The sequence below is a fragment of the Salmo trutta genome, chromosome 2 (assembly GCF_901001165.1).
Source record: "Salmo trutta chromosome 2, fSalTru1.1, whole genome shotgun sequence".
Classification (NCBI taxonomy): Eukaryota; Metazoa; Chordata; class Actinopteri; order Salmoniformes; family Salmonidae; genus Salmo; species Salmo trutta.
Window position 1 is genome coordinate 53,707,199 of NC_042958.1, and position 121,896 is coordinate 53,829,094.

General features: G+C 43.7%; 3 protein-coding genes across 11 annotated transcripts; 1 reads left to right on the forward strand and 2 right to left on the reverse strand.

The window, feature by feature from the left end:
- Positions 1 to 6,069: 6,069 nt before the first annotated feature.
- LOC115148531 (D(5)-like dopamine receptor) lies at positions 6,070 to 7,601 on the reverse strand. The gene has a single exon (XM_029690487.1). It carries the CDS (start codon positions 7,550 to 7,552, stop codon positions 6,218 to 6,220), a length of 1,335 nt encoding a protein of 444 aa, XP_029546347.1. The 5' UTR covers positions 7,553 to 7,601; the 3' UTR covers positions 6,070 to 6,217.
- Positions 7,602 to 8,598: 997 nt separating this feature from the next.
- LOC115157311 (TBC1 domain family member 12) lies at positions 8,599 to 34,049 on the forward strand. Of its 7 annotated transcripts, none has more exons than XM_029705470.1 (19): positions 8,599 to 10,189; positions 11,967 to 12,090; positions 14,619 to 14,675; positions 16,766 to 16,896; positions 17,401 to 17,549; positions 17,931 to 18,048; positions 19,372 to 19,478; positions 21,326 to 21,400; positions 22,060 to 22,151; positions 24,096 to 24,167; positions 24,265 to 24,393; positions 24,792 to 24,901; positions 25,073 to 25,331; positions 28,449 to 28,595; positions 31,185 to 31,374; positions 31,592 to 31,715; positions 32,893 to 33,050; positions 33,253 to 33,716; positions 33,888 to 34,049. In XM_029705470.1, exons 1-14 carry the CDS (start codon positions 8,991 to 8,993, stop codon positions 28,518 to 28,520), a joined length of 2,694 nt encoding a protein of 897 aa, XP_029561330.1. In that variant the 5' UTR covers positions 8,599 to 8,990; the 3' UTR covers positions 28,521 to 28,595; positions 31,185 to 31,374; positions 31,592 to 31,715; positions 32,893 to 33,050; positions 33,253 to 33,716; positions 33,888 to 34,049. The 7 variants fall into 7 exon arrangements, with proteins under 7 accessions (XP_029561330.1, XP_029561321.1, XP_029561337.1 ...); XM_029705461.1 differs by having other exon boundaries at positions 28,449 to 30,565; positions 33,888 to 34,040; XM_029705477.1 differs by having other exon boundaries at positions 17,401 to 17,501; positions 28,449 to 30,565; positions 33,888 to 34,040.
- An 11,631-nt stretch (positions 34,050 to 45,680) lies between these two features.
- LOC115157344 (1-phosphatidylinositol 4,5-bisphosphate phosphodiesterase epsilon-1) lies at positions 45,681 to 121,099 on the reverse strand. Of its 3 annotated transcripts, XM_029705521.1 has the most exons (35): positions 120,708 to 121,099; positions 109,876 to 110,004; positions 106,228 to 107,782; positions 80,944 to 81,193; positions 68,134 to 68,450; positions 65,393 to 65,538; positions 64,960 to 65,221; positions 64,519 to 64,730; positions 61,790 to 62,423; positions 61,367 to 61,522; positions 61,134 to 61,251; positions 60,759 to 60,906; positions 60,406 to 60,528; positions 59,878 to 60,014; positions 59,227 to 59,465; positions 58,963 to 59,024; positions 58,679 to 58,844; positions 58,215 to 58,322; positions 57,894 to 58,010; positions 57,556 to 57,714; positions 57,273 to 57,405; positions 56,798 to 56,839; positions 55,664 to 55,788; positions 55,374 to 55,491; positions 54,876 to 55,013; positions 53,475 to 53,768; positions 52,540 to 52,703; positions 51,344 to 51,605; positions 50,941 to 51,059; positions 50,636 to 50,764; positions 50,342 to 50,539; positions 49,931 to 50,101; positions 49,482 to 49,694; positions 49,065 to 49,170; positions 45,681 to 48,377 (listed from the first exon to the last, which is right to left on the reverse strand). In XM_029705521.1, exons 3-35 carry the CDS (start codon positions 107,494 to 107,496, stop codon positions 48,244 to 48,246), a joined length of 6,969 nt encoding a protein of 2,322 aa, XP_029561381.1. In that variant the 5' UTR covers positions 107,497 to 107,782; positions 109,876 to 110,004; positions 120,708 to 121,099; the 3' UTR covers positions 45,681 to 48,243. The 3 variants fall into 3 exon arrangements, with proteins under 3 accessions (XP_029561381.1, XP_029561390.1, XP_029561398.1); XM_029705530.1 differs by lacking the exon at positions 56,798 to 56,839 and having other exon boundaries at positions 120,708 to 121,098; XM_029705538.1 differs by lacking the exons at positions 80,944 to 81,193; positions 106,228 to 107,782; positions 109,876 to 110,004; positions 120,708 to 121,099 and adding exons at positions 62,748 to 62,783; positions 73,702 to 73,905.
- Positions 121,100 to 121,896: the final 797 nt, after the last annotated feature.

Here is a 121,896-nt window from a genome sequence, read left to right on the forward strand (position 1 = left end):
ACACTTCCAGGTGAAGCATGCCGAGAAATATAAGAATATGTCCTCTGAGCAGAGGGCAAGTGTATTTTAAGAGTTGCTTTCTCAGTTGCAAAAGCAGCAAGGACTTTTCACGAAACTGCATTCAACAAACGACGGAATTGCGAGAGCTAGCTATGTACTGTCCTACAAAATTGCTAAACATAGCAAGACATTCGCTGAGGGCCAATTCATTAAAGAATGTTTATTTGACTCTGCAGCAATACTTTACCCCAACAAGAAAGAGCTGTTTGAAAATGTTTCCCTGTCAAGATGAACAGTGACACGGCGTTTGAGGACATCGCAGAGAATATGGAACAACAGTTGAAAGACGAGGTAAAGGATTTCACCTATTTCTCCTTGGCCCTGGATAAGAGCAGTGATGCACGTGACACGGTGCAGTTGTTGATATTCTTACGAGGCAAAACCCCAGACTTTGATATTACAGAGGAGCTTGCTTCAGTGAAGTCAATGAAGAGCACAACCACATGGAAAGATGTATTGGAGGAAGTTAATAAGTGTGTGGCAAAGCTGGGACTGAGTTTTGAAAAGGTATCCAGTGTGACCACTGATGGATGCCCAAACTTGACAGGAAAAAACATTGGCCTTTTGAAAAGGATACAAGATCAAGTAGCTGAGCTGAACCCAGATCAGAAAAGTATTTTCCTGCATTGCATTATTCATCAGGAGGTGCTCTGTAAATGTGTTCTGAAAATGAGCCATGTTGTGGATACAGTCACTAAAGTGGTAAACTTCATAAGAGCAAAATCTTTAAACCACAGGCATTTTGTCTCACTGTTGGAAGAGACAGTCGGGTCATGCAGATCTCCCCCTTGGGGAAGGTGCTTAAAAGGGTGTGGGACCTGAAGTCAGAGATTGCTGTGTTTTTGCAAATGAATGACAAATATACGGATTTCCCTCAACTGCAAGATAAAGAATGGTTGGCTGATTTTGTCATCACTGTGGACATCATGGCCCTCATGAATGAACTGAATTCCAAGCTACAAGGGAAGGGCCTTTTTGCACATTATATGTACAGTCTTGTCAAAGCCTTCAAGGGAAAATTACTCCTGCTGACCCACCAAGTCGAAGCCAACAATCTGACCCACCTTCTGACACTACTAGTCTGTTCCCTATCAGATGACCAGCGAGAGAAGTATACATCGCTGCTGAGTGCTTTGAACGGTGAGTTTTCTTGTTGTTTTGGGGATTTCAAAGTGTTGGAAAATGACATGCTGTTGGTTTCCTCTCCTTTCACCTTCAACGTGGATAACGCTCCCACTGACCTGCAACTAGAGCTTATTGATCTTCTGTCTGATGCAGTGATTGGAGAACTATTCAAAACAATGTCACCGACTTTCCAAAGATTAGGAGTCATGCTCAGAATATTTTTGTACTGTTTGGGTCAACCTATGTATGTGAATAGACATTTTCAGTGATGAAATATAACAAGTCAAGGCACAGATCATCTCTCACCTCTCAGCAATCCTGCACATAGCGACATCAGAAACTATACCTGACTTCACTGCTCTAGTCAATGCCCATCAGAGACTTCACTCCTCACACTGATTGAGTAGTTTAAACGTAATGTTGAGCTCTCCCTCTTTCTTGTGTTTTTGTGCATATGCGTTAACAAGAGTTCTGTCCGTGGTGCTGAATGCACAGTGTACTTTTCCCTCCGTATAGTTCATTGCATGTTTAATAATGAAAATACCTACCAAAAGGAGAACATGGATGTGGTTTATTTCTGTGCATGTTAAAACAGTCAAATAATTTGCATATCTGGACGTGATTTACAGTAGATATATCTGTCAACACTGTCACACACATGATGTATAATCCTGTAATATGATTCTGGCCCGCAATGGCAAAAATATATTCTAATTTGCCCCTCCATGGAAAATAATTGCTCAGGCCTGGTCTAATGAGTCCAAATTTGAGATTTTTTGGTTCCAACCGCCGTGTCTTTGTGAGATGCAGAGTAGGTGAACGGATTATCTCTGCGTGTGTGGTTCCCACCGTGAAACATGGAGGAGGAGGTGTGATGGTGTGGGGGTGCTTTGCTGGTGACAGTGTCTGTGATTTATTTAGAATTCAAGGCACACTTAACCAGCATGGCTACTACAGCATTCTGCAGCGATACGCCCTCCCATCTGGTTTGCCCTTAGTGGGACTATCATTTGTTTTTCAACAAGACAATGACCCAACACACCTCCAGGCTGTGTAAGGGCTATTTGACCAAGAAGGAGAGTGATGGAGTGCTGCATCAGATAACCTGGCCTCCACAATCACCCGACCTCAACCCAATTGAGATGGTTTGGGATGAGTTGGAAGGAAAAGCAGCCAACAAGTGCTCAGCATATGTGGGAACTCCTTCAAGACTGTTGGAAAAGCATTCCAGGTGAAGCTGGTTGAGAGAATGCCAAGAGTGTGCAAAGCTGTCATCAAAGCAAAGGGTGGCTTCTTTGAAGAATTTTAAATGTTTTGGTTACTACATGATTCCATGTGTTATTTCATAGTTTTGATGTCTTCACTATTATTCTACAATGTAGAAAATAGTACAAATAAAGAAAAACCCTTGAATGAGTAGGTGTGTCACCTTTTGACTGATACTGTAATTCTAACATGTATTGACTCAGGGCTGTGAATACCTAATGCAAATTAGTATTAATTAGGTATTTAATTTTCAATAAATTTGCACAAATTTCTAAAAACACTTTTTTCACTTTGTCATTATGGGGTATTGTGTGTAGATGGGTGAGGGAAGAAAATAGATTGAATTGATTTTGAAGTCAGGCTGTAACACAACAAAATGTGGAGTAAGTCAAAGGGTATGAACACTTACTGAAGGAACTGTACATGCAGATGCAAAGTATTTAGGACTGTGTGTTGGATCCAGAATCACACTGGATTTTTAATACTTCTTATAATATAATCCTGTAACACTCCTGTGTTTGAAGATGCTACTATTTCAATGTTTTATGAATTTTCATTCCCCTTGCTTTAATAACTAGGTGACCATTTTTAACACAATGGTTCACTCAAGCTGACATGGGAAAATGGAATATTACTTCGGATAGACTTCTCTTGTGAATATTAGCAGATCTTTACAACATTTCTCAGCTTAAATCCAGTTTCACACAAGTAGGTGCTTCCCCAGAACACACATTCTCCTTGTACTATAATGACATTACAAGGGGAAATGTGAATACTTGAGGGTATGTGTGTGTGTGTGTGTGTGTGTGTGTGTGTGTGTGTGTGTGTGTGTGTGTGTGTGTGTGTGTGTGTGTGTGTGTGTGTGTGTGTGTGTGTGTGTGTGTGTGTGTAAGGTTTAAAAATTAAAGTCACTGGAATTCAATTTCTTTTCCGGTGTTACTGCCATAGTAACAACAAGAGTCACTTCACTGAAAAGAACTGTTCATGTACATATATTGACTTCACCCTCTTGACTGCTTATGTATTTTTTCCACATTATCATTTTCTCTGTGAATTTTTGAGCGAGAAGCAGAAACATATTATTGAGGTGAAATCTATTCTTTGAGCAACAGGTGGCAATGAGAAAAGGCATGTTGTGAATCAAACAGTTGTCATATCTTTGACACCACAGCTCCTGTACAGAGTGATAATGTATCTGCATCATCACATCAACCCTTCAATTTCACTCACTTCATCCCAGCTCAGCCCTGCCAGCTGACAGACAGAGAAGCTTTCAGACAGTCCCCATTTCTGGAATAAATAAAGCAGCTTCTGTGTGTGTGTGTGTGTGTGTGTGTGTGTGTGTGTGTGTGTGTGTGTGTGTGTGTGTGTGTGTGTGCTTTGTTCCATGGAGATGAAAGCAGTAAAATAGCTTTCAGGGACAGTTTTGTTTGTTCTATGTCTTCAACTGACACCCTGTCGATCAAGTGTGCTTCTGAACGTCCAAAAAGGCTTCAAAGGTTTGCTGGACTACAGCAACAGTGACAGGGAAAAGGTTTGCTGGACTACAGCAACAGTGACAGGGAAAAGGTTTGCTGGACTACAGCAACAGTGACAGGGAAAAGGTTTGCTGGACTACAGCAACAGTGACAGGGAAAAGGTTTGCTGGACTACAGCAACAGTGACAGGGAAAAGGTTTGCTGGACTACAGCAACAGTGACAGGGAAAAGGTTTGCTGGACTACAGCAACAGTGACAGGGAAAAGGTTTGCTGGACTACAGCAACAGTGACAGGGAAAAGGTTTGCTGGACTACAGCAACAGTGACAGGGAAAAGGTTTGCTGGACTACAGCAACAGTGACAGGGAAAAGGTTTGCTGGACTACAGCAACAGTGACAGGGAAAAGGAAAACAATGAATAAAATAACATTAAAAGCCTTTGAAGTGTAGTTTAGTATCTCACCAGTTAGAGATCTGTTTGATCCGCACTCGGACCTGGCGTGTGCTTAAAATCTTAATGATGTCGCAACACACAGTAGGTGGAAATCTGGTGTACTTTGAAATAGCTTGGGTGTCATCATACCTTTAAATGACTTTGTATCTATCTTGTATCTTTGAGATCTTTGAGATACCGTTCAGTAAGGTGCTTCTATTCTAAGAACTGAATCCAACACTTCAAAAATTGACAAGCATTGACCAGAGAGGTGATACTGCAGGAAGGCCATCTTTAAAACAAGTGGAGAGTTTGGGGGATGGAAACTTAGATTGAGGAATACCGATCAGTTGATTAGAGATTCAGGAAATTAGTTTGGAAAGGTAATGTATGTGAGGGCAAAGCAAAATGAAAAGCAGCCAAAGTGATTGGTGGAGGGCCTTTTGGATTACTCTGCCTGTCCTTACAACCGCAGCGGAGTAAGCAGAGGAGGTACAAACGTGTGGCATTACAAAGTGGCACACTGGCAGAGGAGCAATGACCTTCCATCTGCTGCTTGCTGTTCACAGTTTGGATGAGACCTGTGCAGTAGGGCCTAGGATCCAGGGCCCTTATTCACTGAAGCATCTCAGAGAAGGAGGGCTGATCTAGGATCACATCCTGCCCTCTCTTATTCATTATGATTTAAAAGGCAGAGCTGTTCCTAGATCAACACTCCTACTCTGATACGGTTTGTGAGAACAGGCCAAATTGTACTTCCACTGACAGATTAAGCCTGGTCTTGGACTAAAAAGCACACTCTCCATTGTCCAGGAAACTGGCCTGTTTACTTTGGCTCCATTGTATGTTTGTTTTCAGGGTTGGGGAGTAACTGATTACATGTAATCACTTACATGTAATCTGATTACAAAAACCAGTAACTTTAATCAGTTATGTTACCAGTAAAAATATTGTCATCAGATTACAGACACTTTGAAAAACTAAATGATTACACCTTGGATTACTTTTCAATTTAGAAAGGATGTTTGCGAGAAAAAAAAATACATTGATGCCTTTCTGTTTTCTCAATGATATTCAATTCACTATTGAAAAAAGGCGCAAGTTTAAGTTTATTCCACCTGAGCGAGTCTGACTACAAGTCAAAGACCACTATAATGACTCACCAAATACTTTTGATGGATCATTTTAGTCTTCTTTTAATGCCACTTAAGGGGAAAGTACTCCAAAAGTAACTGAAAGTAATCAGATAACTTTTGGATTACCCAAACTCAGTAAAGCAATGTTGCTGATAATATTTTAAACAGGTAACTAGTAACTGTAACGGATTACATTTAGAAAGTAACCTACCCAACCCTGATTGTTTTTAATCAACAAATGTTTTGCAAACCTATGCTCTTTACTCTCTACCTCTTACCTGGGGTGGGTATGCTTTCATAGTTTAACCTGCTGCTACATTCCCAAAATAACTACCACAGAATTGCCACTGCAATTAAGCAGGCAATTATCTGTAATTATACTACTTGGTTCCTGTATCTTACCATATCAAAGACTCACTCACCCAGAGATTATGTCTATTTTATTTCCTTTGAGTTGCATGGTATTTTACATAGACAATTTATGGTACCGACATAATTACATTTTGTTATAAATTGTATATATATAAAAAAAATGCTATTTACTGATCAGTCATTTATTTATTTTTTTCATATTCAACTCAATTACCTGAGGTTTGTACCAATGTTTTATATACACTGCTAGACAGAATATTGTACACTATAACACCATGTGAAGATCAGAAAATAGCTATAATAGTGTACTGTATATCAATCATAAAAAAGACACAAAGTAGACTAGTTTCACATATCCTCAATTTGACCTGGAATCACACAGCACTCACTGGGCCCAGTTGAGGGGAAAGGCATCATATCTAAGGATATTTCTGCTTCACATTCAAACTGCAGTGTTGCAGGCAGGATAAGGTTTCTTGGGTTACGTGAAACATCCGAGATAATGGAGACTTTGTCAAACGGTACGTCCAAGTCTTCACCGTGTGAGACCACGGGCTGGCGTTGAGCACAGTGCGCAGAGGCAGTGATATTTGTGTCTCTCTGGAGCGTAGTGTCGTGGTGGTAAGACACCAACTCGTTGCTGAAATTGACAGCTTCTACAGTAGAACTGGAACAGTATCTATTGCAGCCCAGAATGGTGGAGAATGCTTTCCTGAAATCAGCATTAAATGCGTATATGACTGGGTTTAACGATGAGTTGGCCCATCCAAACCACACAAACATGTTAAAAGTGGTGTTACTTACACACAGGCGATCACCAACATTATTGATGTCACAAAAAGGTACGATGCAGTTAACCACGAAAAAAGGTAACCAGCAAAATACAAAAACTCCCATAATGATAGAAAGTGTCTTTAAAACTTTCGTTTCTTTTTTAAAAGTTATTTTTAAGCAGTTTGTTTGCTCGGTTGCTTGCTGATTGTTCTGCGCGTGTTCCACGGCTCTCTCCAGCGATGATATTCTGCGGATCTGGGTTTGGGCAATCCGGAAGATCCGGGTGTAAGTGCCAACCATAATAACAACTGGAATGTAAAAACTTATCAGTGAGGAAGATATGGCATATGTGCTATTCAAGCTTGCGTTGCAGTCCTCGATTTCATGAATGTCGTTCCCTGTTGCATTTTCCTCCTCTGCTTTGTGCCAATTGAGCTGAACTGGAATGAAGGAGATAAGAATAGAGAGGGTCCATGCCACTCCGATCATAACGAAGGCAAACCTCTGGGTCATTTTACGCTCATATCGAAAAGGGCTCGAAATTGCCCAGTATCTGTCCATACTTATTATACAAAGATTGAGAATTGACGCGGTGGAGCACATGATGTCAAAAGCTATCCAGGTATCACAGAAGCTGCCGAAGATCCAGCAGCCGGCCACCTCAGACATAGCCTTCCACGGCATCACAAGAACGGCCACGAATAGATCTGATACCGCCAACGAGATGACAAAAAAGTTGGTAACTTTAGATCGAAGGTGTCTAAATTTGATCACCGCGGCGCAAACGAGTGTATTCCCAAGAAGCGTTGAAACGATCAGGATGAACAGGACGCAGCCGGTGAGCGCACGGACGCTGCGCCCGGAGCTGTCCATTTCAGCACCTGCGGTTTGGTTGTCAGATTTCTCCATTGACAACTAATTTCTCCGCTTTTCTGCACATATAAAAGTTTGCATCTTCTACACTTGGCGTTCAGCACTAGCTATATATATTATTCTTTCCACATCGTTTTGGAGACCCCACTTGCGGATTTGGGAACTCTTAATGTTTTATTTATTTTAAATATAGCATATCTACATCATAAACAGTACGTGGGCCAATTTAAGAGGCTCAGTTTAAGAATCTCCGTTATTTTCTTACTCTGATCCAGTAAAACATTGTCCATGGTCGTGAGTTAGTGCACTGCACATAACCCATTGTGCACGATCGCACCTTTTTTGACAGTGAATGGTTGAATAGCGACTCTCGGTGCTTGATGATGGCAATGAAGACCCCTCCTCTTAACAATGAGATATGACGAAAACGTGTGAATGCTTTCTGATCAGGGTTAATACCATCAACCGTAGAAAATGCAGTTAATGATGCCCCATGATTGCGATATTATCAGAAGTCTGACGTCTAGGCAATTTCAGAGAAATTCGGAAATCGGACAAGAAAAACATCTATACAATATATTTATATTTTGATTATAAAACATCTAAAGAAAATATATATAATCAATCAGTTGAATGAATGCGGACGTAATCTGCACTTTCAGTAGCCTATGGAATAGCCTGTTATTTAGATGCCTCTAAGCAGCTAAATAAAACGTTATTTCATTGGCGCTGTCTATGGTGCTGAAACTAAACTGGGCACTACAGGTACCCTGTGTAGGCTATGAAGTGAACCAAATTAAACTACTCCATTGTGTGATCAACTCTTTCCAGGTCTTAGCCTGCCACCGTTGTTGTGAGTCCCTTTACAAAAGACCAACGGGATACTTCATGTTAAAAACCTATGCTGAACGAACAAATCCTGAATACCTGCGCATTGTGCTGTTTAAAAAAAAGTGTCGGATAAGCCAGGCGTGTTATAGCTCCGTACGGACAGCAGATGTCACCTCATCCCAGATTTCCGTCTGCGTGCTGGGGGATTTGCGCTCCCCCCTACGTCATTGGAATCTTAAAATGGCCCCTGCTCAAATTCGCCGTCCAAGTGGGGGCGGCTGCCGGTTTTTCTAACATAAATTACACACGACCATACGACTGGCATTCTCTCTTTTCCTGCCGCTATCTCTCGAAATAGAAACCGTATTTTGATTGCGTCATCATCGTGTAATTAGGGATACGCTGAGATCATGATAGGCATAGCCTACAGGGAACAACCGGGACCGAGCAATTGTAGCTGATGCAGCCACCACAGCGTGTTTGTTGTGGAGCGGTGGTGTGGGGAATGTGAATGACATGGAAAAGGCAGAGAATGGCATTTTTCCACCGGCTTTGTCTGTGAACGAAAAGTGGACCAGCAGCACATCTCTCAACCAGCCACTGTCTGACGATACCGCCAACGCCGCAGGTCCTCTCTCTAAACATGTCAACAGGGATGAGACGTGTTGGACTGACAGCGGACGCAGCTTGTGAAGCAGGAGAGGATATTTCCCGTTCCACAGTAGCGTGTGTACGTATCGGGAGTACGACAATGCTCGATTTAGTTACTGACAGCCCATCTGGTGGCACTATAAGCAATTGTGTCATTCCTGAGCCAGGTAGCGACTCTGCTACAAACGGGTTTACTGGGTCAATAATGGTTGCCTCCAAGGCAGGGAGCTGCTCTGCTACCACTGCAGTGAATCGAGAGGAAATGGACAGAAGTGCTCTCTGGGGGATCTCCCTGGCTCAGAAGAACAATGATTGCTCTGCAGAAAGACTAGATGCCTGTGTGACAGCAGCTGAGCCACTGCAGTCATTGGCCCACTCCTGGAATGGACAGCTTGAACAGAGCTGCACAGCAGCCTCCCGGACTGGTCCGGAGGGGTTCTCGATTGGAGACACCGTCTGTGTTATACAGAGTCCTCTTCGCAGTGATGCTGTTATTAGACCACATATTAACCGAAGTACGACCTCTGACAAGGAGGACAAAATGGCAAACGGTGGATTATTGATAGGATACAACAGTGCCAAGTTACACACAGAGACAGCTGTAACAATTATTTCTGATGGAGCTGCAACCTGTATCTCTAACCCACAATGTGAAAAACTCTCCTTGTCTGCAGTGAGTGCAAGGGAGGGCCATCACGAATCCTGCAATGTCAGAGAGGAACCTGACGGAGCCGGGGCCCAGCCTAGAAAACAAGCTAACGTGGCAGGAGAGCTATCTGATGGTGCTACTTCCAGTCTCACCTCTCAGGGTTTACCATCAAGCCCAGCACCAACGAAAGACTCCTGCAGTGTCAAACCAGACACCAGGCAGGGAGCAGAACCATCATCTGGTCACCCAGGAGGTGATCCATCCTCCAGACTCCATCCTCAGTCCCACAAGACCACCAGTCTGAACTATGACCCGTCCAGCATTCTCAGCCCAGGGGACGAGGATGAGGATGGGGAGACCTTCGTGGAGCTGGGGGCCCAAGGCTACAGTGACCTCAGGTTCATGGACGTCAGTCTGAGCTCCAGGAACACCTATGAGTCCAGCAGACGTCAGTCCGCCCCAGGACATATAGGACTGAGTGTGGACTCCTCTGAACTGGCCTTACAGTCAAAAAGACCCGGCATCGCTGAGTATTTCGGCAGGTAAATTAGTTGTTTTCTTTGTGGTCTGAGGTTATTTGCAGGGTGCCGAGAGGATTTTTTACAAGGACAAGAGCGGTACAAACTTTTTCAGCCTGCTTACCTCTCTTCACGTCATGTTTGCATTTATACTGTGTATAGCCGCATTATTGCTGCAATATACACCCGTTACAATAGCAGTCACTGCCGTTAACCATGCTCTCCTAACAGAGATGTGTCCTGATATTGTGACAGCACCACAGGACATAATGAATAAAGCCAGAACTAGAGCTAGGTCTCAGTCAACATTTAGTGCAGGCAGAGACCCACCTGGTGGAAATGGAGCCAGCTGCAGTGAATGCTGTTAGATTGGTGTTCCCACAAGGACATCCCCTAGGTGCTTACACTTTACATTAAAGGGATACTTCTGGATTTTGGCAATGAAGCCCTTTATCTACTTCCCAAGAGTCAGATGAACCAGATGAACCAGTGCAGTTTGAAAACCTACAGTAGTTAGCTCTCCCGGAACAGAGTTGGAGAGCCCTGCTTTAAGGTGTAAACAATTTAGAAACAGTTAATTATTACTTCATAGATCGTTTATAAATATGTAATAAATACTTAGAACTTGATTGGTATATATAATAATAAACAGTTTATAAACTATGTATAACTCCTTTATAAACACTTTTGAGTACACCTTAATGTAAAGTGTTAACCCCTAGGTTTATTATCCCACATAGGATCAGGTGAAATTGATTCAATTGATGAAATAAGAGTGCCAGCAAATCACTCACTCAGCTGAACGGACCACATCAGTATGACTTATTAGTATGAATTATTGGCACCCTTGAGAAAGATGAGCAAAACATACTGTATATAATAAATAATGAAAATACTGAGCTATATTATCTGCAAAAAATAACTGCATTCCAGGTGACTACCTCAGGAAGCTGGTTGAGAGTGTACAAAGCTGTTATCAAGTCAAAGTGTGGCTACTTTGAAGAAAATCTCAAATATATTTTGTTTTGTTTAACACTTTTTTGGTTACTACATGATTCCATATGTGCTATTTCATAAATAGTTAAAATAAAGAAAACCCCTTGAATGAGTAGGTGTGTCAAAACTTTTGACTGGTACTGTATACATGTATTATTTTATACTAATACAATTGCTCAGAGAAAGAGATTTTGTTAAACAAATTATTATTTTTTTTTAATAAAAAAGACAGGGGTCAAAATTATTGGCACCCCTGTTTTCTATTCTCTTCAATACCTCCCTTTGCAAGGATAACTTCACTGAGTCTTTTTCTAAAATGTATTTTACTACATAAGTGCAGATGAAGGACCAAAGATCTGGAAAGATTTTGTATGGAGAAATGGTCTAAGTTACCTCCCAATGTGTTTCTTCAATCTCATAAAACATTTTAGAAAAAGACTGTTATCCTCGCGAGGTGATCTATTGAAAATAGGGGTGGCAATAATTTTGATCCCGATATTTTTTTAAATTATTTGTATTACTTGTTAAACAAAATCCCTTTCCCTGAGCATATACAATATAGCTCAGTATTTCTATTATTTATTTGATAGTCTTTTTTTGCTTCTCTTTATCAAGGGTGCCAATCATTTTGGACCTGACTGTATGTCAGATCTAGGAAATGATTCCGAGACTCAGAGACCTTAATTTCCCTGTTTTCTCAGTATGTCTACTCATCAAAACTGTTTCGCTGACCGGAGGAATAAAATGAAAGTGTGTCATCATTAATAATTACCCACACATTGTCCTGGCTTGTCTGTCTGTTCAGGGGTTTATTTTCCAAGAAGCATATAGAGCCAAAGAGTCCGTCCCAGAATGTACCTGGGTGGAAGCTGTTTGGAAAGGTTGCTGCCAGAGAGAGCCCTCCCAAGGACTCCAGGACCATACAGCAGGTTGGTACCCCGGTCCTGTATTCTTCAAGCGTGTCAGATTAGGAGTGCTGATCTAGGATCAGTTTTGTCTTTTAAATCATAATAACTAGGATTTCATTGACATGGAGGACCTGGGTCCGTATACATCAAGAATCTCATCGTTGGAGTGCTGATCTAGAGCTTTTATACCCACCCCTCAGCTACTCTCAGTCCATTCCACCTATCTCCGTAAACTGCCCGTTATGATTTCCATGTGCCATATATTTTTCAACTGTGCTGTGATGTTTCACATAGATTCTGAACCTGTCTAATCGCGTAGTATCTACAGATTGTAAGTTCAAGATCAATATTTTACTAAAAGTATTATTATAGTGTTGATTGATTGACTGTGGTTTTTCAAATCTCCCAACACTACTTTTTGTAGTGTTTATTTTAGATAGATGTTGTGATTCTTCAGACGTTCCTGAACCTGTGACCAGAAACAAGCTACACAGAGGCTAAACCAAATAAGTGATCAAATGATTCTGTCTCTTTGTAGCAAAATCTGCAGAGCTGAGCTGGTTTTATGCCCCATATACATAACATTCTGTTTGAATTTTTTCTAATCATTTAAATGGAGAAACTCTTACGTTTTTGAATCAAGCATTGTGCTCTGAGAAGCTTTCTGAATGCAGGCTCTGATGTCACTGTGCTCCTAAGTCTACAGTAGTTATTCACTAACCTATTAACTGACCGTCTAACTTTCTGTACAGTATTGTGTATGGGAGTGAAGCCAGCAAGTCTAGTTGAATGCAATGAGCTCAATATTTAGCCCAGATAATTTCCCCTACGTGTAAGTCAGGACTTAATCCCTATTCATCTAGGTTATGTCAGCCTTACATACCTACAGTAACCTCACTTTGTTAACATACGTAGCTTAAAGCTTAAAAGAAAGTCCAGAACTACCGTTATTTCATTTAAATCAAGTCATTTACACCCCTTCTGTTCAACTCCTTCACCAGCGATACATTGCATTTACAGCCCTTTGTTTTATTGTACCACACGAACCATTAGTTTAATCGCAGCCTTCTGCAATATGTAATACCACAGCATATCAATCAATCCCTCGGCCCTATTCTCACAATAACTCACCTATACCAGTCTGACCAGGTAGCAAACTGATAGCAACTCACAGCTCAAGTAAATTCTTTATATCCTTCCTTCTGTGTCTCCTGTAATCGAGCATCTTGTAATGATGACACCAGAGCTTATAGATAAGTGTGGCAAAGGCTGTAGTCAGTCTGTACTTGGCCTACTCCTTCCCAACACTTGACAAGAGCGAGTAGGGTGTGGTAGGAGTAGGGTTCAGGTCCTCCATGTTGGAGGCTGGCAGGCCACTACAGCTTTTGCGGGTATGTGCTCCAGCTGGCTCTGTGCCTGGGGCTGGCTGCCTGGCTGCCTGGGTAACTAAGGAGCTGGTCTTACTCAATTTGGATGCCTCTTGCCTGCTGTGTTGAGCCTCGGCTGGGCTTGAATTATGCCCATCTCCTAGCCTCGGCCATGAGGCTTGTCTCCTGCCACTAGCTCTGTTCTTCCTCTCCCTCTCTCTCCCTCACTCCCTGTCTCCTGCTCTACCTCCCCCACTCTACCCTGCAGGTACTGTTCTGTCTCCACACTCGTCGGAGGCAATAATACATGTTTTCATGCCTGGATGGAAACAGACACTAAAGCCAATTACATTTGTCCCTTCACTGGATTAGTAGTGCACTTAACTCTAGTACTCTACAGCTGCAGAAGGGGGTGAGAGCATGTATATGCCTCACTACTGAGATTATGACTAGACAGGAGTGATCTCATCTAGAGTGAGCTAAGTGGGTTAGAGCAGGGATTTACACTCGTAGAAAAAAGGGTTCCAAAAGGGTTCTTTGGTTGGTTCCACGTAGAATTATTTGGGGTTTCTATTGAAAGGGGTTCTATTGAAAGGGTTCTACATGGAACCAAACAGGGTTCTATGGGGACAGCCGAAGAACCATTTTAGGTTCCAGATAGCACCTTTTTTCCCTAAGAGTGTAGATGTTTTTTTATTTAACTAGGCTAGTCAGTTAAGAACAAATCCTTATTTTCAATGACAGCCTAGGAACAGTGGGTTAACTGCCTTGTTCAGGGGCAGAACGACAGATTTTATCTTGTCAGCTCGGGGATTTGATCTTGCAACCTTTCGGTTACTAGTCCAACGCTCTAACCACTAGGCTACCTGCCGCCCCAGGGTGTAGATGTCAGAGGGTTCGTCTGTAATGTGTTACACAAATGTGCCGTACAGAAACTCGGATGATGGGAAGTTTATTCATGCAGTTAGCCTACATGCAAGGGGAGGGAGAGAGTTTGATCTCCAACAGAGGCCTTTTTTAATAAAGTTGACTATCTTCTTAACCCTATCCGAAGGGCAAAGATGCTTATGTGGATTGGAAGTACTTGTAATAATTGTTTAGTTTGAAAGACAGTTTGGAGTTGTTTTTGGAGGGATTGAGCTATTTAACTCTTGAGTGCAAACTCTGTTTTTCTTTCATCAGGAGAGTATTCCAGGTGGTCTCACGTCTGTGTCCGCACCCAATCTCTTAAGCGAAGGGGTATGGACTTTCTCAAGTTTCCCTTTGTCATCTTCTCAATCTCCTATCTGCATGGGGCTGCCAAGCAACCATTTCCATTGAACATCCAACTCATGCCCATGCCAACCTGTAGCACTTTGACAGGGGAAGGGAAATAAATGCATGTTAGAAAATAAAAAAAAATAAAAATAATAATTAATCGCAGATTCTACAACAATACCAAGGTCTCTGAAACTCTTGCCATAGCTCCAGCAACTTAGTCTCTGTGGCTCAAAATGTTGGAATCCAAAGTATGATTATATTTTTGTTCCAGTCGTCCTAACATACGGTACATGCGAGCACATGTTTCTCTAGTGCAATAGATCTATTCCATATTGATTGTATTCCTTTTATTCCTTATCTGGGAATGTAAGGATTTTTGGTTTGCTGGTGTATTTGACTTGAGGATTATGAATACACAGTTGATTACGTGATTGTATATACACTTTGACATTACAAGTGATGCCAGAGCTCTATCTGCTTCTCTGCTATACCATTTGTGAATAGAAATGCATGGGTGTTGGTTATACACAGTTCATCTCTGACTTTTCTTAGTATTATGGGACAGCAGCAATACATTTGGAGAAAGAGCTGTGACTATTTCTCAATTTTTACTATGGGGGGGCTGTTCTTCTTCACTGGTGTTGGTAAATCTAACTCTCCTTAGAGGGCACTCCCCTCCCCTGTCCCTACCAGCCATTTCCTCTGATAGCGCCAATGTAATTCATTTATTTTATTTAACCTTCATTTAACTAGGCAAGTCAGTTAAGAACAAATTCTTATTTACAATCACGGCCTCCCCTAACCCAGACGACGCTGGGCCAATTGTCCGCCGCTCTATGTGACTCCCGATCAAGGCCGGTTGTGAAACAGCCCGGGACCAAACCCGGGTCTGCAGTGACGCCTCTAACACTGCGATGCAGTTCCTTAGACCGGTGCGCCACTCAATCCCCCAAACTATACCAATAAATGCCTTGAAGGAGCCACAACACAAGACAATGTAGCCATTGACATCCATACAGAAGCAGTTTCATGCATCGTGAAAGGCCAAAGGTGAGAATTTTTATTGTGTAGTGGAGGTGAGGGATGTATGGTCACTAAGTCTAAGATACTCAATGTATCAACTCGCACAAAACAAACCCATAGGATATCAGTGGCGTCATGTAGAGCGACTGAACTTAGTCATTAATTCAACAGGCTCTGATGCATTAAGCATGGCTAGGTATTTATTGACCCCTCTAGAAATGACTCATAAGATCTCTCTCCGCAGTCATCAACAACCATCATACTCCTCAGTCCCCCATTTGTTTTTTCTCTTTCTCTGTCTCTCTCTGTCGCTCTCTCTCTCCTCTCTCTGTGTCTCTGTCTCTCTCGCTCTCTCTGTCGCTCTCTCTCTGTCTCTCGCTGTCTCTCTCTGTCTCTCGCTGTCTCTCTCTCTTTCTCCCTCTGTCACTTTCTGTCTCTTTCTGTCTCTCTCTGTCGCTCTCTCTCTGTCTCTCGCCGTCTCTCTCTCTCTGTCTCTCGCTGTCTCTCTCTCTTTCTCCCTCTGTCACTTTCTGTCTCTCTCGCTCTCTCTGTCGCTCTCTCTCTGTCTCTCGCTGTCTCTCTCTCTCTCTGTCTCTCGCTGTCTCTCTCTCTTTCTCCCTCTGTCACTTTCTGTCTCTCTCTGTCTCTCTCTGTCGCTCTCTCTCTGTCTCTCGCCGTCTCTCTCTCTCTGTCTCTCGCTGTCTCTCTCTCTTTCTCCCTCTGTCTCTCTCTGTCTCTCTCTGTCTCTCTCTGTCGCTCTCTCTCTGTCTCTCGCCGTCTCTCTCTCTCTGTCTCTCGCTGTCTCTCTCTCTTTCTCCCTCTGTCTCTCTCTCTCTCTCTCTGTCTCTCTCTGTCTCTCTCTGTCTCTCTCTCTCTGCCTGTATGGGCTTTGTGATCTCCATCATCCTGTCAGCTGATCCTGTTGCCACTATCTTTTCTTCCTTTTAAATGTAAACCCAGAAGTCTAGTTGGGCTAGTTGAAATGCATATACTGGGGCTGTGTTTTCCAGTTTCTATGGAGATTTAGGTTTTTGATGTATCTGCAGGAGTACGAGGCCAAGGCGGGCAAGGCTGGATCTGGGGGATCGTCTCCTACTCAGCCTCAACATGGCCGGAGGAAGAACCTGGACTTTGAACCACTGTCCACCACAGCTCTTATATTGGAGGACAGGCCTTCGTAAGTCCTCACTATCTCTCCTTTTATCTTTCTCTTTCTTTGTCTGTTCCTCTTTTCTTTTTTTTGGTTTATTCTGCCCCCCGGTTCATACAAGGGGAAAGGCCTAATCTCCCAGACCTGCAGCCATATTACTTACACACATTCCATTGTTTTCAACTAGGCTCAGGCCAGGGTGTGGTGTCTATGAAGAACACAGTAAGAAACGCAGCGTCCAGAGACAAGCAGTGTTGTGTTTCTCCTCAGCTGCTCTCTCTGATCCAAGACCTCGGGCCCTCATTAAGAATAGATACAGTATATGAAATATGAGCATGTCGCCTGAACCATGACAAACACACTGTCTGCAAGGCAAAGTCCCTCTCATTTGTAGGTCTTACTTTCTCTTAAGTCCTCAATGTGTTAAACTTGACTAAAAGTAGACATTTTGTGTCCTCAGTTGCTGTGATATGCACGGATTACGGTGAAACCGGCTGATACTGTGTCCCATCTCCTCTTGTCTCTCTGCAGGAACCTTCCTGCCAAGCCTGTGGAGGAGGCCCAGCGTCACCGTCAGGAGTATGATGAGATGGTGGCCGAGGCCAAGAAGAGAGGTACTGGTACTGTTACTGGTACTGGTACTGTTACTTGTACTGTTGCTGGTGCTGTTGCTGTTGCTGGTACTGTTGCTGTTGCTGTTACTGGTACTGTTGCTGGTACTGTTGCTGTTGCTGGTACTGCTACTGTTACTGTCTGTCTCCTCAGAGCTGAGTAATGGAGGTCAGCAGCATCGAGCCTGTCGACTGAACACATCTCCAGATGGCACTTAGCTCAGTCTGTCTGTTGTAGCTGTTGCAAATACTTTTGTAACTTTACATGCACTTTAACAATTGTAAAGCTTTATGCAAATTATTATAAAGCATTCATAAGCATCTGTTAACATGTATAAGCATCTGTTAACATGTATAAGCATCTGTTAACATTTATAAGCATGTATAATGGCATATTCATTGAAGTTATTGTAAAGTGTAACCAAAGGATTTTTGTCCCCATCCCCACAGAGTTAAAGGAGGCCCAGAGGAAGAGGAAAGAGATGAAGGAGAGGTTTAAGCAGGAGGACAGCATCGCCAACGCCATGGTGGTCTGGAACCACGACATCCTGCCCAACTGGGACAACATGTGAGCCACTTCCTGCTAAACAACTCTCCACTGGCACGGAGCAGCTATGTACACTATCCAGTCAGTCAGGCAGTCCGTCTGTCAGTACAATATTCAGTCAGTTACTCAGTCAGTCAGTTATTCTGCCAGTCAGACAGACAGACAGACAGTCAGTCACTGAACCAGTCAGTCAGTCAGTCAGTGAGCCAGTCAGTGAACCAGTCAGTCAGTGAGTCAGTCTGTAAATCAGTCAGTCTGTAAATCAGTCAGTCGGTGAGTCAGTCAGTCAGTGAACCAGTGGGTACATAAATCAGTCAGTGAACTAGTCAGTCAGTGAACTAGTCAGTCAGTGAACTAGTCAGTCAGTGAGCCAGTCACTCAGTGAACCAGTCAGTGAGCCAGTCACTCAGTGAACCAGTCAGTGAGTCAGTCAGTGAACCAGTCATTCCGTGAGTCAGTCTGTAAATCAGTCAGTCTGTAAATCAGTCAGTCAGTGAACCAGTCAGTCAGTGAACCAGTGGGTATATAAATCAGTCAGTGAGCCAGTCACTCAGTGAACCAGTCAGTGAGCCAGTCAGTGAACCAGTCATTCAGTTATTCTGCCAGACAGACAGACAGTCAGTCAGTGAACCAGTCAGTCAGTCAGTGAACCAGTCAGTCAGTCAGTGAACCAGTCAGTCAGTGAGTCAGTCTGTAAATCAGTCAGTCTGTAAATCAGTCAGTCTGTAAATCAGTCAGTCAGTGAACCAGTCAGTCGGTGAGTCAGTCAGTCAGAGAGCCAGTCAGTAAATCAGTCAGTCAGTCATTGAACCAGTCAGCGAGTCAGTCAGTCAGCGAACCAGTCAGTAAGTGAACCAGTCAGTCAGTGAGTCTGTCTGTAAATCAGTCTGTCAGTAAAGTCAGTAAATCAGTCAGCCAGTCAGTCAGTCATTGAACCAGTCAGTCAGTGAACCAGTCAATGAGCCAGTCAGTCAGTGAACCAGTCAGTAAGTGAACCAGTCAGTGAGTCTGTCTGTAAATCAGTCTGTCAGTAAAGTCAGTAAATCAGTCAGTCAGTCATTGAACCAGTCAGTCAGTGAACCAGTCAATGAGCCAGTCAGTCAGTGAACCAGTCAGTCAGTAAATCAGTCATTAAGTGAACCAGTCAGTCAGTAAATCAGCCAGTCAATCAGTGAGCCAGCCAGTCAGTAAATCAGTCAGTCATGCAGTGAACCAGTCAGTCATGCAGTGAGCCAGTCAGTCAATGAGCCAGTCAGTGAGTCAATGAGCCAGTCAGTCAGTGGGCATAGGTCAGGGCTCCGTTGTTCAGTAGGCCCATGCTGGTCTGTTTGTGTCCCCCTGTAGGCGTAACACTCGGCGGGTGAGGGAGCTCTGGTGGCAGGGCTTGCCCCCCAACGTCAGAGGAAAGGTCTGGAGCCTAGCCATCGGCAACGAGCTCAACATCACCCCAGGTATGTATGGTGTTTTAATAGTCATAACTCATAGAACTCCCATCATAATTGTGTATTCCCATTGGCATGCCAAAATATGATTTGCCTTCAGAATAAGATATACAAAGTGAAGGATGTCATGTACATAAACTCAGCAGAAAAATAAACGTCCTCTCACTGTCAACTGCGTTTATTTTCAGCAAACTTAACATGTTTAAATATTTGTATGAACATAACAAGATTCAACAGCTGAGACATAAACTGAACAAGTTCCACAGACATGTGACTAACAGAAATGGAATAATGTGACCCTGAACAAAGGGGGGGTCAAAATCAAAAGTAACAGTCAGTATCTGGTGTGGCCACCAGCTGCATTAAGTACTGCACTGCATCTCCTCCTCATGGACTGCACCAGATATGCCAGTGCTTGCTGTGAGATGTTACCCCACTCTTCCACCAAGGCACCTGCAAGTTCCCGGACATTTCTGGGGGGAATGGACCTAGCCCTCACCCTCCGATCCAACAGGTCCCAGACGTGCTCAATGGGATTGAGATCCTGGCTCTTTGCTGGCCATGGCAGAACACTGATGTTCCTGTCTTGCAGGAAATCACGCACAGAACGAGCAGTATGGCTGGTGTCATGCTGGAGGGTCATGTCAGGATGAGCTTTCAGGAAGGGTACTACATGAGGGAGGAGGATGTCTTCCCTGTAACGCACAGCGTTACAAGCTCAGTCTGATGATGCTGTAACACACCGCCCCAGACCATGACGGACCCTCCACCTCCAAATCGATCCCGCTCCAGAGTACAGGCCTCAGTGTAACGCTCATTCCTTCGACGATAAACGCGAATCCAACCATCACCCCTGGTGAGACAAAACCGTGACTCATCAGTGAAAAGCACTTTTTGCCAGTCCTGTCTGGTCCAGCGACGGTGGGTTTGTGCCCATAGGCGACGTTGTTACCGGTGATGTCTGGTGAGGACCTGCCTTACAACAGGCCTACAAGCTCTTAGTCAAGCCTCTCTCAGCCTATTGCGGACAGTCTGAGCACTGATGGAGGGATTGTGCGTTCCTGGTGTAACTCGGCCAGTTGTTGTCACACCTGTCCCGCAGGTTTGATGTTCGGATGTACCGATCCTGTGCAGATGTTGTTACATGTGGTCTGCCACTGCGAGGACGATCAGCTGTCCGTCCTGTCTCCCTGTAGCGCAGTCTTTATTGCCCTGGCCACATCTGCAGTCCTCATGCCTCCTTGCAGCATGCCTAAGGCACGTTCACGCAGATGAGCAGGGACTCTGGGCATCTTTCTTTTGGTGTTTTTCAAAGTCAGTAGAAAGGCCTCTTTAGTGTCCTAAGTTTTCATAACTGTAACCTTAATTGCCTACCGTCTGTAAGCTGTTAGTGTCTTAACGACTGTTCCACAGGTGCATGTTCATTAATTGTTTATGGTTCATTGAACAAGCATGGGAAACAGTGTTTAAACCTTTTACAATGAAGATCTGTGAAGTTATTTGGATTTTTACGAATTATCTTTGAAAGACAGGGTCCTGAGAAAGGAACGTTTTTTTTTGCTGAGTTTACATTGAAATGTATTAAAATAGCCAAGGTTATACTTGTAGAAATGTAGTACCATATTGTTTGTTTTCTAACAAAGCAACACGTTCACCTCTTTCAGCTGGAATAGATTTACGAGTCTGTTGTGTATGTAGTGGAAGGGATTTCTGGATGAAAAGGCCGACTGGTTTTACTGCCAGGAAGTGCCTTTGTGGGTTACACAAAAATGCATAATAGACGTCTCAGCTGGAGGACCCACCGCCTGACTCATTGCGAGAGATCGTCTTTCATTTCCCTCTTTTCTTCTCTACAGAGCTGTATGACATCTTCCTCTCCAGAGCCAAGGAGAGGTGGAGGAGTTTCAGTGAGACGGGTTCAGAGGCTGACGGTACGTCTGAGATGGGGGGGTGGGGGGTGGCAAGACTGTGAATTAAAGCCAAGCTCCTCGCGTGTCAGACTGAACTCCTCAGACCCTAGACTCATCCATTCTCCTCTCTTCCTCTTTGAGGCAAAGCTATTTCCTCATGTTGCTTCACATCTATTGGCCATATTGGTGTCCCACATTGCTGCACAAATCTCCCTCGTTCAGCAATCATTTGCAGGCTTGGAGGAGACTGGAGAACTTTCTGCAAAGGCTTTCTGTTGTTTTTACTCCAGTGTTCTGCGAAGTGTCTGTTTCTGCCATCATGTCAGACTATCTGCCCATTGGTGTAGTGCTGATAGCCAACAGTGACACATTCTCTCCTCTAGCTCGTCAGAAAGACTGTGTTGTTGCCAACGAGAGCCTCAGGAGATGGATCCAACAGGACTTAATGGAGCTGAACAGAGAGATTTGCAGGATGTCTTCCTCTTGGCATCGTTTTAGGGTTACAAAATATTGGCACAGCATCAGTGTCTCTATGTATCATTGGTTACCGAGTTACTCGGTCTGTCATGCACAGACAACGATACAGAGAGGTCGAACCAGCAGGAGATCAGTTTATTTGAGTAAACTGAAATTATAAAGTTTTTCCTTTCGTTAATAATCTGTTTGTATTTAAATACTAGATGGGGCATCGCTGGCAGACAGAGAGTCCAGTCTGGACCTGATCAAGCTGGACATATCCCGCACATTCCCGCCTCTTTTTATTTTCCAGAAGGTACAGTACATCTCTTACCCACTACTGTGTGTGTGTGTGTGTGTGTGTGTGTGTGTGTGTGTGTGTGTGTGTGTGTGTGTGTGTGTGTGGCTCCACGTACGAACCCTCCAGTGATGATCAATGGTCCGAAGCCTTCAGTGATGATCCATGGCACGAAGCCTCCAGTGATGATCCATGGCCCAGGGCCTGTAGTGATGATCCATAGCACGAAGCCTCCAGTGATGATCCATGGCCCAGGGCTTGTAGTGATGATCCATGGCACGAAGCCTCCAGTGATGATCCATGGCCCAGGGCCTGTAGTGATGATCCATGGCACGAAGCCTCCAGTGATGATCCATGGCCCAGAGCTTGTAGTGATGATCCATGGCACGAAGCCTCCAGTGATGATCCATGGCCCGGAGCCTGTAGTGATGATCCATGGCACGAGGCCTCCAGTGTTAATCAATGGCCCGGAGCCTCCAGTGATAATCCATGGCACGAAGCCTCCAGTGATGATCCATGGCCCAGAGCCTGTAGTGATGATCCATGGCCCGAAGCCTCCAGTGATGATCCATGGCCCGGAACCTGTAGTGATGATCCATGGCACGAAGCCTCCAGTGATGATCCATGGCGCGGAACCTGTAGTGATGATCCATGGCACGGAGTCTGCAGCGAGGGTCCCAAGTCCGGAGCCTCCGGCGACGTCCCCCAGTCCGGAGTCTCCGGCGGCGGTCCGCAGTCCGGTGACACAAAAGTGGAGGGATCAGCTGGCGGAGCGGGGGCTACGCCCTGAACCGGAGCCGCCACCAAGATTAGATGCCCACCCGGACCCTCCCCTATAGGTTCAGGTTTGCGGCCGGGAGTCTGCACCTTTGGGGGGGGGGGGGGGGGGGGGGGATACTGTCACGCCCTGACCTTAGAGAGCCGTTTTATTGTGGGGCGGGCATTCTATGTCATCTATTCCTTTGTTTTGGCCGAGTATGGTTCCTAATCAGAGGCAGCTGTCTATCGTTGTCTCTGATTGGGAATCATACTTAGGCAGCCTTTTCCCACCTGTGTTTGTGGGTACCGTAATTTCCGGACTATTAAGCGCACCTGAATATAAGCCGCACCCACTGAATTTAAAAATAAATATTATTTTGAACATAAATAAGCCACACATGTCTATAAGCCGCAGGTGCCTACCGGTACATTGAAACAAATGAACTTTACACAGGCTTTAACGAAACACGGCTTGTAACAAAAATAAATAGGTTTTAACGAAACACGGCTTGTAACAAAAAAAAAAAAAATAGCAGTAAGCTTTAGTTGTCTTTTTGCACTGAGTCAATTCTTCACGCTGCTGTTTCCGTCTTATCATCGACTCATTAAGACCAAGCTCCCGTGCAGCAGCTCTATTTCCTTTTCCAACAGCCAGATCAATCACCTTCAACTTGAAAGCTGCATCATATGCATTTCTCCGTGTCTTTGCCATGATGAGGGTGACAAAATGACTACCGTAATCAGAATGATGGGAAGTTTGAGAGCGCTCGATTTAATCTAAACAGTAAACAAAAAAGTTGTTTGACCTTAACCCGTTCGGCAATTTCATTGGTCTAATGAAAGCTTCATGCTGCCAAAAAACTGAGCACGTCACAGAATGTGTTTTTTTGGAAGAAAAAAAATTGAAAGCGGGCAAAATCCATATATTAGCCGCGTCATTGTTTAAGCTGCGAGGTTCAAAGCCTGGGAAAAAGTTGCGGCTTATAGTCTGGAATTTACGGTAGTTGTTTTCTGTTTTAGCATTCTGTGCGTTTTCGTTTTTCCCTTTGTTATTTTGTTTGAGTGTTTTGGTGATTAATAAAAAAAAATCATGAACGCTTACCACGCTGCGCTTTGGTCCACTCCTTCCGACGAAACGCATTACAGTGCATGTGTGCGTGCACTCCATGTCAGTTCTCATCCTCTGATTGTCTTCCACCACAGGGTGGGCCATATCATGATCTCCTCCACAGCGTGCTGGGGGCCTACACCTGTTACAGACCTGACGTGGGATATGTGAGTAACACTTCAAAACAGCACTCTTAAGTCTTTATTTTATGCCATACTGTACATGCGGTGATTGTGAACTAAAATGGTAGTTCTGTTCTCTCAGGTTCAGGGCATGTCCTTCATAGCTGCAGTGTTAATCCTCAACCTGGAGGAAGCTGACGCCTTCATTGCCTTCACTAACCTGCTCAACAAGCCCTGTCAGCTGGCCTTTTTCAGAGTGGACCATGATCTAGTGAGTCCTACTTCCACAGTAGCCACAGTAAAAAAAAAAACTGTCCTCTCTAAAACTAATTTAAAGGGATACTTCACCCAAATTACATATTGGTTTCCTTACCCTGTACGCAGTCTATGGACAAGGTATGACAGCAATCTATGCTTTGGTTTAGTTTCCCAGGCATTGTTTCCACATGCTAACGTTTTAGCATTTGTGGTACAAATCCCATTCAAATCATGGGACTGATATTAGCATTTTCCCCACATGTTCATATCATCTATAAGTTACTTTGTTGAGCTTCACAATAAATTTGAGATACTTTTGGATGATTTTGACATGATGCACGATTAGCTCTTTAACAGTACTGAATTAGTGGTCCCTGAATCTGTCTCTGACCTTTTCTTCTTCTCCTCTAGATGCTGAAATACTTTGCTGCGTTCGAGGTGTTCTTTGAAGAGAACCTCCCTAGACTGTTTAACCACTTCCAGATTTCCAACCTCACCCCAGATCTCTATCTCATTGACTGGTGAGTAACTATATGAAAGCATGTTAGTGTGGCCTTCAAGCTGTTTTCTCACACATTTAACACCAGCCATGCTGTCAGTTCATTATTCACAGTTATCAGAGCACAGCTGCTGTGCCATTCCACTAACTGCCATTTTTTGGCCTGTGTGTATCTGTCTGTATCTGTTTACAGGATCTTCACTCTGTACAGTAAGTCATTGCCGTTGGACGTGGCATGTAGAGTGTGGGATGTGTTCTGTCGTGACGGCGAGGAGTTTCTGTTCCGGACGGGTCTGGGGATCCTGCGTCTCTACGAGGATGTGCTCCTACAGATGGATTTCATCCATAGCGCCCAGTTTCTGACACGCCTCCCAGAGGATATAGACTCTGATAGGCTGTTCGCCTGCATCGCGGCCATGCCCATGCTCAACGGAAACAAGAAATGGTCCCAGGTCAGTTCCTCTAAACATAAGAAGATAGGGAAGTGAGAAAATGGACACGTTTGCACGAAGTGACAATACATACAGTGCATTCGGAAAGTTTTCAAACCCCTTGACTTTTTCCACATTTTGTTCCGTTACAGCCTTACTCTAAAATTGATTAAATAATTTCCCCCCCCCCTCATCAATCTACACAAAATATGTCACGTTCGTTAGATGAAGGATCGGACCAAGGCGCAGCGTGAGTAGCGTTCCACATAATTTATTATAAAGTGAAACGTAATGCAATTACAAAACAAATAAAGAATAGACGAACCGTGACTACAATGCAACTATACATAAACAATATCCCATAACCCCCAAGTGAAAAACAAGCTACTTCAGTATGATCCCCAATTTGAGACAACGATTACCAGCTGCCTCTAATTGGGAATCATACCAATCACCAAACATAGAAAAACTAAACTAGAACCCCACATAGAAAATAACAACTAGAAAACACCCTGTCACGCCCTGACCTACTCTACCATAGAAAATAAAAGCTTTCTATGGTCAGGACGTGACAAAATACCTCATAATGACAAAGCAAAAACAGGTTTTTAGAAAAGTTTTGCAAATGTAACAAAAAATAATAATAATGAAATATCACATTTACATAAGTATTCAGACCCTTTACTCAGTATTTTGTTGAAGCACCTTTGGCAGCGATTACAGCCTCGAGTCTTCTTGGGTATGACACTATAAGCTTGGCACACCTGTATTTGGGGAGTTTTTCCTATTCCTCTCTGCAGATCCTCCCAAGCTCTGTCCGGGCTCTGGCTGGGCCACACAAGGACATTCAGAGACTTGTCCCAAAGCCACTCCTGCGTTGTCTTGGCTGTGTGCTTAGGGTCGTTGTGCTGTTGGAAGGTGAACCTTCGCCCAAGTCTGAGGTTCTGAGCGCTCTGGGGCAGGTTTTCATCAAGAATCTCTCTGTACTTTGCTCCGTTCATCTTTCCCTCGATGCTGACTAGTCTCCCAGTCCCTGCCGCTGAAAAACATCCCCACAGCATGATGCCACCACCTTAGGGATGGTGCCAGGTTTCTTCCAGCTGTGCCGTTTGGCATTCAGGCCAAAGAGAAAAATCTTGGTTTCATCAGACCAGTGAATCTTGTTTCTCATGGTCTGAGAGTCTTTAGGTACCTTTTGTCAAACTCCAAGCGGGCTGCCATGGTCCTTTTACTGAATAGTGGCTTCCATGTGGCCTGATTGGTGGAATGCTGCAGAGATGGTTGTCCTTCTGGAAGATTCTCCCATCTCCACAGAGGAACTCTGTATCTCTGTCAGAGTGACCATCGGGTTCTTGGTCACCTCCCTGACCAAGGCCCTTCTCCCCCGATTCTCAGTTTGGCCGGGCAGCCAGCGCTAGGAAGAGTCTTGGTACCTTCAATGCTTCAGAAAAGTTTTGGTACCCTTCCCCAGATCTGTGCCTCAACACAATCCTGTCTCTGAGCTCTACTGACAATTCCTTCGACCTCATGGCTTGGTTTTGCTCTGACATGCACTGTCAACTGTGGAACCTTATATAGACAGGTGTGTGCCTTTCCAAATCATGTCCGATCAATAGAATTTACCACATGTGGACTACAATCACGTTATCGAAACATCTGAAGGATGATCAATGGAAACAAGATGCATTAGAGCTCAATTTTGAGTTTCATAGCGAAGGGTCTGAATACTTATGTAAATAAGGTATTTCTGTTTTGTATTTGTAATACATTTGCAAAACCTTCGAAAAATAGGTTTTCACTTTGTCATTATGGAGTGATGTGTGTGTAGATTGAGTAACATTTTTATTTAATCCATTTTAGAATAAGATTGTAACGTAACAAAATGTGGAAAAAGTGTTTTATTTTTATTATTATTATGTGTTTAAGGTGAAGCCATTTCTAGAGTCTGTTGTGTGAACTGGGACATGCTCCCAGAATTCTTCACAAATATCCTGTAATTATGTGTGATACTGGTGTGGCTAGGAACGATTTGGGAATGATACGTCACTCAGACACTGCAATATAAAATAATTCAGGTTATAATCAAATCAAACTTTGTCACATGCGCCGAATACAACAAGTGTAGACCTTACCATGAAACGCTTACTTACAAGCCCTTAACCAACAATGCTGTTCAAGAAGAGTTAAGAAAATGTTTACCAAATAAACTAAAGTCAAAAATTATAAAAGTAACACAATAAAATAACAATAACGAGGCTATATACAGGGGGTACCAGTACCGAGGCCAGGTTAGTCGAGGTAATTTGTACATGTTTGTAGGGATGAAGTGACTATGCATAGATGATAAACAGCGAGTAGCAGCAGTGTACAAAACAAATGGAGGGGGGATCAATGTAAATAGTGGCCATTTGATGAATTGTTCAGCAGTCATATGGAACGGGGGTAGAAGCTGTTAAGGAGCCTTTTGGTCCTAGACTTGGTGCTCCGGTACTGCTTGCCGTGCGGTAGCAGAGAAAACAGTCTATGACTTGGGTGACTGGAGTCTGACAATTTTTTTGTGCTTTCCTCTGACACCGCCTGGTATAGAGGTCCTGGATGGCAGGAAGCTTGGCCCTAGTGATGTACTGGGCCGTACGCACTACCCTCTGTAGCGCCTTACGGTCAGATGCCGAGCAGTTTCCATACCAGACGGTGATGCAACCAGTCAGGATGCTCTCGATGGTGCAGCTGTATAACTTTTTGAGGATCTGGGGACCCATGACAAATCTTTTCAGTCTCCTCTTCACGACTGTCTTGGTGTGTTTGGACCATGATAGTTTGTTGGTGATGTGGACACCAAGAAACTTGAAACTCTCAACCCGCTCCACTACAGCCCTGTCTAAGTTAATTAATGGGGGCCTGTTCGGACCAACTTTATCATAGATTCAAACTTGTTGGGTCCTACAATTCATATGCTACAGCACCTGCAGAGGTGAATGTATGTCAGTTAAAGAAATGCATAAGAAATAACCCATATAATAGTCTGCCTTTTTGTGGAAATGCAGCACCACCTACAGGTATGTATTGTGTGTGCCTAAAAAGAACGATCATTGCAGTTTTATATTGAGATTTGTTCTCCTTCTTCTTTCTCCTCTCCAGGTGTTTAATGCATTGATAAAGGAGAACAAGGACGTGGACAGGAATTGCAGCCAAGTAGTGAAGAGTTCATGATTCAGCCGTGGAACATTTTTATCATCACATTCCTCTCTTTAATTGAGAGCCTTTGATCACATTAGAGTCATAATGGTAAATGGACCTTAAAGAATGACATCATACTTGAAGATGGAGGCCTCAGACACCATTGACAGTTTGATTGAATTGAGAGTATTTATGGTAGTATACCATGAATATATGATGATATACTGTAGGTAGATGTGATGATATACTGTAGGTAGATGTGATGAATTGGGTCTGTCTAGTCCCATCAGAAAGGTATGGAGTTTCTTAGATTGAGTGAGGCCCTTTGTTACACCTGTGGATTTTTATCTCACTAACATTACAATATATATTTTATGAAAGTGCACCTCCAAGCATTGATATATTTATATGACTTAATTGACCAAGCCAATTTTACAACATAGAAGGAAAATGAGGAAATAATTAAGTGACAGAGCCCTTCCGTTTCATAAGTGTCTGAAGCTTGACATCGGATAGTTTAACTAAACTACCAGTAATAGGTTTTCATTACAGTGAGCAATTGTTTCCGAAAGGATTTGCAATAGAGAAAATGTGTGACATGTGGCACTAGCCCAGTATTGGACTAAAGGAGCCTCCCGTTACTCCTTAGTCCAAGGACCTTGTATGCTCTGTTTAAAGGGCGAATTGACTCTGAAAGACAAAACTGCCAAATACTCCCATCTAAACGTGAATCGATTCTCAATTGCGGCACGGTTCTATAAACATAGATCCCTCTCACATCTAAATAATTTCACAAATGCGAAATACACACTGGTTTTAACACAGTTGCGGTCGACAGTATTTTTCAGTGACAACACGTTTGTGTCGTCTGTCTTCCGTTTACACACAGGTGTTCGGAGATAGTCCACTCTGTCCTCCGTCTGTTTTCCCGAAAACAATCGCTGTAACATGGACATATGGCCGTATGGGAACCCTAACGCTTTACATTTGACCTTTAGTTTTTTGTTTTTGTCATTCAAAAGGCACTAGCACATATGAGCTATCTTTGTTGCAGGTGCAACAGTTGAATACGATGAGAAAAAAATAAGAAACCCGCACACTGCTCTTGCTACTGTCACTTCTCTTTATTAAGCTAGCTTTATGAAGGCATTGAGGCCGATACGTAAAGCTTAATAAAGAGCAGTTATACTAGCAAGAGCAGTGTGTGGGTTTCTTTTTTTTTCTCAACCTTTAGTTTTTTGAAAATTATTTCTCGCGGATGTGAAAGGTTACGCTTCCGAAATCTTACCGTAAGCGACGCGTGTTAATGTTCAGAACGAGCGTCGCGGCTCGTACACCCCCGTACAGAAGACGCCTTCGTCCAATGACTCTTATTTGTAATGTAATAGAACTGAGAGTTATGATCAAGGGCTGTTGTGCCACGTGAGGTTTCAGTGTTTTGCTGGATGAGACCACAGTGAAGCTATTATATTGTTGTGAATAAAACAGCAATGGGACACCTTTTCAAAGTACCTATTCATGAAACATAATTCACTTTTAAAACTTGGTCTTGTTTGTGATGTTGCTCACATCTATTGTTACTTTACATTTGACCAAACACTTATGACGAGGTCCAACATTTTATTATCAATACTGTAGTTTATGGTTCTACAGTACATGTTTCATATCTGATTGTATATTGTTTCTTATGCTCTCTATTGTATAGTTTTCATACTGAGTACTAAGAACAATTGTAAATATATTTTAAATGAATTCAAAAGTACCTATGTGATACTGTGTCAGACCAGAAGTTATGAATTATGTAAATAAATCAAAGAGATGATTATTTCCAATGGTAAACAGTTTTTTTCCTGACTGCCAGACCCCACGCCTAAGCGCAACCGTTTTCTCAACCAGTAGGTGGCGGTGTTTTCAAATCAATTTGTAGAGATCACAGTTTACTTCAATGGTCTTCACCTACGCCTAGCTAGTAGAAAATAAATACTTCCGGTAAAGGAAAAAAACACGTGTGGCAACATTTTACATCGATTCAAACAGGCACCCCATCTTTTTAAAATAATTCATTTACGATGGCTCCGGTAAGTACCTCTTGTTATAGATCGCTAGATAGTAGCTAACGCTAGCTGAATTGCTTGCCAATCTTTACTCGTAGCTAAGCAGAATGTATGTGCAGTTTCTCAGCAGTCAATAGCTTTAATTTTCACTGAATAGAACATTTTGTCTACTAATGTAACGTTACTCACCATTATACTAATATCCACATCAATAGTTACATTGTTAGACATTTTTATTTTACTAGGCTAGTCAGTTAAGAACAAAATCTTATTTTCAATGACGGCCTGGGAACAGTGGGTTAACTGCCTTGTTCAGGGGCAGAACGACAGATTTTTTACCTTGTTGGCTTGGGGACTCGATCTAGCAACCTTTCATCTACTGGCCCAATGCTCTGACCACTAGGCTATCTGCTGCCATACATTCAGCTACTGTATTTATTATGGATCCCCATTAGCTGCAGGTGCATGGTAACTCTTCATGGGGTCCAGCAAAACCAAGGCAGTTATACAATGTTAAAAACAATACATAAATTCACAACAGATTTCACAATACACTACTGTAGCGAGTCACTATTCAATCCCAATTCATCACCCAAGTTGTTCTTTTGAATACAAAGCACTAACGACCTTTTGTTATCAACAGCCAAGGAGCAAAAAGAGGAAGCCGAGCTTTCGCAGACTGCTGAAGACGAGCAACGTGAAGCTTGACAACAAGCTGAAGAACCGTCAGTTCAAGAAGGAGAGCACAGACAAGAAACACCGCAAGGAGCAGAAAAAGCTCTGAGCAGCTATCAAGTCCCCCCTCCCCCCAGAGCACTACAAGAAGAGGCCAGGTGTGTGCAGCATGACAACCCACCCATACAGCAGTATTGCCTAATATCTAGACCCTGACATCTAGCACTCAAGATGAATGATGCACTGTTTACAATGCACCGTTCCACACTATGGCACTGAAATAATTCCCTAATTTATATAAAGTTATCATCATCATATTTTGTTTGTGTGAGACCTGTTTGGTGTCGTTAAATACATGTCTGGTGTCTGTTCCAGAGGATGAAGAGGAGGAGGAGGAGTTTGTGGAGTCCCTGCCAATAGACATGATGGATGATGACCTGGAGCAGATTAGGGCCATGGCTCAGAAAGCCTCCTTCCTCACCAGAGACCTGTCATCGAGGTAATGACAAACGATGGGGGAAATGACAGTCCATACTGTATTTAGATTGTTAGGATTTCTTTCTAGTGTTATGGTGTGATGTACCATCTGTCTATTCATTTCATGTACATCCCAACAACAAGTAGATCATAGCAAAGTGCACACATGTTGAAATGTATAGCTATAGGTAACTGCCAAAATAAAGGAAACACCAACAGTGTCTTAACAGGGCGTTGGGCCACCACAAGCCAGACCAGCCTTATTGCACCTTGACATAGATTCTACAAGTGTCTGGAACTCTATTGGAGGGATGCAACACCATTTTTCCATGAGAAATTCCATCATTTTGTGTTTTGTTGATGGTGGTGGAAAACGCAGTCTCAGGCACCACTCCAGAATCTCCCATAAGTGTTCAATTGAGTTGAGATCTGGTGACTGAGACGGCCAAGGCATATGGTTTACATCGTTTTCATGCTCATCAACCACTCGTACCCGGTGGATGGGGGCTTTGACATCCTATGGGAGCATAGCCATGGTATCCAAAATAATGGCCTGCCAAGCATTTTTATACATGTCCCTAAGCATGAGGTTTTTGGATATCCGGATTGTGTAAATATGTTTGAAAGCAAAACATTTTTTGGGGGAAACGTAAATGGAGAGAGAGACCAACTTGCGCAAGTTTAACAAACTTGTTGCTGCAATAGGTTATCTATCATACCATCTGGTAGTGCCTGTCTTGACTGCATCATATCTTTGTAAAGAAGCTAGCTAAAGAGGCAAAGCTATTTTGAGGCATCCTACAACAACTCCATTCATATGAAACAAATATGTTGGTGTCTTTTTTTTATGGGGCTCACTCATAAAAATTCATAACTGTTGTTTTTATTAACATTTGAAATGTAATGGTCTATCCTTGTATTCTATGTAGCAATGTCACATAGATATTTTAATTAAATGAATACTCTCCCAAGTAATCAAATACTAACGTCCGTTCTGATATTCGAATAACCGAACCCACCTCCAAGCATGATGGGATGTTAATTACTTAATTAACTCAGGAACTACACCTGTGTGGAAGCACCTGCTTTCAATATACTTTGTATGCCCCATTTACTGAAGAGTTTCCTTTATTTTTACAGTTACCTGAGCAACGTATCTTCTCACTTAACCTTACTTGTTTCTACTTGAATACCTGCAGTGGTCCAGTGCATGCCAAACAGCGCAAGGGGGAGCAGCAGGGGCCAGAGAGTTAAGAGAAGATGCCCAGAAAGATGCAGCTAACAGAAGAGGTCATTCACCTCCTGCCAATCAAAGACAAGATCAGAGGCCTCGTCCCTCAGAGCATGGAGAAACCTGGTAGGATCATGATTCGAATGTGTGTTTCCCTTGTACATCTTCATCTGAAAATGTCAATTTTTACCTAAGTCATATTGTACTAACTGTAAGTCGCTCTGGATAAGAGTGTCAGCTCAATGACTCAAATGTAAATGTTGTTAAAACGTTTTAGAATGTACAGCTCTGTTGATCCAAATTGGTTTTATGGTTTTGTCTCTTTCAGTTGAACCCAAAAAAGCTGAGGAGGAAGCAGATGCCCCGACTGGCTTGGAGCCCATGAACCCCTTCTTCGCTTGAGTCAGCCATCCTCTCTGTGTAGAATGTGTTGTTAGACCAACTATTGGTAGCCCAGTCCTGGTCAGTAGATAAGGTGCTTCTCTCTGATGTTGCTGGGGTGTATACATTACGCCATTTCTGTTAGAACAGAAACGGTTCACGGAAAACGGAAATGAAAGTTTCTATTGGACAAATTCAGGTAGGTCCTGCCCCATTTCGTTTGCTTTCGTTTTGGTTCTCAAACGCTAAACGGTTTCCGTTGCAAGGCGTGTGTCCACAGAGGATGAGGCTGTGACTGGGCCGGCCCTGACCCCTCAGGAGCAGCTAAAGCTCCGCACACCGAAGCTGATGGACAGGAAGCTACGCATCGCCAGTCTAGGATCAGACATCCTCTCAGAACCCACCATCAACGTAAGGCTGCTCGGGCTACTGTTACTTCCTTGACCCCATAGCTACATTTAAAGTATTATCTTATGTCACATAGACCAATATTCTCATAGCACATAGAAGCGGACTTGGGAAATGTTTTGTTTGGTTCTCCTTGATGGTTTCTGTATGAAATCACTGTCTGTCTGTGTTCAGATCATGAAGCTGCAAGAGCTGCGATCCATGCTGATGGAGACCGACCCCTACATGGCCGTGACGGTCAGAAAGCTGGTCATGGTCTCTCTGATGGAGGTCTTCAAGGACATCGTCCCCTCAAACAGGATAAGACCACTGACAGAGACAGAGAAAGCCTCAAAAGTGAAGAAAGAGACACAGCAGTTGAGGGAGTTTGAGGAGGGCTTGGTGAGCCAGTACAAGTTCTACCTGGAGAACAGTCAAAGGTACACTGATAACCTGAATGACCCTAGAAAGTTTTGTAAGGCTAATAAGTTAATGTCTGTTAACAGTAATGCTAATGAATTACCGTCATGTGTTTTGAAGGATTCTGTTGCTGTATATGACAACTTAAATGCTGAATTGTTTCAATGAGCACTTTGTATCATCTGGTAGGCTTTGATTCAGTGTCCTCTGTCTCTGTACAACCTTGTGTGGATAAACCAGTGAGAGTTGGTCAAACTTTTAGCTTTTTACCATTCTCAGTGCAGGTGGTACATAACGCCCTGAAATCCTTAGATCAGAGGAAGCCTGCAGGTCCTGATCTTTTGGATCCCTGCTTTTTAAATCTGGCAGCTGATTTCATAGCTGAACCACTTACATATCTGTTTAATCTAACCCTGGAATGTAATGAAATTCCAAAGATCTGGAAATCAGCATTTGTCCTGCCACTTTTAAAAGGGGGAGATCCAACTCTTTTAAATAATTATAGGCCAATCTCAAAGCTGTCCCCCCTGGTGAAAATACTTGAAACCCTTGTGAGTGAACAGCTAAAATAGTTTTTGTTTACTAACTCTATTTTATCAATGTACCAATCGGGTTTCAGGAAGAAGCATAGCACAATTACAGCAGCCATGAAGGTTTTAAATGATATCACTGAAGCTTTTGACAAAAAACAGCATTGTGTCTCACTTTTTATTGATCTCTCTAAGGCTTTTGATACAGCTGATCATGCGGTACTAAGGCAGAGATTGTCGAGTGTAGGTCTTTCAGAGCATGCAGTTGCATGGTTTGTTAACTATCTGTCTGATAGAACTCAGTGCACTCAATTTGATGGGCTTAGGTCTGTTAAATGGTGTGTCTTTAATGGTGTGCCCCAAGGCTCTGTACTTGGTCCTCTCTAATTCACTATTTATATAAATAATTTAGACAAAAATGTCAAATGCACAACTTCATTTTTATGCTGATGATACTGTTATTTACTGTTGTGCCTCATCTCTTACAAAAGCTTTCCAGAACTTGCAAACTGCTTTTTATACTGTTCAACATACCTTGTGTCAATTGAAGCTTATCCTCAATACTGACAAAACTAAACTAATGGTGTTTTCTAAAGCAATAAATAGACCTCTGAACCTTTCACCTATTACTACCTGTCAGGGCAAGGAGATTGAGGTTGTAACCTCATATAAATATCTTGGAATTTTGATTGGTGATGGCCTCTCTTTTAAAATGCATATTCAACAACTTACAAAAAAATTGAAGCTGAAATTAGGATTTTATTTTAGGAATAAGGCTTGTTTTTCTTTTGAAGCCAGAATGAGGTTAGTATCAACTACATTTATGCCTTTACTAGACTATGGGGATATTTTATATATGAATGCTTCCGCTCAGTGTTTGAGATCAATTGACACCCTTTACCATGGCACTTTGAGATTTATTTTAAACTGCAAAACCCTTACGCACCACTGCACTTTGTATACCAGGGTTGGCTGGCCTTCTCTAGTCACTCGTAGGCTCAGTCACTGGTATACTTTTATTTACAAAGCCATTTTGGGTTTACTACCTTTTTTTATTTGGGCATTTTTATTGTTCAGAAATGTGGTGGGTACTCTCTTCGTTCGCAGGACTTTATCCTGCTAACTGTTCCAAATGTCCGAACTGAATTTGGTAAAAGGGCTTTTATGTACTCTGCGTCATCGTCTTGGAACGCCTTACAAAATACTTTTAAACTGGAAGAACTTGTCCCGATTGGTATTTTTAAATCACTGATGAATGATCTTGAGACTGATTCCCTGACATGTCAATGTTTTTAATTTGCAGTTTTTGATTTTGTTATACTCTTGTGAATTCTATGGTTTTTACTAGATTACTTGTAGTTTTTCATGTTGTTTGTCTGTAATTTTTGTAATGACTTGGCGCTGCCTATCTTGGCCAGGATGCTCTTGAAAAAGAGATTTTAAATCTCAATGAGCCCTTCCTGGTTAAATAAAAAAATGTAAAAATTTAAAACATGGACACGCTCTCACACTGAACCCACTTTTCTCTTTATCTATTGATATTTAATGACTTGTTATGACTGGTTGATAATATGACTTGTTGTTGAGCTTGTTATGACTGGTTGATATTTAATGACTTGTTGTGACTGGTTGATATTTAATGACTTGTTATGACTGGTTGATATTTAATGACTTGCTGTGACTGGTTGATATTTAATGACTTGTTGTGACTGGTTGATAATATGACTTGTTGTTGAGCTTGTTATGACTGGTTGATATTTAATGACTTGTTGTGACTGGTTGATATTTAATGACTTGCTGTGACTGGTTGATATTTAATGACTTGTTGTGACTGGTTGATAATATGACTTGTTGTTGAGCTTGTTATGACTGGTTGATATTTAATGACTTGTTGTGACTGGTTGATATTTAATGACTTGTTATAACTGGTTGATATTAATGGCTTGTTGTGACTGGTTGATATTAATGGCTTGTTGTGACTGGTTGATAATATGACTTGTTGTTGAGCTTGTTATGACTGGTTGATATTAATGACATGACTGGTTGGTATTAATGAATTGTTGTGACCGGTTGATATTGATGAGTTGTTGTGCTTGTTATTTAAATTGTATATTTTTATTGTGATACAGTCTGGATTCGAACCAGGGTGTCTGTAGTAGAGGTCGACCGATTTAATCGGAATGGCCACATTTTTAATTCGGGCCGATTTCAAGTTTTCATAACAATCGGTAAACGGCATTTTTGGACACTGATTACCGCCAGGCTGGACACCGATTCTAACAGGCTGACTACCTGTCATGCGAGTGCAGCAAGGAGCCAAGGTAAGGTGCTAGCTAGCATTAAACTTATCTTATAAAAAAACTATCAATCTTAACATAATCACTAGTTAACTACACATGGTTGATGATATTACTAGTTTATCTAGCTTGTCCTGCGTTGCATATAATCGATGCGGTGCCTGTTAATTTATCATTGAATCACAGCCTACTTCGCCAAACGGGTGATTTAACAAGCGCATTCGCGAAAAAAGCACTGTCGTTGCACCAATGTGTACCTAACCATAAACATCAATGCCTTTCTTAAAATCAATACACAAGTATATATTTTTTAAACCTGCATATTTAGTTAATATTGTCTGCCAACATGAATTTCTTTTAACTAGGGAAATTGTGTCACTTCTCTTGCGTTCTGTGCAAGCAGGATCAGGGTATATGCAGCAGTTTGGGCCGCCTGGCTCGTTGCGAACTGTGTGAAGACCATTTCTTCCTAACAAAGACCGTAATTAATTTGCCAGAATTTTACATAATTATGACTTAATGATGATGGTTGTGCAATGTAACAGCAATATTTAGACTTAGGGACGCCACCCGTTAGATAAAATGCGGAACGGTTCCGTATGTCACTGAAAGAATAAACGTTTTGTTTTTGAAATTATAGTTTCCGGATTTGACCATATTAAGGACCTAAGGCTCATATTTCTGTGTGTTATTATATTATAATTAAGTCTATGATTTGATAGAGCAGTCTGATTGAGCATTGGTAGGCAGCAGCAGGCTCGTAAGCATTCATTCTAACAGCACTTACCTGCATTTGCCAGCAGCTCTTCGCTGTGCTTCAAGCATTGCGCTGTTTATGACTTAAAGCCTATCAACTCCCGAGATTAGGCTGGCAATACTAAAGTACCTATTAGAACATCCAATAGTCAAAGGTATATGAAATACAAATGGTATAGAGAGAAATAGTCCTATAATAACTACAACCTAAAACTTCTTACCTGGGAATATTGAAGACTCATGTTAAAAGGAACAACCAGCTTTCATATGTTCTGAGCAAGGAACTTAAACGATAGCTTTTTTACATGGCACACTTTTACTTTCTTCTCCAACACTTTGTTTTTGCATTATTTAAACCAAATTGAACGTTTCATTATTTATTTGAGACTAAATTGATTTTATTGATGTATTATATAAAGTTAAAATAAGTGCTCATTCAGTATTGTTGTAATTGTCATTATTACAAATATATATATAGAAATCGGCCAATTAATCGGCATCGGCTTTTTGGGGGGCCCTCCAATAATCTCTAGTCTAGTGACGCTTCAATCACTGAGATGCAGTGCTTTAGACCGCTGCGCCACTCAGGAGTTATGACTGGTTTATATTAATGACTTGTTGTGACTGGTTTATATTAATGACTTGTGACTGGTTGATATTAATGACTTTTTGTGACTTATTGTTGTGCTTGTTATGACTGGTTGATATTAATGACTTGTTGTGACTTATTGTTGTGCTTGTTATGACTGGTTGATATTAATGACTGGCTGCTATTGGTTGTAACGATTTGCTGTTTGAACGCCCTGCCCTGTAGACTGGAAGCAGAAGAAGAGAAAGGGCAGCGAGGCGGTGTCTCTGCAGTCCTATAAGGGCCTGGCTGAGGTGGCCATCCGCTGCATCTGTGAGCTGCTGGTGGCCCTGCCACACTTCAACTTCCACAACATCATCGTCATGGTGATGTCTTTGATGAACGACCCCATCAAGAGGGTGAGTCTGGAGTAAGGGTTGGAGGGCGTAAGGGTTGGACATTCGAAAATCTTGTCGCATGATGTTCATTATACAGTGTGGTTATACAGAGACATGGTGGTGGCAATATGGAGTTGTAGCTTTAGTTAACCCTTTACACTTGTGGAAATGTGCCTATATTGATAGGGCTAAATGGGCCTATATCAGGGTTCCTCACCTGGCCCACGGGTGGTTTAAGTTGGCCCCCCATGTTTTCTGAGTAAAAATGAAGATTTAGATTTTTGTAGAATTTTTGTTTGACATTAAAAGGCTGTAAAAACACCAGGAAATCAGCTCTAAGTAATTTACATTTTGGAAATCTGTTCCCAAGTATTCTCACGCATAACAGAGAGACGTGATTGTATAAAAATAATAATAATTGATGATAATTGATTGGATTTATATAGCACTTTTCTACCAACTGAGGTAGGAGGAAACTCACCTCATCCACCATCAACGAGCTGCACCCATCTCAGTGATGCACAGCAACCTTTTTTTGTGGCAGAACTCTCACCACACATCAGCTATCAGGTGGAGAGGTGAGGAGTGATATTTGCCAATTAGGAATGAGGGGGGTGATTAGGTGGCCATGATGGAATGGGGCCAGGTTTGGAATTTAGCCATGAACACCCCTACTCTTACAATAAGCGCCATGGAATATTGAATGAGCCCAGAGAGTCAGGACATCCATTTTAACGTCCCATCCGAAAGACGGCACCCTACGCAGGACAATGATTATGTTTTACTCAAATATTATATCTGTTCAGGCTTCTTGAATCATTATGTTTTAGTCATGTTAACGGTCCGTTATAAATATGTCTGGATCAGGTGGGTATGATTTGAAAGCTTGTATTGCCAACATGACTAGCTAAGTTATAAAATACCTTTCTGACAGTGTTATGCTTTCACAAGGCAATTCAGAGAAACGGATGGTAATTGTGGTGCACATAGAAAGGAGTCATGAGTGCATTCAGGTTGGTGTGCCCCGGCGCGTTTTCCTCACAGTAAACAAACATATAGGCTCGTTCTGTCCAGGACCACCTAGGGTATGACAGTGATCATGAACGTTAATATTGTATATGACATGAGTTTTATGATATGGAAATGTGATGTGCACATTTGGACTCATGGGTGTTTGGCTTGCTTTGTATGACGTTTTATCGCTCAAAAAGTAATCTTATTTTAAAGCATTAACTCATTGAGACAACAAAAAAATGTGCAAAGGTTGCCCAATTCGGACGGATGGGGGGAATCGTCTTGTCGCGTGCGGTGCTCAAGTTCAGAACAGCTGCCAATCAAAACCCGTACAGAGCTGTGAAGTGCAGAGCCAGAGTGCTGACGTCATGTATAGCATGTTACTGTACAGCCACTACTTTATTAGTGGCCAAATCTGCCATTTTCAACTCGTATACGGGTACGAGGGTAAAGGGGTACTACCTATGAAATTGAATAGGTATATGATTTTATCTTGGGATGGTTTTGTCTTGTCTGTATTAGGGGCGTGTTAATCTCAGTAACCCAGAACTGAAATCTTGCATAATTGCCTCTGATGCTCAATTAAGTTCTGGCGGGAGATGTTAAGAGAAAGGTACTAATGTGACCTATGAAGTCTCCACCCGCTAAACAGAAACTCTCTGCAAGTTTCTGGCAAGTACATAGGCCAAATGTCCCCTTCCCACCCGATATTCGAAAGATACGACCAACTGCGAAATCGTGATTTGTCCAAAATGATCAGTGACAGAAAAACAGCTGGCCCAGAACAAAGTTCCTCATTAGTTGTTGCATCCCACAGTCTGTTGACAGACGCTACTTCGATTTTATGTTACATGCTTCTGTCCACGAGTGATTAGGGGTGTGCTTGTCTCTAGACTGTACTGACTGAGTTACTTATTGTGCAGGTGTCTGATATGTGCTGTGAAGCTGTCAAGAAGCTGATGAAACAGGACAAACAGGGCCAGACATCACTAGGGACAGTCAAAGTGATCTCCGGACTGGTCAAGAGCAAGAACTACGACGTCAGACCTGAGGTACTATTTACCGGCAAAACGTTGAGTTTGAAGACTTGTTGACGACATGTCTCTTATCGAAATGCGTCTGACATTTTCTCAATGTTCACTTTACCCTACAGCTGCTGAAGGTTCTCCTCTATCTGAGGATAAAGGAAGTAGAGGTGGAGAAAGACACAGACGACACAGCTCCCAAAAAGAAGTTCATGAACTACAAAGACAAAAAGAAGAATCTGTCCAGGATGCAAAGAAAGGTCAGTAGCCCAAGCACCTGTCTACCTGTGTTTGATCGTTAAGGGGAGGAGGGGTTTTACTAAGCTAACATGGAATTGGTAAGTCAAACTGTCTAGAGCTTATTGAAGCCCATGTCTGGCTCACGGTCACTGAATATGTTCCGCTCTCATGTGACCCGTTCCTTCGTTAAAGCGATCGGAAAAAGTTTTAATACTGTGGCTGTTTTTTTTCCCCCCAGGTGCGTCTAATGATGACATCAGCATCGTTCTGCGTTGTCTCGACGTGATGCTGACCAAGCGTACGAAACGGGTGTCCCTGCAGCGCACCTTAGCTTTCATCAAGAGACTGAGCACGCTCAGTCTGCACACCCTGCCCAATGCCACCGTGGGCATCCTGGCATCCAACAGGATGTTGATACATGTGTTTACCGTCTGTGTGTATGATGGAGAGAGCGTGTATGAGAGCATACGTTTGTGGTTTAAGAAAGCTGTGCTCCCCCTCTCTCCCAGACCTTCCCCAAGTGTGACATCCTCCTGGACAATGAGGCTCAGGATAGTGGGGTGTTCCTTCCTGAGCTGGACGAGCCGGAGTACTGCAACCCCCAGAACACTGCCCTGTGGGAGCTACGCACACTCAGGGTAAACGCACAAAGCGAACACACACACAGAGAAAAACACACACACAGATGTATAGCTGATGGCGTTGTTGTTGTTGCGTTGCAGAAACACTACCAGCCAGTGGTCAGGAGGTTTGCTGCTCACCTCTGTGCAGGGGCTCCTAGTGAAGGATCTGGAGCTGTGACCGTTCAACTCACCAGAAGGTAACAAGAGGAGCCCGTCACTTTAAATCTCACCTTTCATTCATCCTCTATAAAAGGCCCTTTTTGCTCCTCCAGCTCTTTTACAAATACTCACACAAGACTGAAGTCTTTCTCAACAGTGCTGAGATATGAGACGCTAACCGAAGATGTGCATGTGCAGAATGTAAAAAGCCCTAGCGTCTCTAGGGTGTATTATGATTGGATGGTGTACATTACTTTTGACCCGTCACAGGCACCCAATGGAGCTGTTTGAGGACTACAGAGCTAAAGACATGACCTTCAACCCTCCAGTGGCAGCGCCTTCCACAAAGAAGAAGGTACATCCCTTCCCTCCCTGTCCATGTATCGACCTGGCCAAGGCTTTTGACTCGCATTCTTATCGGGAGACTCAACAGCCTTGGTTTCTCAAATGACTGCCTCGCATGGTTCACCAACTACTTCTCAGATATAGTTCAGTGTGTCAAATCGGAGGGCCTGTTGTCCGGACCTCTGGCAGTCTCTATGGGGGTGCCACAGGGTTCAATTCTCGGGCCGACTCTTTTCTCTGTATACATCAATGATGTCGTACATCAATGATGTCGCTCTTGCTGCTGGTGATTCTCTGATCCACCTCTACGCAGACGACACCTTTCTATATACATCTGGCCCTTCTTTGGACACTGTGTTAACTAACCTCCAAACAAGCTTCAATGCCATACAACACTCCTTCCGTGGCCTCCAACTGCTTTTAAATGCTAGTAAAACTAAATGCATGCTCTTCGACCGATTGTTGCCCGCCCAACTAGCATCACTACTCTGGACGGTTCTGACTTAGAATATGTGGACAACTACAAATACCTAGGTGTCTGGTTAGACTGTAAACTCTCCTTCCAGACTCACATTAAGCATCTCCAATCCAAAATTAAATCTAGAATCGGCTTCCTATTTCGCAACAAAGCCTCCTTCACTCATGCTGCCAAACATACCCTCGTAAAACTGACTATCCTACCGATCCTTGACTTCGGTGATGTCATTTACAAAATAGCCTCCAACACTCTACTCAGCAAGCTGGATGTAGTCTATCATAGTACCATCCGTTTTTGTCACCAAAGCCCCATATACTACCCACCACTGCAACCTGTATGCTCTCGTTGGCTGGCCCTCACTACATATTTGTCGCCAAACCCACTGGTTCCAGGTCATCTATAAGTCTTTGTTAGGTAAATCCCCGCTCACTGGTCATCATAGCAACACCCACCTGTAGCACATGCACCAGCAGGTATATTTCACTGGTCGTCCCCAAAGCCAACACTTCCTTTGGCCGTCTTTCCTTCCAGTTCTCTGCTGCCAATGACTGAAACTAGAAACACATCTCCCTCACTAGCTTTAAGCACCAGCTGTCAGAGCAGCTCACAGATCACTGCACCTGTACATAGCCCATCTATAATTTAACCTAAACAACTACCTCTTCCCCTACTGTGTTTATTTATTTTGCTCCTTTGTACCCCATTATTTCTTCTCACTTTCTTCCACTACAAATCTACCATTCCAGTGTTTTACTTGCTATATTGTATTTCCTTTGCCACCATGGCCTTTTTTGCCTTTACCTCCCTTATCTCACCTCATTTGCTCACATTGTATATAGACTTTCTACTGTATTATTGACTGTATGTTTGTTTTACTCCATGTTGTTGTGTCGAACTGCTTTGCTTTATCTTGGCCAGGTCGCAATTGTGAACTTGTTCTCAACTTGCCTACCTGAAGGTGAAATACATACATTTGCACACACTGTACACAGATTTTTCTATTGTGTTATTGACTGTTTGTTTATCCCATGTGTAACTGTGTTGTTTGTCGCACTGCTTTGCTTTCTTGGCCAGGTCGCAGTTGTAAATGAGAACTTGTTCTCAACTGGCCTACCTAGTTAAATAAAAAATATCACAATGTTATTAGGCCCCACTTAAAAGGAATACTCCACTGTTGATATATAATCCCAAAATGTTTTGCTTTTCAGCAATCAAGTTTTCAAGATATGTAACTTTCAAAATACAGAAATCATCCCGGTATGATGCAGGAATTTCCTTTAAGTGAGTTGTCTTTGTCTCCTACCTCTGCATTGTCTGTCCTGGGATTATTTCACGATTGGCGAAGCCCTGTTGGATGATAGATTGATCGTGTTCTCTCAGAGGAAGAGATCCTACGTCGCTGGATTTCAGCACAACACTTCACACCCAACCGGAACCCCCCTTCCCTGTATTTGATCTAAATGGACTGTAAATTAACAATCAACCGTAAACTGGTTTCTGTTGGTGACATTGCTTTTTAGTCATTCTCTTTGCTGATGTTCAGACATTTTTGACACCTGAGAATATACAAAAACATTTGATACAGTTAAGTGTCGAAGAACATTAAAGTAATGTTGCGTTAAACCACCTGCTCATTGATTACTCATTTCCCTACAGTCCTGTACACCCCTTTGTAAACCTCAATCTCATAGAGTAATGTGTTCACAGAAAAAAAAGTTGCACACTAATTATGCTCCCAAACATTTCATGGTTATACAGTGCCTTCAGAAAGTATTCATAGCCCTTGACTTATTCCACATTTTGTGTTACAGCCTGAATTCAAAATGGATTAAATCTTTTTTTTCTTCTCACCCATCTACACACAATACCCCATAATGACAAAGTGAAAACACATTTTTAGAAATGTTAGCAAATGAAATACAGATGTATTCACACCCTTGAGTCAATACATGTTAGAATCACCTTTGGCAGCGATAACAGCTTTGAGTCTTTCTGGGTAAGTCTAAGAGCTTTTAATACCTGGATTGTACAATATTTGCCCATTTATAATTTAACTCAATTGGTGGTTGATCATTGCTAGACAACCATTTTGAATTCTTGCCATAGATTTAAGTCAACTAACTTGGCCACTCCAGAACATTCACTGTCTTCTTGCAACTCCAGTAGATTTCGCCTCATTGTAGGTTATTGTCCTGCTGAAAGGTAAATTCATCTCCGTGTCTGGTGGAAAGCAGACTGAACCAAGTTTTCCTGTAGGATTTTGCCTTTGCTTAGCTCCATTCCGTTCATTTTTCTTCCTGAAAAACTCCCCAGTCCTTAACAATTACAAGCATACCCATAACATGATGCAGCTGCAACATTGCTTTGCCACATTTTTTTGCAGAATTACTTTAGTGCCTTGTTGCAAACAGGATGCATGTTTTGGAATATTTTTATTCTGTACAGGCTTGTCACTGTCAATTAGGTTAGTATTATGGAGTAACTACAATGTTGATCCATCCTCAGTTTTCTGCCATTACAGCCATCCATTAAACTCACGGTGAAATCCCTGAGCGGTTTCCTTCCTCTCCGGCAACTGAGTTAGGAAGGATGCCTGTATCTTTGTAGTGACTGGGTGTATTAATACACCATCCAAAGCAATTCATTACTTCAACATGCTCAATTGGATATTCAATGTCTTTTACCAATAGGTGCCATTTGAGGCATTAGTTAATCTCCCTGGTCTTTGTGGTTGAAATTCACTGCTCAACTTTACAGATAATTGTACGCGTTAGATGAGGTAGCTATTCAAAAATCATGTTAAACACAGCGTCCATGCAACTTGTGATTTAAGTTGAGGTTGAATACTTGACTCAATACATTTAAGCTTTTAATTTTTTATTTGTAAAAATGTTGGGGGAAAAACATTCCACTTTGACATCATCATTATAAATTCAGGCTGTAACCAAATGTAAAAGTCAAGGTGTGAATACTTTGACGGCACTGTAGGTTGCTGTACCCACTAAAATGTTTGGGAGCATAGTGTACAACTTTATTTTTATAGTTTACGCTCCAATAATCAGCACATCTACAAAACATTTTTTGGGTGTGCGTCAGTTTATGCCTTTTACTAGACCAAGTAATCCAAACATGAAATATGACTAATGTATTTATTGTGGTCATAATATAGAACAATTAATAGTCCAAGTAATTTAAGACAGTAGTCCACTGACGGTCACATCACATGAAGTGAACACGTTACTATGACATTCATCATGGAGGGACTCCAAGAGCTAAAAACGTGTCTTCCATAATTCAACTGATATGCAGAAATGTTTAGTCGCTGAAATTAAATTTACCATAACGGTATGCACTTGACAAACGGTAAATGTTCAGCATTGACGTTAATAAACATTACATGAAAAGCATACAATGCCAGTGTGCAGCAGAATAACTAATACTAGCTATATATTAAAGCCTCCATGTTACATGTTAAAATACATATTTCAATTACAAATATAAAGTTAGTCACAGCAGTAAAAGCATTTTTCCTCCACACCTTCAAATAATTTAAGACAATTCAAATATTTTTTCTACTTGCTGGAAAAACTCAATAAGAGCTTTGTACACAAACTAATAAAGGAAAGAACCAACCAGGGCTACACAATCAAATAAATATAATATACATCTCGACAACAATAGTCATGTTATATTACAACTCAGGTCTAAATGTTAAGAGAAAGAAATTTGACCCCTTCAAAAGCAAACGGGGAAGAGATGGTAGTGTTGTCAGCCAAATGTCATCGGCATACAAATACTCATAAGGTGAAATTACTGTTTGGATTCGATTACTCAAAACTGAATGAAGAGCCAGCGGCCGTAGTCAACCAAGTCAAATTAAAATAATTTTTTTCAAAAGGGTCCCTTGGGTGACAAAACATACCAAAAGAAAACCTCGGTAAAAAATTACAGTTATGATGCAGTCTGTTGATGCTTTTTCCATAATATTGTCATGATGGAAAGTTGTAGTTGATTGGTTGCTAATTTGTTGATATTGGACATTTAAGTACTGTAGCATCTACAGATCTCATACAGAGGCTGCATAAAAGCCCATCATTTTGTCTGCTGTGAGATTGTATGGACCCAGGGGAGAGGCTGAAATATGTATCTAGATCTGTAATGCCCTGAGGAAGTGGACATCTGGGCAGTACTAACGATCAGACAAGACACACACACACACACACAAAGTACAACAAAGAATGAATTAGAAAATGGCAAACCTTCATAGTTTAAAACATGAACATATACTAAGTTGAAAAAACTACAGACAATGACTTTGTTATACATGATCCACAGTCCAAACCAAGGAGGGAAACAACATGGCCCCAATTAAACTAAGTTTCTGACAACTGATTGAAGTGGACATAGGTTAAAACACTTGAGGGTTCTAGTCAATCCGTATCGCGGAAGATCAGCGTGACTGAAATTTAAAAGGCAATGTTCACGTGTTAGCGAAAGGACGTTTCAATTTCGATCTCGCAATCTAACGCTTCAGCGATCCAGATTGACAAGAGCCAGTAGTAGACTACAGTTTACTACTTTAATCAATTTCATCAACAAACTACTCAAACAAATGTTACTAGATAATGCTGAGGGTCTGCAATCAATATGCCAATCAATAAATTGGGAACAATATCAGAAAACTCGAAAACCCTGTACTGACCTTGTTATGCTAGTTATGTGTGCTCCAATAGAAAGAAATCAATAACATTACATTAAAACTACACTTGAGATTTTTATGTTTTACGAAAATAATTATAATCTGGGGATTCGAAAACCTCTCTTGCGTTTAACATTCAAGAGGTGATGGTGGTTCTCAACTTTGACCTGATGAAAAGTTTGAATTTGAAACCAAAATCACATTTAGGTATAAACCCACTCAAGGTGACCTCACAACTTCATATCAAACAATGATTCACCCTCAAAGTAGAGAGAGCAAGTACTGAGCGTAACAGCAAACCAACAACTACGTGCAAAACACTGAACACCTTCAAATACACAACTATGTGTTAGAAATTACAGTACTGTGAAAACTGGGGCACAAAGGGAATCATACAACAAGCCAGCTTGTTGGCCACATTCACAATGCCCTCATTCTTAGCAGGAGAAAGGCTGCGAGGCGCAGTTACAGCTGCCTCCCGCACCACAACTACATACGCTGTCTGGATTCAATGCAGCCATTCAACATCAGCCTACAGTAAGGGCATGACTCAGCTGTGGGTATTCATTCTCAAAGAAACCAGGCTGAACCGGGTTAGGCTGGCTGCTACATCCAGTCAGTATCGGTCTCCTCAACATTGCTACCTCATCCCTGGGTGTCACTTCAAGGGTGTATTCATTGGGCACCAAACGGAAGCAAACTGAAACCCAGAGGGACTACTTAAACTTGTCCAGTAAGAAACATTTGTTTAATTTTCCGTTGCAAAATGTTCCGCTACAGCGTACCCTAATGAATATGACCCAGGTAGAGGGGGGACGGCTAACGACCCTGTAGATGATTCTTAGAACCGTCATCCTGGAGCCCTCATTCCAAATCAACCAGCCAGTCAGGGTGGGACTTTCTGGGGGAAGCTCTTCACTCATGGGAGGGAGTAACTCAACTCATCATGGTGTGTTCAGGAACACAGGTGCTCTCTAGGGTGGTGGAGGGGACCTAGCTTCATTTGTGGATCTTCCAGTTCCTCAGCAGAGGGAGGGACCAAGTAGAAGGGGTCACATAGCCGGTGTGGGCCCTGCCCCCCAGGAGGAGCCTCTCTGCCTCAGCCCGGCCCTCCATCACCCAGGCCTTGAGTCCTGCAGAGCAAGACCCCCGAAGGGAGAGACGGAAGTCAGGGGTATAGTAGAAAAGACTTCAGATGCATGATGCAATTGCCCATGTCATTGTCCATGCAAACATACAGTATTACTGTGTATATCAATCTGAAGATGTCATACTACAGTATAATGTAATAACACACAAACAGTATTGAAATAAAGCACATTGTAGCCAAGATGCATGTTAGAAACACTGCAGAGAAATAGATTCTTTAGACATGTTATGGAGTGCTGCTAGTGTTACTGCATTCCGGTGTAGAATATTACACTCACACTTAACCACACCTCATATCTATAAACCCGTTGGCACTCCACAGCCTGGTTAAACACAGCAACCCAACAGCCGTAAATCATGCCCTTACTGGTCCCTGGGTGACACGTTTATCCTAATTAGTGAGGTGATGAAGTATCTCATTAAATATATGGAATTGTGTAAACAAAGGAAATGTCAGAAGTTGAGGAATTGAAGAAAGAAAACCGACTATGGAAGACACGAAGAAGACGGTCAAGCGTACAGGACAAGCCCTAGCTGTAAAGACAACAGGAAACTGTAGGGACTTCCGTACCTTCTGGGGACTCTATGCACACACTGCCGACCGAACGCCTCTCACTCACGGGTCTCAGTCAGAGGCACATTGCATGCTGCCCTGCAGTTTTCATCCTTACTGTGACTGCTCTGGGCGGCTGGGGCCGGAATGCTCCGGCTACGACACGTCAGCTTCTTCAGCTCGCTGGCAAACGAGATGCCCTTCCTCTTGTCCTCACGTGCCATCTGAGGTACACACACACCAACAGTCAGAGTTATACCTGATAAGAGCGAGAATGATGATTGCTGCTCATATGAACTTGAGCCGATGTGTGGGTATCTCAAACATTGGCATAATTGTATAATTTACACAAAAGTTTGAGTTATTACATGCTTATCTTTCAAGTTCAGATTCAGCCCTTATTTATTTTTTGAAGTAATTTCTCTACAATTAGTAGAGATATACACTAACACACACACACACACACACACACGTGTCCATAATGGACTACGGTACACACTGGCACAGTTCATTCCTTCCCTCCTAACCTGTGTACCTGTTCTTTGAGCTTGAGGATGAACTTCCCTGCACCCCTCCAGCGGCCCTGGACCTGGTAGACACACTCCTGGTCCAGGAGGACCCTCTGGAAGGGCTTAGCTTGAGAAGACTTCTTACTGCTGGCCTCCTTCAACACCTCCTCCACCAACACATAGTCACTGGGGTTAGTGTTGCTCAGAATGCTCAGAGAGTACTTGGCTTTGCTCAGCGTCTGTAAAGGAAACCCAGGAAAGATATTTTTCTTAACGACGACCATTTCCTTTCAGTCCAAAGCCATTTCATATCAGCGGTCAACAGTTCATTCATTCATACGTATCTGTAGGTTTAACTTGTTCTGAATCGCATACACCGGTTTAGTGCATGAATTGACGTCAGAAAATTGCATATAAAAGCCAGTCTCCTGTGATCCCTGTTTTGAAATGTGCAGCTCCACCTCCTCTTCCACACCTGCTGGATGATGTCCTGTGCCGTGCTGTATCGAGGGGCTCTGATGACTGTGTGAGGTTGTTCTGGGGACACGTCGTGCACCTGGACGAAGAAGGTGTCGTCCTCCCCTGCTACCACCCTCTCCACGCCCTCCTCCACTGTCTCCACCACTCTGTTCTTATAGTTCAGGTTCTGCCAACACAACATTTCATTATTCAAATTGTTTCCTTATTGAGACTTTCCCCTGTATGAAAGTAAAGTAGTGTGTCATTTAGAACATGTCCACAAGAGGGGGACCTTAGAACATGAAGAAATTCATAACAATTCTATAGAACAAAAAAAATAAACGATTTGTTTGAAAATGAATGGGCTTGACCCATTTTTCATAAAAATATCTTGTCTCTAGAGCAGTGTTGATGAAAAAAGTAGCACCTCTTCCTTGGTTTTAAGGTAGATTCTGCCCACATATCCCTCTTCAGGCTGCCAGCTGTTGACCACCCTGACGATCTCCTCCTCGGAGGCTAGGGGCCGCTGCTGAGGACACCTCTTACTGTCACTGCGCTCCTTCGCCAGAGGCACCTTCTCCTCACACAGGAAGTACTCACCGGCACCTTCTGTGGACGTCGGTAACTAAAGTCGGGAGAGGGGAAATCCATGAGCCACTATGAACAGAGTGTGGCAGGTGTGTGTGGGCATGCGTCAGTCTATGGGTGGGCTGGGACTGACCGTGTCCAGTAGCTGTCTGACGGTGGTCTGCTGCTTCACAGACACTACAGTGAAAGGCTCTGGACCTGGGACACCATGGACTGTCACCTGGTGCTGCTGGGCTGTCCTCCGCTCCTCAGAACTGAACAGCTGCCAGGGATACAGTGTTACGTACAGATAGATACGACAGAGTATTTTACACAGTCCTTACATGCACTTTAACGTTGCTAGCTAATTAGCTCATCAGATGCTGTTCGACGAGCTACAAAAAAAATCTAAGTAATCCCTAGATGTTCCTTCCTTAGTGGGGTGTGAGCGTGTGTTACCATAGCAGCAGGCAGGGCTGTGCCGGTGGGGCTCTCCTCTACTCTGCGGCTGTAGACGAATAGACTGGACACCTCCAGGGGCTCGTTGTGCTGCGTCCTCAGCTGGATGTGTCTGTAGCCTGGAACAACACACAACCAACCACAGACATTAACAACAGGGAGTAGAAGTGTGTTAACCTGGCCACATGTCATGCTATAGCTGCTAGCCAACTCTGTACATAGTGTGTTGCAACATAGCATTTTGATAAATACAGTAGCGTGTTGCTACATAGCGTGTGGACAAATAGGTTTCATGCTGTCGCTTGAGAACATTTGTCAGGAATATTTAAAGTGAAAATAGTTTAAATGAATCACTTTCTTCCTCCTCTTTTCCTCTCCACCCCTCCCCCCTCCTCTTCCTCACCTGGTTTGAGGGCCTGCAGAGGCAGCGTCCTTTGAGCGGTGGTCTGGGAGCTGTTATTCTCAACCACAGCGATGCGCAGGAAGCAGGCGTCCTCAAAGTGCACGTGGAACAGGAAGTGCTCTGACCACATGGGGTTGAGCGTGTTGCGGTGGATGGGCTTGGTGCGGAAGTGGCAGCAGTCCACAGGCATGCCCAGCACGTCCACCTCCACACAGGGGCTGCCCGCGCTGTTGGCAGGGCACACGTTCTGCCCCGACACAATCTGACAGAGAGGGGGAGGACATCTTTACTTCATGTCAAAAGTGAATTTAATCATCTCAAAACACTGTAATACAGATACATGGCATTACATGACTTATTTACTTGGTACTTTATAATACTTCTGTCAGCCTAGTGGTTAAGCGCGTTGTGCCAGTATCCGAAAGGTCGCTGGTTTGAATCCCTGAGCTGACTAGGTGAAAAGTCTGTCAATGTGCCCTAATTGCGCATGTTAATCACTCTGGATGAGACATAACTAGTCTTTTACTCTTCGCTATTGCAAAAGATTTATTGGGTGGCGTCCCTGTCTGTCAACTAGACAAATCAGATATATTGTGCAAATAGCTCTAATAAACCATCAAAGCCATGCTGAAGAGCCGATGGGAGTGCTTTGGGTAAGTATGTGTTTATACCCAGGAGGGTAGTTAGTGGGAGAAACCAGTATATAGGTCATACTGAAGTGCGTTTGGCTACATTCTAGTTTTTGTTGGGTTGAGTGTCTGGGCATCCCTAGAGGGGGAGAGATTGTGTGTGTACTCCCAGAGCACTGTGTGTGTGTGTGTATGTGTGTGTGTGTGTGCACATGCGTCCATGTACAGTCCCATCCATATATCCACGTCCAGTCAATTCCTATTGGACAAACTATAATCCAAAACACAACCAAAACAAACTGAAAATTGATCTAAATACTAAACTTTTGACTACTTAATGCCCTATAAGTGAATTTCTTCAAATACTTGAGTTCTTCAAATGGGGGGACTAGATACATAAGTGCTTTCATTCTTAAACAGTAAAACAGAGATGTATGAAAATACACCCTAATAAAAGGTGACATTCTGTACTGTCGCCTCATATGAAACATTTGAACTCAAATCCCCAAAAAAAGTTTGCTGTCCAAAAACATATAGAAGGGTGTGTGTGTGTGTGTGTGTGCTCACCGTCAGAGAATAGAGTGTTGGGCTCATGCTCTCTACATCTCTCTCCAGGGGGCAGAGTTGCTGGTAGAGGGGACAGCAGCGATCCCACAGCACTGGAGGTTTCAGGACGTAACCACAATGCCCATTTGCTTCAAACAGAGCTGTGTTCAACTGCATGGGCAGGTCTAGAGACAGAGAGAAGAGAGCGAGCAGAGAAGAGAGCGAGCAGAGAAGAGAGCGAGCAGAGAAGAGAGCAGAGAAAAAGAGAGAGCAAGCAGAGAAGAGAGCGAGCAGAGAAGAGAGCGAACAGAGAGAAAGAGCAGAGGTAGAGATGGAGAAAGTGAGTGAAAGAGGGGAGAGAAGGAAAAAAATAGCAGACCTTCCACTCTAAATCCACTGTTCCACAAACATCATTTTTGTTTGGAAACGCTGAATTGGCACAGGTGAGTGGAAAAACATATCAGCTTGCAAAGCTGCGTCCAAGCTTTGTAAATTAGTGTAAAACAGACAAAACCCATAAAATGCATCAGGCCCATCAGTATCACAACCATGTTCAGTGTACCGAGTGGACTAGGTGCTGCCAAGGTCAGAGCACCCCTTACAGAGAAATGACATGACATGCAAGCGAGCGCAACCCTGCCAGTGTTTCTCCAATACATCTCCACGGGGTCATATTGTAATATACCCTGCCCACGCCATTTCCAATGAATAGGCAACTAGAGTTTCATGAAAAGTTCAATAAGTAGGGCCCTGAGTTTTTCATTACCATGTCACCTGACCAGGTAAGAACTCTAGAGCCCTAGTTATAGACTTCATGGGTTACTTCCAAATAAAGTTTCAGCCTGGTCCTGGACAAAATAAAATGGCTTTCAATGAAGAATCTGCATTGAGCATAGTCTCATCCAGGTACTAACCTAGACCGACCCTCTCAGTAAACCTCCACTCCATCACCTTACCGTCAGTCTGATAATTGAGGGCCACCACTTGCATCCCGTGTAGCCAGAAGGGCAGAGGGTTGGGGTTGGCTGAGTCGATGCGCGTGGCGGCCGGGTAAGTCCTTAGCAGCTGGCAAGTGGTGTGCTGGATCAGCTTCCGGGAGAAGCGGCGGCAGAGGCGCTTGGCAGCGTTCTCGTTCACCGAGGAGATGTGATAGCACTTGGGAGTGCGGATGATGGCGCTCAGTGACGCGCTGGGGCTGAATACGGGCGACGTCTGCTCCTCCCAGCCCAGACGCATGGCCTCCACGCCACCTGGAGGTCAGTCAGACGGACAAATGTACATTTACAACCTAGCTAGTCATTTAGCAGATTCCCATTCTGATACTAATACTGATAATAATACTAATACTGATTATAATACTAATACTGATTCTGATACTAACACTGATTCTGATACTGATACTAATACTGATTCCCATTCTGATACTAATACTGATACTAATACTGATTCTGATACTAATACAGATTCTGATACTGATTCTAACACTGATTCTGATACTAATACTGATTCTGATTCTGATACTAATACTGATACTAATACTGATTCTGATACTAATACTGATTCTCATACTAATACTGATTCTGATACTAATACTGATTCTGATACTAATACTGATTCTGATACTAATACTGATACTAATACTGATTCTGATTCTGATACTAATACTAATACTGATACTGATACTGATTCTGATACTAATACTGATACTAATACTGATTCTGATTCTGATACTAATACTAATACTGATACTGATTCTGATACTAATACTAATACGTTTATCCAGAGCAATAACTGTGAATAACAAGGACAGATGAAATATCGATTTGAACACAATTAAAAAAAGCTTTTTTCCAAGACAATGTAACACTAATATTTCATTAGGTAGGACATTTAAATAACACTAATTGTACCTTCCTTAGTGTTCGCATTGATCATGAAAGAGGCATTAGCTACACTACTATTCAAACGCTCTGCCAAGCCTCAGTGCTGAGCCAGAAAAAACATGCGCCCCCCCCCAAAAAAAAAATCCCATTTCAACCCCTCTACAAACCCTTTACAAATGCCATGACAGCTTCTCTCAGCATCTTTCAGTATACTTTTGATAACATCGTGCACTCATTTTTAGAGGGCCATTTTAAGTATGGAAAAGTTAACAGGCTGGTTCCCATGGGGTGTAGTCTGACTATGTGGGTGTCCTTCCCTGTCCCTTCACATCCCGTCCCCCAGCTCCAGGTCTAGGGGCCTGGGTCATGGGGAAAGGCCCCGGCCATATGTACCCTTCCCTGTCCCTTCACATCCCGTCCCCCAGCTCCAGGTCTAGGGGTCTGGGTCATCGGGAAAGGCCCGGCCATACGTACCCTTCCCTGGGGTCCGGCCCAGCGTCACCACCTCCCCGGGGCTGCCTCCGCTACGACCAGGAACCGTGCCAAAGATGGACTTCCTGCTCTTTCTGTCTTTTCTTCTGCCAGAGGCCGAAGGAGAGAGGGTGGAGAGGCCTGTTTCCCACACAACACAGATGGACACACACACAGAAAGACAGCCCCAGACGAGAGTGTAAGACAAGGGCACCATCTCTCCTCCTCCCCTCGCTGGTTTAATGTTGCTTGTTTGTTCTGGCTGTGTTCTGGAGAATTATGCCCCTAGCAAATGTGCACCTGATTCTAATTTACCATCAATTCATAGACCTACATTTTATTCCTTTGTGAACTTTTAATCGGTATTCCTCACGATTGAAAAATCACCAGGCAGAATAAAAACACTCTAGGAATAAGCAAACACACAACATTTTGAACATAAACCATTTCTATGCTAGAATGAGCAATACAGTAAAGTAAATGAAATGAAAGGAGGACTACCAGGGAACTTGACGGCCTGGCAGTAGATGACGAGGTCAGAGAGTTCCTGAGCGATCTGTCGACTCTCCTTCTTGTTCTGGGGGAGATGGAACTCTTCTCCCAGCTCCATGTCAAATACCTGGGGTAGGAGCAGAGTCAGTCACTCCATCTGGGATTACGGCGAAGAATAAAAACATTTCAGGTGCATTTGTCAAATCTGGTGTCTCCTAGTTCTCAATTAAGATCTGTTTTATCTCAATGGTCTCTCTTGGTTCAGAGACTAGAGGTCAAGGGTTAGAGGTGAAACCCACCTTCCCTTTGCTCTGGGTTACAGCATTGTCTGCTTTCTTCATCCTCTTGGGCATCTCATCAATGATGGGATGATCATCCTTGTCCCCTGAGGACTTCCCGTCTGGTTTATCATCTAGGATGTTATCTGAGAAACAGACCATCAACTTTGAGGGAGGGAGTCAGACCAGCTTTATTTAATCAACGGACTGCTTTCAATGTGATGTTAGTCAATGGTTTCACATTGAGTCTTCCTTGTCAAACCATAAGTGCTAAACTAAGAATAATTCCATCCCATAACAGATAGCTTGCTTGCAATGCTGGGAATTGGGGAAATGCCATTCCGAGGAAAACATTGGTCCCCCACAAATACCACAATGCAATGCAGATTCTGTAAACAAAGAGCTGGGAGTTAGAGCCTCCTGTTCTTCTCTCGCCCACACACAGCAGGACACAAGACATGAATGTAAGCCATCCATCACACACATCCAAAGTGCTTTGCGGTTAAAGAGGAATTTTCACCAACATGACAGTTATTTTACAGGAGGAATCCCACCGGTTCAGTGCAGTTACAGTACAGTGTAGCGTCGTCTGTGTCTCATATTGCTCTGGTTACATGTGGTAGTGGCTGGTGAGAGCGTCGCTTATCCCCAGAGCTCCTAACAGTAAAGTTTTTTAACCCCCACGGCTCCCCGTTGGACAGGGGCGCGCAGGGGCCTGAGAAAACAGATGTCTTTGTTTTCTCTCTCTGATGAGCCACTGCCACCAGCGAGGTCAGGACGTACATATCAAAACACAGCAGTGCGGATGGGGGGTGGCGTATTTACACTATACTGGCCCTGTGTGTACTGACAACACGGAGCCAAACAGATCATTAGACATCCCCCCCGAGCGACATGATCGTCCCATCTGCAGCGTAGTACTACAACAAAACCCCAAACACAATATAACAGTACCAGACTTCTAACCCACCCAGTACCCACACTTGGTACATTAAAAGCCTCAAATTCACTCCAGATAGCAGGCCGGCGACAGAGACATGCAAAGCGTACAGCACCCAGACCAAGCTCACTGCACAGATAGAGTGTTACAGTAGGCGCCATGCAGTAGTGCTGGTACTGTGAAGGCAGGGCGGCTGGTTATGTTGTTCAGTTTACCTTCAAGGCTATACGAGGCAGTGGAAGCTGTAAGAACGTCAGCTAAAGCACAGAGGAACAGTCAGGGACAGAGGGACAGGGGAGGAGAGAGTACAGGAATAACACAAACCCATCACCAAGTAGAGCTACTGTAACTCATGTTAAAAAGAGAGAATCAAGGAAGATGTTAAAAAGAAGAGTCTAGATACAAGATCTCACTCCTACATTACTGGTCCATGTGTGTGCTGTGTACATCACTGGTCCATGTGTGTGCTGTGTACATTACTGGTCCATGTGTGTGCTGTGTACATCACTGGTCCATGTGTGTGCTGTGTACATCACTGGTCCATGTGTGTGCTGTGTACATCACTGGTCCATGTGTGTGCTGTGTACATCACTGGTCCATGTGTGTGCTGTGTACATTACTGGTCCATGTATGTGCTGTGTACATTGTTACTAAGGGTTTATATACAGTCAAAGCAAGTATCTGTCTCACCATCAGACAGGGATTCATAGTCATCGTCGTACTCGTCTTCCTCCTCTTCATCATCATCATTGTGGTTACCAGGTGAGCTGCCAGCCGGTGCCCCGTTGCTGGCCTGGGCCTGGATGTGGGCCAGCTGGTGAGCCTGAGGGAACAGAGCACGGTATGATTGGTGGAAAGTCCTGTAGCCATTTGCCCCCATGTCAACAAACAAACTACCTAAGATAAACCTGACGTCATCCTGCGAGGGACGCGTGTGTAATAATGCACGTGTTCACACTGTATAAGGTCTCACCTTCTGTTTGACAATGTCGACGGGAGCCTGGTGTGCTTTCAGCTTCTTGTTCTTGAGGAGGATCTTTCCCTTCAGTTGCAGCGGGGAGGGCAGCAGAGGGTCATCAGAGAAATCGCTCTCAAACAGGAATTTGGTCACCAGCTTGTCTCCGAACACAGTCTTCAAAACACAAACAAACAGGAATCCTCACAGACACGCTACAATCAAAGGCTTTTTTATCAAAGTACTTGGAGCAATCTCCAAAGGAAGGAATGCAGTAACAAGTTTCTTCGAGACAGGACACATGACGTTAGCTAGAATCCGTACAGATCAGGTCCATTGGAGCCAGGAGGAGGTACCTTGAAGATTTCAGCCATTTTGCGTTGCTGGGGTAGAGAGCAGTGGTTCTCAATGGACAGGATGACCGGCATGTCTGAGTTGACGAAAGCAGTACGATTGACCGCCTCCACCACATCCTAGAAGACCACGGGTTACAATACATGAGGCATAACATACATGACACTAGTACCATTTATTCTAGAATACAACCCGTAGAGATTCCAGAAGTATTAATCTAGCTACAATAGAGGCCGGCCATTATTGTACTGTATCTAGGCCAAACAGTGACATAAGGTCAAAAGTGGTAGTGTGCCAGGGTCGTGCCAGGGTTACAGACTAACCTTGAAGGGGATCTTGGTGGTGAGGGTGTGCCCATGGTAGATAATGGGTGATCCGTCATCTCCATCCCAACAGTCCAGCTCCACACTCCTGCAGCCCTGCAGCAGCACCTAGACAACACAAACCACCACATCCCATAATAATAAGATGGACGATCACACCAACACAGAATTCATCTTATAGCTCAAGTACAGCAGGAGCCCAGAGTTTGTCCTGGTCAGTTCATGTAGTCTGGAAAAACTCCTGGCCCTGCTCATGGCAAACCACCCTCAGCGGGGTCGTTGAACACTGGAAACATCCTCGCTTCCTTTAAATCTGAAAACCAGATGTGGGGATCCCGCGCAGGCCTTTCTTTTACACCTGCTACGTTAAGTAAAATGATCAGATGCTTAGAAATCCCCTACAAAACTAAACTAGAAAAGGTCAATTTCCTGAAGAAAATATATACGCTTGCGTCAATCATCACCTGGCTGTAGAGCTCTACAGAGGACTCTCCTTTGAGCTGGTGTCCAGTGAGGTACGTGTTGTGAGAGGACTCTATGTAGTAGTAAGACATGGGATACTGGAGCTCCTCCATGTTCACCTGAGACTCCTCGTTCTTAGACGCAAAGTTGTGCTTGTCCATTAAAAACCTGGGGAGGATTAGAGGTAAAGGTCACTAACTAAACTGGTGACGAATGTCATCTCAGAATTCCTATGACGGCATTTCTTGAGTTGGTCAACTTCATATTTCTTGGGAAATGAATTTACCTGGCAAAACCTTCGAAGGACATCCAACCCATCTGACGCATGCTTATGCAAGGTTCAAATTTCTGAGGGAGACAAAAGAAACCCAATTTAACAGTATTTCACAGGAATGTAATTCTCCGGTCCTTACCTATATGTCTATTGTGCAGTATATCATGTCTGCCTAGTTAAAGGGACATTACACTCCAAAATCTAATTCTGACCATTTTTTCAGACCGTAAAAGACATCCCTTAAGTACAGCTTGCTGGACCAGTCATGTGACCCACCTGGATGACGCTGAGGATCTCGTCGTAGGTCAGGTGTTCCCGCTGGCAGTTGACCAAGAAGTCGTTGAGCTGTGGGATGGCCAGACCCAGCACCCCTAAAGAGGCGTTCTCCACGCCCGTTCCATTGGTCACGATGCTGGCCGCCGCAATGGCGTCCGAGATCTGCTTCTGGTTGTCTGACATCTGCTGCCGTGTTCGGATTAAGAGGCCCAGGTCCGAACCGTTACGGGTCAGCAAGTCTGGAGGACAGGAAAACTGCATCATTAGAAGCCACTCTCTAACTAACACACTAACGACATTAACGTCCAATACTCCTACACCACAGTGTGACTCCACTGTTAGAGTCCTTCTGAAACAACAAGCCTCTAGAGAGAAATTATCACAGAGCGGTTGGTGCTTCTGCAATCAAGTAGCTCCCATCAGCCCCCATTCTCCATGATTAGACAGACTGAGCACTGAAAGCTTGTACCATCGCCACCCAAACCAATCCAGTTCTCTCATTTATGTATACTTAAATATATATACACGTTCTGACCTTAAATATATAGATTTTTTATTTACTTTTAAACAATGACTGAACAGTACCCAATGCAAACCACTCACACAGTCACAAACACATAGGAGTACAGTAAAACAATGTGAGGGACAGACCTAGGTCAGGCTGCAGCCCCGTGTCCTTGTCGTCGATCCTCAGGTTGGTGTAGAGGGGGGCAGACTCCATGCCGGAGCGACTGCAGGGAACAGCGTAGGTGTCAAACAGCTCCTTCAGGTCTTTACGGCTCCGAATGCTACAGCACATCAAAACAACAACGGGGGCGTTCACATTCAACTGATGGAAATATTCAGCCACTCTTGGAGGACGTTGACAGAGGACAATGTTATGCTTTTTCATTCTTACATAAGAGCAACGTTTCGGCGTGTAGCCTTGGTCTTTGTTTTAAACTGACAGACACTTCAGAAAACCAGTGTGTCTTTGACAAAACAACCTTGCGAAAGATTGGTTGGATTTGTAAAAGCTTCTTCTGAATGTTTGAATGGAATGCAATAACTGTGCTCTTGTGATACGAGAATTCCCTCTATATTGCCAGTGGGAGTGCATTTAATCACTACCAGTGACTGTATATAGACTATAGTTACTGCGCACTATAAAGAGAGGAGGCTGGAAGTTGGACGGCGCACCTGAAAGACTTGAAGAGCTCGACGAACTCGATGAAACTCATGGTGCTGCCAGAGATCATGAGGTTCTGGAAGCCCTTGAAGCAGCCCTTCCCCCGGCCGTGCCAGCTTCTGCTGCTCCACGCACTACACAGGGACAAGACCAGAGGGGATTGGTTACTGTTATAGTTAAAAACACTAGATTTCAAATGTATTCTCGTGTCTTTTATATGTCGTAGATAAAAATGTTTAAATAAAGTGGCAATAGTATTTGGTGTGAGGCTTACACTATCAGTATATGATAATGGGTTTACAGATGTATTATCAACTATATACAATGTTTCCCCTCTAAGAACAGGTCTGGTTTCATGTCTTACCCTGGCTGGGCCTTGGTGCTGCCTGACAGGACGGGGGAGGAGAGAGGACGGGAGGGGTTGGAGCTGCTCATACTGGAGGAAGAGGAAGAGGAGGAGGAACCCGGGGTCTTACAGCTCGACAGGGAGAAGGGTCCAGGGAAGCCGTCCTCTATGGGATCAATAACGTACAGGGTTACACGCAATGTAAAAATGGACAAACACAGTGAACAAGAGTCATTCAGAAGTAAACAAAATCGGTTTATTTAAAATCCCCAGATATTCCCATTTTTGAAAGTGTACCTCCCTGTAAACCATAAACTACTGGTATGGGAAGACGGTTACATGTCACTGAGGAATTGTGAGAGGTGGTGTAGTGTAGGGTAGTGGACATGTTACCTAGCCCTTCCTGGTCCATGCCGTCACACAGCTCCGGCCTGTTCCTGCCCAGGGTGTCCTTGCAGCTCTTGGTTTTCCGTTGGAATATCTCGTCATCGGTAGCGTCCCCGCTGTCTCCCTGTGTGGTTTATGAAACACCCAGTCAGTGACCCAGATCTCCACAAACCCAGACAAACACATTTGAAGGCTGTATTTCTCAAACTAACACTATATTTAGGTATATTTCTCCTAACCCTGGTGAGAGCTTTCTTCTTCTTCTTGGTGGTAGAGATGGAGTTGTGCTTCTGAGCGCTGGGCTTCTCTGTGCCCCCTGTGCCCATGTTCCAGCGCCGGCCCCCAAACAGCTCTATAGCCTGAGCAAGAGTGGGACCCTCATACCTGCCCTCCTCCTATTGCAGATGGGAGACGAAACACGAAACACACAGCAGTCTATGAGGAGATCGCTCACTCAAGGCTTATTGACATTAGGATGAGTCAAAATCACCTTCCTCGCATCTGTGCTGAAGTTACAGGAGGCTCACCGTTTCCCTTTTGAGTATTGATTAACAGGACATTAGACTTCCCAAATCAATTCTACCTTGTGTATTCTAGACTGATTCAATATACCTGCCATCCCATATCATCCGCTACACAATCTCAATGAATTAGTATTTTACCTGATAGAGGCTGACGTACTGCCTCCTGAGCCAGTGCAGTCTCTGATCAGGGAACTTCTTCAGCTTCCTCATGGCGTTGACCAGCTCCACCAGTCCTTCATGCAGCATGCGGGCTGTGTGCTTGGGGGCCACAAAGTGCAGCAGCCTGTTATCTGTAGTATGGAGCCCGTAAAGCAGACTGACCCCATTCTCCTCGGCCCTCATGGTGTTACACAGCTTGTTCTGCAGACACACAGCATGCAAGTCCACCCCGGAGTGGCCCAGGAACACAGCCTTGACCACCGAGAGGTCCAGCAGACCCTCCGACAGGCTGTTCACTACAGGTTGACCCAGGCCTGGGGGCTCCGCGGGGGGGCTGCCGCTCTGGGGATTAGCCCAGGTCAGGATGCAGTTGTCGGGCTGCAGGCGGAGGAGGCAGCGAGCGGTGAGGTGGCTCTCCTGGTCGTAATGGATGACGGTGGCTCCCTGCAGGAGGAACTGGTGGACGTCAGGCTGGAGGGAGAGCACGTACCAGGGGATGAGCTCCGTGCCGTGGCCGAAGGCCCGGTGGGTCTCCTCAGTGCCCTGGAATTCCACCTCTTTAGCCAGCTCAGACAGATCCCCCTCAGAGTCTGACAGGTCTCCCACCACAAACCTAACGGGCGAACAAGGAGGTCAAAGAGGAGCAGAACACCAAACAGTGGATATTTGTGATCGGTTAATAGTTCTGCCTCTGCTCTAGGACATATAGAGGGGGAATGATTGTCTCATCACCACCTTGTTCTATTCAATGAGTGTAGCAACCCAGCCATGTCATCTACCAAAAGAACATCACTTTGAGGACAGCAAATGCATTGAACGCAGCCCGGTCTGAACAAACATAAAAACGCACCATGCAATTGTAACAGCAAATTCGACACATACAAATAAAGCAAAGTCAGTTAGTGGGAAAGCTCTAAACGGCAGTCTGATAACTTACAAGACACGGTTGGAATCTGACCTGCTCCTGAAAGAGCTACGGTAGGAGGAGGAATGAGGGAGGAAGAACAGAGAGAAAAGGTCAGGAAGTGTCTAGCTACAAATAGTTTAGATAAAACAAGTAAAACAGAGAAGGACTGAAAGGATGAGAGGTGTCACATTTGCCCTTATCTTTCCTCCAATCAACATTGTGCGAGGACTTCCACAGAAAACCATTGACTGGATCCAGAGGCCCCGTCGGAAACAAAATGGTGTCATAAATCAGAGGCCTTTTCCACCAAGTAACCATTAACCCCAGTCTGAGGACAAACAGATCTCCCATAAGGGTCAGGAAACTACACGGCGCTGGAAACGGGCTCTTGTTTTCCAGTACAGTACACTAGTACAGGTAACTGGAACTCTTCAGATTTCTATCACAATCATTTATGCCTTTGACTTTGCTTTGTAAAGCCAAAAGGAAACTGGAAAGTAGTGAAACTGCCATCTCAGCAAAGAATTCCCATCATAAACACTCGCAGTCCCCAGATAACCTGACATTAAATATGATTCATGAACCTCTACTTCCTGTCAAGTAACACCTGTCATTGATTATACAGTATCATAAACCAGGCAGTCTGGGTCCTGGACGCTGATTGGCTGAAACCCGTGGTATATCAGACATTATAAACCGGGTGGTTCGAGCCCTGAATGCTGATTGGCTGACAGGCGTGGTATATCAGACCGTATACCACGGGTATGACAAAACATTATTCTTACTGCTCTAATTACATTGGTAACCAGTTTATAATAACAATAAGGTACCTCAGAGGTTTGTGGTATATGGCCAATATACCACAGCTAAGGGCTGTATCCAGGCACTCCTCATTGAGTCGTGCTTAAAAACAGCCCTTAGCCGTGGTATATTGGCCATATACCACGCCCCTCGTGCCTTATTGCTTAACTATAATCTATGCTTTACTGTTGCATGTCCTCTAAAATATCTCGTCTTAAAATATTCTTTGTCTTGCCGTTACTATGCATTCAACATGTTCCACAAGGCCAAACAATGATATTTCATAACGACTACACCTCTGCTGGACAGAACATTCAATTGTGCTCACACTTAAAACAAATTAAAAGGACAAGCTGCAACAATGGCAGAACTGAAGTGGTCCATGGACAATATCTGCAGAGCTACTGTGGTTCTGACGGCTCTAAATGAACATTATACAACCTTCTGTCTCTATGTGTTTCTGTCAAAGAAACAGCGGAGAAAGGAGTTGACATTAAAGGGAGCCTTCCACTCTCAGACAGGGTCACCATTCCTTCTGAAAGGGTTGACATTCAAATAAGAGCTGCTTTAAACACGACATAACTTTTGGTGGAGGTCGGTTGCGGAAAGATCAGGGGGGAAAAAAATGTGGGTTTAAAGTGGAAGACGTTATTCTCAATTTTCTCAGATTAAAGGGTGTTTAAACAGGTGGAATCTAAATTTATCAGCCATGTAATTCTGATTTAGAATGTGAAACATTCATAGAAAATCAACGTATAAATAACCTTTAAATCAAACATGCAAGTACTGTATATGCTAGAGGGGAGTAGTCAAGTAGAGGGAACGTCTAGATGAACGCCATCACAGTATGATGGCGAGAGGAATGGATCGACTGTAGATTATTCCTGACACTTCAGGATTTTTCATGTCCCCCCCACAGGTTAAGGTTAGGATTTGGGAATCCTAAAACTGATCCTAGATCTGTGCTTGAGTACCACTTCTTCCTGATCCAGTCACTTACTGGTTCCTGTTCCTGTCCATGAATGTCTTTTTGCAGGATGTGGAGGAGCCTTCGTGGTGGCCCTCCTCTCCCTCCTCCATCTCTAGACTGCGGTTGCAGGAGCGGATGATCTGCAGGATGTTGCTGACCGTGGCTTCCTTCTCCTGGCTGTGCAGCCCGTCTGGCCCCACCCTCTGCAGGAAGTGCTGCTGCCCGCCGTAGTCCCCCACAAACTACACAGAAAGAGAAGCAGGGTAACGTGAACAATAAAAGGTGGCACTACAAAGGTAAAACAGCAACTTGATGTAAAGTGTACACGGTCAAACTGCTCATCTAGGAAGAGCCATCAAAGCTGTGTTAAGAGCTTCAGAGTGATAGCAGGTGTTGTCTGTCCACCTAGCCTTGTTCACCCACTATGCTACAAGCCTGGCATGCAAGCTTGGGCCTGGCCCTCTTCGTTACCTCTAGTGAGTCCTCTGGCGAGTCGTGCGTTGAGTGGCGCAGGCTGATAATGCTGGCGGCCCCGTCCAGCGCGTCACTCAGCTCTTTGAGGAAGACGCCACAGAAGGGCACTACCTTGCACCCTGGGATGTTAAGGGCACGGTTCAACACTTTCTTGTACTCGGACGAAGACTCGTGCTGCGCCATGGCATCTTTCAGCCTGCGCATGGTCTCAATGTCCGACTGCTCCATGAACTGCCACATCTTCAGTACTTTACGAGACCTGGAGCAGAGAATAATTCCATGTCGATCTAACACACATCTTACTTACATTAGGTTTAGCAGAACAATTCTGAATTAGGTGCAATCTGAATAATGAAAATTGACATGTGCTGTAGGATTACAGCCGGTTGGAAGTGAGGCGTGTAAGAAATGTGTCTGGAGGACCAAATACCGTAGTCCAGCCAGGAACTCCATGACGGCGTTGTAGTTGCCCATGTTCCAGCAACACTTGGCCACGTGGACCAGGTAGGAGAACACCGCTCTCTTCTCCTCCATTGAACTCGCAGTCAGGATCAACCAGGTCACCCACGAGCTCACCTGTTAGAGGCAGCAACTCTCACAGTTACAACATCGTCTACTTCATGACCTGCCAATGCTCCGAAACAGCCAGGCTGCGCTTGAAATGACACGGTAGTCCCTATATAGTGCACTGCTTTCATAGGGCTCTGGTCAAAAGTTGAGGCACTATATAGGGAATATGGTGCCATTTTGGAAACACCCTTATAGTGAAAGGACTAGTGTTTCACACTGGGCAGGTCAATGTTCTACACAGCATCGACAACACCACCATTTATGCTGATCTCAATGAAACGGAATTAGGCCTTATTTCAACCCAGGTTTAGCGGTCACCATCTCTAACTTAACACGAAACAATGCTGGTAGTCGGCTCTACAACAAGTTATGAAACCTCTTGATTGCATCAGGTCTGGTTTGTTGCATACATCCAACCAAAATAGTAGCGATAAGGGTTTATCCAAGTTCAGGCAGAAACCCTGGACTGGACATAACAGTTGGAGCAAATATTTGCCCACTGTCGTGTTGCGGCTAACCCCCCCCCCCCCCCCCCCCCCCCCCCCCTCTAAAACAATGAGGGTTACATAAACAGTTCCACAGGCAGGTTCCTGATATTGCAGTCAGTCAGATCTGTTCTGTTCCTATGGGAGAACCAGTCATCAGAACCAGGGCCAGTCAGACTCTCTGCCTCTCTAAAGTCATCCCTGTAAGCATTCCTCTTGTTGCTCTGCTCGGCTGTCTACAGTTACAGATGTAGGATCTGAATTTGAGCCTGCTTGCTACAGCAGGAAAATAATCCTGCAGCAACAGGAAATGTGAATTGTTTGGGAACTATAATTAATGGAAATATCTTGTAGGGGTTGATTCATTTTTCCTTAGGGCAAATCAAGTATGACATTTTAAAGTGGAAATTAAAATCTTTAGAAGCCTTCTTAAACATAAACAACTTTGCAATTCCTGCTGTGCAAAATTCTCAGCAACACAAGAGCAATCAAATGAAGAACCTACATCTGTACACACCCAGAGAGAAGCCAGTAGGCTTAAAAAAACAACATAACACAGATCCAATTACTGGGTTATGTAAGATGTAAAGTGGGGGGGCAGGGGGGGACTTCAGTTTGATTCCCTCCAGAGAGAAAACTTCAGACACTAAAAGTTACAGCGCCATCACAGACACATAGATATCATCCTCCTCCTCCTCCCTTAGTTTCCGAGAACGACTGACAATGAGAGACGGCACCAAAGTGATAGAGAGAGAAACATGACATTCCACTTCTCCCTCTCCCAAGTGTCTGCAGTACATGACTATTTGAATCCAGACTGTGTTACATTACAGCTATGTCCCTCAGCGCTATAAACATTGTCGGCGGTGGACATGAAAGCACTGGTAGGCCGTAGATTAGAGGCAGGTGCATATCTGTCAGAGTGGCTGATATTCTAGACGGCACGACTCCCGTCCTCCCATGGATGAGTCCATATTAAAAAGGTGGGAGATCAGTCGGCAGTGATCTAAAATGGTCTCTGCCTGTTATGTGGCGTCCCTTTGATAACGACACATAGGGGTTACATCAGAATGACAACCCCAATCCACTGGAGTAAAAACCGAACGGCACTCGGATTCCAATATGATATAGTATAAATCAAATAGGCTACACAATAACAATGGAATTATAATTCCAGGAATAAATCTTTTGGTGAGAATGCCAATAACACCATTTGACCAGTGATCAAAAACATACAACGTGCTTACAATCTTGTTTTCTTTGTCAAGGTTCAGTTTCCCCATGATGGAACGATGACATAATCAAGGTTGACAGAGTTATTACAAACTCACCACACAACCATTTTGTGTTTGTCAGAATGAACAGCTCCAGACAGCCATTTCAACTCAAACAGCCTGTCCAGTTTCTCTGATCCAGTACGTGGAACTGGGGCACAGCAGGTAACCACACACATAGTGAGTCCATCTCTACCATGCTGAGGAGGTTATGTCAGACTCTCTGTCTCTGTTGAGAAGAGTCACTCATTTGATTGTAGCTCCGCCACATGCCCAAAAATGGTTAGGATGCACATTTGGGGAAATACAATTCTCACTCTCCTCTCACTTAATAAAAACCAGCTGATGTTAAGGCATGAAACTTAAAGATGACATCATTTCCACTCTCCTCCGTGTGCTTGGGACTGACCTCATTCCGAGATGTTTTTCTTAATTGTTTATTCTCAAAGTCAATCAGCGTAGAGGGCAGCTCAAAGGGCTCTGTTCAGGAGTGTAATTTGACACTAATCACCGCAAGTGTGGGAAACAAACTGGCAGAATAAGACCATCAAACACAGTACACCACCGGGTGGTCAATTCCACAAAAATAATAACTAACAATTAACATTACCGTCAAGTGAGATCTTTAATAACCTTATACCGTAGGGCTCTCCAATCCTGGTCCCGGACAGCAACAATGTGTGCAGGCTTTTGTTCTAGCCCAGCATTAACACACCTGACTCAACTAATAGATGAATCATCAAGACCTTAATTCAACCCCATCCTGTAGATATTTAGGACCAGGATTGTTACTAACCACTCAACGCAGTCACATTAGTCCATCCTCTCTTCACCAGTCTCACCTCGTTGAACCGCGTGACCAGGTCCTCCACAGTGTTCCTCTGGGTCTGTATGGGCATGGCCGGGGCCGACAGCGAGGCCTTGAGGCTGGGGTGCAGGCGCCTGCTGCAGTCGGGGCTGCCCAGGTCCCTGGTGAAGAAACAGATGTAGTCCAGGGGGAAGACGCGGCGGTACAGCTGCTGCTCCTGCTCCGTCAGGATGCTGGCAATCTCCTCGGGGAACTGGATCAGGTGACGCAGCTCGACCAGCTCCTTGCTGATGCCCGTCACGTTGGACGGGACCGTGCTGGACGCCGACATGTTGCTGCACAGCTGACGCTCTGAGAGAGACAGACAGGTGAGAGATGTACACAGTAAACTAAAAAGTATCCTCCAACGTCAATTCCCAGGTAATATTAAACATGGTAGGAAAGCTGAACCCCGCTGCTTTTCAGAATACAAAACACGTCGAAAACAAACTCCCTAGATCAGACATCAAACTTCTCAGTGACTCCCACATTTCCACCCGAGTGGCAGAAGTGCGTGTTTGGGTTTTCGTACAGGAGCCATTAGCCCCGTTTCCAGTGTGTTTACACACCCTGAGAACACACACACCACAGCTCTGCTGTCTCTGCTCAGAGATAAATGGCTGTGTGCTCTGTTGGTATGGTGGACCGGGGGACCGGTGCAGAAATACCATAAATACAGGGAATTAGATGCCCCTCTGGACATCGTCAGCCCTCAGCCGCCACACACCACCGCTGGATGTCCTGGGAAACCTTTTGATACGTGTGCCAGGTAGCCATGGCTACCGCAATAACTGGTGGCGAGAAAATAAATAAATAAATCGGCCATTTATATTGGTTGATTTGTGCATCCGGCGCAGTCTCTCAACTGCTCTCGGTAATGAACATTGTGTGCGAGTGTGGATTTGTGTGCCGTTTACATTGTGAGATTGACGCGATCTATCATGCTGCGGCCTAGAGCGGAGTCTATCTAAACACAACATCCCGCAGACTGCACTAGGACTTGTGGTATAAAAAAAAATAAAAATAAAAAAATGTCTGACTTAAAAGGGACAGTTCAAACAATAAGAAAAAGGGACCATCCCGCCACTGTTTGGGTAAACGGCTGAGGGATGGCGATGGAGAAATGTAACTACTCAAGTTCATAGACTGAGCTATGGATGAAAGGACTGACCATCTATGAGATCAAAATGACAGTTTTAACCCTGTTTTGAGGCTGTACAGTGTTTGTTTAAAAACACTGGAGTAAAATAATCATGTGTTTTGGATTCTGATGGAGTAAGATAGTTGAACAAAGCTTATAAGGCATTTATAATTTGGACCTTTATTCTTCAAGAATAAATGGCTACATATCATGAATTTAAAAGTGTAAAAATGGACATAGCCACTGCAGATTGCCCCTTTAAAATGATACTAACCCCGCTTTATAGCCAGAACATAATCAGAAAATTCTAGAACGCCGTAAAAGCAGAACATAAACAATAATTTGATTAATTCTTCTTATTTTTAGAACCTTGATAAAGGGGCCTCGGTGTTTTATTGGGCCCCCATATTACAGTTGAAGCTCAAACATGGCCATTGACCATATTAGCCATTTTATCCTTGTAGTCAATAACACTACCTCTCCCTTAAACAAGAGCAGCATTTGTTTTGGTTTTATAATGCTATAAATCATTGACTTCTTATCAAGTTAACATCTCAAAACTAATTTTGAACATTTCATTTAAAAAGGAAAAAAACCTGTGCGGCATATGGTCCTGGAAATATTTCCAACAAATCAACGTCTGTTATCATCCATCTCCAACATCTGCTTAACGTCCTCTTTTTATGAGCTACCTTTTGAAGTGGAAATAAATTGCATTTGATTATGTAGTACAATAGTCCGGGGCTAAGTGTCTCCCGCTCCCTAATCTTTATGCATGATGCCCTACTCAAAGCACAGCATAAGCCTTGCATAAACGCCTGGTAAGCAGGGCTCATGGGAGAGTGTCTGCAAAGATCCTGTTTTAGAATAGACCCGGTGTCATCCTCCCTATTCCTATATAGTAGTGCACTAGGTTTGGCCAGGTCCAATAGGGCTCTGGTAAAAAGTAGTGCACTATATAGGGAATACCCAGGCTGCCTAGGTGGCTGGTCCAGGCTGTAGCCTAATGTACATCCTGCTGAGGAGACGTCCTCTGTGATCACACTCGGCGTCAGCCTGTGTCACGGCCTGTACAACAATAGACTTCAGAGCTGTATTCAGGGTGCTTAAAGGCCATAGGTCAGACCCTCAGGAAAGAGAGTCAAGACCTGAGTCGAGAGAGTTCTTTCCCTTTGCCCCGCTGTGGTATTTCCTGAGGAGCAAGTCGGTAGGATGCTTATTGGCGTGACGAAGGAGAATAACAGAATGTAAAACCATTACAAAACCTGATCAAGAGAAGCTTGCAATTACTGTAGCTTGAGCCATGCCATGCTGAATCACCTGGCTATTTATACTGACATGAGCAGAGCACAGAACCTTTAACATGTCTGACGTTACTCACTGCTGCAGTGATGACAATCACAACTACAGTAGGGGATGAATCAAACAGCTGCACCAAGTCAGAGATCATTACTTTATTTATCCAAAACCAGCCCGGTTATACACACATTTCTTTATTATGAGAAACTGACTTTACCCATATCAGTCTCATGACAAGGACCTAACACAATACCCCAAAACCTTGTATCAATCAGCATTTATAAAGCCCTTTTTACATCAGCGGATACAGACTATAACCACGGTACCTGACCAGAGTCTCTCTAAAGCCCAAACCACACAACAAATTCATGACATCAAAAATACTGGTTCAAGTCAACAAATCCACATCATTCAAAACAACATTGCAACAGACTGTAGAGGAACAGAAGTCTGTCCTTTGAGCTCGAAATAAAACATGCCATTACAAACCAGGACATAATGTGACCAGCCAGTCCTGGTAAACTAGCCACGGACAGAGACAGGAGTAGCACCAGCCTGTGACAGCTCTGGAGACAGAAACTCTGTGGAGACAAGTGACAACCCACAGGACTAGGCTAGCTATAGAAACTGAAGAAATCTAATCACACACACTGCTAAGGCTAAGGCTGCTAAGGTGCAGGCAGATAGCTTACTGATGAGTGAAGAGAGCCTCCACACACTCACAGTATAGTCACCGTATACTCCACACACTCACCGTATACTCCACACACTCACCGTATACTCCACACACTCACCGTGTACTCCACACACTCACCGTGTACTCACCGTATACTCCACACAGTCACCGTGTACTCACCGTGTACTCCACACACTCACCGTGTACTCCACACACTCACCGTGTACTCCACACACTCACCGTGTACTCCACACACTCACAGTATAGTCACAGTATAGTCCCACACTCACAGTATAGTCACAGTACAGTCCACACACTCACAGTACAGTCACAGTGCAGTCCACACACTCACAGTACAGTCACAGTACAGTCCACACACTCACAGTACAGTCACAGTATAGTCCACACACACACAGTATAGTCATAGTATAGTCCACACACACACAGTATAGTCATAGTATAGTCCACACACACACAGTATAGTCATAGTATAGTCCACACACACACAGTATAGTCATAGTATAGTCCACACACACACAGTATAGTCATAGTATAGTCCACACACGCACAGTATAGTCATAGTATAGTCCACACACGCACAGTATAGTCATAGTATAGTCCACACACGCACAGTATAGTCATAGTATAGTCCACACACGCACAGTATAGTCATAGTATAGTCCACACACGCACAGTATAGTCATAGTATAATCCACACACTCACAGTATAGTCATCGTATAGTCCACACACTCACAGTATAGTCATAGTATAGTCCACACACTCACAGTATAGTCATAGTATAGTCCACACACTCACAGTATAGTCATAGTATAGTCCACACACTCACAGTATAGTCATAGTATAGTCCACACACTCACAGTATAGTCATAGTATAGTCCACACACTCACAGTATAGTCATAGTATAGTCCACACACTCACAGTATAGTCAACACACTCACAGTATAGTCATAGTATAGTCCACACACTCACAGTATAGTCATAGTATAGCCCACACACTCACAGTATAGTCATAGTATAGCCCACACACTCAGTAGTCATAGTATAGTCCACACACTCACAGTATAGTCATAGTATAGCCCACACACTCACAGTATAGTCCACACACTCACAGTATAGTCAACACACTCACAGTATAGTCAACACACTCACAGTATAGTCATAGTATAGTCCACACACTCACAGTATAGTCACAGTATAGTCCACACACTCATAGTATAGTCATAGTATAGTCCACACACTCACAGTATAGTCAACACACTCACAGCATAGTCATAGTATAGCCCACACACTCAGTATAGTCATAGTATAGCCCACACACTCACAGTATAGGCATAGTATAGCCCACACACTCACAGTATAGTCATAGTATAGTCCACACACTCACAGTATAGTCCACACCTTCACAGTAGTCAACACACTCACAGTATAGTCATAGTATAGTCCACACACTCACAGTATAGTCATAGTATAGTCCACACACTCACAGTATAATCATAGTATAGTCCACACACTCACAGTATAGTCATAGTATAGTCCACATACTCACAGTATAGTCATAGTATAGTCCACACACACACAGTATAGTCCACACACTCACAGTATAGTCATAGTATAGTCCACACACGCACAGTATAGTCCACACACTCACAGTATAGTCATAGTATAGCCCACACACTCACAGTATAGTCATAGTATAGCCCACACACTCAGTATAGTCATAGTATAGTCCACACACTCACAGTATAGTCATAGTATAGTCCACACACTCACAGTATAGTCATAGTATAGCCCACACACTCACAGTATAGTCATAGTATAGCCCACACACTCAGTATAGTCATAGTATAGCCCACACACTCAGTATAGTCATAGTATAGTCCACACACTCACAGTATAGTCATAGTATAGCCCACACACTCACAGTATAGTCATAGTATAGTCCACACACTCACAGTATAGTCCACACCTTCACAGTAGTCAAGACACTCACAGTATAGTCAACACACTCACAGTATAGTCAACACACTCACAGTATAGTCATAGTATAGTCAACACACTCACAGTATAGTCATAGTATAGTCCACACACTCACAGTATAGTCATAGTATAGTCCACACACGCACAGTATAGTCCACACACTCACAGTATAGTCCACACACTCACAGTATAGTCATAGTATAGTCCACACACTCACAGTATAGTCATAGTATAGTCCACACACTCACAGTATAGTCATAGTATAGTCCACACACTCACAGTATAGTCATAGTATAGTCCACACACGCACAGTATAGTCATAGTATAGTCCACACACGCACAGTATAGTCACAGTATAGTCAACACACTCACAGTATAGTCCATTCCATAGGACAACAGCACTGAATCCTGTCTGTCTCTAGACAGTTTCATTTAAAGCCCACTTACTGATCAGCTTGAAGTCCATCCTGTGGGAGTGCTTCATGGCTGAGCTGCGGACGGCGGGAGCAGCGCTGTCGTTAACGTTAGCTCCGTGGTTGTTCACACAGCACCGGCGAGGTGTACTTGTCCACATCAGAGCAGCTCAGGAGCGCCAGCTGCTCTCCAGCTCTCGTTGCTCCCCGAGCTGACACACTACAAACCTCACAGCCATGCGCCAGCAACGCCTGCAGCCAGCCCCCCCACCTCCAGCTATAACACCCCACAGAGAGACACCGATAGCCCCAACACTCCTCCCTCCCCCAGCTCCTCTCTGTGAGGTCAGTTTACATACACATGAAGGCTATACATGTCCCTCTACAGAGGGGGAGTCAAGTATCTAAACATGTAGTCTGAAAGCCAAAATATGACTCATTACAAAGTGGAGGGAAATCTCAGAGAAAAGGAGTGTACCATTGATTTACTGGTGGTTGTAAAATGGTTTTCAGATAAATATTCGGATAAAGCTTAGTCACTCCCCAGTCCAAAGGAACATTTAAGTCTAACAGAATATCAAGGTAATACTCAGTGCTGCCAGAATACGTGTGGTAAGCTGGCATTTTCCCCAGCACTTTTCACTAAGGTGGGGCAGCGCCTCACCTCTTCTGATTTAGTTTAATAAAAAAATATTGACGCTAACGTGTTAAAAAGAAGCGCAAAGTGTTTTCATTATTATTTTTTTAACCAAATTCCCTCATGACTGGTCAACTCACGCACAATTTCTCTGTCCATCACATCGGAGTGCTGCTGCAGGCTCTGTGTGTGTCTTGAGAAATCAGATTTAAGGAAATTACGCTCTCCACTTTCCTCTGGTAGCTTATTTATTTAGCAAACGTGACAACCACACATCCCCCGCAGTTAGCGGTTTTCACAACCCCAAAATAAATGAATATACTATTTATTTATTACTTTGGGGGGGTGGGAGGCTTGCTCAAACCCTTGCATGATGCCTTGTAATACGCCACTGGTGATAACACATCACTCACATTACTACGCTCTGTCCCTCTGGCCAGGGTAAACAAAGCGCTAACATTAAGTATTTATAGCCCATTTATTTGTGTTAAGAGAAAATGTGAATGGGATCAAATTTGGTTTATTTTCAAACTTAGGCTGACTAGGCTACCTAGACGATTTCAATACAAAATGATTAACTTGAATTACTCAATAAACACAATAGCTGACAGACTGATCATTTTTTTATTAGGCCAACAGTTGCATAGGGCAGGCCTACACAATGCAAACCTGCATGAAGCAAGCTCAGCCCGGTGAGTGCCATTGTCCAATCATGTTGCTGGCTGTCTGTGCAGAGGAAACCCCCTCCCTGTTAGTCTAGCTTTAAAAAGAAATCCATATGAATTCATGTGAAACAAGTACAGGTTGCCGCAGTTTGACAGGGTTTTCATCCTCCCCAAACCCAGGAGTTTTTCCAGGAGATTTTTTCAAACCATGTGACCGGATGACAAAAACTCTGGTCCCATCATAGCCCATACTAAAATGTTTAAGAACTGATAAACACCTTCATACCATATAAAAGGTACAGTTTTACCTGGATAGGCTACCAGATAAGGAAAAACTCTTGGCCCCAGGTTTTTTGTTTTTGCCCCACCACTCAGGGACCTGTGGTGCCATCCCTGTAAGGCATAAGGTCATACACCATTGACAGCCTTAAAAACTGGAGACTTCCCCTAAGCTTCCACCGCCATGTCGCCAAATATATGGTTCAAACACACAACATATATCAACAGCCTGTTGGAAGGAAGCCAAACAGTATTTCCCTTAATTAGTCATTTAAACCACATTTAGACAATGTGATCTGTAGGACAAAAGACTTTAAGCTTCACCCATTTCAGTACACAAACAAAAAACTGAACACGGCTTTTCATAACATGACTACTCAAAAGAGGACGAAAGGCTTCATTGTTTAACCCACACCTGCTTTTTGTCCACAAGCTGTCTGACAATGCAATAGCTAGCCTATCGCAGTCACCGCGCAGCAGTTCAACATAAACAAAGCTAGCTGACAACCTGGGCTTACACGCAGCTTCTCTAATCTCTCGCCGTGTGGGTCTGCACTTCAGACAAACAAGCACTTTTCATTCCAGCATACTGGTGGATCTCGCTGTACTTTGACCTGATCTTGACCTGGCTATTCCAGTCAGCATTTTTCTAAAGCCGTTATTTGTGTTTGCAGCTGCCAGCATGTCACCCTCAATCCTCATAATAATAACGACGAGGGTGACGAGGGTGGTTTTGAATGTCCTCCATCCACATACAGCACTGACGTCACCGAGTCTTTCAGTCATCGGAGTGCCTCTGAACATCTAAGTTTGAAACACCTTTATCAAGTGTTCGAATGCTTCTGATCATTTGGCATGATCTAGAAATATTTTATTAAAGTCATAAGCCTTCACAAATGCCAGTCATAAAATGATATTGTTCCCATCTCTAAATAAGTCGCTCAATAGCAATCTACACCTTACTGTATCTGTTCTCTACTTATTACAGTAGATAGACACAGTAACACTGTTCTTGGCTGGAAGACTAGTACAGCATTTTAACATTAGTGACAATGTACTGAAGAGAACATGACAGTAACAGTATGTAGCCCATTGGAAGAAGGCAACAAAGAGGAGAAGACGGGTGGATCTCAAAACAAGCCTCTCTGACCTCACCCTTTGAACAAAGGGTTAATACAATGTTTTCATATTCCAGAGATGAGAACAAGATCGCTAGGTGGTGATGGACTCATCCACTGTGTGTGGTACAGTCCCAATCACACTCAGCCTCCACTTCAAACAACACAAACCCCCGAATGACGTTCTATTATGAAAAGACTCTTCACAGATGAAAACATCAACTGGACTCCTGAGGGAGACTACCGTATATAGAGATCATCATCAATCTGTATATCAAAGACGACGGATGTGTTTCGGACCAAATGTTCTTATTTATCAGAACCGAGTCTGCAAATCAAAACAGAGGCAGGTAGAGTCTACATGTATTCTGCGGGCTTTGACTCAAAACCTTTCCTGTGGATCATACTGTACAAATAAGAGAAGTACTGGAGTAAACTGCTATAGTTTCTAAACCTGCTGGGTGAATACATTCTGCAGTCCATAGCATAGCCTAACATCGGGGGGTCTCTTTCTCCTTATTTACCGTCTCAATCCAACCTCGCACGACAGCTACCGGCATCTCAATCAAGTCCTACAAAAGGGCTCCATCAGCTTTCAGTTCCGGTTTTGAACGAATGCCGTACGCCTTCCCGGACTCTATAACAAAGGAATGCTACTGCAATTAATATTTGGACAGCGGGGATGGCGAGGGGGCTAGTGACTCAATGTGTCAAAGCCGCATCAGACGGCCTGTCACCTGGCCTCTGTCCAGCAGGATTTTCGTCCGAGCCAGAGGGGGATAAGCTTACAGCGCTCTCTCTTTGTGTGTGTGGGTGTTACATCATCGTGCTAGACAGGCCCACGGGAGACTTCAAGGTGAAATCATCACTGTAGAGCGTGAGAGAGACAGAGAGACAGCACGAAAGACTCTCGCGAGAGACACAAAGAGACACAGAGAGACACAGAGAGTGTGTGGGCCAGCCAGAAAGAAGGCAGCCAACATCAGATTAGACCAGGAGACAATCAGGGAGAGAGGGGAAATAAAGCACTTGTGCTAATCAAAGGAGCAAAGCAGCCATCTTTGAAGTGCATATTGCGTTTTTAATTTGCTAGCTTTTCTGATTTGGACGAGGTGCAGAGTTGAACCTCAGCGTGACTCACTGCAGGCCACTTAGCTAAACTAGGGAGAGTGAATAGATTAGCGTGGGTTGTTATCATCATTAGTTGGCACCATCAGTCTCAACAACACAAGGATTGATATCTAATATCTCTGAATAACAACATTGGAAAACCCATACTAACAAATAAAGAACTTTAGAGAACATAAGACTTGAACAGTTCTGAATGCAGGACCGACTCCAGGCCTTAGGTTACAGAGTTAAGGTGCTAGAAATAGCTCAATTAACGAGTATGCTTTTTAGTGATACCCAATACTTGTGAAGCCTGTGAAAGTCTAAAACAACAAAGTATATACGACCACAGGGCCCAACGTGCCGAGTGCCTGACCTAGGTTAGACAGCCAGACAGACATGTAAAGGGAGGGGTGGACGAAAACCACACTCCCCATCCTCTCCTCTCTCACATGGCCCAATGCGGCCAGACCTGAGCTAGCCAGCATGTGGGAAAAATAAGAGAGCAGATCACTGGGGAATACATAACTAATGAGAACCTCTTCTATTAAATTGCAGTTCAAATATCAGGAACAACCCACAGGAACACACAGACCTTCCCTTCTGGAACACGAGCCGGGGACAGAGAGCGAAGTCAGACAGAAACACAAGCCAATTCAAGTTCTACCTAGGTAATCTGAAGTTCAGAACACTTTCTGTTAAACTGCAATAAACTGTGTGTGGTACAAGACGCATCCGAAAAAGGTTTTGTGTTGTTGTAGTAGCATTATTATGAGGACATAAACCACAGAGGGACTTCCGGGCCCTTCTGAGGGACCTTCTCAGATTTAACAAAACATTGTCTGGTTTCCTTCTTTTTGAAAGAAAAGCACATTTTTTGTCCATTAAAAAAACATCAAATTGATCAGAAATACAGCGTAGACATTGTTAATGTTGTAAATGACTATTGTAGTTGGAAATAGCAGAATTTTAATGGAATATCTACAGTTGAAGTCAGAAGTTTACATACACCTTAGCCAAATATATTTAAACTCAGTTTTTCACAAATCATGACATTTAATCCAAGTAAAAACTCCATGTCCTAGGTCAGTTAGGATCACCACTTTATTTTAAGAATGTGAAATTATGATTTATGATTTATTTCCTTCATCACATTTCCAGTGGGTCAGAAGTTTACATACACTCAATTAGTATTTGGTAGCATTACCTTTAAATTGTTTAACTTGGGTCAAACTGTTTGGGTAGCCTTCCACAAGCTTCCCACAGTAAGTTGGGTGAATTTTGGCCCATTCCTCCTGACAGAGCTGGTATAACTGAGTCAGGTTTGGAGGCCTCCTTGCTTGCACACGCTTTTTCAGTTCTGCTTACAAACGTTCTATAGGATTGAGGTCAGGGCTTTGTGATGGCCACTCCAATACCTTGACTTTGTTGTCCTTAAGCCATTTTGCCACAACTTTGGAAGCATGCTTAGGGTCATTGTCCATTTGGAAGACCCATTTGCGACCAAGCTTTAACTTCCTGACTGATGTCTTGAGATGTTGCTTCAATATATCCACATAGTTTTCCTCCTCATAATGCCATCTATTTTGTGAAGTTCACCAGTCCCTCCTGCAGCAAAGCACCCCCACAACATGATGCTGCCACCCCCGTGCTTCACTGTTGGGATGGTGTTTTTCAGGTTGCAAGCCTCCCCCTTCTTCCTCCAAAAATAACAATGGTCATTATGGCCAAACAGTTCTAATTTTGTTTCATCAGACCAGAGGACATTTCTCCAAAAAGTACAATCTTTGTCCCCATGTGCAGTTGCAAACCATAGTCTGTCTTTTTTAAGGTGGTTTTGGAGCAGTGGCTTCTTCCTTGCTGAGCGGCCTTTCAGGTTATGTCAATATAGGACTCGTTTTACTGTGGATACAGATACTTTTGTACCCGTTTCCTCCAGCATCTTCACAAGGTCCTTTTGCTGTTGTTCTAGGATTGATTTGCACTTTTCGCACCAAAGTACGTTCATCTCTAGGAGACAGAACGGGTCTCCTTCCTGAGCGGTATGACAGCTGCGTGGTCCCGTGGTGTTTATACTTGCGTACTATTGTTTGTACAGATGAACGTGGTACCTTCAGCCGTTTGGAAATTGCTCCCAAGGATGAACCAGACTTGGAGGTCTGCAATCTACAAGAGGCACTGAGTATGAAGGTAGGCCTTGAAATACATCCACAGGTACACCTACAATTGACTCAAATTATGTCAATTAGCCTATCAGAAGCTTCTAAAACCATGACATTTTCTAGAGTTTTCCAAGCTATTTAAAGGCACAGTCAACTTAGTGTATGTAAACTTCTGACCCACTGGAATTGTGATACAGTGAATTATAAATGAAATAATCTGTCTGTAAACAATTGTTGGAAAAATTCCTTGTGTCATGCACAAAGTAGATGTCCTAACCGACTTGCCAAAACTATAGTTTAACAAGAAATTTGTGGAGTGGTTGAAAAACGAGTTTTAATGTCTCCAACATAAGTGTATGTAAACTTCCGACTTCAATTGTACATAGGCGTACAGAGGCCCATTATCAGCAACCATCACTCCTGGGTTCCAATGGCACGTTGTGTTAGCTAATCCAAGTATATAATTTTAAAAGGCTAATTGATCATTAGAAAACCCTTTTGCAATTATATTAGCACAGCTGAAAACTGTTGTGATTATTAAAGAAGCAATAAAACTGGCCTTCTTTAGACTAGCTGAGCATCAGGATTTGTGGGTTCGATTACATGCTCAAAATGGCCAAAATCAAAGCACTTTCTTCTGAAGCTCATCAGTCTATTCTTGTTCTGAGAAATGAAGGCTATTCCATGCGAGAAATTGCCAAGAAACTGAAGAGCTCGTACAATGCTGTGTACTACTCCCTTTACAGAACAGCGCAAACTGGCTCTAACCAGAAGAGAAAGAGTGGGAGGCCCCGGTGCACAACTGAGCAAGAGGACAAGTACATTAAAGTGTCTCGTTTGAGAAACAGACGCCTCACAAGTCCTCAACTGGCAGCTTCATTAAACAGTACCTGCGTCAACAGTGAAGAGGCGACTCCGGGACGCTGGCCTTCTAGGCAGTGGCAAAGAAAAAGCCATATCTCAGACTGGCAAATACAAATAAAAGATTAAGATGAGCAAAAGAACAGACACTGGACAGAGGAACTCTGCAGGAGTGATGGTTGCTGATAATGGGCCTCTGTACGCCTACGTAGATATTCCATTCAAAATCAGCCGTTTCCAGCTCCAATAGTCATTTACAACATTAACACTGTATTTCTGAAAAATTTGATGTTATTTGAAATGGACAAAAAAATGAGCTTTTATTTAAAAAAACAAGGACATTTCTAAGTGACCCCAAACGTTTGAACGGTAGCAAAGATACATACATACACACATACATACATACACTAGCCTCCTATAACACACACACACACACCTTCTTACCTTTGAGCATGGCGTGTCCAGTGGAGCCAACGGTTACACTGGGCTGAGTGCTGCGGGCCCCGAGGGCGGTGGTGGCCTCCAGCAGGGCCCCGGTCAGACGGGCATACACTGAGGTCCCCTGGGAGCTGGCACGGTACCCGTACCTAGGCTGAGCCGGGCATGTCACCCTGAGACACACACATCCAGCAAAGGCTAGGAGCTTCCTGCACGGCTGCAGCAGGTTGTCCTCAACACTCAGCGCATGGTGGATCTGTGGACAGAAGAGAAGACATGTATTTATAAAAAAATAAAAATGTTATTTGGCCAGATACAGGTAAGTTATTCAGACAAATTATATCTTCTACAATAATGACCTGGTTAACCCTGGTTATGGAGACCTGGGTTAAAGTGAAGCTCCTCTAGCTAAAAATAATAATTCTGTTTGACCAGATACAACGCTATTTCACAGTAAACTAAATAAAAACTGACTTTCATCACGCTTATAGGGAAGGGCACTCAACAGCTTTTGACATTACCGATCATAGTCTGCTGCTGAAAAAGCATATGTGTTATGGCTTTACATCCTCTGCTATATTGTGGATTGAGAGGTACTTGTATTAAAAAAAACACAGACGGTGTTCTTTAATGGAAGCCTCTCCAACCTAATCCAGGTAGAGTCGGGCATACCCCAGGGCAGCTGTCTAGGTCCCTGACTTTTTACATTTTTTACTAATGACCTGCCACTGAGTAAAGCCTGTGGGTCTATGTATGCTGATGAGTCAACATCATAGACATCAGCTACCACAGCAAGTGAAATCACTGCAACGCTTAACAAAGAGCTGCAGTCAGTTTAAGAAATGGGTGGCAAGTAATAAGCTAGTCCTAAATATTTTTTAACTGAAAGCATTGTATTTGGGACAAAACCATTCACTAAACCCTAAACCTCAACTAAATCTTGTAATAAATAAAATGTAGAAATTGAGCAAGTTGAGGAGACTAAAATGCTTGGCGTAATCCTGGATCGTAAACTGTTATGGTAAAAATCTAGATGTAACGATAGCTAAAATGGGAAGAAGTCTATCGCACCTGGACTACTGCCCAGTCATATGGTCAAGTTCCACAAAGAGGAACATAGGTACTGTAGATATGTAGTGGTAGAGTAGTGGTGTAATAATGTGTTGTATGATGTACCGTTTAATTTATTTTTATGTAATAGCCTTAATCTTGTTTGGACCCCATGAAGTGTAATGGGGATCCTTAATAAATACAAATACTACTGTCTATTTGAGTATAGAGGAATCCCCTTATCCCTAGGGGATTTGCATAGCATGCATGTTTTACATATGATCCATAAATACAGCTGGGACCCTTTTACTGTAAGTATATAATTACCCCATATCTTTTTCTTCTTCTGCAGCCTCAAAATGATGAGCAGGCTGATCAAGACTTTGGTATAAACAAGGTTTTAAAAGTTAAATGTCACACTCCAACTAACAAATGTAATCCTGGTAATCTTTAATCCACCCAGGGTTACGTAACATTTGTAAAGATCAGAAGAGGTCTTCATAATGTCTTCCTTCTGATATCCAAAGAGAAGGAAAAGAGCTGAGGTAAAGGACTAAATCAACAGCTCGATCTTACTGGCCTCCGAGTGCATTTCATCTCACTCTGAAAACGTTTGTGAAACCAGCTGCCATTATTCTGCCATTACTACCAATCGGTTCCAGGAAAAACAGTTAACTAAATCTTTGCCCTTCCTCTGAACAGAATGACCCTGCTAATTTGTCCCTGCTCTTCACTAGACCTACAGCATATACATGTACCGAGGTAGCGACTACAGAGGTTTGAATGAATGGAGGACCTGAGCAGGAAGTCACTTTCCAGCACAGTTATTCACTATTGCCAGACAGCATGATATAAGGGAATAGAGCATTGTGCTCTCTCAGGTAAGTTCTCAGACTGTGAAGTCAGTCAAATTTCAAATTTATTTTTTTATTCATATAGCTTCTTACATCGGCTGATATCTCAAAGTGCTGTACAGAAACCCAGCCTAAAACCCCAAACAGCAAGCAATGCAGGAGTAGAAGCACGGTGGCTAGGAAAAACTCCCTTGAAAGGCCAAAACCTAGGAAGAAACCTAGAGAGGAACCAAGTCAGTGCAGTACTGACGACTGTTACTCCTTAGAGAGACAGCAAGACCTTTGCAGTTTGGGTTTGATTGTATTAAGAAACTTTTCTGAATTATTCATCCAGTTATGTTTTATGGTAAATGTATCTTAAGGGCTGAAAAAATTTGATTCATAGCATAAACCCTAAAATCATCAGGTATCTCATGTTTCAATATCATTAGTGCAATAACACCCTCCTCTTGCCTCGTTAAAGCCAGAATTAAGTAGATTATTGCCACAGCAACCAGGATAAGCAGACAGTCTATAATACTTAGCAATTCAATTAACTGGTTCTCATTTCTTCTCCTCTATTGAAGTGCCGCAGAACATTACATAGCACAGCTTTTACAAAAATATACAGGGTGTCTGAACTGTTCAAGAAAACAAGGGCAATTTGGATGGTCAGGGGCTACAGTAGTATCAGATCACGAGGTCTCTATAATGTCGTTCTTATGATATCCAAAAGCCATTTTACATCTGAAAAGGAAATTAGCCGAGGTAAAAGGACTAAAACAACAGCTTGAACTTATTGGCTTCCGAGAGCATTTCATCTCACTCTGACAACATTTCTGTGAAACCAGCTGCAATTATTCTACCATTACTTGTCCTTTGTAACCAGACACATTAGCTGTGCTTGATTGAGCTTACCTGTTGCAATGAAACCAATAGAAAAGTCCAAACCTGGCACTCCAGATAGGCCAAAGCTCAAGTATTTGAAAGATTTCAAATAGCATTTCAACCCAGGTCTGACTAACAGAAAGCCCTGATGCTGAAAGAAAAATGGCACACAAAAAAACAAACAAAAAAACTCCTGTTTACGATGAAAGTAGTCCAGAAGTCATGGACCCTGCAGTCCCCAGCCCAGATAAACGTTCTGCTCATGGGATGGGTTTCCTGTCTGAAAAGTCAGTTTGCGGTTGTCAGATTTTAAACCGGCCCCTCGGGGCTTGAAATCTACCAGCCTGCACGTTCTGTAAATTAGGCTAGAGCAGCCAGTCACAAAATTGTCCAGTTACATTTTTTTACATATTAGTAATTTAGCAGACTTGCTTATCCTGAGCAACTTACAGTAGTGAGTGAATACATTTTTCATACTTAATGTTCTGGTCCCCCGTGGGAATCGAACCCACATGCCTGGCGTTGCAAGTGCCATGCTCTACAAACTGAGCCACATGGGACAGCAAAGTTGCGAAGCTCTTGTGCCCTTGTTGCCTGCGTTCCAGCAGCAGATATATGCAAGAGAACAAACCAAGAGCCACTGTAGGCAGAGTGGTGTCCATTTGATGTTTGCCTGCCTCTCGGTGTCAAACGACTCTCTCGCTCTCTTACAGAATATGGATTCATCTTAACCAGTTAGGAAAGAGCCACGCAGGACATTCATTTCATTTATTTATTTATTTAGCCAGGATAGTCCACTCAGTAACAATTTCCACCGTTTTCCAGGTAGTCCTGGGTTCCAGGACAGACCGAGACAGCACAAGTCCATTAACTGGCACTTATTTCTCTGAGCACAACATCTACTCTACACACACCCAGAACATGGGCCGTTGAGAGGGATTACAACATGTCTCTCTCCAGTCTGCCTGGCAACAGCCTTAGATCGCCGTCATGCCATGCCATTCTAGATCAAAGGGATATTAGCGAAGTGAGGCCTGCATGAACTGTTGAGCTTTTTCCAAGTATTCCTCACTTGGTACAACTGGAACATGACTACTACTCCCTCGAAGTCCCTTCATACACTGGAATGCTGACAGACTCTGTAGAAGACACAGTGTTGGGAATAAAAGAGAAATGGCCCAGATAGAAGCTCATCACAGTTCATAAACACCTAAAGAGAGCTTCTCTGGTCTGCCCGTCTGAGTGTCTGGAATCCAGAGCTGGCGTGTGTGTGTGTGTGGTGTGTGTGTGTCCTCCATGCCTCCTGAGTAATGTGATGGTGTGTGTGGTCACTGGCCAGAGAATCTGAACCCTGGATGGAAACCCTAACTGCCCTGTATGCGAGTCTCGCCCGGCCGTGGCTCAGCAGACGCAGAGGAGCACAGGGAATGTGCCCTGTCTGATGGACACAAGGCAGCTGCCTACACTACTGAGACACGTACATCAAGTCCTTACCAGTCTTATTATTCCCTATCACACACACGTATGTCAGTCAGTCACACATGAAAACAACATCCGCAATATGGCTCAAAATAGGAGAGTCATTTTATCGTGTTTTTCGAAGAGGGGGAAATTCCCTCGATAGTCTCCTCAACTCTCAGGTTTCATGGGAGAGCCACTATGTTTACACAAATTTAAAAAGTGAACAGACATGGCTGACCAACTGTCCCAAATAAAACAATATATGTTTGCTTTGTCTCTTAACATGTAAAAATCCCTCATCCATCCAATACTATACTCAAACGGCACCAGTACAGTAAACTATAGAACACATATCAATGCATTAACCCATTATCAAGGCCCAGCAGATTTCTCTGCCTGGCAACCAGCCCATGAGCCAGCCATTCTGGGCAGTGCACTAACAGCATGACTCAGCTGAGCCATGCGTGGGACGTGGCCTCTATGTGACAGTAGTGACCTGTTGATCCTTTCAGCATTCTGAACCCCTCTGTCCCCTGTCACCCAAACAGAACACAGTTGTCCCCAACATGTTACAATGCTGTGCTGCCTGGCATATGAGCCCCCCATGGTGTGGAAGTGATAAGCAGGGTGGGCTAGTGTTACGGAAAGGGAGAGTGGGGGAGGTGGATGTATTTACATTTACATTTTAGTCATTTAGCAGACGCTCTTATCCAGAGCGACTTACAGTAGTGAATGCATACATTTCATCAATGTTTTCTCCGTACTGGTCCCCCGTGGGAATCGAACCCACAACCCTGGCGTTGCAAACACCATGCTCTACCAACTGAGCCACGGTGTATCTGCTGAGACCTGTCACATTCAGAGCTCCTCCCTAGTTTCTCAGAGCATAGGGATGCTGGCTGATATGGAATAGTACATCTCAGATTTCCCCCAGATCCAATGGACGCAGGGCCGGGTCTAGCCTTTTGGAGGCCCCAAGTGAGATTTGGTTGGGGGTCCCGTCCATCTCGTGACTAAATATTTTGTGGCAGTGCAGAGAAGAATGTAAGTTTTAAAGTTCATTACCCGGAATTGTACCCATTTTGCCATTGGTTGGAGAGACATTTTTGCAGTTTTAAGCTAATTTCCTGCAATTCTACACATTTTGTATTAACTTATGCCATGTTAATACGATATCTGAGTGAGAATGACAAACAAAATTAATGGGTGCCTACTGGAGTCACGGCATTTGTACACGTGCCCTGTGTGCCAGGTTGGTATTAAGCAATGATTACTATAAGTTTAGATAGCTGGCTTGACTAACTACCATTCTAAAAATGGTTAGCTGACATGGCTAATTGAGTGACTGTAGGTTACTGACACAACAAGAGAAAAACTGATGAACAACCTCATTTCTAAATTGCAGCTAGTGTATTCTAGTATTCTTAAACGTCCTCTCACTGTCAACGTTTATTTTCAGCAAACTTAACATGTGTAAATATTTGTATGAACATAACAAGATTCATCAACTGAGACATAAACTGAACAAGTTCCACAGACATGTGACTAACAGAAATTGAATAATGTGTCCCTGAACAAAGGGGGGGGGGGGTCAAAATCAAAAGTAACAGTCAGTATCTGGTGTGGCCACCAGCTGCATTAAGTACTGCAGTGCATCTCCTCCGCATGGACTGCACCAGATTTGCCAGTTCTTGCTATAAGATGTTACCCCACTCTCCCACCAAGGCACCTGCAAGTTCCCGGACATTTCTGGGCCCTAGCCCTCACCCTCCGATCCAACAGGTCCCAGACGTGCTCAATGGGATTGAGATCCGGGCTCTTCGCTGGCCATGGCAGAACACTGATGTTCCTGTCTTGCAGGAAATCACGCACCGAACGAGCAGTATGGCTGGTGGCATTGTCATGCTGGAGGGTCTTGTCAGGATGAGCCTGCAGGAAAGGTACCACATGACGGAGAAGGATGTCTTCCCTGTAACGCACTGTGTTGAGATTGCCTGCAATGACAACAAGCTCAGTCCAATGATGCTGTGACATACCGCACCAGACCATGACGGACCCTCCACCTCCAAATCGATCTTGCCCCATTGTACGATAAACGTGAATCCGACCATCGCCCCTGGTGAGACAAAACCGTGACTCGTCAGTGAAGAGCACTTTTTGCCAGTCCTGTCTGGTCCAGCGACAGTGGGTTTGTGCCCATAGGCGACATTGTTGCCGGTGGTGTCTGGTGAGGACCTGCCTTACAACAGGCATACAAGCCCTCAGTCCAGCCTCTCTCAGCCTATTGTGGACAGTCTGAGCACTGATGGAGGGATTGTGCGATCCTGGTGTAACTCGGGCAGCTATTGCTGCCATCCTGTACCTGTCCCGCAGGTGTGATGTTCGGATGTACCGATCCTGTGCTGGTGTTACACGTGGTCTGCCAGTACGGACATTGCAATTTATTGCCCTGGCCACATCTGCAGTCCTCATGCCTCCTTGCAGCATGCCTAAGGCATGTTCACACAGATGATCAGGGACCCTGGGCATCTTTCTTTTGGTGTATTTCAGAGTCAGTAGAAAGGCCTCTTTAGTGTCCTAAGTTTTCATAACTGTGACCTTAATTGCCTACCGTCTGTAAGATGTTAGTGTCTTAACGACCGTTCCACAGGTGCATGTTCATTAATTGTTTATGGTTCATTGAACAAGCATGGGAAATAGTGTTTAAACCCTTTACAATGATGATCTGTGAAGTTATTTGGATTTTTACTTATTATCTTTGAAAGACAGGGTCCTGCAAAAGGGACGTTTATTTTTTGCTGAGATACATGCATACACATATATATATATACATACATATATATATACACACACACACACACACACACACACACACACACACACACACACACACACACACACACACACATACATACATACATACATACACACAGTGTCTTCAGAAATTTTTCAGACCTCTTGACTTTGTCCACATTTTGTTATGTGACAGCCTTATTCTAAAATGGATTAAATGAAACATTTTCCTCAGCCATCTCCACACAATACCCCATAATGACAAAGCGAAAACAGTTCATTTATATTTTGGCAAATGTATAGAAAAGTTAAAAAATGAAATACCTTATTTACATAAGTATTCAGACCCTTTGCTATGAGACTCAACATTGAGTACAGGTGCATCTTGTTCCCATTGAACATCCTTGAGATGTTTCTACAACTTGGAGTCCACCTGTGGTAAATTCTATTGATTGGACATCATTTGGAAAGGCACACACCTGTTTATATAAGGTCCCACAGTTGACAACGCATGTCAGAGCAAAAACAAAGCCATGCGGTCGAAGGAATTGCCTGTAGAACTCAGACTGGATTTTGTCGAGGCCTAGATCTGGGGAAGGGTACCAAAACATTTCTGAAGCATTGAAGGTCCCCAAGAACACAGTGGCCTCCATCATTCTTAAATGGAATAAGTTTGGAAACACCAAGACTCTTCCTAGCGCTGGCTGCCCGACCAAACTGAGCAATCGGGGGAGAAGGGCCTTGGTCAGGGAGGTGACCAAGAACTCCATGGTCACTCTGACAGAGCTCCTCTGTGGAGATTGAAGAACCTTCCAGAAGGACAACCATCTCTGCAGCACTCCACCAATCAGGCCTTTATGGTAGAGGCCAGACGCAAGCCACTCCTCAGTAAAAGGCACATGACAGCCCGCTTGGAGTTTGCCAAAAGGCACCTAAAGACTCTCAGACCATGACAAAGAAGATTCTCTGGTATGATGAAACCAAGATTGAACTCTTTGGCCTGAATGCCAAGCGTCACGTCTGGAGGAAACCTGGCACCATCCCTATGATGAAACATGGTGGTGATAGCATCATGTTGTGGGGATGTTTTTCAGTGGCAGGGAGACTAGTCAGGATCGAGGCAAAGATGAACTGAGCAAATACAGAGATCCTTGATGAAAACCTGCTCCAGAGCGCTCAGGACCTCAGACTGGGGCGAAGGTTCACCTTCAAACAGGACAACGACCCTAAGCGCACAGCCAAGACAACACAGGAGTGGCTTCGGGACAAATCTCAAATTTGGACTCATGGGACCAAATGACAGATTTCCACCAGCCTAATGTTCATTGCTCGTGCTTCTTGGCCCAAGTAAATCGCTTCTTATTATTGATATCATTTTAGTAGTTGTTTCTTTGCAGCAATTCAACCATGAAGACCTGATTCACGCAGTCTCCTCTGAACAGTTGATGTTGAGATGTGTCTGTTACTTGAACCCTGAAGCATTTATTTGGGCTGGTAACTAATGAACTTATCTTCTTCAGCAGAGGTAACTCTGGGTCTTCCTTTCCTGTGGAGGTTCTCATGAGAGCCAGCTTCATCATAGAGCTTGGTGGTTTTTGCAACTGCACTTGAAGACACTTTCAAAGTTCTTGACATTTTCCGGATTGACTGACCTTCATGTCAAAGTAATGATGGACTATCATTTCTCTTTGCTTATTTGAGCAGTTCTTGCCATAATATGGACTTGGTCTTCTACCAAAATAGGGATATCTTCTGTATACCACCCCTACCTTGTCACAACACAATTGATTGTCTCAAACGCATTAAGAAGGAAATACATTCTGCAAACTTTTGACTGGTACTGTATTTATTAAGTCGGGGACCATTGGCTTTTATACTTCAAATCTTCAACGCAGCTCAAGCAATTCCTCCAACTGTCAACATATTCAAATTAATAAAAGATGCGTATGAGGAGCCACGCTGGTTGGGAATTTTGGGGAGGTGCGTGTTCGAGCTGTGCGGTCCCCGCGGACTAGTGTCTCAGAGCCTAGCTACGTCACTATGGGACGCCGGACTACCACATCTCAGCGACTGTGGACTATGATTTACGCTTAAGGTCTACTTTTTCCCAGTTTAAGAAAGCGAAACATTGTGGAGGAGGGTTAGGGTGAGACGGTTAATGTGCTGTGCCTGTTACTCTGGTGAGGTCGCTGGGAGAGAGGTCATACATACTTAAGAGGCCTCGTAAAAACCACAGATTTCTGATATGTAAAACAGTTGAAAACTTAAGCCAAGAAAGCTATAACAGAGGCAATAAAACCCTTTGAGAAAATGTTTTTAATATCATAAAATAGCCCGTCAGGATCCAGTCAGGCAGATACGTCCCAGCTAACTCTTTAAATTAGGGTTGAGACAGCGCCTCGCGTATACAGTCCAGTATCAGCTGAGGGTATTCATGACATACCTTGCAGACCACACCACCCTCGGGAATGAGCCTGCTCTGTACTACAGCTAGTCAGCTACAGTATCTCAGCATAAAGACAGTCGACCAAGCCGTCCATCCAGACAGTGTAAACCAGACGATCCTGAGACGTAAACACAGACAATCATTCTCCTACTATAGCTGTAAGAACATGAGGACAATCAGAGAACACTGTGCACTCCTCCACTCTATTCAAAGTCAATAACTGACAAGCCTGTTTTGTAATGTCTTTCAAGCAGCAGAGAGACTCTCCCAAACGCCTGTCCTCCACACTTCCTGTGTCTTCACAAGGTAATGTTTGTCTTTCCATAACTGGATGTCTGGACTTTTTCATGATTGACTAAATATTTTGTGTCCAGGCCAGGCCTTGTCCTCTTACCTAGGATAGGAGAACTGGCTTGGGCCTTTCGAAAGCCTCAATTGATGCTGTTTAGAGAGGCTGATATCGGAATACCTTTCCTGATAAAGGAATGATGTTCTTATCAAAACAGAACTAGGTTATGTAAAAGGCTCAGGGAAAGATCCAGGATAATGTTCTGTATTAGCTCCTGGAAACCAAACAGAAACTATGAGCATGAAAAACGTGCACTGCTCTTATCCTCTAGGCCTAAATCATACTTTTCAGTTCTGCAATCTAGTGGCAGTTTTCCAATCCTAGTGTCGCCTGTGTGGATTTCTGACTTTCCATGGAATGTTCTAGGTCCAGCCAGCTTAACGTCATGGAACAACATGTATATAGTAACTTAAGGGGGTGAAGTAGCTTCAGCATCTTTGTCACGGCTGTAGGCTACTCACTGCACTGTGAGTCTAGCGGTTCTGGAATATTCTGTACGGTTTGCTTTAGTCAAATACAGGAAGAGCTAGTCAGCGACTGCAGTTAGCACCCAATCTACACATCTCATTCTGCAGCTCTGACAATACTGGAAATCGTTCCCACAATTCAAGAGGTCCTCGGAGGGACTGTAAATCTGTTCGATTTACACTAACAACAATTGCTGATAGTCTGACCTAGCAACTCCCTTATCCTTCAGAAAGTTCAACACGAACTACGGCAAAGTACTTCTTAGAACTTATTTTCTTGCATTCTCTTTTTTCTTGAACTCAGAAGGCACGCAAAAACACTAACTGAACTCAGAAGGCATAAAGAAACCCCCAATATACATTCTACAGTCTAAGAGGCCTATACTTACATACAATAAGCCCCCCACTTGTGTGAAACAAGAGATCCAGATTTTCCAGTGACAACAAAATGATTATGAAAAAGCTAATACTATCCAGTCTAGGCACAGGCCTCAGAATATGACCGATCTAGAATGTTTGCCAGGCCAGTACTGATGGACCTGCAGCTTTTTTAATCTAGGCCAAGGAGAGGCTCAATGGCAGAGATGCCATCTGTGGGCTCTAAGACTGGCCTGCTGTGGGGAGGAGAGAAGGGGAAGGATTCATAGTGCCCCATGGAATTTCACAAGGAGCTGTTTTTAACCAATGCAGGGGCAGACCCTCCCCTCCCAACACCACTGTACACGTTTTAACAAGCGTCGGCTAAATTGAGGTGTGCATATTGAGGGGGGGGGGGGGTAGAGAGAGAAGCTACGGTTCTAAACCCCAAATAAAGCCCATGAGAATCCTTAACCATGTTCAAGTGTAGCGTAACATTGACTAACAGAGTGTTGAATCTCACAGCCTTGAGAGAACTGTAGGAGAGCGCGAGCGAGAGAGAGAGGGGGAGGCCAATTCTCTCTAGTGCAGAGCCAACCTGAAACCGATTACCAGGCAGAAAGAGAGGGACTCTCACTGCAGCTCCCAGCACCACGCGATCTCATCAACCCGTTCATGTCATACATCTAGCTGTTACATTTTGCATACTTACATTAGGCTACTTGTGATTTCTTAAAAGTCCAGTGTACAATAGAAAGTAAACTTTCAATACAGTAAGGTTTAGTACTTTGAAGGTGCTAGTCTGATATCTTCTAATGAGCAGTGTACATGTCATCTTGCCCTTTTAAATGCCACACACATTTTATCTGCCACATTCCACCATACGCCAAATTGAACACCTCAAAAAGTCTGTTTGGAAAGAAAAGCGGTTTTCAAATCCCCCTCAAAACTCACACTAGAGGTGTGAATGAACTCATAAGCATCTGAAAAGACCTAACAGATTACAGTTAAAGTTACATCAGTAAATGTGTCTACTTACTGTGACTCAGGCAGTCAATGAAGAGTGTAGAGGAGAAAACCAGACCATAACTGATGTAAAATCCTTTCTAGTCAGTGAGGAGACTCCAGATTAAAAGAGGGAGAAAGAGAGATCTACACCAGAGAAGGAAGGAGTAACCACTCACTGAGCTTTGCCTTTGGGAGGGATGAGGGCACCCCTTATTTGGCTATGACTAGCCGGTTGAAAATGAGAGGCAATGAGAGAGATCTTATCAGAAACTGAAGAGTTGATTTTAAAACAGACTGTGACAGAGGGGTCGGAATTACATGAGCTTCCCATTAAAAATCGATTGTACGATAATAGTCTGATTAATGTAAGAACATGATTTCAGGTCTCCATGTAATAAGGTCTGTTTTTCTATGAGGAGAAATGATGTACGCGTCACGTCGACTGTGGTGCCTTGCTTCATGCAGGGACATGATTCATAAAGGCCTAATTGTAAAGTAATCCGAATTTCCGCGAGGAGATCAATTCTAAAATGTTTTAGGTGATCAAGATAAAAATGTAAAAGCTTTGACGAACGCCAAGAGGCCGATAAGTAAGCTTCAATAAACAAGTAGCAAGAGCAGTGTGATCAATTATTCTAAGTTACCTCTGTTGCCATGCACCTGCAGCAAGATACACTACATTACCAAAGGTATGTGGACACCTGCTCTTCAAACATCTCATTACAAAATCTTGGGGACCATCTCCATATTCATGCCCCCCTATGCTGCTATAACAGCCTCCACCCTTCTGGGAAGGCTTTTCACTAGATGTTGGAACATTGCTGCGGGAACTTGCTTCCATTCAGCCACAAGAGCATTAGTGAGGTCGGGCAATGATGTTGGCCGTTTAGGCCTGGCTCGCAGTCGGTGTTCCAATTCATCCCAAAGGTGTTCGATGGGGTTGGGGTCAGGGCTCTGTGCGGGTCAATCAAGTTCTTCCACACGGATCGCGACAAACCATTTCTGTATGGGACCTTGCTTTGTTAAACAGGAAAGGGCCTGTTGGCACAAAGTTGAAAGGACAGAATCGTCTAGAATGTCATTGTATGCTGTAGCGTTAAGATTTCCCTTCACTGGAACTAAGGGCCCTAGCCCTTAGTTTTTCGTACCACAAAAAACAGCCCCAGACCATTATTCCTCCTCCACCAAACTTTACAGTTGGCACTACGCATTGGGGCAGGTAGCGTTCTCCTGGCATCCGCCAAACCCAGATTCATCTGCCAGATAGTGAAGCGTGATTTATCACTCCAGAGAACGTGTTTCCACTGCTCCAGAGTCCAATGGTGGCAAGATTTACACCACTCCAGCCGACACTTGGCATTGCGCATGGTGATCTTAGGCTTGTGTGCAGCTGCTCGGCCATGGAAACCCATTTCATGAAGCTCCCGACTAACAGCTCTTCTTCTGACATTGCTTCCAGAGGCAGTTTGGAACTCGAAGTGAGTGTTGCAACCTGTGAGCTTGTGTGGCCTACTACTTTGTGGCTGAGCCATTGTTGCACCTAGATGTTTCCACTTCACAATAACAGCACTTGCAGTTGACCGGGGCAGCTCTAGCAGGGCAGAAATTTAAACTGACTTGTTGGAAAGGTGGTATCCTATGACGGTTCCACGTTGAAAGTCACGGAGCTCTTCAGTAAGGCCATTCTACTGACAATGTTTGTCTATAGAGATTGCGTGGTTGTGTGCTCGATTTTATACACCCGTCAGCAACAGGTGTGGCTGAAATAGCCGAAGGGGTGTCCACATACTTTTGTATATATTGTGTAGCTCAAAAATGTTAAACAAAAACAAATACAATAGTTCTCTATCAAAATGGGTTCTACCAGTTTGTTTTTGATCTTTGCACTGATAACAACCTTCTGAAACTTGCAAAGCTGCTAATTATGTATTTTACTTAAAAAACACAGATGTGGGTAATATTTATTTTTCTAGTTGGCCTCTTGGGGTATATATAACTACTCCCCAGGCTATGACAAAAAACCCTGACGTTAGAGATACACCTTCCTGAAAATCACAAGGATAAGCATTTGGCAAAAGAAAATTACAGATTGAAAAGATAAACACTACTGTGAACAATGTTTATTTAGTAACCTAATTGGTATGTTTAATTAGTCTGTGATGAAATCAGGTCTCAGATCATTAGTGTGTGGGCCAATCATCCCTCCACCCCTGCAATGGCTGCACACTCAGGTCCCCTGAGACTGTGGGGAGCTGATGAGCATGTCACCCTGGGATGTCAGGCCACTTGATCCTGCTCATTAGCCAGCTCTGCCCGCCGTTGCCATGAGAACCTCTTAGAAAAGACACTTAAGTATTTCAGCTTTCTGCCACCTCGTGCACACTGCAACACAGAATGTCACAATGTCCACCATAATCCCTTACATTTCAGCTTTCCTGTTGAAATTATATATTTAGAATTTAAAAAGCCTATACTAACCCTGATCCCAAATGAACATATTGTCATGTTCTTCACTTGTGTTTTTGTCCTGCAACCTCTTATCATCAGTACCTGTGTGGCAGGAGGTGAAGACAGACTTAACACGGACCCTTATTCAATCCATTTAATTCAAGTGGGAGAATTAAGCCACTCCATGCCTTGTGAGCATCAAAGTGATCCCACGAACAAAGGACTCAGACGCTTGCTTACACATTGAGGCCTTTGATCAATACTTTGTCAAATGAAATGCACTGCACTACAGTAATTAAATTAGGTACAACACGATGAACACTGTTCCCTTGATATGGTGACGATAGATGCTATTCATGTTATCGTTTTAAAGGGGGGGTTCCTTTAGCTTTCACGGAGCGAGTGAGACTGAGGTTCTGGTTCATATGATAAGTACTGCCACCATGTGGTGAGTCATAGAACTACAGTAACAGACTAGATCACAATGAATGTGTTTACACAGGTAACATCTTTTTAAGTATTGGACTGCCTGCCTAAACAACGTTGAATGAAGGAGCCTAAAATCTGCTGATAAAATTAACTGATAAAGTCGGAGGGAAAAGGTATCAGGGTGAGGCCATACTTATCCAGTATACAGCCTCACCCCGACTGTGTTCACTGTTCACAGCCAGGGACACACACCACTTTGATCCAGGTGAAGGAATGACAGGAAATAGCTGATGGAGATATCTGGTTCGGTATCATCTATTGCATAAAGACCAAGAAATATGGCTTGGGACCAGTTCATTAGCAATCAAATGCCAGCAACACTTGAGAAGTCCTCCAAAAATACTGCCTGTGGTCACTAGATGGCACCCAAATAGCAGTCATGCTGCTGGCCTACCGGGATATGAGAACGCACTTTCCACAGCCTGTGCTCATGTAAACAATCAACAAGTACTGAATTCATTCACTTAACAGCTGATAACCAAATAACCTGTAGAACTGCATCATCACGGTAGTAAAAACATCTTGTACTGGTGGGAGTTCGTTATCTTGTCCACCGAATGTCACATGTGAGTGATGAACAATAGCAAGGCTCCACTCTAGGGAGGCCACAGTTCATGTGGTTTATCATGACTAAATCAGAGACACTGTCCAGGCGAAGCAAACGTCTGTGCTCGCATACACCTGAAGGCCTTCGCTTGAAAAACAAGAGGAAAAAAAGCTGTGTTTGTCCCTCAAGGCACCGTAGCCATGAATCAAGAAATATCATATGTAATTAATTGACTTTTTCTCTTTTTTTGCAGAGGTGGTCTGTTGCGCAATTTTACATTAGCTAAGATGTTTGGTGCAGTACATCTCAAGTGAAAACATTGGCATTAAAACTAGTAGTGCACTGCAGACAGTAAGGCCTAGCTGCTGCTGCGCTCTCTCGTCTTGCTCGTTGAGCCCAATGACAGCAAACACTTCATTGAAGAACCCCGTCCATAGGTCCCACCCCTACTGTTGACCAATCACCAACTTCGACTTGCCTAAAGAAAAATGTGTGTGCTAACAGCCCCCCAAAAGTATAGAAATCCCCAATTATGTTACAAAATAAACATAGAATAGATCAAAACTGTTAACTTTGTGCTTATCCCTGTGATTTTCAGGAAGGTGTATCTCCAACATCAGTGTTTTTCTAACAGCTAAAAACAGCATCATTATATGCTGTATATCAAACTGTTTCCACTGGGAAGCGTGGGACAGGCTTTAGTCAGTAGCATAAAAACCAATATGTCTCCAGCCTAGAAGAAGATTGGTTGTTTACCCTCACTGTGAAGCACACAGACAGAAAAACACACACACAAAGGTCTCCTCGGGGGGCCAAAACTCTCCATGGAACATGACAAGAGGGATGTTCTCTCTGGACCTCTGCCATTTTCCCACAGTAGACGAGGTGATGGCGGGGCCCCACATCTGTACTGTAGTCACACATTATGGCAGACTAAAGAAGAGATGTTGTGATCACAGTTCAATCAATATAATTTTAACCAGTCGATCAGGACATCAATGACTAGCTCAATCAATAGATAAGGAAGGTCACTCGGCTAGCCTAACAAAGTCTCTGGACATCCCAGAGAAACAGAAGATTCCTCACAGTGATTGTGTGTTTACTCCTCAGCCGGTTCTGTGTAGGAGAGCATCTGGGCAAACAGAACAGTGTAACACTCCCCTAATCTCTGCTTAAGCTGCATCACCCAACTGGGACAAAAACACGCCGCCTCGGCACATTCCACTGGAATGGCACAACACACTCCTATGGAGCAGGGAGAGAATGGAGAAAAGGGGATACCTAGTCAGTTGTACAACAACTTCAAAGGTGAAGCAGATGCTAAACTACAGGACTGTTTTGCTATCACAGAATGGAACATGTTCCGGGATTCTTCCGATGGCATTGAGGAGTACACCAGATTGGTCACTGGCTTTATCAATAAATGCATCAACGACGTCGTCACCACAGTGACTGTACGTACATACCCCAACCAGAAGCCATGGATTACAGGCAACATTCGCACTGAGCTAAAGTGTAGAGCTGCCGCTTTCAAGGTGTGGGACTCTAACCCGGAAGCTTACAAGAAATCCTGCTATGCCCTCCGACGAACCATCAAACAGGCAAAGCGTCAATACAGGGATAAGACTGAATCATAATACACCGGCTCCAACGCTCATCTTATGTGGCAGGGCTTGCAGACTATTACAGACTACAAAGGGAAGCACAGCCGCGAGCTGCCCAGTGACACGAGCCTACCAGGCGAGCTAAATCACTTCTATGCTCGCTTCGAGGCAAGCAACACTGAGGCATGCATGAGAGCATCAGCTGTTCCGGACGACTGTGTGATCACGCTCTCGTGAGTAAGACCTTTAAACAGGTCAACATTCACAAGGCTGCGGGGCCAGATGGATTACCAGGACCAACTAGCAGGTGTCTTCACTGACATTTTCAACATGTCCCTGATTGAGTCTATAATACCAACATGTTTCAAGCAGACCACCATAGTCCCTGTACCCAAGAACACGAAGGCAACCTGCCTAAATGACTACAGACCAGGTGCACTCACATCCGTAGCCATGAAGTGTTTGAAAGGCTGGTAATTGCTCACATCAACACCATTATCCCAGAAACCCTAGGCCACTCCAATTTGCATACCGCCCAAACAGATCCACAGATGATGCAAACTCTATTGCACTCCACACTGCCCTTTCCCACCTGGACAAAAGGAACACCTACGTGAGAATGCTATTCATTGACTACAACTCAGCATTCAACACCATAGTACCCTCAAACTCATCACTAACCTAAGGATCCTGGGACTAAACACCTCCCTCTGCAACTGGATCCTGGACTTCCTGACGGGCCGCCCCCAGGTGGTGAGGGTAGGTAGCAACACATCTGCCACGCTGATCCTCAACACTGGAGCCCCTCAGGGGTGTGTGCTCAGTCCCCTCCTGTACTCCCTGTTCACCCATGACCCCAAGGCCAGGCACGACTCCAACACCATCATTCAGTTTGCAGACAACACAACAGTGGTAGGCCTGATCACCGACAACGACGAGACAGCCTATAGGGAGGAGGTCAGAGACCTGGCCGGGTGGTGCCAGAATAACAACCTATCCCTCAATGTAACCAAGACTAAGGAGATGATTGTGGACTACAGGAAAAGGAGGACCGAGCACGCCCCCATTCTCATCAATGGGGCTGTAGTGGAGCAGGTTGAGAGCTTCAAGTTCCTTGGTGTCCACATCACCAACAAACTTGAATGGTCCAAACACACCAAGAAGGTAGTGAAGAGGGCACGACAAAGCCTATTCCCCCTCAGGAAACTGAAAAGATTTGGCATGGGTCCTCAGATCCTCAAAAGGTTCTACAGCTGCAACATCGAGAGCATTCTGACTGGTTGCATCACTGCCTGGTACAGCAATTGCTCGGCCTCCGACCGCAAGGCACTACAGAGGGTACTGCGTATTGCCCAGTACATCACTGGGGCTAAGCTGCCTGCCATCCAGGACCTCTACACCAGGCGGTGTCAGAGGAAGGCCCTAAAAATTGTCAGACCCTAGCCACAGACTGTTCTCTCTACTACCGCATGGCAAGCGGTACCGGAGTGCCAAGTCTAGGACAAAAAGGCTTCAACAGTTGGCTAACCGGGCTATCTGCACTGTGTCCCGCCACCCACCACCCGCCAACCCCTCTTTTACACTACTGCTACTCTCTATTTATCATATATGCATAGTCACATTAACCATATCTACATGTACATACTACCTCAATCAGCCCGACTAACCGGTGCCTGTCTATAGCCTCGCTACTGTTCTAGCCTCGCTAGCATATACAGCCTCGCTACTGTTATTTTTCCATTGTCTTTTTTACTGTTGTTCACCTAATTCCTTTTTTGCAATGTTGGTTAGAGCCTGTAAGTAAGCATTTCACTGTAAGGTATACACTTGTTCTATAAGGCACGTAACAAATAAACTTTGATTTGAACAAGGCATTAAACTGAAATGTGTCTTCCTCATTTAACCCAACCCCTCTGAATCAGAGAGCTGCGGGTGGCTGCCTTAATCGACATCCAAGTCGTCGGCCTCTGGGGGAACAGTGGGTTAACTGCCTTGTTCACGACAGATTTTTACCTCAGGGATTCGATCCAGCAACCTTTCGGTTACTGGCCCAACGCTCTAACCACTAGGCTGCCTCTATAGGAAAGCTAGTCAGCGGCCTAGAGATGGGCCCAGACCCCGAGGCCTCCCTGTACTGAAGACTAATTACAAAGATGTCCTATTGAAGTTTACTGTGTTTGTGTCCATTTCTGCTGGGGAGGTGCTGGGCTTACACTAGGGCTGTTGCGGTCAACATTTTGTCCGCCGGTTATTGTCATTTAAAAAACTGCCGGTGTCACGCTAATTGACTTTTAATTAACACGCTGATTGCATGGCTGTGTGCTCAATTTTATATACCTGTCAGAAACGGGGGTGGCTGAAATAGTCATTTGAAGGGGTGTTCAAACTTGGTATATATAGTGTACATTTAAAAAATATATATATATTAAATTAGAGGCGTTGATCAGAAAACCAGTCAGTATCTGGTGTGACCACAATTTCCCGCTTGCAGCGCGACACATTTCCATTGCATAGAGTTGATCAAGCTGTTGATTGTGGCCTGTGGAATGTTGTCCCACTCCTCTTCAATGGCTGTGAACTGGAACATGCTGTTGTACACATCGATCCAGAGCATCCCCAACATGCTCAAATGCCTGACTTATGTAAATGTAGGAACATTTATTTATTATTTGTTTTGCAAACATTTCTAAAAACCTGTATTTGCTTTGTCATTATGGAGTAGTGTGTAGATTGATGAGGGGGGGGGGAAATATTTTATCAATTTTAGTGTAAGGCTGTAACATAACAAAATGAAGAAAAAGTCAAGGGGTCTGAATACTTAACGAATGCACTGCGAGCGTGTGTGTATAAGCTGTAATATGCATATGGGTGTTTTAAATAAATGCTTTGGTAGTTTTAATCATCACCTTAGAAAGCGCTGTCCATTTTATTGTGTTAGTCCTTGTGGATGTTGTTTCAAAGCCTATGTTTTACACTCATTTTCAACCTGCCTTTCTAATCGAGCCCCAAGGACCAGGCCATTAGGACCTGATGGAGGGACAATAGAGCCCCGAGGACCAGGCCATTAGGACCTGATGGTCATTAGCAAGTTGGGTACTACCAACGCATGTCCAGAGTACATAAGAGGAGATTATCATGAATTTTACTGTGGTCATGACATATTACTTCCGGTGCAGTGGTAATATGGTCACCGCAACAGTCCTACCTGACACTAACAACCATAACACATCTTACTAATTTCCTGGTATTTATTAGTCTTGAGCTAATCACAGTGGGTCAAACAGCAGCCTGCGAAGATTGTTTATTCAAGGATTAGGTTTCCGGAAGCAGGACGTTGTCTTTAATTTACCCTTCTTTAGAACCTGCCCCTGTTGGCTCTTCCCTCTACTTAACGAGGTCGGTAGATTTGCTGGAACAGCTAGCTGTAATGCAATGACTTCAGTGTTTTTCTTCTATGTAAACCATTGATCTATTTTAAAGGCCTTCTTCCTATCTAACCAACCAGCTAGTAGCTACATTACTGAAACCGCACACATTCAGCTATGTGCACACACACAGAGCCGATACTACCAACTCCGATCCCTTTTATTACTTTTCTTACTAAGAGAAACTAGAGAAAGCCATGGAGGTCTGGCTAAACAATTATAGGACCAGTTTTTAGCCACTTCCCCTCTCTGCCACTGGGTCCCTCTTTTCTCAGTCTCAAAAGGCTCTGCGACTGAGAAGCCTGGTCAGTGACATTGGTTAGCATCCTCATCAGCCAATCCTGTAATTCTTATTCTCTTGACAGGGCCCGAGTTATCCGTCTACCACACAGACAGGAAGTGCTGTGGACATGAGGGTTATTCACGACTGTTTTTGTTATTAAAATTGCAGACTTGATTCCTGTAGTTAAGTGGAGACGAGAAGAGAAAAAAAAGTGACAAAATCGCATGTGTAATTCTCACATTCATGTCAAAGTTCTGATTTCAATATATTAGTCATAGCCTGTTGGAAATCCCCCTCAATACAATGTACTGAAGACTGTTACGCTTATCAGTTTATTCACATACAATATTTAACAGCTGTGTGCTATCTATTTGTCTAGGTTCCTTTTTTTGCGGGAAGTGTTTCACGCCACTGCTAATTTTGTAGTATACTATACTCCACACTGTAGTATCCCTCGATCATGTGCAGTACTTACTATAGAATTACTTTCCACAAAAAATAAAAACACTGTAGTAAATACTTCAGTAATGTCCACAAAAACACTTTTGTAACTATAGTAAACACTAAAGTATTTAAATGTGCATATACCCTGTCCATTCCCCTCCCCCATATCCCAATTTGTGGCTCCCACAAGTGAGAAACCTACATGTCAAGTATAGACCATATATTGGGTTCCCTATAGATTATAGAAAATAGCAGAAGCGCTCAAGTCTGTTCACAACCCAGTCCTTCCTACCTGCAGGTTATGTCAAATTAGATTTTTTGTATTTCTCCAGTAGGTTTCCTCAAGGAGAAAGCCTCCACTTCTATGTCAAACATAATACAAAAACACTACAGTGATGTCCTCAAAATCAATACAGTAAAAACTACAGTATACTACAATCTGAATAAAACTGACATTAAGTGAGAATTACTATAGTTATTTTACTTAAGTATTTATACTATAGTTAACTGTAAATACTACAGCATAGTCTGCAAAAAAAAAACGAGTGAATACTATAATATTTATACCATAAAATACTACAGTATTTTTTTTTTATGTGGGCTTCGCTGAAAACACAAGTTCAAATTACTGTAGCTTCATACCAGTCTTAAGCAAACATCTTAGGATCACGTTTACTCCCACACTGGCCAATGTAAATTAATGACACAGGGTCTCGCTTGGGAGAACTATCCCCAAAGATTACACAAGCTAGTGGGTCATGGTGCTTTAAGAGGTCAGCTGAAGTTTGCATTTCCGTCCCGTCAAGATGTTTTTGCACCAGTGCTAATTTGAAAACAGCATTTTTACAGGCTACTTTCCGGGAAGCAACCAACTCTTCTCGCCATTCCCTCCGGCCACTAGTACATCTGTTGCCAGGAGGCTATACATGTGCAAACTTACAAAAGAGATGAGTATTGACATGAAAAACTGCTTTGGGGGAAATGAAAGGATTTGGTCCAATCTAATTGGTAGGATCCTTAAGATCAAACAAAAAGAGGCCCCATCTTAAGGATGTTTGATCCTGAGGGCAGGTGAGCTGGGAGTGTTTTTTACAGGTAAGCACACTCATGGTGATGAATTACAGACCTGCTCTCAGACCACATCAAAGAAACAAATAAAGCTACTGAGAAGGTCTCGTTTGAATAAAATCAACATGGAAACTTGCAAAGTAACCAATAAAGTTTGCATGGGAGGCTGCTCTCTTGTCAATTTGCAAATGCATGCAAATGGACATTCAAACTTAAGACAAAGATGAGCTACCAACTTTCAACTACAAACTAGCTTGGTGCCTCACGTAACTAACGTTTGTTAACCTACTAGCCCAGCTACAGCGCCTTCGGAAAGTATTCAGACTCGTGACTTTATCCACATTTTGTTACGTTACAGCCTTATTCTAAAATGGATTTAAACATTTTTTTTTAAGTCCCTCAATCTACACACACTACCCCATAATGACAAAGACATTTTTGCAAATTTATTTTTAAAAATATGAACTGAAATATTCAATTTACATAAGTATTCAGACCCTTTACTTAGTACTTTGTTGAAGCACCTGTGGCAGCGATTACGCCGAGTCTTCTTGGGTATGACACTACAAGCTTGGCACACCTGTATTTGGGAAGTTTCTCCCATTCTTCTCTTCTGATCCTCTCTGTCACTTTGGATGGGGAGCGTCGCTGCACAGCTATTTTCAGGTCTCTTCAGAGATGTTCGATCGGGTTCAACGTCCGGACTCTGGCTGGCCCACTCAAGAACATTGACTTTTTTTTACCCCTTTCTCTCCCCAATTTCGTGGTAATTGGTGGTTACAGTCCTGTGTCATCGCTGCAACTCCCGTACGGACTCGGGAGAGGCAAAGGTTGAGAGCCATGCGTCCTCCGAAACAACCCAACTAAGCCTCACTGCTTCTTGACACAATGCCCGCTTAACCCGGAAGCCAACCACACCAATGTGTCGGAGGAAACACCGTACACCTGGCGACCATGTCAGCGTGCATGCGCCCAGCCAACCACAGGAGTCACTAGAGCGCGATGGGACAAGGGCATCCCTGCCGGCCAAACCCTCCCCTAACCCGGACGACGCTGGGCCAATTGTGCGCTGCCCCAACATTCAGAGACTTGTCCGGAAGTGCTTAGGGTCATTGTCCTGTTGGAAGGTAAACATTCACCTCAGTCTGAGGTCCTGAGCACTCTGAAGCAGGTTTTCATCGAGGATCTCTGTACTCTGCTCCATTCATCTTTTCGATCCTGACTAGTCTCCCAGTCCCTGCCGCTGAAAAATGTTGCCACAGCATGATGCCACCACCATGCTTCACCGTAGGGACGGTGCCAGGTTTCCTCCAGACGTGAGACTTGGCATTCAAGCCAGAGTTCAATCTTGGTTTCCTCAGACCAGAGAATCTTCTTTCTCATAGTCAGAGTCTTTAGGTGCCTTTTGGCAAACTCCAAGCGGGCTGTCATGTGCCTTTTACTGAGGAGTGGCTTTCGTCTGGCCACTCTACCATAAAGGCCTGATTGGTGGAGTGCTGCAGAGATGGTTGTCCTTCTCCACAGAGGAACTCTAGAGTTCTGTCAGAGTGACCATCGGGTTCTTGGTCACCTCCATGACTAAGGACCTTCTCCCCCGATTGCTCAGTTTGGCCGGACTCTAGGAAGAGTCTTGGTGGTTCCAAATTTCTTCCATTTAGGAATGATGGAGGCCACTGTGTTCTTGGGGACCTTCAATGGTTCAGAAATGTTTTAGTACCCTTCCCCAGATCTGTGCCTCGACACAATCCTGTCTCGGAGCTCTACGGACAATTACTTCGACCTTATGGCTTGGTTTTTGCTCTGACATGCACTGTCAACTGTGGGACCTTATATAGAAAGGCGTGTGCCTTTCCAAATCATGTCCAATCAATTAAATTTACCACAGGTGGACTCCAATCAAGTTGTAGAAACATCTTAAGGATGATCAATGGGAATAGGATGCACCTGAGCTCAATTTCGAGTCTCAAAGCAAAGGGTCTGAATACTTATGTAAATAAGGTATCTGGTTTTTATTTTTAATACATGATCAAGATTTGTTATGATGGGGTAGTGTGTGTAGATTAGATAAAAACAAATATCAATCCATTTTAGAATAAGGCTGTAACGTAACAAAATGTGGGAAAAGTCAAGGGGTCTGAATACTTTCTGAAAACACTGTATATGGCACTAAACACAGAACATCTTTCTGAAGACATTGTACGTGGCACTAAACATCTCTTTTCCTCATTTCCCTTCCTCTCTCTGAGTTCACTACTCTAACGTTGCCCTGGTAAGATCCCTTCAATACATAATCCTGTGTGTGCCTTGGCTCACCTCATTTGCTGTGGAAATAAACCCAGGAACACTGGACACCTTGGAATTCCTCACAGAAAACTCCACTCAATTATTGTATAGTCAGAAACTCAAGTGGGGGCTGGGGGGGGCATAAGAATCAGTGACCATTCTGTTTGGTTCCTATGGTAACGCCATAGGAATAGTGCAGATGGTGTTTTGACAGGCGCCCTGACTATTCCCCTTTTCAATGGCCTCGTTATTAGCCAAGACGTGAGCGAGCCTTAGACTTAATGCAGCCCATATTTCTGCACCACAAAGGACTCATAAAAACCCTGCGTCTCCAACCACTGCAGCGACCGGGTTAGTTACCACAGCACAGACTCTCTGGACACAGAGGTTTGCTCTGTTGTACACACACTCAGTGGAGTGGAGCGTGTTAAACCTCCAAGGCAGTGGTTCATTCAACAAGGGAGACTGGAAGCCAGATGCTCTTTCTCCGTCCTTATTCGTCTAAATGCTCTGTGACAGGTCCTCTCGGCATCCCAAAAAACTCCTCACACCGAATTTGGCAAGTGTTCGATAGAAAATGAACCATAACACTGAACCAGGGGTTTCTCCTCCTCTCGCTCTGTGAATATTACTGATTTCTATGGCAATAACTTCAATGCAATGGTAGCTCAGGCTGTTGGTGATATTGGCACCAGAACTAACTGGGCCAGATCCATTTTTCCACTGCTGCGGACTACTGTGGACAAAGAGACAGTGTGACTGAGTGGTTCTGCTTATGACTCTCCCTGCAGAGCGTAAGAGGCGAAACATTAAATCAAACAGAAGAAAAAAATACTAAAAACTTTTTTTTTTTGAGAACCAATGATTTCTTGTATTTTAGTTGGGAGTGATTGAATTGCTGAAGCCAAATAATGAGAAAAATTGTCGTGTGTGGGAGCTAAAGCAACACTTTGATAAGAGAGGGCTGCTGCAGCTGCATAGAGCTCTGACAACAGAGGTTTCTTTCAGGAACCCTGTAGCCTGGGTGTGAAAAACAAAGACGCTTACCTCTGAGAGTCTGGCCCCCGTGTATCTGAGCAGGCCCCTGTAACCCCGCAGGCTGACGGCCAGAGGCCCCGCGCCGTGCCCTCTGACTGACACGATGGGTCTCTCACTGGGGTGCCAGGTCCTCTTGCAAACAGCCTCCCAGGCCCTCTCTGCCATGTGTCCCGAGAGCATAAACCTCATGATGGCCTTGGTACCCGCGCGCACAGACTTCTCAACCTTGCGGTTGTTTTTGTAGTACCTCCTCACCAGCACGGTGGAGCGCTCTTTCCTGTTGCGGATGAACTCGCTGTCCGACAGGCCGCCATCGCTGTCGCTCTTCTGGGGGCTGGTGGACTGCTTGGAGGAAGAGAGCATGGTATCCAGCGAGGCCCTCCTGAAGAACCTCTCCACGGAGACCTTGGCTCTGGGTCTCCTGTTGAGCCTCTCCAGGCTGGAGTAGCCATCTTTCAGGAAGTGCCAACAGCGGGCATCGATAGTCCTAGCTGGCATTCCTGGCGTTCCTCCCTCCCCTATGGGAGAGCAGGAGAAGTGGCACTGGGATGCCACTGGCAGGCTGCTCCTCCTAAAGCTGCGTCTGCAGGGCACCGTGGATAGACAGGGGCGTTGTGTGCCAGCCGTGCTGGGCTCCAGCTGGCAGGGAGAGCCCTCGGAGTAGCTCACCTTTGGCAGAGCACCAGCCTGGGGAGTCACACCAGGAGAAGAAAACCCCTCTGTTCTCCTCTCAGACTGGTTTTCCCGAGGCTCTGTCTCGGTCCCAGCGGTCCCACAGACAGAGTCAGCCTCCTGGCAGGCTGAGAGACTTTCCACTGGATCACATGTCGGACACAGCTGGGTGGAACTGGAACCCAACGCACGCGTCCCCCTCTCCCCCTGAGATGTGGTGCTGAGCTCAGCTACAGCGCTAGCAGGTTTAGGGTTGGAGTATTCCCAGCATTTGCATCCTGCATCCAGAAACGTCCTCTCCCCACTATCATAAGACCCGCTATCATAAGATAACTTCCAATAGAGAGGGAGCGGTGAGCAGCAGTCTCCGCTGCCCTGGTGGCTAACCTCTGGCTGGTGAGAATGTGGAAGTGTGTTGCTTTGACTCAGAGGCATGCCGTAGTCTGAAGTGACATGGTTATATCTGGACCCGGCTGACAAGGCAGAGTCCACCACTGTCGCACGACCCACAGCATCTCCTATGTCCTCAGATGCCATAGTGACGCTTAGAATGTCCCGGATGTCCCTTTGTCCCTCCCCGGCAAGAAGCTTCAGATCACACAGCATTAAGAGGTGGATAGGATAGCCTTGATCAGGAACATACACAGCCAGTCATGATGCTCCAGACTGATGTGGAAACAGAAGCTTTTCCAGCTGTACAAACCAGCGCGGAGAAAGGGTGACCACCTTGGCAAAACGAGGAATTTCCTGATAGAACAGTCCAGAGTCAAGTGCTTACATACCCCATCTCCGGAGTGTAGTGAGTGTAGTGTGGCTAAGTGTGACAGCAAGGTAGTCACTGACGCCTTGGCTCGCTCCTCCCCACTCCAACTGGTATGCCTGCTTTCTGGATCTGAGAAAAGCAGGAGAAGACAAGAGAAAAATGCAGATTAGCACCAGAACAGTCTTAGTCACAAAGGGCCATCCAAAATCTGCGCTGAGACTCCAAAAAACAGTCCAAAAAACAAACAGTGAATTCAAAGTTGAATAAACCATACAACTCTGTGCTCAAGGACTACTTTTTACCAATTTACTGGAAGAATTGCAGATGCAGTGTCTGGTCAGAGAATTTAGGTCAAATCTCCCTCAGTTTGTGTCCACGTTTTCCAAAAAAGCTTAAATATCTGCTCCGAATTAAGTTTAAAAAAATGTCTAGAAAGAATGGAGCGTCAGCTATAACATGACACCTATTTTGGTTATTAACTACAGTAAGTGAAGTGAATTTACACCCGGTAACAGAAATGCGGCAGCGAAATGTAATCATGGGTCCCTGATCTGCTACACAGAATTTTTTAAATATTTATTTACCTTTATTTAACCAAGTTGGTAACAGAATTCTGAGTTTTAAATCACTTAATTCATAAACACAATCGATATCAGTAAAAAACCCGAACTAAATGGTAGGTCTACCTTGTTATTTCTGTGAACTTTCATTATCCTCCCTCATGAGGGAAAGAAATTAGAAAATATCTTAAAGTTATGTGGGTTTGGTAACAATGTCAAGGCACAAGGCAATGTTCCTTAGGCTCACACAAGGCAGAAAAAAATGCCTTTGCATGTTGGTACTTATGGGTCCTTTTACATGTAAATAACCACAACATAATCCAAGTGTCTTTGACTTCTTCATTCTTCTCTTGCTCTCAACAGTAGAACAAGCCTGGCCAAACAGCTCAATTTCACTAGGCCTTTAAGATCAACTGTAGCACGTGCTTCATATTGTGCAGATACTTGAACTTTGTTGAGACTGTCATCATGCTGGTAGAATGTCAGTTATCACATCCTAGTTCTGTTGTGTCTCTCCAAACACTATTTGGGTTTCATGCTTAATTATTGGCTTCAGATGAACAGCAATGGATGCGGGGGAGGGGGATTTACTGCATTTATTTCCTCAACGACACTCCAGTTTTTTGTCTTTCTCCTACCTGGACAACGTCCAGAAGTCAGAGAAATTGTCACCTCTCAGAAAAAACACACAAAAACACACATGGCAGAAAAAAAATTCTGCTGTAAAAAGGCGTGGGTAGCTGGAATGTGAGGCCTCCGTGGGGGAGGACCAGTTCAGAGAAGATTATGGTTGAGAATTGGGTCTTGATTCTGGGTCAATTTAGCTAGCAGTCAAGGCCTAGTGGCCAGCCAACTTCTCACACCCACACAGCAGACACACAGTAAATCAACGTGTCAGAGCACGCAGCCTCTTTTCAAGGCTCAATGTCACATTCTGAGAGGGAAGAAAATAACTTTGGCCAATGGAAGAAAGACAAGCAATCCATTCATTCGTTTGGAAATTGCATCAATTCTTAATACAATTTAATTCATTTGACTGCCTGTCTGTGCCCTTTGATGAAAAGCTTTGATATTCCACAGATGACAGAAGACAAGTCCCTCGTGATCGAAGCATGTGTTCGTTTTCAGTTTAATCTTTCTCTAACAAAAGTCAGTGTGTTGTTGCTCCACGGAAAAGGCACCGACTTTACAGTAACTTTGTGTGACAATATAATTATGACAGGGAGTAAGGTAATTACTCCAAAAGTTGTTAAAATAATTAATATCCTCTGGAAACTCCTCTGATCCATGAATCACACGAAACTGGTTGGATAAAGAAAAACATGAATCCTCAAAGCAAAGGAAAGCTGGGAGTGCAACAGACTTAACACCCTCACTGGCAATGAGCGTTGGGTCCCGTTCAAAATACGCAACGCACTACTAAGGTAACCCTGATATCGCTTGTAGAGTTTGGAAGTCAACCGTCTCAGTCCACACATCAACTGATCAAAGTTCCTTTGTTTTTGGCTGAGCTGCAATCATGACAAAACAAATAAAGAGGTCCGGAGAACTAATCACAGCTCGGTGCAATTCAAGGGAGGAAATCAGGTCATGGAAAAGACAGTAGACCCAAACCTATTCAATGCTGTACTTTTTATATAATTAGTGGACTTTGGTCCTTACCTCTACAGTTATCAGGTCTTGGCACACACTAGGTTTCTGTTGAGAAGGGTGTGATGAAAATATTTTAGATCAAACATCTTCAGAGCCAGACTTCTCCCTCTCCTGTGGTATTCAGGGTTGAGCGCACTGCTGGAAGACACAAACACATAATGACACTGACTTGAGGCCTGAGGGGTTGGGTAGTCAGAACAAGACAGCAACCAACCAGAGCAGCCGTAGGACTTATATGGCGGCCTTTACCTCCATAAAGTGATTTTGTTCATTGTTTTCAACAGTGTCACCTTTGTGACAGATAGCGTTAAAGACAACAGCCCTAAAGTCGATAATGGCTTGGTGCTCAGCGCTCCATTATCCCTCGCAGGTTAACGTTTGTCATAGGTGCTGTCCTGGAGGCATAACTGAGCAGTTGAATGGCATAACTAATTGACTATTTCTTTAAAAAATGTATGAAAACAAACATTTGCTTTTTGGTATTAATTTAAGGTTTGGCATTAGGGTTAGCAGTGTGGTTAGGGTTATGACTGTGGCTGTGCCCGCTAGTGATCACTCTGAAGAGCTGCCCCCGGTTCATGAGTCATCTCAATAAATGCCAACCTGCTTTTCCCATCTTATCACTGACAATGTAAACATAAAAAAAATGAACATTTAACACTTCATGATTAAATTAAATAATCTGAATGATGAGGATAACTGATGATGGGAGTGCATCATCTTTATCAATGGATCATCTACATCCCTGTAGCTCAGTTGGTAGAGCATGTTGTTTGCAACGCCAGGGTTGTGGGTTCTTTTCCCACGGGGGGCCAGCACAGAAAAAAAAAAATGTATGAAATTAAATATATGCATTCACTACTGTAAGTCGCTCAAGATAAGAGCGTCTGCTAAATGACTAAAATGTAAATGGAAGTCTAATTATTTTGGTCAGGTGGAAGTAGCCTATCATGCTTTTAAAATCTCACCGTTACAATTGTTTGACCTCACTGTGGTCGATCGAGTTGAAGAAAGGCCAACAACTGGTTCACACAGTGAAAAACATGGTCGTTGTGGATGTGGCCCACTAAAATATTTTGCCCAAGAGGTGGGGGGGCAACCAAATCTCACTCAGGGCCCCCATAACGCTAGAAACGGCCCTGAGTATGGTTTTAAAACTCTGATCCCAGCTTTCTATTGCTACTATATTTAGGTGTGCTTTCTGAAAGCAAGAACAACTCTAGTAATCCAGCGTACTTATTAGTCTCCTTCCGCTGCCACCTATACCACCAAAACCATAAAGACCAAAATAACTTTAAAATGTGCAGGCTGAATGTCTTTGATACTACTAAAAAGTTTGCCACTACAACCATATTTGCATCAATCCCAATGTATTGCATATGTCAACAAAATTCTGTCAACCTGTAGCACCAAAACCTTAAAAGCTACCGACACCAAAACAACTTTCAAATGCCCAGCAATAAGCAGGACACAGCGTTTTAAAACAGTCCAATAGCATATCCCTATGAAGAACAAAAATGCCTCTCTGGCAAACGTAGAATAAGGAATCACATCAGCTCTGGTGTGGCATTTCTATCTGCAACGTTTGACAACGCTTGGCTACTGAACCCAGCACTGGTCAGGTTAATAAAAAACATAATTTTACACTACAACCATATTTGCATAAATGCTAATGCCTTTCAATGGCCATAGGTTAACATGGAAAAACTTTGGACCGTAACCAGTCTTCAACTGTTTACGCTAGAAACTCCATACAAACTTGAAAACGTGCAGACCTGTCTGGAATAGGACAGATATTCTTTAATTACATAAGAGATTTCTTCCCCGTATGAACCCATCAGCATCCAGGATTAGACCCACCCGTTGTACAAAGTTGAATTTGAACTATCTACTGGGTGCAGAGATCCCTGCAGATACCTCAGGATTATGATGGTGTTTTTGTTGGTTGGACACAAGGTTGAGAAATGGTTAAAGTATCTGTGTTGTGAAATTGAACCACAGGTGCCACACCCCCCAAGTCACCAAACCAGAAACACTGAACACACTGCCAGAAAGATTATATTCCTTTTACTGAAACAGACTGACAAATCAAATGTCTCACACTGAGGCTGAGTTTCGTTTCGATTCATGTTATATTTACATTTTAGTCATTTAGCAGACGCTCTTATCCAGAGTGAATTAAGGAGTCAGCATGCTTCAGTTCGGCTAGTGCCAAACTCAACTAGGCGAACAAGTGTGCTCGCATACTTCCTTAAAAGACCTTCACTTAAAACATTTGAAAAATAGGCAATTGTACTGTTGTCCATTGAGACGCCGTAGCCAGTATACACTTCCTCAAGATAGTTAGAATTTATCTAAAGATAAAAATGAATGACCAATTTCTTGAGTTATGTTTTTGCAGAGATCTTAATCGCACAATTTTACATCCAACTAAGATGTTGGGGGCAGTTTTTGCATGAAAACGAGTCATCCCTTGTTGATTGACAACAAAGACTGAAGAATCTCTACTGTTGACCAATCACCCATGAAGGGCCTACCAACTTCGGCTTGCCACGAGAGAAAAGGTGTGTGCCCGAACAGCCGAAGACGGTAACTGAAGTAAAAACATCCCAAAATATTCCCAAACTCTTCCAAACTGTTTTGGCTGGGAAGCATGCGGACGCCTTTACAGTGAATTCATCTTAATATGTGGTTGTCTCACCTAGCTATCACAGTCATAATAAGTACATCTATTCTCAATAAATAAGTTACCAGAAAAGTCAGTGCTAGTAGGAAAAGAAAGAGTAAGTGTTTTTGTTTTTTGTGGGGGGGGGGGGGTAAGACAGAGGTCTTATTTAAGATAACCTACATAGTCAAAGAGTTTCAGGCATTTTCGAAAGATGGGCAGGGACTCTGCTGTCCTGGCATTAGGGGGAAGCTGGTTCCACCATTGGGGTGTCAGGACAGAGAATAGCTTTAACTGGGCTGAGTGGCAGCTGACCTCCCATAGACGTGGGAGGCCAAGAGGTGTTAGATCCACCTGACATTTAAAGGTAATTTCTGAATGAGCCGACATATGCATACCCTAGCCGAAAAGGGGTGATCGGATTGAATCCCGGTCCTGAATCTTGTTCATTGTAATGTGGGAAATGTATGGCTCCAAAATCTATAGTCTGCTGATATAGGCTCATGGCACAACACAAGTTATGATTGTGTGATGATAGAGGATACATGATATACACTGTGTACAAAACATTAAAAACACCTGCTCTTTCCATGACAGACTGACCAGGTGAAAGCTATGGTCCCTAATTGATGTCACTTGTTAAATCCACTTCAATCACTGTAGATCGGGGTAGGCAACCCTGGTCCTGGAGAGCCACTTCATCTTTTTGATTTAACCGAACTGGAAGACCAGGTGTGTTGAATTTAGGCAATCACTGAACTGATCAATTAGCTCAGTTGGCCAGGTGTGGTGCCTAGTTGGAATTAAATCCTGCAGTACTTACGGCACTCCAGGAACAGGGTTGCCTACCCCTGTAGTAGATGAAGGGGAGGAGACAGGTTAACCTGTCTGGGCTAGGGGGCAGTATTTTCACGGCCGGATGAAAAACGTACCCAATTTAAACAGGTTACTACTCTGGCCCAGAAACTAGAATATGCATATTATTAGTAGATTTGGATAGAAAACACTCTGAAGTTTCTAAAACTGTTTGAATGGTGTCTGTGAGTATAACAGAACTCATATGGCAGGCAAAAACCTGAGAAAAAGTCAACCAGGAAGTGGAGGATCTGAGAATTGTAGTTCTTTCTAGTCCCTTTTGAAACTACAGTATCTGTGGGGTTACGTTGCACTTCCTAAGGCTTCCATTGGCTGTCAAAAGCCTTCAGAAAGTGGTTTGAGCATTCTCCTGTCACTGGGCAGATAATAGGAGCTCAGTTACTGAGTGGACTGCCTGGCAACAAAGGGATTGGATATGCTCGATCCCGCGAGCGCGCCCCTCCTTTTTCTCCTGGAATGAGTACGCTATTGTCCGGTTGGAATATTATCGCAATTTTACGTTAAAAATACCATAAAGATTGATTTTAAACAGCGTTTGACATGCTTCTAAGTACGGTAATGGAACATTTTGACTTTGTCTCTGGTACCGCGCTCGCGCGTTATGCCTTTGGATAGTGCTCTGAACGCACGAACAAAACAGAGGTATTTGGACATAAATATGGAGTATTTCGAACAAAAACAACATTTCTTGTGGAAGTAGCAGTCCTGGGAGTGCATTCTGACGAAGATCAGCAAAGGTAAGAGAATATTTCTAATACTAATTCTGAGTTTAGGTTGCCCCGAACTTGGCGGGTGTCTGTATAGCTTTCTGTGATGGCGAGCTATGTACTCAGAATATTGAAAAATGTGCTTTCTCCGTAAAGCTATTTGAAAATCTGACACAGCGGTTGCATCCAGGGGAAGTCTATCTATAATTCTTAAAATAATTGTTATATATTTTGTCAACGTTTATGATAAGTATTTTTGTAAATTGATGTGCACATTCACCGGACTTTTGGTGGGAATACATTTTCTGAACATCATGAGCCAACGTAAAATGCTGGTTTTGGATATAAATATGAACTTTATCGAACAAAACATACATGTATTGTGTAACATAATGTCCTAGGAGTGTCATCTGATGAAGATCGTCAAAGGTTAGTGCTTCATTTAGCTGTGTTTTGGGTTTTATTGACACGTCCTTGCTTTCGAAAATGGCTGTGTGATTATTTTTGTCTATGTACTCTCCTAACATAATCTAATGTTTTGCTTTCGCTGTAAAGCCTTTTTGAAATCGGACAATGTGGTTACATCAAGGAGAAGTGTATCTTTAAAATGCTGTAAAATAGTTGTATGTTTGAGAAAGTTGAATTATGAAATTGTTGTTTTTGAATTTGCCGCCCTGATATTTCACTGGCTGTGTCCCGCAGCTAGCGTCCCACGTAGCCCATAGAAGTTAAAGAAGGATTTTCAAGCCTTGAGACATGGATTGTGTATGCATACCATTCAGAGGGTGAAAAGGCAAGACAATATATACTGCTCAAAAAAATAAAGGGAACACTTAAGCAACACATCCTAGATCTGAATGAAAGAAATAATCTTATTAAATACTTTTTTCTTTACATAGTTGAATGTGCTGACAACAAAATCACACAAAAATAATCAATGGAAATCCAATGTATCAACCCATGGAGGTCTGGATTTGGAGTCACACTCAAAATTAAAGTGGAAAACCACACTACAGGCTGATCCAACTTTGATGTAATGTCCTTAAAACAAGTCAAAATGAGGCTCAGTAGTGTGTGTGGCCTCCACGTGCCTGTATGACCTCCCTACAACGCCTGGGCATGCTCCTGATGAGGTGGCGGATGGTCTCCTGAGGGATCTCCTCCCAGACCTGGACTAAAGCATCCGCCAACTCCTGGACAGTCTGTGGTGCAACGTGGCGTTGGTGGATGGAGCGAGACATGATGTCCCAGATGTGCTCAATTGGATTCAGGTCTGGGGAACGGGCGGGCCAGTCCATAGCATCAATGCCTTCCTCTTGCAGGAACTGCTGACACACTCCAGCCACATGAGGTCTAGCATTGTGTTGCATTAGGAGGAACCCAGGGCCAACCGCACCAGCATATGGTCTCACAAGGGGTCTGAGGATCTCATCTCGGTACCTAATGGCAGTCAGGCTACCTCTGGCGAGCACATGGAGGGCTGTGCGGCCCCGCAAAGAAATGCCACCCCACACCATGACTGACCCACCGCCAAACCGGTCATGCTGGAGGATGTTGCAGGCAGCAGAACGTTCTCCACGGCGTCTCCAGACTCTGTCACGTCTGTCACGTGCTCAGTGTGAACCTGCTTTCATCTGTGAAGAGCACAGGGTGTCAGTGGCGAATTTGCCAATCTTGGTGTTCTCTGGCAAATGCCAATCATCCTGCACGGTGTTGGGCTGTAAGCACAACCCCCACCTGTGGACATCGGGCCCTCATACCACCCTCATGGAGTCTGTTTCTGACCGTTTGAGCAGACACATGCACATTTGTGGCCTGCTGGAGGTCATTTTGCAGGGCTCTGGCAGTGCTTCTCCTGCTCCTCCTTGCACAAAGGCGAAGGTAGCGGTCCTGCTGCTGGGTTGTTGCCCTCCTACGGCCTCCTCCACGTCCCCTGATGTACTGGCCTGTCTCCTGGTTGCGCCTCCATGCTCTGGACACTACGCTGACAGACACAGCAAACCTTCTTGCCACAGCTCGCATTGATGTGCCATCCTGGATGAGCTGCACTACCTGAGCCACTTGTTTGGGTTGTAGACTCCGTCTCATGCTACCACTAGAGTGAAAGCACCGCCAGCATTCAAAAGTGACCAAAGCATCAGCCAGGAAGCATAGGAACTGAGAAGTGGTCTGTGGTCCCCACCTGCAGAACCACTGCTTTATTGGGGGTGTCTTGCTAATTGCCTATAATTTCCACCTGTTGTCTATTCCATTTGCACAACAGCATGTGAAATTTATTGTCAATCAGTGTTGCTTCCTAAGTGGACAGTTTGATTTCACAGAAGTGTGATTGACTTGGAGTTACATTGTGTTGTTTAAGTGTTCCCTTTATTTTTTTGAGCAGTGTATTTAAGTGCCTTGAAAAACAGGGTATGGTAGTAGGTGCCAGGCACACTGGGTTTGTGTCAAGAACTGCAACACTGCTGGGTTTTTCCATGCTCAACAGTTTGCTGTGTGTATCAAGAATGGTCCACCACCCAAAGGACATCCCGCCAACTTGACAACTGTGGGAACCATTGGATTCAACATGGGCCAGTATCCCTATGGAACGCTTGACACCATGCCATGACGAACGCACGCTGTTCTGAGGGTAAATGGGTGCAACTCAATATTAGTTGCACCCTGAATGCGCTTAGCATACTTAACCACTTGCTACTAACCCCCCTCCCAGTTTTTAATATGATATGAGTGACTAACAAAATCATGGTAACTCAAGCTAGCTGTCTAGCTGCCAGCTAACTTACCAAGCTAAAAAAAAAAGAGCTGAGTAAATATCAGTGACTAACATAAGAGAAACTGATGCACAACCAAACTTCAAAATTGGCCCTTGTGTATTCTTCCTCGCAACAGCAAATTGAGACCCCGACTGAGTTCCTTCCGAGGGCGGTCCGAAGGCCACCAGTTGCCAATCCCTAAACTAGAGTGATGAAACTCACACAGTTCACTAGAGGTTGACCGATTTAATTAGGGACGATTTCAAGTTGTCATAACAAATCGGTAATCGGCATTTTTGGATGCCGCTTATGGCCAATTACATCGCAATCTACGAGGAGACTGCATGGCAGGCTGACCACCTGTTACGTGAGTCCAACAAGGAGCCAAGGTAAGGTGCTAGCTAGCATTAAACTTATCTTATAAAAAACTATCAATCTTCACATAATCACTAGTTAACTACACATGGTTGATGATATTACTAGTTTAACTAGCTTGTCCTGCGTTGCATATAATCAATGCGGTGCCTGTTAATTTATCATTGAATCACAGCCTACTTCACCAAACGGGTGATGATTTAACAAAAGAACATTTGTGAAAAAAGCACAATTGTTGCACCAATGTACCTAACCATAAACATCAATGCCTTTCTTAAAATCAAGACAAGTGTATTTTTTTAAACCTGCATATTTAGTTAAATTAAATGTTAGCAGGCAATATTAACTAGGGAAATTGTGTCACTTCTCTTGCGTTCTGTGCAAGCAGGATCAGGGTATATGCAGCAGTTTGGGCCGCCTGGCTCGTTGCGAACTGTGTGAAGACCATTTCTTCCTAACAAAGACCGTAATTCATTTGCTAGAATTTTACATAATTATGACATAACATTGAAGGTTGTGCAATGTAACAGCAATATTTAGACTTATGGATGCCACCTGTTCGATAAAATACGGTTCCGTATTTCACTGAAAGAATAAACGTTTTGTTTTCGAAATTATAGTTTCCGGATGACCATACTAATGACCTAAGGCTCGTATTTCTGTGTGTTTATTATATTATTAAGTCGATAATTTGATAGAGCAGTCTGAGCATTGGTAGGCAGCAGCAGGCTCGTAAGCATTCATTCTAACAGCACTTTCCTGCATTTGCCAGCAGCTCTTCGCAATGCTTGAAGCACAGTGCCGTTTATGACTTAAAGCCTATCAACTCCCGAGATTAGGCTGGCAATACTATAGTGCCTATAAGAACATCCAATAGTCAAAGGTATATGAAATACAAATGGTATAGAGAGAAATAGTCCTATAATTCCTATAACCTAAAACTTCTTAACTGGGGATATTGAAGACATGTTAAAAGGAACCACCAGCTTTCATATGTTTTCATGTTCTGAGTAAGGAACTTAAACTTCAGCTTTTTTTTTTTACATGGCACATATTGCACTTTTACTTCTCCAACACTGTGTTTTTGCATTTTTTTAAACCAAATTGAACATGTTTCATTATTTATTTGAAACTAAATTGATTTTCTTACCTACAGATATTGTTCACATGAACACCAGATGTTCAACTTCACTATTCCAAATGTGGTACTACTTTGCTAATGGGGGTCATTTTTAAGGGGAAACTAAACCAACCCCTAACATTGGGCTAATTCACTGGGGATTATTTCTCAACTCATCCAAGTGATGACTCACCGGGAATGTAATTAACCCAAACTCCATTGGGGTGAGAATTAGAGTGCAGCCAACTGAGCAAAGGCAGAAGGAATCCCCCTCGTAGGTCACAAAAGACAGACATGTCGTGTGATAACAATGGATTGACATTCTTTCACCCTTGAAGACGTTGAAATGTCAATCTACGCAACGTTAAATGAAAGTGGAAAATACAACTTCCAAAGAAAGACTGGTGGAAATGGGCAATGTGTATGTAAACTTTAAAAGCAGTGTGTTTGTGTGTTTTTCCATTGTACAAAACCATTCAATATAATCCTTTGAGGTGCAAAACATTGAAATCCCAAAGAACTGAACCAAACAGAATTATTTTCATGTGAGAGACCTGGGATCATACGGAATTGATTAGAAGACAAGGCAATAGACGCCAGTGGAAACAGAGTCCCTGTGTGGAATAACAGAGAGAGGGCTGGTTCAAGAGGGACGCCTGCTGGATTTGGAGGCTGGAATCCTCAACTGACTAAATGCAGTGGATTTCTCTTTCAGTGCATTCCTTTAACCACCACACCATGGTTTCAACCAACCATTTAACAATACTTGTGCCAATACCCCAAATTCATGCCTTTCTGGATAGAGTGCTAGTGATTATAGTGTAGTGAACCTGGGTCGCTGGTGTACAAGTCAAACAGACTACGCATTGTGCCAGTAGGTTTTTTTCAGATTCCCGAAAACTTTAATGTCCTCCGAGGCAATTAATCTTGCAGCAGTCATTAAACATATCACATAAAAAAAGAAATAGCAAAGGATATTGACAAGCAAATTGGCAGAATAAGTGTAGTTTCATAGTGTAAGTGCAATTAGTCTAACATTTTGTTAAGTTGCAGAATTGCATTCGGAATAAGAAGACTAATTGGCCCAATTTTTTAAAATTTTATTTAGGTAGTCGTACAGACTATGCCCAGAGGGAAGGAGTTGAAATTCAGGGTGGAGTGGATGAGTCAACCGCTATTTTATTCACCTTATGGAGGGCTCTGCCCAGGTAGAGAGATGACAGTTAACTCACTTGATGAAAATTGTAATGTGACTCAAAGTGAGGATCGCTACACTACCCCCTCCGAACAGGAAGGCACATCCACATGCTTCGACTACTCAGCCCCCTCACATGTCCAGGATGTGTGTTCCGATGTCCTCACGGATGCCATTCCACTTCTGACACCAATGTAGCGAGCAGGGAAGCGAACCCCGGTCGCTGGTGCCTCAACACCCTACGCATCGCACCAATAGGGCTGATATAGCGAGGATCGCTACAATATGAACAACTGACAGGCAGAAAGCGTCGTCAGCCATCTTTGAATCGTCACAAACTATTTGAAAAGAAATGTAACTTTTGATTTGTTAATGTTTTTCTTCCCAATTAAACATAAAAAATGTCCAGAAGGAAGAGGAGTGGTCCAAGGACAATCACATAAAAGCTAAAGGCTAAAAGGTGATACCCTCAGAACATTTTGGAATAGTCCTACCAAAATAATTACACACCCCCTTCCCCTCAAAGCAGTGGCAGTACATAGGATGCACTGTCCTCTGGGTTACCATTCCCCACTTTCATTTTACAATGAATGAGAATACTAGGTCAGTTCAAACATGGATAGCATTGTCAGGGACCACCTGTTCTGACCAAATTATTAATTTAGTTGAGCCAGCAATTAAATCAGATAATTGGGCATAGGCTACATAACTAATCTGTGTATAGTGAGTGAGGGGGGGGGGGGGCAGTGCCCCTGTGACAACAATTTTGGACCCCTTGTGGCCCCGCTAAATGTGGAGCATGAAATAATTTTGACATAACTACTTTTTGCTATCGTTCTTTTTCTACATCCGTTATTAGACTGTGGCAACGATGATGATTATGAACATGGTCTTTTGCCTGCTAATGCCTGACAACAATAACGTCTAATGTAACTGGCCCCTCTAACAGTACAACTGGCCCCAGCTTGGCCCCCCCAGTTGAAATGGTCTAGAACCGCCACTGCATAGAGTATGAACATCGATAAAGTTAAAGGCAGTAAAGAATTGCTAATAACTTGAAGCTAGTTATGATTAGCAAATTTGGCACGAGCACGTGCGAGCCAACTTCTCTTCATTTAGCTACTCTTCCCAGAAAATTTGCGTAACTTACCAAAAATGTAGACAAATGCAGTGGTAAAAGTCCGTTATCCTCGAACGCGATTCAATTCAAAGTACATCCCTCACGAAACTGTGAAAGTTGCTGACTGAGATGTGGAGCTGAACCCAAAACGCCACCCCAGAAGCAATGACTAGGATGTGCTGCTGCTGTTGTTGGTAGTAGCCCAATTGCTGCGGCTGAGGAGGACAATAGCCGCTGGGTAGTTACGATAAGCAGATTCAATGCACGGTCACTACATTGGAATGTCTGAGGCTACAGTGTTTCACCAGCACATTAGTTACAGACATTGCCCCATAAAAGTTTTTGTTTTGCTGTGCTCAGTCGAGTTGTGGCGACAAAGCGTGTCATTTTCACTCAGGTTCAATTCCATGCTTATTGTCAACAACTTGCATGTTATGATTTGAGTGGTGGTGGAACATGTTGCCTATGTAGGTTAAGTGTTGTTTAATTGTTCCACTAAATGTAACTACACTTCCAATGTAAAATGTGCAGTAGTTAGTACCGCCCCCTAATCACTTCAATTGTCATTCCTGTGTCCTGTCCTGGGGTGCGCACCTTCGGCGTTGTGGCTGCAATAGTTTTGCGATTTCAAATAGTCAAACCCATATTGATAAGGCCACACACACACACACCAAACGGGAACAAGCATACCCTCAAATACTGTTGAAGAACAGTGGACAACTTTTAGTGGAAATGTGTCATTTACAACAAACCGTGATGCAACAGTAGCAAACGTTGAATCGAACTGAACGCACCCGTGTGTGTATGTGGAGGGGAGGGGAGCTGTGCGGAGTTATTCAAGGAAGGCTTAACAGAACTCTCACTTGAGTAGTTTAAGTAGTTGTTCTTTTCAGATTCTCATTTTTCTCTTGAATAGCTTTGTCAAGTGTGTATGATTTCTATTCCTGTTCGCTGCTCTCCCTGTGGCTACAAACCATTTAATCTAGTGAACCCTGCATGCATAACCCATGTGGACGTCCTGGTTAATAAGGCTGAGTTCATTTGAGTTCATCTCAGCCTATGTCACCCTTCAACGGAGACCTGGTTTATCCCAGATTACACTGCTACTCCAGCTGCTGCCTTGTGTTCTCTGATTGTGTTCTCATAGTCCTGGAGCATCTGGTTGTTGAGGTGGTGGCACAGGGCTACTACATTTCTCCTAAATTGAGATTTTCTCTTT

Coding starts and splice junctions, on each gene's coding strand:
- LOC115148531 (XM_029690487.1), bottom strand. CDS start 7,552: ATGGAGAAATCTGACAACCAAACCGCAGGTGCTGAAATGGACAGCTCC.
- LOC115157311 (XM_029705470.1), top strand. CDS start 8,991: ATGTCAACAGGGATGAGACGTGTTGGACTGACAGCGGACGCAGCTTGT. Junction 22,152..24,095: donor CTCTTTTTATTTTCCAGAAG/GTACAGTACATC, acceptor CTTCCACCACAG/GGTGGGCCATATCATGATCT. Junction 24,902..25,072: donor GATCTCTATCTCATTGACTG/GTGAGTAACTAT, acceptor ATCTGTTTACAG/GATCTTCACTCTGTACAGTA.
- LOC115157344 (XM_029705521.1), bottom strand. CDS start 107,496: ATGCTGTGTGATCTGAAGCTTCTTGCCGGGGAGGGACAAAGGGACATC. Junction 60,529..60,758: donor AGCACCAAGGCCCAGCCAGG/GTAAGACATGAA, acceptor GTCCCTGTGTAG/TGCGTGGAGCAGCAGAAGCT. Junction 51,606..52,539: donor CAACACTCTATTCTCTGACG/GTGAGCACACAC, acceptor CCTCTCTGTCAG/ATTGTGTCGGGGCAGAACGT.